The 144,179-nt window shown below is 43.2% G+C and overlaps 4 protein-coding genes and 1 long non-coding RNA gene across 11 annotated transcripts in view; 4 read left to right on the top strand and 1 right to left on the bottom strand.

Annotated features, from left to right (window-relative positions):
* LOC106561955 (procathepsin L) overlaps positions 1–11,192 on the bottom strand; it is a 15,347-nt gene extending 4,155 nt beyond the window's left edge. Inside the window, exons 1-4 of the mRNA XM_045688694.2 lie at positions 11,042–11,192; positions 9,177–9,315; positions 8,882–9,004; positions 6,685–6,834 (exon numbers count right to left, since the gene is read on the bottom strand). Of these exons, the coding sequence (XP_045544650.1) occupies positions 6,685–6,834; positions 8,882–9,004; positions 9,177–9,305 (402 nt within the window). The 5' untranslated portion in view covers positions 9,306–9,315; positions 11,042–11,192. The remainder of the gene's footprint in view (positions 1–6,684; positions 6,835–8,881; positions 9,005–9,176; positions 9,316–11,041) is intronic.
* A 35,607-nt stretch (positions 11,193–46,799) lies between these two features.
* LOC106561946 (growth arrest-specific protein 1) lies at positions 46,800–51,085 on the top strand. The gene has a single exon (XM_014126409.3). The coding sequence runs from the start codon at positions 47,370–47,372 to the stop codon at positions 48,165–48,167; it is 798 nt and encodes a 265-aa protein (XP_013981884.1). The 5' UTR covers positions 46,800–47,369; the 3' UTR covers positions 48,168–51,085.
* A 33,927-nt stretch (positions 51,086–85,012) lies between these two features.
* LOC100194848 (disabled homolog 2 (Drosophila)) lies at positions 85,013–100,028 on the top strand. Of its 4 annotated transcripts, XM_014124416.3 has the most exons (15): positions 85,036–85,265; positions 89,090–89,147; positions 92,255–92,517; positions 92,753–92,892; positions 93,051–93,149; positions 93,411–93,542; positions 93,625–93,705; positions 94,063–94,089; positions 94,178–94,228; positions 94,404–94,466; positions 95,307–95,930; positions 96,584–96,704; positions 96,935–97,597; positions 99,141–99,334; positions 99,424–100,028. In XM_014124416.3, exons 3-15 carry the CDS (start codon positions 92,382–92,384, stop codon positions 99,493–99,495), a joined length of 2,403 nt encoding a protein of 800 aa, XP_013979891.3. In that variant the 5' UTR covers positions 85,036–85,265; positions 89,090–89,147; positions 92,255–92,381; the 3' UTR covers positions 99,496–100,028.
* A 988-nt stretch (positions 100,029–101,016) lies between these two features.
* Positions 101,017–127,373, top strand: LOC106561920 (uncharacterized). 4 transcript variants are annotated; one of them, XM_082978831.1, is made up of 27 exons: positions 101,017–101,148; positions 101,649–101,883; positions 102,954–103,644; positions 104,180–104,283; positions 104,416–104,481; positions 104,634–104,771; positions 104,928–105,061; positions 105,211–105,305; positions 113,697–113,751; positions 113,949–114,083; positions 114,368–114,607; positions 114,735–114,780; positions 116,383–116,600; positions 116,859–116,970; positions 117,057–117,471; positions 117,941–118,075; positions 119,129–119,165; positions 119,306–120,828; positions 120,975–122,048; positions 122,195–123,049; positions 123,193–124,047; positions 124,148–124,207; positions 124,308–124,567; positions 124,746–125,002; positions 125,177–125,531; positions 125,783–126,119; positions 126,312–127,373. In XM_082978831.1, exons 2-27 carry the CDS (start codon positions 101,669–101,671, stop codon positions 126,444–126,446), a joined length of 8,547 nt encoding a protein of 2,848 aa, XP_082834957.1. In that variant the 5' UTR covers positions 101,017–101,148; positions 101,649–101,668; the 3' UTR covers positions 126,447–127,373. The 4 variants fall into 4 exon arrangements, with proteins under 4 accessions (XP_082834957.1, XP_082834956.1, XP_082834955.1 ...); XM_082978830.1 differs by having other exon boundaries at positions 124,743–125,002; positions 125,180–125,531; XM_082978829.1 differs by having other exon boundaries at positions 124,743–125,002.
* Positions 127,374–130,611: 3,238 nt separating this feature from the next.
* Positions 130,612–141,580, top strand: LOC106561919 (uncharacterized). Its single transcript, XR_001318934.3, has 4 exons — positions 130,612–130,952; positions 135,592–135,658; positions 136,663–136,717; positions 138,655–141,580. It is a non-coding gene; the product is annotated as an uncharacterized LOC106561919 (long non-coding RNA).
* Positions 141,581–144,179: the final 2,599 nt, after the last annotated feature.

The raw sequence follows: 144,179 nt of genomic DNA, 5'->3' as shown, positions 1-144,179 counted from the left end.
AAGAGAAGTGACAATTTCACCTGGTTAATATTGCCTGCTAACATAGATTTATTTTAGCTGAATATGCCAGTTTAAAAATATATACTTCTGTGTATTGATTTTAAGAAAGGCATTGATGTTTATGGTTAGGTACAGTCGTGCAACGATTGTGCTTTTGTTAACCTCTTACATCTAGATGTGCCGCTAGCGGAACGCCTTGCCAATATCCAATGATAGAGCGTGGCGCGAATTACAAACTCCTCAAATCCCAAAACTTCCATTTTCAAACATATGACTATTTTACACCATTTGAATGATAAGACTCTCCTTTATCTAACCACATTGTCCGATTTCAAAAAGGCTTTACAACGAAAGCAAAACATTAGATTATGTCAGGAGAGTACCCAGCCAGAAATAATCACACCCATTTTTCAAGCTAGCATATAATGTCACAAAAACCAAAACCACAGCTAAATGCAGCACTAACCTTTGATGATCTTCATCAGATGACACACCTAGGACATTATGTTATACAATACATGCATGTTTTGTTCAATCAAGTTCATATTTATATAAAAAAAACAGCTTTTTACATTATGCTAGTTCTGAACGTCACATGCTACCCACCGAAAACATCCGGTGAATTTACTAAATTACTCATGATAAACGTACACAAAAAACATAACAATTATTTTAAGAATTATAGATACAGAACTCCTTTATGCAATCGCGGTGTCCGATTTTAAAATAGCTTTTCGGTGAAAGCACATTTTGCAATATTCTGAGTAGATAGCCCGGCCATCATGGCTAGCTATTTTGACACCCACCAAGTTTGGCACTCACCAAACTCAGATTTACTATAAGAAAAATTGGATTACCTTTGCTGTTCTTCGTCAGAATGCACTACCAGGACTTCTACTTAAACATCCAATGTTGTTTTGGTTCCAAATAGCTGCGTTTTGTTCTTGCGTTCAAGACACTATCCGAAGGGTGACGCGCCAGCGCATATCGTGACACAAAATGTCAAAATACTCCATTACCGTACTTCGAAGCATGTCAAACGCTGTTTAACCTCTGGGCTAGGCGGGACGAATTCGTCCCACCTAAGCAACAGCCAGTGTAATCCAGTGGCGCGATTTTCAAATACCTTAAAAATCCTATTACTTCAATTTCTCAAACATATGACTATTTTACAGCTATTTAAAGACAAGACTCTAATCTAACCACACTGTCCGATTTCAAAAAGGCTTTACAGCGAAAGCAAAACATTAGATTATGTCAGCAGAGTACCCAGCCAGAAATAATCAGACACCCATTTTTCAAGCTAGCATATAATGTCACAAAAACCCAGAAGACAGCTAAATGCAGCACTAACCTTTGATGATCTTCATCAGATGACAACCCTAGGACATTATGTTATACAATACATGCATGTCTGTTCAATCAAGTTCATATTTATATCAAAAAACAGCTTTTTACATTAGCATGTGACGTTCAGAACTAGCATACACCCCGCAAACTTCCGGGGAATTTACTAACAATTTACTCACGATAAACGTTCACAAAAAGCATAACAATTATTTTAAGAATTATAGATACAGAACTCCTCTATGCACTCGATATGTCCGATTTTAAAATAGCTTTTTGGTGAAAGCACATTTTGCAATATTCTAAGTACATAGCCCAGTCATCACGGGCTAGCTATTTAGACACCCGGCAAGTTTAGCCTTCACCAAAATCAGATTTACTATAACAAAAATGTTATTACCTTTGTCGTCTTCGTCAGAATACACTCCCAGGACTTCTACTTCAATAACAAATGTTGGTTTGGTCCCAAATAATCCATCGTTATATCCAAATAGCGGCGTTTTGTTTGTGCGTTCCAGACACTATCCTAAAGGGTAAATCAGGGTTACGAGCATGGCGCAATTCGTGACAAAAAAATGTCTAAATATTCCATTACCGTACTTCGAAGCATGTCAACCGCTGTTTAAAATCAATTTTTATGCAATTTCTCGTAAAAATGCGATAATATTCCGACCGGGAATCTCCTTTTCGGTAAACAGAGGAAAAAACACAAAGACGGGGGCGGCCAGTGCACGCGCCTAAGCCCACTGTCCCTTGATCGGCCACTTGAGAAAGGCGATAATGCGTTTCAGCCTGGGGCTGGAATGACGACATTCAGGTTTTTCCCGGGCTCTGAGAGCCTATTGGAGCCGTGGGAAGTGTCACGTTACCGCAGAGATCCGGGAAGTTTTGGAAAGATATCAAAGAAAGACAATAAATGGTCAGACAGGCCACTTCCTGTAAAGGAATCTCTCAGGTTGACCTGCCATTTGAGTTCTGTTATACACAGACACCATTCAAACAGTTTTAGAAACTTTCGAGTGTTTTCTATCCAAAGCCAATAATTATATGCATATTCTAGTTACTGGGCAGGAGTAGTAACCAGATTAAATCGGGTACGTTTTTTATCCAGCCATGTCAATACTGCCCCCTACCCTCAACAGGTTAAAATACATTTTTATGCGCTTTTTCTCGTAAAATAGCGATAATATTCCAACCGGGAGACCTTGTTTTCGTTCAAACACTGAAAATAGAAAATGGAGTCTTCACATGCATGTGCGGCCCCATGTCATTGTTCTCAGAATGACCACTTTCCAAAAGCCCTACTGTTTTTCGCCCAGGGACTGCAGAGTCATCATTCCCGGTTCTGGCGCCTTCTGAGAGCCTATGGGAGCCTTAGAAAATGTCACGTTACAGCAGAGATCCTCCATTTTCGATAAAGAGGCTATAGAAGGCCAAGAAATGGTCAGAGAGGGCACTTCCTGTATGGAATCTTCTCAGGTTTTGGCCTGCCATATGAGTTCTGTTATACTCACAGACACCATTCAAACAGTTTTAAAAACTTTCGGGTGTTTTCTATCCAAAGCAAACAATTAAAAGCATATTCTAGTTTTTGGGCAGGAGTAATAACCAGATTAAATCGAGTACGTTTTTTATCCGGCCGTGAAAATACTGCCCCCTATCCTAAACAGGTTAAATCATCCCCCGTTTGGTGAAGTCCGCTGTCTTTGTTAGGAAGAAATAGTCTTCAGAGTTCGCAACGAGCCAGGCGGCCCAAACTGCTGCATTTACCCTGACTCTGTTGCAAGAGAAGTGACACATTTTCCCTAGTTAAAATAAATTCATGTTAGCAGGCAATATTAACTAAATATGCAGGTTTAACCTGTTATGGCTAGGGGGCAGTATTTTCACGGCTGGATAAAAAACGTACCCGATTTAATCTGGTTACCACTCCTACCCAGTAACTAGAATATGCATATACTTATTACATATGGATAGAAACCACCCTAAAGTTTCTAAAACTGTTTGAATGGTGTCTGAGTATAACAGAACTCATTTGGCAGACAAGGTGTCGTTCTTCTTGTCTCTGTTTATTGAAGAGTGAGGATCTTAGCTGTCCCGTGACACTTCCTACGGCTGCCATAGGGTCTCAGAAGGCGGTAAAAAGCTGAATCGTGGCTTTGCAGGCTCTGGCTGAAAAAAAGTAGCGCGTTTGGATAGTGGCTGGTTACAGTACTGTGAGACTCAGGCTCGTGCCCGTGTCGACCGAAAGCTTCGTTTACTTTCCTCTGTTTAGCTAAAAAGGAGATTCCCGGTCGGAATATTATTGCTTTTTTACAAGAAAAATTGCATAAAAATGGATTTTAAACAGCGGTTGACATGCTTCGAAGTACGGTAATGGAATATTTAGATTTTTTTTGTCACGAATTGCGCCATGCGCGCGACCCTGATTTACCATTTCAGATAGTGTCTGGGACGCACGAACAAAACGGCGCTATTCGGATATAACGATGGATTATTTTGGACCAAACCAACATTTGTTATTGAAGTAGCAGTCCTGGGAGTGCATTCTGACGAAGACAACAAAAGGTAATCAATCTTTTATAATAGTAAATCTGATTTTGGTGAGTGCTAAACTTGCCGGGTGTCTAAATAGCTAGCCCGTGATGCCTGGGCTATGTACTTAGAATATTGAAAAATGTGCTTTCACCAAAAAGCTATTTTAAAATCGGACATATCGAGTGCATAGAGGAGTTCTGTATCTATAATTCTTAAAATAATTGTTATGCTTTTTGTGAACGTTTATTGTGAGTAATTTAGTAAATTCCCCGGAAGTTTGCGGGGGGGTATGCTAGTTCTGAACGTCACATGCTAATGTAAAAAGCTGTTTTTTGATATAAATATGAACTTGATTGAACAAAACATGCATGTATTGTATAACATAATGTCCTAGGGTTGTCATCTGATGAAGATCAAAGGTTAGTGCTGCATTTAGCTGTCTTCTGGGTTTTTGTGAAATTATATGCTAGCTTGAAAAATGGGTGTCTGATTATTTCTGGCTTGGTACTCTGCTGACATAATCTAATGTTTTGCTTTCGTTGTAAAGCCTTTTTGAAATCGGACAGTGTGGTTAGATTAACGAGAGTCTTGTCTTTAAAATGCTGTGAAATAGTCATATGTTTGAAAAATTGAAGTTTTTGTATTTGAGGAATTTGTAATTCGCGCCACGCCCATCATTGGATATTGGAGCAGGTGTTCCGCTAGCGGAACGTCTAGATGTAAGAGGTTAAATTATATACTTGTGTATTGATTTTAAGAAAGGCTGATGTTTGATGTTCATGGTTAGGTACACGTTAGAGCAATGTGTACCTAAGCGATTATATGCAACACAGGACAGGCTAGATGAACTAGTAATATCAACCATGTGTAGTTAACTAGTGATTATGATTGATTTTCATAAGATAAGTTTAAAGCTAGCTAGCAACTTACCTTGGCTTCTTACTGCATTTACGTAACAGGCAGGCTCCTCGTGGAGTGCAATGTAAAGCAGGTGGTTAGAGCGTTGGACTAGTTAACCGTAAGGTTGCAAGGTTCTGCCCCTGAACAAGGCAGTTAACCCACCGTTCCTAGGCCTTCATTGAAAATGAGAATGTTCTTAACCGACTTGCCTAGTTAAATAAAGGTGTAAAGTAAAATTTTTTTTTTAAAAAGCCGTCCAAAAATATCGATTTCCGTTATGAAAATTTGAAATGGGCCGTAATTACGTCGGCAAACCTCTAGTATTATCTATGTAATAAACCACTTGCATACACAATTTGCCACACTAAATTAACCTCCATCAACAGCAGGTGCATTTCAAGAGCGGCAAATTTGAATCCAAATAAATGTCAAAATTCAAATTTTTCAAACACACAACTATTTTACACCCTTTGAAAGATAAACATCTCCTTAATCTAACCACGTTTTACGATTTCAAAAAGGTTTTACGGCGAAAGCATAAATTTAGAGTATGTTAGGACAGTACATTTACAAGAGTTGTGTGTAATGTTTTGTCAATTCAAAGACAGGGTCACCAAAACCATAAAACCAGCTAAAATGATGCACTAACCTTTTACAATCTCCATCAGATGACACTCCTAGGACATTATGTTAGACAATGCATGCATTTTTAGTTCTATCAAGTTCATATTTATATCCAAAAACAGCGTTTTACTATGGCATTGATGTTGAGGAAATCGTTTCCCTCCAATAACCGGCAGTCAAGTCAGCGCCACAAATTAAATAATTAAAATTAGAAAACATTGGTAAAATATTATATTGTCATTTAAAGAATTATAGATTTACATCTCTTGAACGCAATCAACTTGCCAGATTTAAAAATAACCTTACTGGGAAATCACACTTTGCAATAATCTGAGCACTGCGCCCAGAAAAATACGCGTTGCGATACAGACTAGACGTCATGTTGGGGAGATCTAAAATCGAAAATACTATGTAAATAATCCATTACCTTTGATTCTCTTCATCAGATGTCACTTCCAGGTATCACAGGTCCATAACGAATGTAGTTTTGTTCAAAAAAGCTCATCATTTATGTCCAAAAATCTCCGTCTTGTTAGCACATGATCTAAGCCCGCCGGACTTCACTTCATGAACGAGGGGAAAAAATATATTTACGTTCGTTCAAACATGTCAAACGTTGTATAGCATAAATAATTAGGGCCTTTTTTAACCAGAACATGAATAATATTCAAGGTGGACGAATGCATACTCTTTTATAACGTATTGGAACGAGGGTACCCAACATGAACTCGCGCGCCAGGTGTCTAATGGGCCATCATCGTTCCATGGCTCTTGTTCGGTCAGATCTCCCTCCAGAAGACTCAAAACACTTTGTAAAGGCTGGTGACATCTAGTGGAAGCAATAGGAAGTGCCAAAATATTCCTCAGCCCCTGTGTTTTTCAATGGGATAGGTTTAAAGTCAATACAACACATCAGGTATCCACTTCCTGTCAGAAAATGTCTCAGGGTTTTGCCTGCCAAATGAGTTCTGTTATACTCACAGACACCATTCAAACAGTTTTAGAAACTTTAGAGTGTTTTCTATCCATATATAATAAGTATATGCATATTCTAGTTACTGGGTAGGATTAGTAACCAGATTAAGTCGGGTACATTTTTTTATCCAGACGTGCAAATGCTGCCCCCTAGCCCCAACAGGTTAAAGGCATGTCATAGGTAAGCATGCAAACAAGCCAGACATTTCCCTGGATGCAAGAAATCAGGAAAGTCTGCATTATGTGACACAGCAGTGTGTGTGGATATGAGTCATGACTCATGAGTGAGTCAGGTCTCACCTGGTCCTTGATGGGAGTGACATAGCCCTTCTCTCTCCAGTCCACAGCTTTAGGGGCCTGCAGGTAACTGGGTTCCATGAACGGAGAGCCATTGTACTTCCTCTCAGTCGTCTGCTTGTAGCCGTTCAGCTGCCTGAACTCTTCATTGGTCTAGGGAGGAAGAAATCCAGAAAAACGTGTTGAAATGTAGTGTCTCCCTGGCCAGATGTGTTTAATAACTTACTATCTGACTAACATGTAGGTTTAATGTCTTAGAACGGTTTTTTAAAAAGTTATCATTGAATGAGAAACATGGTGCGTTGTTAACCTCTTACATCTAGATGTTCCGCTAGCGGAACACCTGCTCCAATATCCAATGATGGGCGTGGCGCGAAATACAAATTCCTCTAAAATCCTATTACTTCAATTTTTCAAACATATGACTATTTCACAGCATTTTAAAGACAAGACTCTCGTTAATCTAACCACACTGTCTGATTTCAAAAATGCTTTACAGCGAAAGCAAAACATTACATTATGTCAGCAGAGTACCCAGCCAGAAATAATCAGACACCCATTTTTCAAGCTAGCATATAATGTCACAAACACCCAGAAGACAGCTAAATGCAGCACTAACCTTTGATGATCTTCATCAGATGACACACCTAGGACATTATGTTGTTATACAATACATGCATGTTTTGTTCAATCAAGTTCATATTTATATCAAAAAACTGCTTTTTACATTAGCCTGTGACGTTCAGAACTAGCATACTTACATACTAGCAAACTTCCGGGGAATTTACTAAATTACTCACGATAAACGTTCACAAAAAGCATAACAATTATTTTAAGAATTATAGATACAGAACTCCTCTATGCACTCGATATGTCCGATTTTAAAATAGCTTTTTGGTGAAAGCACATTTTGCAATATTCTAAGTACATAGCCCAGCCATCACGGGCTAGCTATTTAGACACCCGGCAAGTTTAGCCTTCACCAAAATCAGATTTACTATTACAAAAGTTTGATTACCTTTTGTTGTCTTCGTCAGAATGCACTCCCAGGACTGCTACTTCAATAACAAATGTTGGTTTGGTCCAAAATAATCCATCGTTATATCCGAATAGCGGCGTTTTGTTCGTGCGTTCCAGAAACTATCCAAAATGGTAAATCAGGGTCGTGCGCATGGCGCATTTCGTGACATTTTATTTATTTTTTTTAAATATTCCATTACCGTACTTCGAAGCATGTCAAGGGGAAAAAACAAAGACGGGGGCAGCCAGTGCACGCGCCTAAGCCCACAGTCCCTTGATCGGCCACTTGAGAAAGGCGATAATGTGTTTCAGCCTGGGGCTGGAATGACGACATTCAGGTTTTTCCCGGGCTCTGAGAGCCTATGGAAGACGTAGGAAGTGTCACGTTAGAGCAGAGATCCTTTGTAATGATAGAGATGGCAAAGAAGTTCAAGAAATGGTCAGACAGGGTACTTCCTGTACAGTATCTTCTCACGTTTTGGCCTGCCAAATGAGTTCTGTTATACTCACAGACACCATTCAAACAGTTTTAGAAACTTTGGAGTGTTTTCTATCCAAAGTTAATAATTATATGCATATTCTAGTTTCTGGGCAGGACTAATAATCAGATTAAAATCGGGTACGTTTTTTATCCAGCCGTGAAAATACTGCCCCCTAGCCATAACAGGTTAAAAAGTGAACACTTCTGTTCCCTTCTCAGGATCACTGTTCCTTCAGAACCTGATAGTGGAAGAAACCTAACCTGTGAGTGAATACATTCCTGCTTTAGTTGTCAACGCTGACACCTGTGTCGGTTTTCAAAGTGCCTGTGAAGTACTTCATACTGTAGGTGCTGTAGCCAATGCAGGGGCGGCAGGTAGCCTAGCGGTTAGTGTTGGGCCAGTAACCGAAAGGTTGCTAGATCGAATCCCTGAGCTGACAAGGTAAAAAAGATTCAGCATGGGACAAGACTTCTGAAATGTACCTCCTGCACCACCATTAAAATGTCTCAGCAATGGAGCTTGACTTGTGCAGGAGCTCACCAGAATTGATATTGGCTTGAATTCCTGCACCTCAGAATATTAGCTCAAAGTACTGCGGATTTCCTGCACCTTAATATAAACAGTACTGGCACTCAGAATGAGTACCGGTGCCCATTTAGTCTAAGTCAAGCACTGCTCAACAAGGTAGATCTTCATACCATGTCACCGAAGTGGTTCATGCCCAGAAGGTAGGAGTGTTTTCCCATAGAGTGGTCCAGGTTGTGCATCTCAATCTTCTTCAGGTTCTTTTCCCAAACGATCCTCCTCCAGCCCTCCTCCCTCTGTCACAATGAGTGAAAGTCAGAAAATACACAATCCATGCAATAATGTTATACGGAGTTAATTGTAATTTACAGCTACATGTATACAAGTGCACAAATTAGAGCCACTCGTTGGGAGCTACTGAGGGGTTCCTATGAGGATGTTCTCCCCTACTTGTGCTTAAACACCCACCTCATGGTAGTTCTTGCTGTGCCAGTTCTTCCACAAGTGCCAGTGGCCCTCTAACTGAGAGTCAAACATATGGGCCGCATACACAGCACTCATACAGAGCACCAACACTGCCAAGTAGAGCGACGTCATGGTCAAACAACTGAAGGGAGAGAGCAGAGCCATCAGTCAGCTTTGTATTCAGTGTAAAGAATCTATACGTTATAAAATGTTGAAACAATAGAGCTTCAACGTTATAGCCACTACCAGAAAAAAAAAACAGGCTGGGCAGCACCTACTACTGAAGAGTTGAGCTACAGCTATACATTTGGTCTCCCACCCAGGGTTTTAACCAAGCCCTGCTTAGCTTTGTTATGTCACTGACTACTACCAATGTGGTACAGTGAGAAGTCTCTTAACTTCAGATTCACTGTTGCTAGCAGAGTCATTCCAAAGGATAGGTTTAACAGAAACAATGAAATGTCACCATACTCTACATGTCAATGACACTATTCAGGCATATATAGGATTTGTGAAGGCATCAGCAGCTATTGTTACAAGTCAACCCAGGGGTCAACTAAAAATAGACATACACCTAGTTTCAAGCTTCGGTTGATTTCAAAAGTAATCTTAAATTAAGTAATGTGTTGGATTGACATCTCCCTCAACAAATATCCAAGTTAAAGGATAGGACTAAATCCAACTTCAGACCTATTCTTTAACTTTTGGTTGAGCTGGAGCTGTGAATCAAACATCATTAATATGTAGACAAGCTAAAAGTAACGCCAGACTAAATCAGTGGCACAAAATAAACAAATCCTTAAAATGTTAATAATTGGTTGCATTGACAACTAAACATTTATATTTGTGCAATACAGTAAATAGCCTAAAATTATGGCTCTTAAACTATTGTAATATTATTTATTCCACTAAAATGAAACAATGTGTTCAACTAAACACATCCAGTGCCACATTCGAGATTAGTCACTATAAAATGCCTTATTTCCAAAGCATATCGAAGTTTGTCACGTGCGCCGAAAACAAAAGGTGTATACTTTCCAGTGAAACGCTTACTTACAGGCTCTAACCAACAGTGCAAAAAAGGTGACAGCACCGAAGAAATGAATCATGCATTCAAGATAGCGTGCCAAGGTCGTACATCTGGAGATATTCACAATTGCTATAATAACCTACACATTCTCAAAATGGCATTGATCACTGGCACTAAGTTACGTAGTTAATGAAATCTCAACAGCAATTAAGGTCATGTGGTTGTGCTATTAGATGAAGCACAGTAATTAAATTGTTTATTTTTATGTTTGTTTAATGGTTGAAAGCGCAGTGTAAACACATTTAGATGAAAATTAATCCAAAAATCTAATGTTTTTTTCCTCCATAGAATTTGGGTTGTACTTTGACGGTTAAGAGCAGTGATAACACATTGAGGAATCAAAACGGTCTCTTTTTAAGTTGCTGAAAATGTCATTAAGTAACACCTCATCCAAATATTAGCCACATTTGTACATTGACATTTTTTACTGTTTCCCTATATCGTAACAACGATAACACTGGAGACATTTCGTATGTGAGAACTCAATATTCTAAAATTCTAGCGCAACAGTAAATTCAACTGAAGGAAAAAAAACATATGGAACGTTACTATCGTTATTCAAAATTATATCAAGTAATACTTTTCCAAATTATAACGTAATGTTGATATTCAAGGGAATGTTTGGTAACAGCCGGCAGCAATAACATCAGAAACTGTATCCTAATGCTGTTAGGCATTGTTGTATCAATCGAAGAGCAAATACCCCTGGTAAACGGCCATAACCCAAGAGGACCGCCCTAACACTGTACAAACATTATAGACCTAGCGCAATACTTACTTTTTCCGTCAATTTGCAGTAACAGTGTGTTGATATATGTTGTTGTTGTTGTTGTGTAAACCATGCCTACTAAACACAACACTTTATACAGCCAGCTATACTATATGTCCTGATAGTAAGAGAGGCTTGTGATTGGCTAAAAGGACCTCGATATCACACAGTGTATCTTGGGATTGGATGAAATAGGAATTAAAAAATCTCAGGTCCCGCCCCGAGTAAATATCCCAGCATGTGATTCCTGCCCAACTGACCGTCTTATCCTTCAGCTGAACTTGATAAAACACCTTTAGAAGTTGATTAGATTACTGGGAAACAAAGGGTAAAATTATACATTGTAACGTCGAATCAGTTTCCCTTAACATTCTTTCATATTCGGTTACTTTGTAACAGTTCTCTCCAGGGGCGAAAATCTGATATCAACTTTGGAGGGGACAATTACATGAAATTTTCTCAAGAGCAATTCCTGAGGGAGACACCAAAAGTAGTGCTGTAACACATAGCCTACATTGTAATATGGTAAATGTATATTGAGGAACCAAAGAAATAAGGTGTTTGCTGTACTCCTAACTACCGGTACCCAAAACTACACAACTAATCACAACAGCAATACCATTGCCTTTAACAAATCTTAGTTCAGTCACCAGTTTAAGATGAGAGTGGGGGTATCCATGGCATTTTCCAATTATGTTCCTATTTTACAAGTCAAAAAAATTGAGAACCTTTCATAATGTTGCCAAACAAAGACTCAACAAACTTACCTGAGACTCCCTGTCTCTGCCAGTCTGTCCCTGCATATCTGTCCCCAACTCTGCTGTCTGTGTGCCATCTGTTGCCTGCTCTGCCTAATGACATCATTGTGAAACATTTCCATTAGAATTTCATTTCTTTCTTATGAACATTTTTATCAACTAGTCTTTCAGATATTAGGCTACTAGGGTTCTTACTATGCATTTTGGTGTATTGAAAAAAACTCTGATGTCCGTCTTTTATTTTTCTGCCATTTTTCTACCTGGCTGGCTGGCTGGCTACACACACACACACAGTGTGTAGGTTATTTACAGTAGGAGATGGGCTTCTATCATCTTCTATCATTCTATTTGGGCTTCGATCTAAAAGGTAGCTAGCAAATGTGAAACGGATTAAAATGACAAGAGTTGACAGCTGTATGAGTTCACCATTTACACAACATATGCTGCAACCTTTTGTAATTTTAATAGTTTGTTTCATATTGGCTGGCTTCCAACAATAGCTGAATTTGCAAAGCTAGCGAGCACCAATTCAGTTTCAGTGGTGTTTGCTTTATTCTTTGCTACCCGGGTTAAATAAAGGTGAAATAAAATAAATAAATAAAAGTTCCCTTGCGACAATTTAGCTTTTGCAACGAGACCATTAAATATATTTAAGACAATGGTATAAGAGAGTGTAGTTCTGTTCAGTTTGGACTTCAGTTTATCGCTAACCTTATCACAGGGACTTTGAAGCACTAACTTACATCATCTGCATGCTGATCTTGGAATAAATTGACGATAGCAAAGATTCCATCTTTGATGAGGCCACATAAATGGAATAGGTACTAGCTAGCTTAATAGTTAATATTTGCGCGCTAGCTCTGCATATTCAGCTAGTGTGTGTGCGCGATTGACTAGATTAACCTCACGTCAGTTACGTTCATTGAGTGCCTTTCAGACAGTAGATACGACCCCTCTGTTACCTTGCTAACTAAGGAACTGGCAGTGGATCAAACCATTGTGAGGCAAAGGGTGGGGGGGTCGCAATCTTTTGAAACTTAAAAACGCGCTATTAAGTGTCTATAATCAGCACAATTGCTTTCATTGCGTATTATTAATATTATTTAAATTACATAGTTATGTTTCAGTGATATATTGGGGGGGACAAATCATATTTTTCCCAGGATGGGGGGGTCGTGTCCCACCCGTCCCCCCCGGGATTTCCGCCCCTGGTTCTCTCATCATGTGCCGGCACCGAGGAGAGGAGAACATGACACGCTGATGCTCATACAGCAATGACAAAGAAATTGTCAGTAAAAAAAAGGCAAGACATGTTCACTGCACAAGGTTGACATGAATTTAGCTAGAAAGTGATAAATACCTTGACATCATTCTTTGACTCAGCAGTAGGTTACTTACCTGATACCAGGGGCATCAATGATCATGAGGAAGGTGAGGGATCAGCCCAGAACTACACAGCAGGACCTAGTCAATGACCTGAAGAGAACTGGGACCACAGTCTCAAAGAAAACCATTAGTAACACTACGCCGTCATGGATTAAAATCCTGCAGCGCATGCAAGGTCCCCCTGCTCAAGCCAGCGCATGTCCAGGCCCATCTGAAGTTTGCCAATGACCATCTGGATGATCCAGAGGAGGAATGGGAGAAGGTCATGTGGTCTGATGAGACAAAAATAGAGCTTTTTGGTTTAAACTCCACTCGCCGTGTTTAGAGGAAGAAGAAGGATGAGTACAACCCTAAGAACACCATCCCAAAAGTGAAGCATGGAGGTTGAAACATAATTCTTTGGGGATGCTTTTCTAAAGGGGACAGACGACTGCACCGTATTGAGGGGAGGATGGATGGGGCCATGTATCGCGAGATCTTGGCCAACAACCTCCTTCCCTCAGTAAGAGCATTGAAGATGGGTCGTGGCTGGGTCTTCCAGCATGACAACGACCCAAAACACACAGCCAGGGCAACTAAGGTGTGGCTCCGTAAGAAGCATCTCAAGGTCCTGGAGTGGCCTAGCCAGTCTCCAGACCTGAACCCAATAGAAAATCTTTTAGGGAGCTGAAAGTCCGTATTGCCCAGCGACAGCCCCGAAATCTGGAGGTCTGTATGGAGGAGTGGGCCAAAATCCTTGCTGCAGTGTGTGCAAACCTGGTCAAGAACTACAGGAAATGTATGATCTCTGTAATTGCAAACAAAGGTTTCTGTACCAAATATTAAGTTCTGCTTTTCTGATGTATCAATACTTGTGTCATGCAATAAAATGCAAATTAATTACTTAAAAATCATACAATGTGATTTTCTGGATTCCATCTCTCACAGTTGAAGTGTACCTATGATAACAATTACAGACCTCTACGCTTTGTAAGTAGGAAAACCTGCAAAATCGGCAGTGTATCAAATACTTGTTCTCCCCACTGTATGTGCCAAGGTCTACAGACATTAACGGATAGCAAAAAGAAAACCAGCCCCGTCGCGGACATCAACATCTTGCTCCCAGACAAATTAAACAACTTCTTTGCGTGCTTTGAGGACAATACAGTGCCACTGACACGGCCCTCTTCCAAAGACTGTGTGCTCTCCTTCTCTGTGGCCTACGTGAGTAAAACATTTAAACGTCTTAACCCTCGCAAGGCTGCAGGACCAGACGGCAACCCTAGCCGCGTCCTCATTGGGTCAAATGTTTCAGGTAGCCTTCCACAAGCTTCCCACAATAAGTTGGGTGAATTTTGAGCCCATTCCGCCTGACAGAACTGGTTTAACTGAGTCAGGTTTGTAGGCCTCCTTGCTCGCACACGCTTTTTCAGTTCTGCCCACAAATGTTCTATAGGATTGAGGTCAGGGCTTTGTGATGGCCACTCCAACACCTTGACTTTGTTGTCAAGCCATTTTGCCACAACTTTGGAAGTATGCTTGGGGTCATTGTCCATTTGGAAGACCCATTTGCGACCAAGCTTTAACTTCCTGACTGATGTCTTGAGATGTTGCTTCAATATATCCACATAATTTTCCTCCCCCATGATGCCATCTATTTTGTGAAGTGCACCAGTCCCTCCTGCAGCAAAGCACCCCCACAAGATGATGCTGCCACCCATGTGCTTCACGGTTGGGATGGTGTTCGTCGACTTGCAAGCCTCCCCCTTTTTCCTCCAAACATAAGGATGGTCATTATGGCCAAACAGTTCTATTTTTGTTTCATCAGACCAGAGGACATTTCTCCAAAAAGTACAATCTTTGTCCCCATGTGCAGTTGCAAACTGTAGTCTGGCTTTTTTATGGCGGTTTTAGAACAGTGGCTTCTTCCTTGCTGAGCGGCCTTTTAGGTTGTGTCGATATAGGACTCGTTTAACTGTGGATACAGATACTTTTGCACCTGTTTCCTCCAGCATCTTCACAAGGTCCTTTGCTGTTGTTCTGGGATTGATTTGCACTTTTCGCACCAAAGTGCGTTCATCTCTAGGAGACAGAACGTGTCTCCTTCCTGAGCGGTATGATGGCTGTGTGGTCCCATGGTGTTTATACTATACTATTGTGTGTACAGATGAACGTGGTACCTTCAGGCATTTGGAAATTTCTCCCAAGGATGAACCAGACTTGTGGAGGTCTACAATGTTTTTTCTGAGGACTTGGCTGATTTCTTTAGATATTCCCATGATGTCAAGCAAAGAGGCACTGAGTTTGAAGGTAGGCCTTGAAATACATCCACAGGTACACCTCCAATTGACTCAAATGATGTGGCTTCTTAAGCCATGACATAATTTTCTGGAATTATCCAAGCTGTTTAAAGGCACAGTCAACTTAGTGTATGTAAACTTCTAACCCACTGGAATTGTGATACAGTGAATTATAAGTGAAATAATCTGTCTGTAAACAATTGTTGTAAAAATTACTTGTCATGCACAATGTAGATGTCCTAAGCGACTTGCCAAAACTAATTAACAAGAAATTTGCGGAGAGGTTGAAAAACAAGTTTTAATGACTCCAACCTAAGTGTATGTAAACTTCCGACTTCAACTGTATGGAAGAATGCTGATCATTGACTACAGCTCAGCATTCAACACCATAGTACCCTCCAAACTCATCATTAAGCTTGAGACCCTCGGTCTCGACCCCGCCCTGTACACCTGGGTCCTAGACTTTTTTATGGTCCGCGCCCAGGTGGTGAAGGTAGGAAACAACATCTCCACCCCGCTGATCCTCAACACTGGGGCCCCACAAGAGTGCGTTCTCAGCCTTCTCCTGTACTCCCTGTTTACCCATGACTGCGTGGCCATGCACGCCTCCAACTCAATCATCAAGTTTGCAGACAACACTACAGCGGTAGGCTTGATTACCAACAACAACTAGACAGCCTACAGGGAGGAGGTGAGGGCACTCGGAGCGTGGTGTCAGGAAAACTACCTCTCACTCAACGTCAACAAAACAAAGGAGATGATCGTGGACTTCAGGAAATAGCAGAGGTAGCACCCCCCTATCCACATCGACGGGACAGTAGTGGAGAAGGTGGAAAGTTTTAAGTTCCTCGGCTTACACATCATGGACAAACTGAAATGGTCCACCCACACAGACAGCGTGGCGAAGATGGCGCAACAGCGCTTCTTCAACATCAGGAGGCTGAAGAAATGTGGCTTGTCACCTAAAACCCTCTCAAACTTTTACAGATGCACAATCGAGAGCATCCTGTCGGGCTGTATCACTGCCTGGTATGGCAACTGCACCTCCCTCAACCGCAAGGTGCTTCAGAGGGTTGTGCAGTCTGCACAATGCATCACTGGGGGCAAACTACCTGCCCTCCAGGACACCTACAGCACCCTGTGTCACAGGAAGGCCAAAAAGATCATTAAGGACAACAACCACCTGAGCCACTGCCTGTTCACCCCGCTATTATTCAAAAGGCGAGGTCAGTACAGGTGCATCAAAACTGGGACCGAGAGACAGAAGCTGTTTTTCAATCTCAAGGCCATCAGACTGTTAAACAGCCATCACTAACATAGAGAGGCTGCTGCCAACATATAGACTCAAATCACTGCCCACTTTAATAAATGGATTTAATAAAAGTATCCCTAGTTACTTCAAATACTGCCACTTTAATAATGTTTACATATCCTACATTACTCATCTTATATGTATATACTGTATTTTATACCATCTATTGCATCTTGCCTATGCCGCACAGCCATCGCACATCCATATACTTATGTACATATTCTTATTCCATCCCCTTACATTGTATGTATAAGGTAGTGGTTGTGAATTTGTTAGATTTACTTGTTAGATATTACTGCACTGTCGGAACTAGAAGCACAAGCATTTCGCTACTCTCGCATTAACATCTGCTAACCATGCGTATGTGACCAATAACATTTGAGTTGATTGAACTTGTAAAAGTCTGTGTTTCAGGTGGGGAGGCCTCCTCATCTACATCAAGCAGTCATCAAGATGCTGCTGACCTTGATCTACGTATTTAACATTGGAAAGAGGATACATCGCATATTTATTTATATACTTGGCTTGGCTAATTCTAATAGGCTATACTGTGTCTACTGCTGTACATATCATTCTTAGTATATCTTGTGTAAATTCATCTGGTGTATATACACCTGTAGATTGCGTTTGGATTACTTTTACAGTGCTATTTGGGATGTTAATTGGTTTCCTGCTGGCATTTCTTGAAAAAAAATGTTTCCTTGTTTTATTATTTGTAAAGTGTACTTTCACATTGAGCTGCACTGTTCGGAGCTACCCACTGGGCACACACTGGTTGACTCAATGTTGTTTCCATGTCATTTCAATGAAATTACTTTTCAACCAACGTGGAATAGACGTTGAATAGTGTCCAGTGGCTAGTAACATTAAGCATTTCGCTGCACCCGCTCTGATAAAGCATTTATGCATCTATTTTTAAAGATGAAACTAGCAGGAACACACTGATCAATACATTGTTTCTGATCAACACCTATTGTGTCATGTCACTTTTCCCTTGTCAGCTTTAGGAAATACTGCCTGTGAACCTAATGAACTTGCCTACAGTATTCTGAACGAGACAAAACAAAAACAAATACTTTGTAAAGGGGTGTTTGCAATTCCAGCAAAATATAGTCTGAATGAATAATAATAAGAATGCCGTAAATGACCGGTATTAGAAAGGTTACTTCATGAAAGAGAAACGGAGTGGAATAGATAGTTGTTTTCAAACCCTTTAACACTCACAGTCGGGGCAGAAGCACATTTTATCTGAATTGATTCATTCAAAAGGCTTGTCGACAGACATTGACACCACATAACAGTTGCCGATCTGACTGGGCCAACACAATCACACAGGAGAGAGATATATTATCTTCTTGGGTAGCTGCTGAATCTACCTGTAGATATGTTTATTTTATTTAACTGATATTTAACTAGGCAACTCAGTGAAGAACAAATTCTTATTTACAGTGACGGCCTACCCCAGGCAAACCAGGACGACGCTGGGCCAATTGGGCACCGCCCTTTGGGACTCCCAATCACGGCTGGATGTGATACAGCCTGGATTTGAACCAGGGACTGTAGTGACACGTCTTGCACTGAAATGCAGCGCCTTAGATTGCTGCGCCAAAATATGTGGTAATAGGACTACTTGATTGATATCTACAGAAACAGGGAAATCAATGAATGAATGGGTTTATTTATGATAAGCGTTAGTTACTAGTATTAAGAATGTTTTGATTATAATGCAGTACTGACCATTACCTCATCCATGCAACTGATGCTGATTACAGTCAAACAGAAAAAGATGCACTTCCTCTACCTGTCAGCCATGAAGTGTACTGCAGGCAATGTAACATGGCAATGACCATATTAAATCGAATCAAATTTTATTTGTCACATGTGCCGAATACAACAGGTGTGAAATGCTTACTTACAAGCCTTTAATCACAATGCAGTTCAAGAAATAGAGTTCAAATATTTACTAAATAAACTAAAGTTAAAAGTGACACTAGAATTACAGAACAAAAACAAGGCTATGTACAGGGGGTACTGGTACCGAGTCAATGTGTGGGGGTCCAGGTTAGTCGAGGTAATTTGTACATATAGGTTGGGGTAAATTGACTATAGAGTCAAATTACAAGTTTTAATGTCACATGCACAAGTACTGTGAAATGCCTTCCTTGCAAGCTCCAAACCCAACAATGCAGTAATCAATAACAATGTAATACTAGAAATAACAAGGTAGAACAAAAACACAAGAAAGTAAGTAAGCATACTACACTGAGTGGACAAAACATTAGAAACACCTGCTCTTTCCATCCCATAGACTCACCAGGTTAATCCGGGTGAACGCTATGATTGAAGTGTTAAATCCACTTCAATCAGTCTAGATGAAGGTGAGGAGATGGGTTACAGAAGGATTTTTAAGCCTTGAGACATTGATTGTGTGTGTGTGCCATTCAGAGGGTGAATTGCCAAGACAAAATATTTAAGTGCCTTTGAACGGAGTATGGTAGTAGGTCCTAGGCACACCAGTTTGAGTGTATGAAGAACTGCAACGCTGCTGGGTTTTTCACACTCAACAGTTTCCCATGTGTATCAAGAATGGTCCACCACCCGAAGGACATCCAACCAACTTGACACAACTGTGGGAAGTTTTGGAGTAAACACGGGCCAGCATCCCTGTGGAACGCTTTCGACACCTTGTAGAGTACATGCCCCGATGAAGTGAGGCTGTTCTGAGTGCAAAAGGGGGTGCAACTCAATTTTAGGAAGGTGTTCCTAATGTTTTGTACACTCAGTGTAGACGTCCTGGATCGCAGGGAGCTCGGCCACAATAATGTACTGGGCTGTTATTGCCATACCTAGCAGTGATGCAGCCAGTCAAGATGCTCTCATTGGTACAGCTGTAGAATTTTTTGAGGATTTGAGGGCCCATGCCAAACCTTTTCTTCCTCCTGAGGGGGAAGAGGTGCTCTTGCGCCGCCTTCACGACTGTGCGTGTGTGTGGACCATTTTAAGTCCTTATTGATTTGGACACAAAGGAACTTGAAGCCTTCAACCCACTCCACTGCAGCCCGTCGATGTGGATGGGAGCGTGCACGGACACCACACTTTCAGGCTGTCTCATCATCGTGGGTGATCAGGCATACCACCGTTGTGTTGTCAGCTACGTAGTTGTGGGTGAACAGCGAGTATAGGAGGGGACTAAACACACACCCCTGTGGGATCCCCGTGTTGAGGGTCAGCTTGGCGGAGGTGATGTTGCCTACCCCCACCACCTGGAGTCAGCCCGTCAGGAAGTCCAGGATCTAGTTACAGAGGGAGGTGTTCAGTCCCAGGGTCCTAAGCTTGGTGACAAGCTTGGAGGGGACAATAGTGTTGAACGCTGACCTGTAGTCAATAAAAATAATTCTCACATAGGCATTCCTCTTATCTAGGTGGATGACAGCTGTGTGGAATGCAGTTGCGATTGCGTTGTCTATGGATCTGTTGGGGCGGTATGCAAATTGGAGTGGGTCTAGAGTGTCTAGGATGATGGAGTTGATGTGTGCCATGACCAGCCTCTCAATGCACTTCATGATTACAGATATGGGTGCTACCGGGGCGGTAGTCATTGTTGCATGAGGCCTTCGAGTTCTTGGGACCAGGAATGATGGTGGTTATCTTTAAACCTGTGGGGATTACAGACTGGGACAAGGAGAGGTTGAAAATCACCATGAACATGCCTGCCAGCTGTTCTGCGCATGCTCTGAGAACACGCCCAGGAATGCCGTCTGGCCCTGCGGCCCAGCTGGTGTTGACCTGATTGAAGACCTTACTCATGTCGGCCTTGGAGAGTGAGATCACCCAGTCCTCTGGGTCCGTGACAGCACTTACACCCAGCACAATGTTGTTATTGTCAAAGCGTGCCTAAAATGCATTGATTTCAACTGGTAGCGAGGCATTGTTGGGCAGATCACGACTGAGTCTTCCTTTGTAATCCGTAATATACAGTATCTAGCCTATCATTGACTTGTGTTTGCTTCTCTAAACAGGACCTAAAAATTATAATGTCAGAAAGCAACATAAACATTTTAGGTGTTAGTTTTCCAATAATCTTAGCATTTCAGTATTTGATCCACTTATTTTTTGGCTCTCATCTTTCTTTTTCAGCTTCTCCTCTTCTTTCCCACTAGAGGGCGACCTCTAACTGTTAGTCAGCTCAGAAGTAGATCCCAGGCCGACCACAAACAGAAACACTCACACACTAGATGCAAGTTTAGCCTACAAATGATAACTTGGCTTGCAACCTGGTCTCAGAGGATTTAGTATTATTCTGTATGTTAATCCAGACACTCTATTTAGTATGATATGTTACGTTTTGTATGGTATGCATTTATTCGTGGATGTCCATCCTCCATTTTGTATGATGTGTTACGAATTACAATTCGTACAATATGATACAAAGTTTGCTAAACGTACAATATGTTACAAATTTGAAACATGTATGATGTGTTACGAATTCCAATTTGTTGTTGCTAACATTAGCTAAGTGGCTAGGTGGCTAATGCGTTAGCTAGCGTTAGCTAGGCAAGATGTTAGGGTTAAGGTTAGGAGTTAGGTTAAAGGGTTAAGGTTAGGGTTAGGGGAAGGCTTAGCTCAAATGTTTAAGGTTAGGGAAAGGGTTAGCTAACATTCTAAGTTGTTACAAAGTAGCTAATTATCTAAAATGCTAAAGTTGTCGTTCACGTTATACACCTACCCGTCCATCCCGACCAACCATCCTCCTTTCTTTTTTGCCTTAAGTAACCTTATGTCTTACGTAACCATACCAAACTTAACTTATCATACTAATTTCAGTGTCCCGGATTTACTTTTACTATGTTACGTCTAGTCTATGAGACCAGGCTGTGACTTAATTAAAGAAAACTAAAGAAGGGTAAACTTGTGTATGGTATGAAACCCTATGTTAACTTTATACCTCTCTCTGTCAGTTTCAACGAAATAGACTCTACATAAAAATATAAACACAGGGATAATATTCCTCTAATGAACTTTCACTCAGTTCTCATACTGGGTTTGACCACAATGTTCCTGGGTGAGAGACATTATGAGGTTGTTTTGAAGAAGGTTTTACAGCATCTCTCTGCCCGCCCAGTCTTCTCAAATTAACATGAGCTGAAACACACTGCCCCATGAACACACACACACACACACACACACACACACACACACACACACACACACACACACACACACACACACACACACAAATGCAGCCCTATTAGCCCTGTACATCCATTACATAGCACTGCTCTGAGTGCCTGCAGTCTATTGACACAGTACTGAAACTAGAGACAGACAACACAAGCACAACTTGAGATAAGAGCTCAATTAATGAGAAACGTTAGTCAAGTGAAAGAGGAGTCTGTCTGTCTGTTCATCTATTCTCTCCTGAATCAAAGGTTTTCACCCTTTCTCTCTCTCTCCGCTGACACTCAGGTCCTTTGCCAGGTGCCGCGCTCTCTGCACTCCCCTGATTGCCTCTGGCACCGGGAGCACACCCTTACACACCCTTACACACCCTTACACACACATAGCCCAGACACACACTTTTCATACAGGCTCTGTGTAGCGGAGCCAGAAGTGTTTTAGCATCGCCACGGCGCTAATGGGCCATAAAGACTCACCCAGAAAGAAAAAATCCAATGCTAGCTCAACAGTCTCATTCAATGGCAGTGTATTTGGGCAAGCCGTCATTATAGTCCACAGAACAACAGGGCTTGGAAAGACAATGCTCCTATGTCTAAACTGTAGGGAGGGAAACAACTTAGGACGAACAGAGCAGAGAGGTCCATTTCAGTCCCAAAATCATCTAGATTCACAGCCTGATATGAGACTGCAGGGCTTGGGAGCATTAGTGCAAATTTCCGGTGTGTGAGTGTGTGTTTTTCACAGGCCAGTTTCACAGACGTACTTAGACACACACACACAGAGCCACACATGCATGCACATGTAATTGCGATGATTAATGGCTGTTATTATGATGTCATGTACGAGTTCAGTTCAGTGGAAACTTGGCATTTCAGGATAAATGCTCCTCTGAGAACCTATTGGATTTTTTTATTGCTCCCTTTATTTTATTCCTGGCCATTGATAAAAGTCCCTTGATGTCAGATGTTGGTATGTGATTCATATGAAATGAAAAGGATGACAATTAACAGCAGATGCCTGTGTGTGTAGCAGGCCTTGAGCTCACAATACCCATCTGTAGAAACCCTTTGTGTCGAAAGACTAAAGGAAAGAAGAAATATTTCAACTTGACTTCAAATAGTCACAGATAAAGAAGCCATAGTGCTTTAATAATACTACCAATTAAATAAATCTTAATTGTATGGCACGCACGTACACACACACACACACACACACACACACACACACACACACACACACACACACACACACACACACACACACACACACACACACACACACACACACACAGGCACACACACACACACAGAGGCACACAGGCACACACAGGCACACACACACACACACACACACACACACACACACACACACACACACACACACACACACACACACACACACACACACACACACACACACACACTGTTTATTGCTATTCTGTCCAGACTGTGTATGATTACAGGTTGCAGAGTCAATATTTAGATTTTGTGGAGAGCAGTACAGTCCAGCCTGTTTATTTTCCTCTCGCTACTGTATGTGTGTGTTGACTCACAGAGCTGCGGACAAAGTGGGATGTCAATGGTCTCACAAATCACACCCCGTAGTATAAACTGTTGTAGTTTCTTTTAGATAACCGTTATCGTCCATATAGAGGTTACTGTAAGCATAATTTTGCCATATGCTCTCTTGATTTACAGTGCCTTCAGAAAGTATTCAGACCTCTTGATTTTTCCCCCCACATTTTGTTACATTACAACCTTATTCTAAAATTGATTTAATTATTTTTTTCCCCTCATCAATCTAGACACAATACCCCATAATGACAAAGCAAAAACAGGTTTTTATACACTTTTGCAAATGTATTAAAGATTACAAAAAATGAAATATTACATTCAAATAATTATTCAGACCCTTTACTCAGTACTTTGTTGAAGCAATTTTGGCAGAGATTACAGCGTAGAGTCTTCCTGGGTATGACGCTACAAGCTTGGCACACCTGTATTTGGGGAGTTTCTCCCATTTTTCTCTGCAGATCCTTTCAAGCTATGTCAGGTTGAATGGGGAACGTTGCTGTACTGCTATTTTCAGGTCTCTTCAGAGATGTTAGATCTGGTTCAAGTCCGGGCTCTGGCTAGGCCACTCAAAGAAATTCAGAGACTTGTCCCGAAGCCACTAGTGCTTGGTTGTGTGCTTAGGGCCATTGTCCTGTTGGAGAGGTGAACCTTCACCCCAGTCTGAGGTCCTGATCTCTCTGGAGCAGGTTTTCATCATGGATCTCTCTGTAGTTTGCTCTGTTAATCTTTCCCTCGATCCTGACTAGTCACCAAGTCCCTGCTGCTGAAGAACATCCCACAGCATGATGCTGCCACCACCATGCTTCACCGTAGGGATGGTGCCAGGTTTCCTCCAGACGTGACTCTTGGCATTCAGGCCAAAGAGTTCAATGTTGGTTTCATCAGACCAGAGAATCTTGTTTCTCATGGTCTGAGAGTCATAATTTAGGTGCCTTTTGGCAAACTCCAAGTGGGCTGACATGTGCCTTTTACTGAGGAGTGGCTTCCGTCTGGCCACTCCACCCTAAAGGCTTGATTTGTCACACCCTTATCTGTTTCACCTGTCTTTGTAATTGTCTCCACCCCCTCCAGGTGTCACCCATCTTTCCCATTATCCCCTGTGTATTTATCCCTGTGTTATCTTTGTCTGTTGCCAGTTCGTTCGTTTTGTCAATCCTATCAGTGTTTTACCCTCTGTTCCTGTCTCTCGTTTTGTTCATGTTTTCTAGTTTTCCCGGTGTTGACCTTTCTGCCTGCCCTGAGCCTGCCTGCCATCCTGTACCTTTTCCCCACCTATCTGGATTACTACCCTCTGCCTACCTGGCCCTGAGCCTGCCTGCCGTCCTGTACCTTTGCCTCACCTATCTGGATTACTGAGCCCTGGCTGCCCTTGACCTGTCTTTGCCTGCCCCTGTTGGATAATAAACTGTTGTTACTTCGACGTTGCCTGCATCTGGGTCTTACCTGAAACGTGATATGATTGGTGGATTTCTGCAGAGATGGTTTTCCTTCTGGAAGGTTCTCCCATCTCCACAGAGGAACTCTGGAGCTCTGTCAGAGTGACCATTGCATTCTTGGTCCCCTCCCTTAACAAGGCCCTTCTCAGCCGATTGCTCAGTTTGGCCAGGCAGCCAGCTCTAGGAGGAGTCTTGGTGGTTCTAAACTTCTTCTATTTAAAAATTATGGAGGTGTGTGCCTTTCCAAATCATGTCCATTCAATAGAATTTTTTCAAACAGAAATTTGCATCCTGTAGCACAAACTCAAAAAAGTTCTGGGACACTGTAAAGTCCATGGAGAATAAGAGCACCTCCTCACAGCTGCCCACTGCACTGAGGCTAGGAAACAGTGTCACCACCGATAAATCCACTATAATTGATAATTTCAATAAGCATTTTTCTACGGCTGGCCAGGATTTCCACCTGGCTACCCCTACCCCGGTCAACTGCCCTTCACCCCCCCACAGCAACTCGCCCAAGCCTCCCCCATTTCTCCTTCACCCAAATCCAGATAGCTGGTGTTCTGAAAGAGCGGCAAAATCTGGACTCCTACAAATCAGCCAGGCTAGACAATCTGGACCCTCTCTTTCTAAAATGATCTGCCTAAATTGTTGCAACCCCTATTACTAGCATGTTCAACCACTCTTTTGTATCGTCTGAGATTCCCACAGATTGGAAAGCTGCCGCGGTCATCCCCCTCTTCAAAGGGGGAGACACTCTAGCCCCAAACTGCTACAGACCTACATCTATCCTACCCTGCCTTTCTAAGGTCTTGGAAAGCCAAGTTAACAAACAGATTACCGACCATTTCGAATCCCACTGTACCTTCTCCTCTATGCAACCTGGTTTCAGAGCTGGTCATGGGTGCACCTCAGCCACGCTCAAGGTCCTAAACGATATCATAACCGCCATCGATAAGAGACATTACTGTGCAGCCATAGTCATCGACCTGACCAAGGCTTTCGACTCTGTCAATCACCACATTCTTATCAGCAGACTCAACAGCCTTGGTTTCTCAAATGACTGCCTCGCCTGGTTCACCAACTACTTCTCTGATAGAGTTCAGTGTGTCAAATCGGAGGGCCTGTTGTCTGGACCTCTGGCAGTCTCTATGGGGGTGCCACAGGGTTCAATTCTCGGGCCGACTCTCTTCTCTGTATATATCAATGATGTCGCTCTTGCTGCTGGTGATTCTCTGATCCACCTCTACGCAAACGACACCATTCTGTATACATCTGGCCCTTCTTTGGACACTGTGTTAACTAACCTCCAGATGAGTTTCAATGCCATACAACTCTCCTTCTGTGGCCTCCAACTGCTCTTAAATGCAAGTAAAACTAAATGCATGCACCTCAACCGATCGCTACCCTAATCTGCCCTCCCGTCCAGCATCACTACTCTGGACCGTTCTGACTTAGAACATGTGGACAACTACAAATACCTAGGTTTCTGGCTAGACTGTAAACTCTCCTTCCAGACTCACATTAAGCATCTCCAATCCAAAATCAAATCTAGAATCGGCTTCCTATTTCGCAACAAAGCATCCTTCACTCATGCTGCCAAACATACCCTCTTAAAACTGACCATCCTACCGATCCTCAACTTCGGCGATGTCATTTACAAAATAGCCTCCAATACTCTACTCAACAAATTGGATGCAGTCTATCACAGTGCCATCCGTTTTGTCACCAATGCCCCATATTCTAACCACCACTGCAACCTATACGCACTCGTTGGCTGGCCCTCGCTTCATACTCGTCGCCAAACCCACTGGCTCCAGGTCATCTACAAGCCCGCCTTATCTCAGCTCACTGGTCACCATAGCAGCACCCACCTGTAGCACGAGCTCCAGCAAGTATATCTCACTGGTCACCCCCAAAGCCAATTCTTCCTTTGGCCGCCTTTCCTTCCAGTTCTCTGCTGCCAATGACTGGAACGAACTGCAAAAATCACTGAAGCTGGAGAGTCATATCTCATATAAGCTGTATGGAAGTGAAAAGGGGACACAGCCTCAGATTTACATCTGTAGATAGTTTGAGTCGTCAGCTAAAGACTGATTAGGATTTTTTAGCGCAATTGTTTTAAGCATTTGTGAGAGGATTATTTTGATTAAGATTCACCGAAAATCAGACGTTTAGTATTTGCTCCTGACAAGCTACAGCTACAGAAGTGGCAGAATGTGTCCTATATCTATGACCGTACCTTATCTCCTTGTGTCCTTGTATCCTTATACATCTGTGACCTGGTAGCTGAACCTCTGAGTCATGCCGCCAGGCTTAGTGCTGCTGCTGTGTGTGTAACCTACCATATGGTAACTACAGAATTCTAGACTGTTGGATAAATCTCTCTATTTGGTGAAGAAGTGAACCTGGCTTGGACTTGTTAAAGTCTGGCCCCATTTCACCCATGTTTACTTAGTCACAGGAGTTGTTGCCCCGCATGGCCTCTGTATGAAGAGCTAGAGCTTTAAGGGTTACAGTTATGTTTTTCCAGTTGGCTGCAATGCATGTCTTTGTCGTTCATTTCAGAGTATCTAGATGGGCTCTGCCTCCATTTTCCCATAGCAGTGGGGATATATGTTACATCTCACTTGGCTCACGTTGACTGGTGATTAAATTGAATTGAATGTTGTTTTGTATTCCAGTAAAAACAGCATAATGGCAGATTTAGGTTTAACCCCCAGGGGGATGAAACAATGGAAGTGGAGGAAGAGCATGGAAGGACTCTGGAAATGTTTGACTTTTCTCTCCATAATTTTCCACTGCAGCTCCAAGGAGCTGGTGAAGTGTTGTCTACATCTCTGTAGGAATTCCCTGCCTATTATCAAGGTGTATTAACTGCTGCGGGGAATGTACACAAATGTGTACAATACATCTGCAAACTGTGCCACATAACATTAAAAAAAGCCAAAGGCACAGCATGATAACTTTGTGAACGTATCTAAAGTGAAGGAACTCAATTATTCTTCGTTTTCAGCTCAACAGAGTAGACCTATTACCAGTTAGTATCACATTTGTTTTTTTATCTACACACGAAGCCCTTCTAATTTTAATATCATGTAGCTGACCTACAATAGCTACCCGTGTCTACAGTACATGTGTTAGAGACATAGCCTTATACACTGGGGAAGGCATTTCCCCTTGATGACATCATTACAACCAGTTTGCAACCAGAACTGAGAACCTTAAGAACCTCCCTCAAGTCCATGGCCTCGATTATGTTCTTTCTGGCACTGTTTACCTCTAGCTCCCTCCCCTTCAGAACTCCTGTTGTGGTGGTGTTGGTAGTGCTGGTTATGGGGCTCACTGAGCGAAACCGATCGCTACCCCCTTCCTATCCCCTCCCTGCACCCCTCCCTCGGTGGGGGGACAATAGGTCATTCAGACACGGCTCAGCTTTGTCACTGGTGATTGGCAGGGAGGTGGCTAGGGCCCTGGCTGCGTGGGAACATTCCGGCACAAATGATTACCGGGTCCACAGAAGACAACGAGCCCCTCATTTATGCCTGTCCAGAAAAAAAGAGGGAGAGAGCGCAACAACAAAAAAAAAACACAAACAAAACAGGGCAGTGATGGCCGTCGGCGCTGCTATCTGCTGGTAGAGAGATGAACATGCTGGTTCTCATGGAGCGACCAAAAACCCATCTTCCTGTTACACAGTGTTACAGCATTAAGGTTGGCTCACCATGCTTTGTGTTCAGAGCCTGTGTTTTGTGCAATCACAGTGGAGATGCTGTGCTTTCTGGTCTGCTGGTCAATTGAGAATAGCTACAGTAGGGTAGGCAGTCAGTTTAGCTTAACAATTCTACCAGAAGATACATTTGTGTAACTCTTGTAAAACTGTTACAAATGCTATGATGCTCTTGGAAAAGCCTATTCCCCCCCAAAAACATTACGATCAGGTAATATGAATTTCTCATTTGCTAGTAATTTAGAGCCCACTGTCATTTCTAGCGCTTTCAAAACTGTACGTTCTCCATGACCAATGGAACTCAAGCACACTTCATCATTCCCCTCACCTTTCGTTCAGGCAAGACTCTACAAAACATTATAAACACCTTTCTAATATTGAGTTGCAATCCCTATTTTTGCCCTCAGAACAGCCTCAATTCGTCAGGGCATGAACTGTACTAGGTGTCGAAAGCGTACCACAGGGATGCTGACCCATGCTGACTCTAATGCGTCCCACAGTTGTGACAAGTTGGCTGGATGTCTAAACTGTTGAGCATGGAAAACCCAGTAGTGTTGCAGTTGTTGACGCACAAACCAGTGCGCCTGACACCTACTACCATACCCCGTCGAAAGGCACTTGTCTTGCCCATTCACCCTCTGAATGGCACAAATACACAATCCATGTCTCAATTGTCTCAAGGCTTAAAAACCCTTCTTTAACATGTCTCCTCCCCTTCATCTACACTGATTGAAGTGGATTTAACAAGTGGCATAAATAAGGGATCATAGCTTTTATCTGGATTCACCTGGTCTGTCTATGTCATGGAAAGAGCCGGTGTTCCTAATGTTTTGTACACTCAGTATCTACTTAAAGCTCTTTCACCCACTATGTGAGGGCACTGATCTGGCCAGTGATCTCATCTTTCCTGTAAATGGGTAAGGTGGCCTTTCTCCTCTCCTCTCCTCTCCTCTCCTCTCCTCTCCTCTCCTCTCCTCTCCTCTCCTCTCCTCTCCTCTCCTCTCCTCTCCTCTCCTCTCCTCTCCTCTCCTCTCCTCTCCTCTCCTCTCCTACCAGTGACAGTAAACAGAGAAGGATGATCTGCAGAGGGGTAGGTAGTCATGTTTAAAAAAACACACAACATAAACCAAATGTCGTCACAGACCAGACCACCCTGACCGCCCAGAGCTAAACACAAATTCAGATTCTCTCTCTTTAACCCTCCAGCCTGCCTGCGTCCAACTCTGTAGCATGGAATGATGTTGTGTGCAACCCAAATTGCACCCTATTCCCTATAAAGTGCACTACTTTTGACCAGGGCCCATAGGGGTCTGGTCAAATGTAGTAAACTAGGTTGAGAATAGGGTGCAGTTTGGGACGCAGACATAATATATGTATCTGGATATAGAGACCTACACGGGGCCCAACGGACGCAGAAATACAGTAAACGCATACAAAGCCACACTGTGCAGTTGGTTCAACGTTCAACACAAAATGTACTTTATTCTCCCCTGCGGACAACTACTTCCCCCTTTAGGAAGTGACACAACACTATATTTAAGTGTAGTCACCTCTCCCTTAATGGTCAGCTTTGAGATTTTCACTGCCTGCATCCCAAGTCCCACCCTATCCCCTATATAGTGCACTACTTTTGAAAATGGCCCATAGGGATCTGGTCAAAAGTAGTGCACTATATAGGGGATAGGGTTCCATTTGGGACACCACGCTTCTTAAATTCATACGGACGTCTCAATGGGCGACGCAAATTAGTCCCAGCATGCCATGCGCTTTAATAAAGTTCCCTCAATGCTCCAGTTACCTCAATCAGGAAACTTTTTGGTTGCTCAGGGGAAACCGCTACCCTATAAATCAGTAGAGCTAGCTAAGGTCTGGAATCTGGAATGAAACAAATGTACCCCGACCCGGCTTTGCGAGCCAATTTAAGTTGGATGGAGAAAGTTTTGCTACAGTCCACTCGGCTGTTATAAGGGCATAGGGTATTTATTCATCCAGCTCCAGTAGAAAAACATTTGAAAGTACATTTTCTAGTGAAATGTTTTGTCCAAAGTTGTGACGGTAGCTAGGCAACGCTAGCGGCAATTGCTCCCGGAACAACTCAGGTCTCCCTTCTCTCCTCCTGTCTACCTCTGATAGGAAGGATCCTTCATCATGAGATATCCATCTGAATCTATAATAAATCTGCGTCCCAAATGGCACCATATTCCCTACATGGTGCACTACCCTTTAGGCCCTAGTCAAAAGTAGTGCACTTTATAGGGAATAAGGTGCCATTTGGGAGGCATGCAAATGTGTCATCTGTTCTGCTGAGGAAAATCTATGAACCACTGTGGGCAGTGCCTAGTTAATAGGCACTGTTGTTAAGCACACAGGAACAAAATCATACCGTATTCTTTATTCTACATGGAAGTATCAGATTTGAATCATACATTGAAGGAGACAACAATACCCTTAGATTTCCAACATACTGAATCAGTCTGCTGCTAGCTATATCTACGTTACGTTTAAAAATTGCACTGACAGGACAAAAATACCATCTCATTTTCAAGCAAGTTCTTTGTAATCACATCACATGCAATACAAGGTGCGAGAGCATGTGTCTGTGCATTCTGCAGGTCATATACAGGTCATAAAATACCAATCGGTGCCTCCCCTGACTGTTGCTTGCCTTCTGCTTCCAAAGTGCAGAGGGAGAGACAGAGAGGGAGAAGGCGAGAAAGAGAGAGAGAAAGACAGAGATAAAGAGGGGGAGAGAGAGGAAGGGAGAAACAGCGAGGGAGGTAGAGAGAGAAAGAGACCCCTCCCTGAGTCGGACCACCCCTGACGATGTTCCCTCAGATCATCAAACACAGTCAGCTCCAGAGAGAGATTGGAACAGCCCAGGGGAGAACAGGCTGGGCCAGGGAGAAGTAGTTTGAACTTGAGAGTTTTTAACCCCCCTGGTTGCAAAAAGGTTGATTTTCCTTGTGTTTATCTTGCTGTGAATCGAAAGTGAGAGAAAATGTGTGTGTGTGTGTGTGTGTGTGTGTGTGTGTGTGTGTGTGTGTGTGTGTGTGTGTGTGTGTGTGTGTGTGTGTGTGTGTGTGTGTGTGTGTGTGTGTGAAAGACAGTGTGTGTGAGTGTGTGTCTGTGTGTCTGTGCGGATGCCTACATGTCTGTGTGTGTGCGCTCGTGCACAAATAAGACATTTGGGTCTGTGTGGGCATTATTTAGACTGAGATGGTGTCAGGAATGAGGACAGTTCCCTGGGACCACCACGGCTGCAGGGCCTGGAGTAGGGGAGTGTGTTTAGAGTGAAAGTGTGTGGTTACTGTCTTGGGAGACAGACTCATCTGTATGACATCCACTAAAGTCACTGTAAGCCTCCAATCCCTCCATGTTGTTCTGCTAGCAGCATCGTGCATGGCTCATCACCAGGGTTTTTCAGTCACGAAAGGCTTGGTTATTATTAGATATGTATCATCATACTGTATGGATGGACCCATATAAGTACAAACAGAACAAAGCTAGGTGGTATAGTGTGTTTCAAAATAGTACATACTACTATGCAGTATTATGTAAGATACATGCACCATAATCAAATCAAACCAAATCAAATCAAATGGTATTAGTCACATGTACCGAATACAACAGTGAAATGCTTACTTACGAGCCCCTAACTAACAATCCAGTTTAAATTAAAAAAATAAAAACAAAATTAATAAGAATAAGAAACAAAAGTAACAAGTAATTAAAGAGCAGCAGTAAAATAACAATAGCGAGACTATACACAGGGGGGTATCGGTACAAAGTCAATGTGCGGGGGCACCGGTTAGTCGAGGTAATTGAGGTAATATGTACATGTAGGTAGAGTTATTAAAGTGACTATGCACTACCCTCTGTAGTGCCTTGCGGTCGGTGGCTGAGTAGTTGCCATACCAGTCAGTGATGCAACCAGTCAGGATGGTCTCGATGGTGCAGCTGTAGAACCTTTTGAGGATCTGAGGACCCATGCCAAATCTTTTCAGTCTCCTGAGGGGGAATAGGTTTTGTTGTGCCCTCTTCATGACTGTCTTGGTGTGCTTGGACCATGTTAGTTTGTTCTTGATGTGGACACCAAGGAACTTGAAGCTCTCAACCTGCTCCACTGCAGCCCCGTCGATGAGAATGGGGGCATACTCGGTCCTCTTTTTCCTGTGGTCCACAATCATCTCCTTTGTCTTGATCACAATGAGGGAGAGGTTGTTGTCCTGGTACCACATGGCCAGGTCTCTGACCTCCCTATAGGCTATCTCATCGCTGTCGGTGATCAGGCCTACCACTGTTGTGTCATCGGAAAACTTAATGAGGGTGCCATGCCTGGCCATGCAGTCATGAGTGAACAGGGAGTACAGGAGGGGACTGAGCACGCACCCATGAGGGGCCCCTGTGTTGAGGATCATCGTGGCAGATGTGTTGTTACCTACCCTTACCACTTGGGGGCGGCCTGTCAGGATGTCCAGGATCCAGTTGCAGAGGGAGGTGTTTAGTCCCAGGGTCCTTAGCTTATTGATGAGCTTTGAGGGCACTATGGTGTTGAACGCTAAGCTTTAGTCAATGAATAGCATTCTCACATAGGTGTTCCTTTTGTCCAGGTGGGAAAGGGCAGTGTGGAGTGCAATAGAGATTGCATCATCTGTGGATCTGTTGGGGCGGTATGCAAATTGGAGTGGGTCTAGGGTTTCTGGGATAATGGTGTTGATGTGAGCCATGACCAGCCTTTCAAAGCACTTCATGGCTACAGACGTGAGTGCTATGGATCGGTAGTTATTTAGGCAGGTTACCTTGGTGTTCTTGGGCACAGGGACTATGGTGGTCTGCTTGAAACATGTTGGTATTACAGACTCGGACAGGGAGAGGTTGAAAATGTCTGTGAAGACACTTGCCAGTTGGTCAGCGCATGCTCGGAGTACACATCCTGGTAATTCGTCTGGCCCTGCGGCCTTGTGAATGTTGACCTGTTTAAAGGTCTTACTCACATCGGCTGCGAAGAGCGTGATCACACAGTCCTCCGGAACAGCTGGTGCTCTCATGCATGTGTTATTTGCCTCGAAGTAAGCATAGGACTAGTTTAGCTCGTCTGGTAGGCTCGTGTCCCTGGGCAGCTCTCAGCTGTGCTTCCCTTTGTAGTCTGTAATGGTTTGCAAGCCCTGCAACATCTGACGAGCGTCAGAGCTGGTGTAGTACGATTCGATCTTAGTCCTGTATTGATGCTTGCCTGTTTGATGGTTCATCAGAGGGCATAGCTGGATTTCTTATAGTCCCGCTCCTTGAAAGCGGCAGCTCTAGCCTTTAGCTTAGTGCGGATGTTGCCTGTAATCCATGACTTCTGGTTGGGGTATGTACGTACGGTCACCGTGGGGACAATGATATCAATGCACGTATTGATGAAACCAATGACTGATGTGGTATACTCCTCAATGTCATCGGAGGAATCCCGGAACACATTCCAGTCTGTGCTAGCAAAACAGTCCTGTAGCTTAGCATGTGCTTCATCTGACCACTTTTTTATTGATCGAGTCACTGGTGCTTCCTGCTTACATTTTTGCTTGTATGCAGGAATCTGGAGGATAGAATTATGGTCAGATTTGCCAAATGGAGGGCGAGGGAGAGCTTTGTATGTGTCTCTGTGTGTGGAGTAAAGGTGGTCCAGAGTTAACATGCTGACAGAAATTTGGTAAAACGGATTTAAGTTTCCCTGGATTAAAGTCCCCAGCCACTAGGAGTGCCACCTTTGGGTAAGCGTTTTCCTGTTTGCTTATGGCGGAATACAGCTCATTGAGTGTGGTCTTAGTGCCAGCCTCAGTCTGTGGTGGTATGTAGACAGCTACAAAAAATACAGATGACAACTCTCTAGGGAGATAGTGTGGTCTACTGTACAGCTTATCATGAGATACTCTACCTCAGGCGAGCAAAACCTCGAGACTTCCTTAGATATCGTGCACCAGCTGTTATTTACAAAAATACATAGTCCGCCGCCCCTTGTCTTACCAGACGTCGCTGTTCTATCCTGCCGATACAGCGTTTCACCAGCCAGCTGTATGTTGATACTGTCGTCGTTCAGCCACGACGCCTTGAAGCATAAGATATTACAGTTTTGAATGTCCCGTTGGTAGGTCATCGACCGCGTAGGTCATCGATTTTATTTTCCAAAGATTGCACGTTTGCAAGCAGAATGGAAGGCAGTGGGGGTTTATTCAATCACCTACAAATTCTCAGAAGGCAGGCCGCCCTCCGGGCCCTTTTTCTCTGCCTTCTCTTCACACAAATGATGGGGATCTAGGCCTGTTCCCGGGAAAGCAGTATGTAATTCACGTCGGGCTTCTCAGACTCGTTAAAGGGAAAAAAGGATTCTGCCAGTCCGTGGTGAGTAATCGCAGTTCTGATGTCCAGAAGTATTTTTCGGTCATAAGAGACGGTAGCAGCAACATTATGTACAAAATAAGTTACAAAATAAGATACAAATAATGCAAAGAAACAAACAAAAAACACAATTGGATAGGAACAAGTAAAACGTCAGCCTTCTTCACCGGCGCCATCTTAACAATGGCCATAACAATGATATTACATTGTTAAACAGGCTGCAACACATCACAACCCGGCCAGCAACGTTCCTTTTCCTCAGGCAGTGTTCGTAAAATTCACAGCATCCAATAATTTACTGTTTTAGTGCTTTGCTTTGCTTTGCTTTGACAATGCCCTGCTTGCTAACCTATATGATAGACCGTTGTAGGGATAAAGTCGAGGCTTAGGGGCACACTGCTTACACCACTGTATGTTGTCAGGACAGTACAGAAAGACAGTAGCTACCCATGACACTTGACTGACCTTCACACTTTTACCAACTGTCTGGTTGAACAAGCCAAGCATTATCCTACTGACAGTAGGGTATTTCCAGATAAGGGAAAGACGTACTTGAGCGTCCACAACATAACAGGACTTATGCTGAACATAAAGAGACTTGATGCCAAACATACTGAGACAGGGAGGACACCAAAACGGCATACTGTTGGGGCTGTGTCTGTCTGTCTGTCTGTCTATGCATGCATGCATGCCCGCGGTTATTGTGTGCCTGTATGTGTGTTCTGGGTTATAGCGGGGGCTGGCTGGCTTCATGATGATGATATGGGCGGGAACAACGGCATGTCCTGTGTCTGTTATTCCAACAGCAGCAGTGCTTTCTCCCGGCACTCCGGTTACTAAGGCGGATGTCAGGAAAGCCCTGGGTCACATCTAATTTTTCGCTGTGTGTTCTCTCTCTCGATCTATTTCTTTCTTTCTTTCTCTTTCTTTCTTTCTTTCTTCTTCTTTCTTTCTTTCTTTCTTTCTTTCTTTCTTTCTTTCTTTCTTTCTTTCTTCTCTCTCTCTCTCTCTCTCTCTCTTATCTCTCTCTTTATCTCTCTCTTTATCTCACTCTCACTCTCTCCCTTTCTCTCTCCCCTCTCTCTCTCTCTCTCTGAAACAATGGCTACGCCTTAAAGACATGGCTTAGCATGAGGCCCATACAAGGCTGGCGGATGGCCAAGCCCTCAGGACCTGCTCACTCCAGTGTGTGTAAGTGGGTGTGTGTACGTGTGTGTGTGTTTGTGTGTGTGTGTTTGTGTGAGCAGGGGGGGATAGGGTTACACTACGCTATGCACCCTGGAATTGAGGTCCCAGATGCTAACGTTCTGCTCTCTACCCAACCCTGGGTACACTGAGCAATCAGGTGTGTGTGTGTGTGTGTGTGTGTGTGTCTGTCTGTCTGTGTGTGTGTGTTAGGGATGTGCGCATTGACTCATAACCCGCAGTCCCCACAGTTATATCTGCGGGGTGGGCAGATTTAGGGTCATGAAATATTGTGAAATATTGTGTGGATGAAGGGCGGTTGAGCGCAGGATGGTTGAATAAAGAGAAAAACACTACCTTAAAAAAAATCCATAAATGTACACTACCTGTCAAAAGTTTTAGAACCTACTCATTCAAGGATTTTTCTTTATTTTTACTATTTTCTATACTATGAAATAACACATGGAATCATGTAGTAACCAAAAAAATGTAAAAAACTCAAAATATATTTTATATTTGAGATTCTTCAACTAGCCACCCTTCGCCTTGATGACAGCTTTGCGCACTCTTGGCATTCTCTCAACCAGCTTCATGAGGTAGTCACCTGGAATGCATTGTAATTAACAGGTATGCCTTGTTAAAAGTTAATATGTGGAATTTCTTTCCTTAATGCGTTTCAGCCAATCATTTGTTTTGTGACAAGGTAGGGATGTATACAAATAATAGCCCTACTTGGTAAAATACCTAGTCCATATTACGGCAAGAACAGCTCAAATAAGCAAAGTGAAATGACAGTCCATCATTACTTTAAGACATGGTCAGTCAATTTGGAAAATTTCAAGAATTTTGAAAGTTTCTTTAAGTGCAGACGCAAAAACCATCAAGCGCTATGATGAAACTGGCTCTCATGATGACCGCCACAGGAATGGAGGATCCAGAGTCACCTCTGCTGCAGAAGATAAGTTCATTAGTGTTACCAGCCTCAGAAATTGCAGCCCAAATAAATGCTTCACAGAGTTCAAGTAAGAGACATCTCAACATCAACTGTTCAGAGGAGACTGTGTGAATCAGGCCTTCGTGGTCGAATTGCTGCAAAGAAACCACTATTAAAGGACACCAATAAGAATAAGAGACTTGCTTGGGCCAAGAAACACGAGCAATGGACATTAGACCGGTGGAAATTTGTCCTTTGGTCTGGAGTTCAAATTGGAGATTTTTGGTTCCAACAACCGTGTCTTTGTGAGACAGGGTGTGGGTGAATGGATGGTCTCCGTATGTGTATTTTCCACTGTAAAGCATGGAGGAGGAGGTGTTATGGTGTGGGGGTGCTTTGCTGGTGGCACTGTCTGTGATTTATTTAGAATTCAAGGTACAATTAACCAGCATGGCTACCACAGCATCCTGCAGCAATACACCTTCCCATCTGGTTTGGGCTCAGTGGGACTACCATTTGTTTTTCAACAGGACAATGACCCAACACACCTCCAAGCTGGGTAAGGGCTATTTTACCAAGAAGGAGAGGGATGGAGGGCTGCATCAGATGACCTGGCCTCCCCTATCCCCCGACCTCAACCAAATTGAGATGGTTTGGGTGAGTCGGACCTCAGAGTGAAGGAAAAGCAGCCAACAAGTGCTCAGCATATGTGGGAACACCTTCAAGACTGTTGAAAGCATTCCAGGTAAAGCTGGTTGAGAGAATACCAAGCGTGTGCAAAGCTGTCATCAAGGTGGCTATTTGAAGAATCTCAAATATAAGTTCTTGAAATTTTCCATATTGACTGACCATGTCTTAAAGTAATAATGAACTGTCGTTTCTCTTTGCTTATTTGAGCTGTTCTTGCCATAATATGGACTAGGTCTTTTACCAAATAGAGCTATCTTCTGTATACCCCCCCCCCCCCACCTTGTCACAACACAACTGACTGGCTGAAATGCATTAAGAAGGAAATAAATTCCACATATTAACTTTTAACAAGGGAAAGGGGGATACCTAGTCAGTTGTCCAACTGACTGTATTCAACTGAAATGTGTCTTCCGCATTTAACCCAACTCCTCTGAATCAGCACACCTGTTAATTGCAATGCATTCCAGGTGACTACCTCATGTTGCTTGTTGAGAGAATGCCAAGAGTGTGCAAAGCTGTCATCAAGGCAAAGGGTGGCTATTTGAAAAATCTCAATTATAAAATGTATATCTATAGTTTAATTCAATAATAGAAAAGATGCAACATGGATAGTTGAAAATAAAGAGAAGGGAGAGCCAGAAAAGTCATGTTTGGGAAAGATTGTGGTAAAAGAGGATGATAGCAGTGGCGGCTATATTATGTGTTATGATTGTGAGGTGCTATACAAATTTGACAGTCACAAGATGGGGACTACAATTAGGCCTGTGGCACGTCAAGGGAACTGTGGCCTACTATGCATCCAAGCCTAACTCTTTATTTTCAACTCTTATTGAATGAAACTCCAACATGGTCCTTTTTGCTTCCGTGGACATTAACTTAGCGATTGACATGTAGACTATTTGGCACGTGTAGGAGTTAGGCCCTAAAGCTTAGGTTTGTGCACTAATGCCAGATAGCCTAAAATAATTAAAGAAAAACGACAATGCAGCTTATAGGTATAAATTGCACAAGAATGATACATATATGTATTTTTTTAAGGTATTGTTTTCTCTTTATCCAACCTGCCTGCCACCCATCCGCCCTTCATCCACACAATATTTCATGACCCTAAACCCACTGACCCACAGATATAATCGCGGGGATGGCGGGTTATGAGCCAACCCATGCATCATTAGTGTGTGTGTGTGTGTGTGTGTGTGTGTGTGTGTGTGTGTGTGTGTGTGTGTGTGTGTGTGTGTGTGTGTGTGTGTGTGTGTGTGTGTGTGTGTGGTGTTGTGTGTGCATGCATGTGTGTGTAGTGGATGTGAAACTCGCCCATATCATGTTGCCATGTGTGTGTGCAATGACCTCTCACAAACATAGCCAGATAGACTAATGGTCCCACCCTCAATACAGTCACACCCTGGCCTCCACTGCCAAGCCCTGACAGAATCTATCTTAACAAATGAGCAGGTTAAGAAAGTCTGTGTGGTCTTTCAGAATGATCAGAATTAAAAGAACTTAACCAATGTCAAATAACAGATTTAAACATTATTTTACGCCCAAGTACAGTTTCCAAGGACCTCTGTAGAGAAACAGATTCTCATTAATGGCTGCTAAAACAAATCCACCACCTTGACAGTGATTTACCTCCCATTTCAGTGTATGTGCTTCTCATGTGTCTGTCGTTTGTATGAACCAAAGTATCCATAGGATAACTAGCTAGCTACTCAAACACACAGCGGGGTATGCGGCGCAGTGGTCTTTGACATCCAAACCCATATCCTCTGGCAGCATCCTCAGCGCTCCCTAAGTCTAAACCATGTGGTTAGCATAAACAGTCATTACACCCTCATCTGAAGAGCCAGTGTGCCACAGTGAAAAGGAGAGTGTGTGATCAGGAGGACTGACTGTATTTATGCTCGTTGAGAATACAGTAGCACTGATCAAAGTTCTGTGCTATTACAAATGACTCCTGTGATGTTTGAGGATCTCAGATCTTTCTTTATAGATCCCTTTTGGCTGCTGACTTTTCCTCAGTCCACACAATAACCCTTACCAACCACTTGGGATTTTAGACTTTTTCTTTATTGTCCTCAATGACTGAATGAGTCACAGTCATTTAATGTACAGTGTGGGTGTTGAGTGAGACTCCTTCTTCTTCTCTGGCTCAGATTTGGTCAGTAGGGTACTGTTTGGTCCTGTGTCGTGGGCTGTGACTTTCCCCCTTTCACGTTGCCCTCGATGGCCCTCACAGGAGGAACAATGGTCCCTCTGTGTCAGAATCCTGTCAGCCTATCTTGTCCTGGACAGGTATTTCCTGACAGTGAGATACGAGATCTCAGACAAGGAGAGGGAGGGAAGGTCACATTTCCAAAAAACCTTGAGACTCCCTTCTCGCTTCCTCACTCTTTCTCTCTCTCATGTCTTTCTCTAAAGCCCCTCTCCCTTCCTCCCTCTCTCTCCCTCATGTCTTTCTCTTAAACCCCTCTCCCTCCCTCCCTCCCTCCCTCCCTCCCTCCCTCCCTCCCTCCCTCCCTCCCTCCCTCCCTCTTTCTCCCCAAGTCTTTCACTTACGCCTTTCTCCCTTCCTCCTTTCCTCCCCCCCATGTATTTTTCTCTTGAAATGGAGACCTTCCTGTGAATTAATACTCTAAGAACTAGGTCTAGCCTCCGGGGTATTCTGTCTGGTTGTTGTCCTTGTGTGTTGAAAAGGAAAGGCCTCTAGCCTCTAACAGGGCCTCACAGAGACAGAGAGTAGACATATGCAGTTACAGGGTAGGTCTTAGTGGTTTACTTGCTTTTGATGCATTGTCAGCCTGATATACAGTGGTACTATAGCTGACCTGGTGTACTTCATCAGCATGGCAGGTTATAGCCTGTCATAAGCATGTCATGTCCTCCCTGTCTCAGCTGAAACGCATTAAAATTGAAATGTAAATTCAGCTGACAGACAGAGGCTTACTTTCTTTCCACAAGCAGATGATTGTCATGTCATCCGAGTCTACCTCTGTGTTTTCATTCTTGCTATAGCCCTTTCCTACAGTCAATGACCAAAAGTGCACCCTCTTTGGCCACATGGGGGAATGCTATTCATATTTTTCATAATTTCATAATCAATAACTCTTTTTTTTGGCGACGAAAATCCGGTGTTTCTATGTCAAACGGTTTTGTATATTTCAGTCTTCTGTGATGTGTATATAAAGTGTAATACTGAGATGAGAACTCAAAATGTAATACATTTCAACACTATATCTGACATGGTACAGGTGTCTTCTTTTTGTAAGCCCAAATCCATGTGCGTGAGGTGTATACTTTTGTTTCAAAGTAGATTTGTTTAAGACTACCAAGAATCACTCTGTGTGACCCTGGTTTAGCCCACTGCAGCAAAAGGTTAAAACCACAATTCAACTGCACATACCATAAGTCTCCAACCTTCAACCTCCCCCATCTCTCCCCGTCTCCCATCCCCTCCCCCGTCTCCTCCTGTCGAGGCGCTAGGTAATGGCTAAAGCAGGGCCTGGCTGCCTGGCTCTCTCTATACTGTATGCCTGGCTCTGGAGCTCAACTTTCCTCTCTCTCCAACCTGTTCCACAGCCCCCCTGGTTTCCTGCTGGGCAGGGTCCTTCCAGAATGATAATGTGATGATTTTCCTAGTCATTGTTTTTCCAAAAGCCCTTCCATCTCCCTCTCAGTGTCTCCATCTCCAGGGGTGCATGCTGATCTCTTCTGGTTAATTCCTTTAGAGACAGTGAGGCCTTGGCCCGTGTACGCTTTGTTTACAGGAAACCAAGATGAGTGGGGTTGAAAATAAATGACTTGTTGGGCTGAGGTAGTTTGTAATCTGTTAATCTTCAGAACGCTCCGTGAGAATAGAATAGAATAAAATGAGCTACTTTGGTGTTTCCGAACCAGGGGGGATCCATACATGGTGTACTCAGAGGCAAAGCAGTTCACAAACACACTCAAGGTTGCTACCATAGTGAAAGTTCTCTGTAGAAGTTGTGGTGGTTCCACATGTTGATGCTCCTGGCTATAGAGCTGTTGTTGGCTCTGACCGGTGTGTGAACTTACATAGCAGCTAACTCTGTTCTGTTGTGAGGTTCAAAGCCTGACTCACTCTCTCTCTGTCCCAGACCGGTGCTTCCTCTCCTCACTCGCCTGAGGGATCCACTCAGTGTGCGAACATGTGGTGCCGGCCTGGCCCGGAACAATCTCCTGAGCCCAACGATAAGACCACGGAGTCCGGGAGGGAACGGGAGTGTGTGTTGTGTGTTGTGTGTGTGTGTGTGTGTGCACGTGTGTGTGTGTGTTGTGTTTTGTGTGTGTGTGTGTGTGTGTGTGTGTGTGTGTGTGTGTGTGTGTGTGTGTGTGTGTGTGTGTGTGTGGTGTGCGGTGTGTGTGTGTGTGTGTGTGTGTGTGTGTGTGTGTGTGTGTGTGTGTGTGTGTGTGTGTGTGTGTGTGCACATGTGTGTGTGTGCGTGTGTATGTGTGTGTGTGTACGTGTGTGGAGAGAAGCCAAGGATACTGTCCAGGACCCTGGTCCCTCCTGGGCCTGTGGAGAGAGAGGAGATATGACATCATACCTGGCCTGCACCTTGAGACAGGAGAAGAGCTGTTACTCTCTCTGACTTAAAATGTCGGCTTACCGTCTCACACACAGTCCCTCTCTACCCTTTACCTGTTTACCCCTCTCTGTCTCTGTTTACCCCTCTCTGTCTCTGTTTCCCCCTCTCGGTCTCTGTTTCCCCCTCTCTGTCTCTCCCGCCCTATTTCTTGCTCTATCTGTCTCCCTGTTTACCTCCCTATACCTCTCTCCTTCATTCTTTCTCCTTTTCCCTCTCTCCCTCCCCATCTATCTCTCTCTCTCTTTCTGTCTCCCTCTCTTCTTCTCTCTCCCCCTAAAGTACAATCAAAGCCACATGTCTGAACAAGAAATCATAAGTCATTGATTCATTTAAATGTTCTGATTTTACAAAGACACCCTTATACGAATGTCATCATTATTAATGTTAATGATTACGCTTTTTTTAAAGGAGGAAATTGAAATCAGCCAGATCGAGATCTTTTTTTATTGCAGTTTCTATTAGCAACGAAGGAGAGAGCTTAAATAAAAGCAGGGAAGAAAAACATTTGGCAACTTTTTAATATTGGCCTTCTTCCCCCTCTCCCTACCTTCCACTCGCTCTCTCCCTCTCTCTCCCCCCTTTCTCTCTCTCTCTCTCTCTCTCTCTCTCTCACCCTCCTCTCGCTCTCTCCCTCTCTCTCCAGGGTTGGAAGAACTTGAATGCAGAGCTCAGTGAGGGATTCTGGCACGGCCGCTTGTATGTAATGACTTCTGACAGCAGTGGAGACACAGTGAAGAGCATGTCTGTCTTTGCATGAGTATTTCTGCATCTATTCTTGAGAACCACATTCCAATTCTGGAATCGTTATTATACACGAGTCGCCACGAGCAACCGCATGTACAGGACGCTGAACTTACCGGAGAAAAACTCCTTCCAAACAAATGTGGAAGGATAGGATAGTCAGTCAGTGAACTTCTAACAGTTGAAGGAGATAATGTTCAGAAGGGATACATATATTATCACACATTATCCTCAACCTCAAAGGTTTTTCCAAAGAAACGAGCAGAAAACATTGCAAGGTATAAATATGGAGGGTAGCGAACTTTCAACAGTTGAAGGAAGAAACCTGGGGTACATTATCTTGAAAGGATTACCCTCATTACCCTCAATATCCTAGGTTTTCTCCCAATGAAACAGTCTGAAAAAAAGAGTAAGGTATAAAGAGTAAAGAATGTCAGACAGTAACGTACTGGAGATAGTAATTGAGGGGTCCATAGAGGGGGGAAAGCAGCTGCCTGCTCTATCACACACACACAGGCACACTGGCTTCAGTGAATCCGGGCCTTGTTCGTGCCTGGCCTCAGTCCAACGCTGATGGGATTTCTGCTATGTGTTATGCTCTCTTCCCGTAAAAGTGAAACACGGGCAGGAACACCGCGTGTGAAGACTTCTTACTTTAGTGTTTTTCGAAAATTCACATAATTCAAGGAAGATAGTGTATGAGTGCAATGTAATATTTCAGTAATGTGGAAAATGTAGCCATTTGTTGAAGTGAATCATTATAAATCGCAAAAGGCTGCGGCTGAAGTTGCACGCGTTGAAATGGCACCTATTCCCTTACATAGTGCATTACATTTAACCAGAGGCCACGTAGAAGAAACTCATTGATTCAGAGGTGGTGTGAAACATGTACAACACTCATATTGAAGTGTGTATAAACATGTGTATTCTTTTGGATCCATCCATCTGTTTTGCTTGAACAGACCAGCTCATATTAAACTGCAGCGTACAGTAGGGTCCCCCCAGCATGCTATAGCCTTGTGTCTTTGATCAGCAGGATGGGGGTAAGCCACACAAGAGCTCAAACAGCCAAAACAACACTTTCACACCAACTGGGTATATGTAGTGTATGACATGACTGCTGTGTTTTAAGGCACGCAGCTTTCGATTAGAGGAGAGAATGATTGGTTTGAGAAAAAGGTCATACGGTATGTCGTTGGAACTATTTTCTAAAATAGAAAACAAATGTCATCATCCCATTGGAGTGTACAAAACCTTACCTCTCAACCTCACTCCTACAAACAACAACAATACGCTAACACGCAGTAAAATCGTTTTCTGCCCCCCCTCCCCCGGCTAAACTGTATGCCCATTGGCCAAATGAATAAGCTTTAATTTATCTACAAGTAGACACTCAAGGCTAATATGGCATGACGTCACCCTCTTGGAGGGTGTAGTGGACACCCTTGAGTGATTCACCAGTTGGAGGATGTCACGTTTTTCAGATGACCTCGTCTTTGATGTGACTGTAAGATGACTCTCCTGCAGGCCTGTTGCCCTGGTATGCCAGCTGGTGTGGCTGGGGCTGCTAGGGTGATATGGGGGTAGTTTGTAGAAGATAAAGGGAAAGCGAGACAGGGAGAGAAGGAGAGAGGGAGAAAGAGACAGAGAGGGAGAGAGGGGAGAGGGACACATAGAGGGGAGAGGGAGAGAGAGACAGAGAGGGGAGAGGGAGAGAGAGGAGGAAGGAGAGAGTTGAGGGGTATGAGAGAGGGGGAGAGTCTCGAGGAGTTAAGGGTGGGATTTCTTATTCTGCTCTGCCTGTGCCCGGCTTGAATACTCTCTAATCTCAGTAATTGGGGTAGAGGGTCCTGGGGTCTCCAGACAGCTGCCAGATCTTTGTGGTCAGAGCAGATTGATTTGACAGGGGGTCAGGGGGGCAGGGGTATCACAGTGACTGAGTGGTTCCCTCTGGTTTCTGTCTGGTTCTGTCTGACTGCTGGCCTTCTGGCCTGGCCTCTGGTCTGGACGGAGGGACGGGGTCTTACAGGTCACAGGGGCACTGAGGCGGCTGGCGACGGCTGAAGGGGACAGAGGAAACACAGACGGCCATACACACACTTTCTTTTTCTTCTGGGCCTTGTTCAAATGGTGCCATTTCAGACACAGCCTCTGTGATTTATGATGATTCGCTAACACCTATGGATGCATTTAGCCTATCACTCAATTATCACATTTCACTCGTTCTCAGACACAGTGGCTCTGGGTTTGTCCACTCACTCAGTCACTCACTGGCAGCATGTTTGTTTATGTGCTTTGATACTGTGCCCCCGTTGATCATTTTCACTCTCCCTGGCCTGTACGGTCTTCTGATGCACCATCAACAACTAGGAAATAATGTTATCAAAAAGAAGAGCTGTCTTTAAGAGGTGAACAGCTGACTATGTATGAGCAAGATAATTGAGGGGTTTGCTTTATGAAGTGAAAGGTTATACTTCTCTTTTTCACTGCTCTGTTTACAGCTCTGGCTCTTGTCTTTTCGTCACCCTCCTGTCCTCCCTGGCTGTCATGTCTTTATTGGCATGTCCATGTGGTGCCTTGTGGAATTCACGCGTGTGCTGTAACATGGGAAGGCCCTTAAGGCTTGTGTAAATACTCACTTATGTTGCGTGGAGGGTGTAAGGGAAGGGGTGAAGAGGAGCAGCATCTGTTATAGCAGCTGTCCTCAGAGGCTGTGTCCCAATTGGCACCCTATTCTGTATGTAGTGCACTATTTCTGACCAGGGCCCGTAGTGCCCTGGTCCGAAATAGTGTACTTCATGGAAAATAGGGTGCCATTTGGGATACACTCAGCCTCTCTCTACGGAGAGTTAGTCAACACAACCACAGCGCTTCTAAAGACACCGTGCTTCTAAAGACACCGTGCTTCTAAAGACACTGTGCTTCTAAAGACACCATGCTTCTAAAGACACCGGTCATCGCTCATCCATATATTCATATGTATATATTCTTATTTCATCCCTTTACTTAGATTTGTGTGTATTAGGTAGTTGTTGTGGAATTGTTAGATTACTTGTTCGATGTTACTGCACTGTCGGAACTAGAAGCACGTCGCCACTCTCGCAATAACATCTGCTAACCATGTGTATGTGACCAATCAAATTGGATTTGATTTGATTCACCACCTTTAGAAGGACTGGTCATTATTCTGTGTGATTAAAGGTCAGTATTCACCGTTTTGTTTCGCCGGTAGTTGAACCATAGGTTAGGCTACTTGCCTAATGTGATGGATGGCATACTAGCTCTAATGTCTTCTTTCAATATCTATCGGCCTGTACAGTATCTTCATGTTTCCTATGTTTTTAATGTAAAATATAAAGTTTGAATAATGTTTGGTAAATAATTGACAATAGCTAGAATTGGGAGAGGAAATAAAGAAAACACTCATAGGAAGTTACAGCAGTTCAGTTCAGAAGTTATATATATAGTATTAAAATGTATTATCCATTTCCCCCTGCTCATTCATTGGTCACTTTTCAACTCTCACGTCACTGCCCCTGAACCAAGTAGAAAAATCACAAAAACGAATTTGACCAATAGGGCACTTGTCAAGGGATGCGGAGGAACCAGTGGGGGGAACGCGAAAGACACTCAACAGTCGTAACTATTCTATGGGGCGTTACGTTTACATCGCATTCCTCATTCCTTTGCATCATTTTAAAGCTGAAGAAGGCACCGAATGCATGCTACATGAGTGGATACACCATAACACTTTACCTGGAACGGAGTTTGTATTTCTGAAAGGTAAAACGACGAAAACGTCTCTTCTTGCTGCTTCATTTGTGAGTGCGGCAAAGCAATGGGACGCAGGAGTTGAAGAGTTCTCGTGAAGCCGCTACTGTTGTGAAGATAAGTGGAGAGTTAATTTGTGCCTTTTAACTTTTATTGTGAGTGTATCAAGTGACAATCTAACAAATTGCAAGCTATGTGCGGTTTTCACACCTTGGGCGTATCACGGCAAATCATTTGCTGAACCTCGTTCATTCTCCAGTGGAGCGGCCTGAATGCGAGGGAATGGATTTGCTTGACTACTTTTTGACATATATTTAATGTAGATACCGCTACACAAATCCATATGTTGAAGTCTTATTTGGATCAGTCTACATCGAAATGGCAAGTTTTGCCGGGTTTATAAAGTGGACTGGGAGATCAACTTTGTATTTATGCTGCGCGTTTGTCCTGTTCGGCTGTCTCTGCATCGCGTCCCCTACTCATGGTCGTCGGCTCATCTGTTGGCAAGCCATCATGAAGTGTCATGGAGAGTCTGAGTGCCACTACGCATATGACCAATACCTTTACGCCTGTGCGCCTGTTATCAACGGGGATAGGAAGAAGTGTCCCAGCCACTGCATCTCGTCCCTTATCCAGCTGAATCTAACCGAGACCGGCCCGTCTCTGGAGGACTGTGACTGCGCCTCGGACCCCGTCTGCCGGAGCACCAAACGCGCCATAGAGCCGTGCCTGCCTCGGACAAGCAATATGGGCTGCACCGAAGCCCGGCGGCAATGCGAGAGAGACTCCCAATGCAGTTCGGCAATGCGCGACTATTTGTTTCACTGCCGTAAACTTTTCGGAGGGGAGAGATGTTCGGACGACTGCAGGAGGGTGATTGCCAACATGCGAAATATACCCAAAGCACAACAACTTGATACTTGTGTTTGTGATGGCACAGAGAGGACCATATGCGAGTACGTCAAAGTTAGTATGAAAAACTTTTGCTTTGACTCTATGGACAGATACGCGGGCAGCGGGTTTTCTGATTCAGAGGACGACTCTGAAGATGATTATGACGAGATGGAGGATTATATATATGTGGAAAACAAAAGTTTTTCATCCAGATCCGCCTGTCAGGGTGTTGTATGGACTGCCTCTGTGGCCACCATTTTGGTTCTAATGAATCTGATCTGATAGGGCAGCCTACCCCAGTTGATTCAGCTGTTGGGAAAGTTGTTTGAGAAAGAGGGGCCTGTGAAATGTTGACACGGACATAATAGCTCATGAAAGTTGTAACACCAGCACACCTGCTTTAGCTTATACGTTTTGTGTATGAAGGATTTTATGGCCTTTGCTCAGCTATCTATCTTCATGGGGCTTCTTCTCAACATTCCGTCTGGTCTCTGTCTCACTCTGTCTCTGTGCTGATCAATGCTATGGGTCAGTCATTTAGGTAAAGACTTTTATATTTCAAATGTATCATTTTTTGGGGTGACTCTAAAAGGTTTATAGATTAATTTCCAGACAGCTGTGCACCTCTAGGCTATGTAATATTTGAACCAACCCTTGAAGAATGTTATACACCTATTTCATCAGCTATTGCCTATCATCACAAAATAGTCAAAAATGTATAGAAGTTTGACACCACTTCTTTTTTTTTATGTGGAGAGACAAGTGACTTTAGAGTACGCTGCTATTTTCGAGACAATGAAAACGGCAGTATTTAAAGCGTTCTCTTCGTAGTCACTTCGTTGTAATGTGGAGAGACTAATCAAGTGTTCTTCTTTTCTTATGAGCTAGACAATAGACATAGGCATACGTGTAATTAAGATGTAATTTCATTTCTAGTCAGTGGATAATGCATTTGATGCAAGCACCTGACAATAGTTTGATTGGTTGGTTAGCCTACATTACTAGCCTTAATCATGTCACACACATTTCCTTAAACTCAGTTTCAATGTCAAGTTTTGCAAAAGTTTTAAGGGAGATTATTTTTATATGTCAAAATCTGTAAAGTTAAATTGTACAGTTTATTGTATGATATTGATTTTGTTTCCGGAGATATTTGTTTATTACTGCTAAGAAGAGATTTGCACTGTATAGAAATGACGTGAAATGCTTCACGGTGACTAATGTATATTCTTTTGTGTCCAGAGGTGAAAATATAAGTCTTCTTGTTTAAAGTGACTCTTGATTGTTTCACTCTTCCTTATGTGGCCGTATGGGCACTGGGCAGCAGGTTATTTCACCGCTATAGGGAAATATAACAATCTAAGTCTTGCTTTAAAGCAGCAATCAGCAGTTGAGACAATAACAATGCATACTCCTCACCTGTTTCGGTAAAAAGCTGAGGGATGGGGCTGGAGAAATGTAAAGACTCTCAAATTCATAGACGGAGCTATGGACGCAAGGACTGGCCATCCAAGATATCAAAATAATAGTTTTAACCATCCATTTTTGGACATGTAAATTATGTACCCATTTTGATTCTTGAAGAATAAAACTTATAAATGCCTCATGAGCTTAGTTCCACTGTCAAGACCCAAAATACAAGCTTGTTTTACTCCAATGTTTGTGAACAAAGTAAATGTAAAGAAACACTGTACAGCCTCAAAACATGGTTAAAACTATACATTTGATATCATGGACGATCACTCCTTGCATTCATAGCTCTGTCTGTGAATATGAGAGTGGGCACATTTCTCCACCCCCCATTCCTTCAGCTTTTTACAGAAGCAGTGGCAGGGAGTACGCATTGTTATCGTTTCAACTGGGGATTGACCCTTTAAAGTGCTATATGAATCTTGATTGTTTCACTCTTCACTCTGCCTTAAGTGACCATATGGGCACTGGGCAGCAGGCTATTTCACTACCGTGTCTCTCAAGTCTTTTGACAGCTGTACCAATCCTTTCCACCATCACAAAATTCCCTCATTACGAACGATCAGTTGATCTGAGCTACTGAATGTCGCCTAAATCCCAGAGCAAATAAAGCGTCAAGTAAAAGAAAAGCTCTTAGTCGGATCGATATACACTTGACCTTGTAAACATCAATGTTTGCTGAAGGCATAAATTGTTAATGCTGGAAGACTGTTTAAACATAAGGAATAAAGACCCCTATCTCCTGGGGATTGCTGCTCAAATGGAGCCAAGAAGGGCCTTGCCAGTTTATTTATCCTCACCCCATGTGTTTGTTAGAAGTCTTCACACAGAGAGGAGAGGGGGAAAGGAAAGCTGTGTCCGGATGAATGGAGACTTAAGTAGCCATTACAAATGCACTCTGATTGGACTGCTGTGTGTGGTGTGTGTGTTAGATACCGGCCGTTGCTATGTATGTGTAACAAAGTAGAAGTGTTTTTCTTTTTTAAAACACTTTCGCTTCAACTTTACTATTATTACTTATCATCCTGAACAGAAGTTAAATGGCTGGTTATAGACCCAGGTCTACTTGTAGAAGTGTGTAGCCTAACCCACCACCTCTAAGGAAACCATTTAATTTGTGTGTCACATTTGTTTTCTCTTTTGGCACCACTGAGAGACAGAAAAAGAGAGGGGGGACATCATCCTCTCCTTCAACTCTTGTCACAAGAGGGACTTGAGAGCAATGATGGCAGCCATGTTGTTTCCCTCTGGAGGAGGACAAGGGCCCTCCGGCCCAGTGAATGGAGGAGAAGTCGAGTGGCACTACTGTCATGGAAATGTAAAACACACAATGGTGGGAGCGGTACAATGTGCAGGCACTTCATTCACTCGCTTTCTCTCTGACAGCATCTCCTCTGAGAGAGGGGAGGATGGGGGGGAGCTTGGGGAGAGACAGAGACCACTACTGCAGATAGGGGCTTCTCGGAAGGACTTGAGAAACTTCTGTCAACGTTGTATCTCTCTTTCTCTATGTGATGCCTCCATGCTTAACGTTAGGTGATGCTCACTTGGCTTTATTTTAAGGTGTGCTTATAAACTGTTTATACTGGTTAATAGCTATTATTTGTCAGCTATTAAACATAATACATTTATAAGGCCTGATGTTTATGATGTATATGAGTAAATGTCTTTATGATCAGACATGTATTAGGTACAGCATACATGAATAAATGATTAAATATGCTATATAATCAGGTTAACAAACTATTTGATAGTGATTTAAAGGAGTCACGATACATGTTTTATTATTAGTGCTTTATAAATGCAGTCTTAGGAATCGTACACTTGAGATAGTAGTTTACGATCAGAATTACAATTACGTGATAATTATTACGGCTAACACATTTTTAATCTGCATAGCAGATACCTAGGTTCAAAAACATTTGCCACTGATGCTAACGTAAAACAATTAGCTGATCTATATAACCACTCAACATTTTGATTCACTGAAGATTTTGATTGTTACTGGAGTGCACATTCAAATAGACTGCAGTCCTAAATAGAACCAATGATGTATTGTGCTTCAATTGCTATTGGTTTCCTTCCCACTGAATATAGAAAAGAAAAATATGCAAACTGTGGAAACCCTGCAGCTCTGTCACGGTGATGTGGCGAATGCATTTATGGGCCTTTGTTAGCCGTCACAAAAGAGGGTACTGCCGCTTTAAGAGAGCAGGCCTGGGTTCCAACCATTAATAATTGTAATGCCTCTTTATTATTGCTGGGGATAATGAAGGAATGAGAGTCATATGGGGCCCCCAAAACCATACTTTCCCCTGAAATGTTTTCAATTAACTTTTGGCACCGGAGGAAAATAAGCGAGTTGTTTTTTTCCCATCATGCTGAAACAGAGGAGAGGCAAGAGCCGGACGGGGGACGCCGCTGCGGGACACAGTACCTCATTAAAGTAGCCTCATCATAACTCAAAGTGCTGTTTTTGCAACCCCCTACTCCTAGTAACCCCGCTACACACACAGACAAACACACACAAGCGCTTGATACTCCTGCATACACACACACACACCCATGGGCATGTATGCATATACACACACACACACACACACACATACATACACTCAGATGTTCACACACACACAGAAGCAGACTAATAGTCTTACATTAGTGGACATTCCAATCTAGACGCAATTAAGGCGATGAGATGACTTATGGTTGAGATGCTTCATGGAACAATCATGACTAACATACCCCTGAGCATACTGGCCACATTTCCCCCTGTGAAGTCTTCTAGAACTTTCTCTCAGTTGACATAGCATTTGTAGGTGAGGCAAACAGACTGTACATATACAAACGGTACATTTAATCTATGTAAACTGGAGTCAGGAAATAAGTATTATATAAATAAGGTGCATTGTGTGTGTAGCAAAAAGGAGCATATTATATGAGATATGTGTTATAAAGTTGTGATATGAGAATAACATTTGCGTCCCCTGAACTATTTTCCATGTTGTTTTCGTAGCATGTGTAGGCTACTCAATGAACTGCCCACAATGGTCAGTAATTAAATTACTCTCTTTCTCTTTTAAGCCTCTGTGAAACTCTTCCAAAAAGTTTTCAAAATTCCAAGCTGCCACATTGATTCTGTCACGTCAAGTCCTTTCTGAGTTCACCGGCCTTTGAAAAAAGGGAAACTGTCTCTAATCCAGTTAGACTTCCTTGTGCCTCATGTGAAGCGAGATGGAGAGAGAAAAAAGAAAAAAGAGTGGGAAAGGTAAGATTTAAGTTGCTCTCAAAGAGAAGGTTGATTTCCTAGTCATGTGTAAACAGTCAGCCTATCTTAGAAACCATGCTGATTTGAAATTGAACTTTAAAGTAAGTGTGTAAGCAAGTGTGTAAGGTCTTCTAAATATACTGTACAAACATGCTACAGTATATTTGTTTAAATGCAAGATCTTAAGGTTAACTTTTCCTCAGTGGTGTAAAAATACTTTAAAGTACTACTTTTAAGTCATTTTTTTTGTATCTGTATTTCACTATTTATATTTTTGATTACTTTTATTTCACTACAGTCCTTAATAAAAAAAAATATATTTTTACTCCATACATTTTCCCAAACACCCAAAAGGACAGGAAAATGGTCCAATTCACACACTTACCAAGAGAACATCCCTGGTCATCCCTATTGCCTCTGATCTGATGGATTCACTAAACATAAATTCTTCATTTGTAAATTATGTCTCGGTGTTGGAGCGTGCCCTTGGCTAACCGTGAAAAAAAAGAAAATGGTGCTGTCTGGTTTGCTTAATATAAGGAATTTTAAATGATTTATACTTTTACTTTTGATACTTAAGTATATTTTAGCAATTACATTTACTTTTGATACTTAAGTATATGTAAACCAAATACTTTTAGACTTTTAATGAAATCGTATTTTACTGGGTCTTTCACTTTTACTTGAGTCATTTTCTTTTAAGGTATCTTTACTTTCACTCAAGTATAACAATTGAGTACTTTTTCTACCACTGCTTTTCCTCTTTCATTGACACATATTTGCTTGTCATGACTGTATTAAACCACACCACGTCTTGTGGACGGGGTGTCTGCCAGTAGTCTTGACTACTTAAACCTCTCAGGACTGACCAGAGAATAAACAAACTCACCCACAGACAAACTGAGTACGTAAACCCCACCACAGCGGCCAACTGAGGTCTGTGGAGGCTATAGGGGGGTTAGGGAGGGCGCTGCCTGGTTCACGCTGAGCTTTAGGAGAGGTGAGAGGGGGGTTACAGTGGGGGATGGGCTGATTTATGGTTGTTAAGTGTATGGGGGAAGGGTTGGGAGTTTGAGGAGTGACGGACTGGGGTCTGTAGAGGGAGGGGGGGGGGGGGGTGTTGAATGTTGTTGAGTTCAGACCTCTCTGAATGATGATGCTGACACACAGGCTATGTCCCAAATGGCACCCTATTGCCTATGTACTGCACTACTTTCACTACATAGGGAATAGGAGAGGGCTCTGGTCAAAAGTAGTGCACTAGATAGGGAATAGGGTGCCATTTTGGACACGGCTAAAGAAGGGGGATATTCACCCCGGCCAATCAGGTAACTTCTCCTAACCCAGGGATCTCTGGAACTCTGGAAGTTGGCGCTCAGCGGGGCGCCCTGATTGATTCCTCATTCCTGCCTCTCCCTCCTGCGTATTGGGCCAGAGAAGACGAATAGAGGTACGCAATAGTTTTGAAAGGACCAAGGGGGTGGGGAGTGAAGCGTAGGTTTTGAGTTTGGGCTGGGGGTAGAGTAAGAGGAGGAGGAGGAAGGAACACAAAACGTTGCTGACACAGGGCATAACTTCATTTCCACGGTGCTGGGACAGCTGTGCGCAGTAATCTGCCATGGCGGCGCTCTAAAACATCAATGGCTTCACTGACCCCAGGGGGGGAGACTCCAACTGTGTCCAGCCGTTTAGAGGAGAGGACCAGGGAGTGGAGCCCCTTTCACACCATTCAGGGGTTTGTCTTGAGGAAATATACCCCCCTTTACCTCTCTAAGAGGAGAAAGTTTGATAGTATGGGGGTCTGTATGTTTAGGTCCAAGGAGACAACAATGGGTCATTTTTAAAGCAAACTTAGAATTCATGCCTTAGTGCTATAGCTGTTTGATCAATGAGCTGGGAAACAATCATACACATCCCTATATAGGCGGCAGGTAGCCTAGTGGTTAGAGCGTTGGACTAGTAACCGAAAGGTTACAAGATTGAATCCTCGAGCTGACGAGGTAAAAATCTGTCGCTCTGCCCCTGAACAAGGCAGTTAACCCAATGTTCCTAGGCCGTCATTGAAAATAAGAATTTGTTCTTAGCTGACTTACCTAGTTAAATAAAGATAAAATATGCAAGAGTTTTGATCTTGGGAAAATATTTTTGGGAAAGTTAGATGACCTTTATTTATTTTACTTTTAGATATTGTCACCATTCTGTAAATTGCAAATTGGTGTTTGAAAAATGTACAAACATTAAAATAATCTATTCTGACGTGGAATATGACTTTATACAGCCTATAAGGAACCACATCATTTCCCTCAAGCAGATACATAGGCACCTAAATAGGATTTGAGTGCATGATCATTTTTGTGAAATAATTATTATTGTCTATTTCATTTTGAAGTAAATACCATGTCCCTACCAATCGTTGAGATACAGTTGTCTTGTCATTTGACCTGTTTTCACATTGTGCACTTGCTGTTTCTATACATGTTTTTTTTTGTATCGTTATTGAATCAAGAAAAGTTTTGCAGTGAAGGTTTTTAACTTCTTCTTTCCTTCAAACTCATGTCATCACTAAACCAACCTCAAACTTTCAGATTGCCAATTATAACATGACCAACATGTTTTAGCATAAAAACAGAATAGAAAAACAACTCCCAAAACTATACTCTTCCTTCAAATAATGTTTCAAAGTCGTTTTCCCCTTTTGCGTGCTCAACGATTAACCAATATATAAAAACATGCGTAAACAGAGAACTGGGAGAGTCTATCGATGGCGAGAGGTTCATTATTTTGTGCTAACCATTTTGTTGTAGAGAGCAGCGAGAACAAAACATTTTAACCTAAGATAATGGCTCGAGGCTGGGGTGCTGTCGGCAGTGAATAGGGTCTCTCTAAGCTGAATGGGGGCTCAAAGCTTTACTCTATTATCCTGACATCCTGAGGGCCAGGGGCCACCACCCCTAGCTGCTGTCGACTAGGTATTCATCCATCACACATTCCTCCTTCTCTCTCCCTCCTCTATGCTCTGTGTCTTTCTTTTTGCCATAAAGGGAGGGAGGATCGATGGTGTTATTTTTGAAAAACAAACTGTAGGTCAAACCCTTGAGCGGGGAAGCGATGGAGAGATAGAGAGAGGAAGGGAGAGCCACTGGATATGAGAGATAGATGGCATGGAATTATAAGAGGAAAGAACAATAGAGTTTGGGTGAAGAGAGAGAGAGAACAAGGTTGATGACTGAGGCCAAAAGTGTATGTGGCTTTTAAGGAGAGAGAGAGTCTATTGAAACAAGATAAGCAACTCAGAATATGAGGGTGATAAGACTGTCTCATGCATACCTAACCATTACAGCAATGGAGAAGTGATCACATTGCAAAGCTCGCCTACAAAATCTCATGGCAGTGTTTTAAATGTGTTATAAACACACACTTTTAAGGTATGCTGCTGGACTGCAGTTCATTTGAGGTATTACTGTGCAACTGTGGCAGCCAGCACTCTCATTGCTTTGGAAGCAGAATGACACTTCGGCACCCCCACATTTTCTCTCACTTGCTCTCTCTCTCTCCTCTCTCTCTCGCTCTCTCTCTCTCTCTCTCTCTCTCGCTCTCTCTTTCCCTCCCTCCCCATTCTTTCTCTATCCCCCCCTTCTCTCCGCTCTCCACCACTCCACCACTGTTTGTTTAACAAGCTTGGCTCAGGCGCAAGGATCTCCAGTCATGCCTGCAGTGTTGACGGTAAATGACTCAATTTAAATCCGAGAGCAAACAGGCAAATCAAAGCCAGCTGAGCTAGGCAAATATCACAGTTCATCTCAAGCCCCTTCTACCCATTGTGAGAGCAGGATCTAGGAACATTAGCCCAGTGCTAATAGCTTTGTTCACAGCTCTCCGATGGAAGCAGATACACAAAGTCACAAAATGGGGCAGGACATTTGTGGTTGTTAGCAGAGGCTTTAACAAAGGCAAAATGGCCTTGACAGTGAAGTGCTATGTATTAACAGGGTTATTACCCTGTGGTTGTTAAAGGAACGTGTCTGTGCGTGTGTGTGTGTGTGTACCATATGTGTGTGTGTAGGCCATACGCAGCATAAGTCTTTTGTATCAGTACTGTCATGACCAGAGGGTAAAAACAATGGTGAGATGCTATCGTTCTGCCTCCTCAACATCCACTGTCACTTTCAATCCTTTTGGTTGTGAAACACCAGATAAATCGCTATTCAGGTTATATCCAGCAGGACACAGAGACCAGCGGGAGAGGACCAGAGAGGATCAGGATCAGGAAAATATTTTTGACCTGGCCTGTCTGGTTCTAGTTTTCTCAATCTAGGAGCACTGCTGTTACCAGTTCAGACTTGTGCCAAATGATAAACATGCCTATGTGAGAGGTAATGCCCAAATATGTTCGTATCGAAAGAAAGCTCTCTTTGTATGCATACTTAATGTTAGCCAAAGATTACTACATACTGCAAACATCATTTATGAGGTCTTGATATCTCTCCATTAGATATCGTCTTTACCCCCTGTCCATGTTAAGATAAACCATCTTCGAATCTCAAGCACCTTCATTCATCAGTCTCCATGTCCTGTCCAGATCTCAATTCTCGTTCCCCCCCCCCCCCCCCCCCCCCTTGCTTTCTGTCTCGCGCTCTCTCTCGCTATCTCTCTCTGAAGCTTCAGCTCCATCTGTTTCTCATTTCCACTGGCGTAGCTGCTTGGAATGTGGCCATGTTTTTAAAGATGAGTTATTACACCATTAATACATACTTTACCCAACACTATTTGAAGTTGGCCAAAGTGGAAAGACATACAGCAGTACAACACTGTGTTTTAGATAAGGAACGAGGCAGTTTTGGATGACTTCGTTTAGTATGGTTTAATGGGTTCATGCATATTTGGAAAGGAGGATACATGAAAGATTTTTGGGTTTTGGAAAATTAGTTTGAAATGTTATCTTTTTCTGTTTGTGATATCAAGGGGCTGATAAGATTTAATGGCATATTTTTTCTCTAAATGTACTGTGTACGGCCCTCCAGTGCCGTTAGTTAAATTTCCGTAGTAGAAAAAAGAGCATAACTTCTTTATGGAAACTCCAACAATATATTCAACTGCTTATATATATTTTAATATGAGACTATTATGGTTCTAGAAACTGTTTTGTTTCCTGAAGTTAGGATCATAATATTATGAGTGCCAAACCATAATGATAGGTTTTGGTTTATTAATTTGAATGGGATAAAACACATTAGCATTTCAAGATGTTATATGGCTGTCCCCGTCTCCGTTTTCCTAAATTCCCAAGATTATGAGGTTTTGAAAGATATTCATTATGAACAGTAACATACTGTACCTAAGGTCTCTAAGGACCGTATGAATTGTATTAACCACTGTTAGCCACAAGACGGCCTCATTTTTCTTGTTAGATGATCAGTCAAACTAGGCTACTCCAGTTCACAGTCCACCAGTGAACACATTGTTGAGATTAGGAAGAATGTATCATATGTAATGTCATTGGATCATGTTTTGATGCACTTAAGAGGTCCAACATTATTGGAAAATGTTTATTTGTAGAACACAACTAGGCCTACTTCATGGGAGTTGATACAATTTTTCCTATCACAAAATTAAATAGGCATTTGTGTGTGTGTGCGTGAGTGCTTGTGCATGCGTGCCAACAAGTGTGTAAAATATGTATTTGAACTCCTTTCTGACTTTGTCGACATAAATACGGGTGTCAGTTTGTTGTGCTGTGTCATCAAAACGTGTGTTCAGCAGTAGTCTTCACTGACTGTTTTTCCCCTGCAGGTGGCGCCAGTGAAGCCCTGTGTGTTGCATCTGCAGATCCTATTATGTTTTCCTTCACTGCTGCCCAACATGACCAGATCCCCTCCTGAGGAACACTCCACGGGGGGTTTTAGTATTCTTATCTGAAGAAGAAAACAATATTTAAAGTGTGTGTGTGTGTGCGTAGGTGTGTTAATGGGGCGGCAGGTAGCCTAGTGGTTAGAGTGGTGGGCCAGTAACCGAAAGGTTGCTGGATTGAATCCCCAAGCTGACAAGGTAAAAAAACTGTTGTTCTGCCCCTGAGCAAGGCAGTTAACCCACTGTTCCCTGGGTGCCGTGGATGTTGGTTATGGCAGCCCCCCACACCTCTTTATTTCAGAGGGGTTGGGTTAATTGCAGAAGACACATTTCAGTTGAATGCATTCAGTTGTACAACTGTGGTTGTGCCTGGCTTGCATTTGTGCACTTCCCATCCAGCAGGGCCAGAGTGCCCCTGTTGTGGCAGGGTTTAAGGGGTCTACGCAAACAGAGCCGAAGGAGGTCTGTACATTTGTGCGGCTGAATTTTTGGAACGCGACACAGCCTCGTACTCCTGAGTGGCTCTCTGCACGTTAAGCCTCCTGGTGTTGGCATTGGGAATGATCAGGGTCTAGATGGGCTCTGGCTGACAGTGGAGACAGACAGGAGGAGAGCAAACTGACTTACTGTAACATTCAGTTTGGTTCGGTTCAGTTCTATTCAATTCGACTTTCCGCCCCTGACTGCAGTCATCACCGTATCCACCAGCGCCTTGCCCTCCTCATCTGGGGAGACAGAGCCATTGGAGTTAGGAAGGAGGGTGGGTGTTAAGTGTGTGCATGTTTTACTATACTTGTGAGTAACAGAAGACCTTACAAGAAGAGTAAACCAACAAAAATTCAGACAAGTGAGGACATTTTGTCAGCCTTAAAAAGGCTATTTTAGACTTAGGGGTAGGGTTAGCGTTAGAATTATCGTTGAAATTAGCGTTAGGGGTTAGGTTTAGGGTCAGGAGTTATCATTAGGATTAGGGTTAAGATTAGGGAAAATAGGATTTTTAACGGGAATCAATTGTTGGTCCCCAAAAAGTCCTCACAAGTATAGTAACACGTAGTGTGTGTGTGTGCGGGTGTGGTCAGGATCAACATTGTAGTTGCCCATTAAATCTATTAGTGGCCTCTGGATGACCCCCTCTGAGGTTAAACGTCACCATAACTCAAGACTTAGCACCCTGAGAGACCTTCTCCTGAGGCTTAGACCGGTGGCTGTAACTCAGCTAAAGGCCCGTCCAAATGGTTCACTCTGACCCAGCTCTGACTGTTGTTATGGTATGGGCCTGGAACTGAGGGAACGAACAGATAAGGAATGAGCATATAACGAGACGTTTGTCCTTCACTCTGGAGTAGATTGCTGCAAGACTCTGAGGATCTTGTCTGTCTTCAGTTGCACCTGTCTGTCTGTCTGCCTGTCTGTTTGTCTGTTAAACCTTTTAAAGTATAGAATTTGTTTGCTTTATCCTTGTATCCAGCATTTCCACACCTTGGGCAAATTCACAATTCCTGACTGTGTGAGTGTATTTAAATGTTTTTGCAAGTGGGCACACCACAGTGTGTGGTGCAATGTGGTGCCAGGACAACAACCACCTCCTCAAAATTAGCAAGACAAAGGCGGTGATCGTGGACTACAGGAAACAAGACGGCCAAGCACGCCCCCAGGTCAAGAGCTTCAAGATCCTCGGTGTTCACATCACTAAGGAATTATCATGGTCCACACACACCAACACAGTCGTGAAGAAGGCACGACAATGCCTCTTCCCCCTCAGGAGGCTGAAAAGATTTGACATGGGCCCTCAGATCCTCCAAAATGTCTATAGTTGCACCATTGAGAGCATCTGGACTTGCTGCATCACCGCTTGGTATGGCAACTGCCCAGCATCTAACCATAAGGTGCTACAAACGGTAATGAGTACAGCCCAGTAAATTACTGGGGCCAAGCACCCTGTCATCCAGGACCTTTATACCAGGTGGTGTCAGAGGAAGTGTCATGCCCTGAGCATAAAGAGCCTTTTATTCTCTATGTTGGTTAGGTCAGGGTGTGACTAAGGTGGGTTATCTAGGTTGTTTTATGTCTATGTTGGCCTGGTATGGTTCCCAATCAGAGGCAGCTGTTTATCATTGTCTCTGATTGGGGATCATATTTAGGCAGCCATTTCCCCACTGTGTTTTGTGGGATCTTGTTTTGAGTTAGTGCATGTAGCACCGCTGATGTTACGGTTCGTTGTTTGTTTCCTTTTGTTTTTGGAAGTTTCACCTAAATAAAGGTGTGGAACTTAGAGCACTGCGCCTTGATCCGTCTCTCCACACAATCGTAACAGGAAGGCCCTAAAAATGATCAACGACTCCAGCCACCCAAGTCATAGACTGTTCTCTCTGCTACCGCACGGCAAGCGGTATCGATGCACCAAGTCTGGAACCAACAGGACCCTGAACAGCTTGTACCCCCAAGCCATAAGACTGCTAATAGTTAAATAGCTATCCAGACTATCTTCATTGACTCGTTTGACACATACGCTGCTGCTACTGTTTAATCTATCCTGTTGCCTAGTCACTTATCCCTGCCTATATGTGCATATATACCTCAATTACCTCTTACCCCTGCACATCGACTCGGTAGTGGTACCCCGTCTATATAGCCAAGTTATCATTACTCATTGTGTATTCATCTCTCATTATTCATTTTCTATTATCTCTCTGCATTGTTGGGAAGGGCCCGTAAGTAAGCATTTCACTGTTAGTCTACACCTGTTGTTTATGAAGCATGTGACAAATAACATTTGATGTGAAGTATTAACGTGAGACATGGAAGTGGGCGTGTAACGTGGGGGAAAATACACATAAAATGCTATTCCTTTAGCCATACTACACCTTTTTTATATACGTGAGGTGAGGTCCTCTGGACTAAGCTGCACATAACAGGTTCTTTACATCAAGGAGTGGAGCATGGGAATCAGACAACAATATCAGGATGCAAAAACTATTTATTTTCATTTTCTGTGTCACAAGACAGGCACAATCGCCATAGGCCTACATTATTTCCATACATTATCTTCAGCTCCAGGAACGCTTCAACAGATGGCAATGGCAAGACTGGCAAGACTTCAACAGATGGCAATATCAGATCTCACGAACAAATATCACTAGGTTTATACGTTTCATTCACATACTCAAACAGACAATAAGAATGTGTAGTAACACTCACAGAGAGCATGCCAAGGGAGGCATGCCCTTGGCATATATAATTGTATATATAGACAGTATGGACAGTGTATGAATAGAAAAGGTGTGTACAGCAGTAGTTATATAGGATGAGCCATGACTAGAATACAGTATATAGATGTAAAGTGGGTAAAACAGTATGTAAACATTATTAAAGTGACCGATGTTCAGTGACTACCCGGTGGTAGCCGGCAAGTAACAGTGACTAACGTTCAGGGCAGGGTACTGGGGAGAGGTTGGCTAGTAGTGACTGTTTAAAAGTCTCATGGCCTGGAGATAGAAGCTGTTTATCAGTTTCTTGGTCCCAACTTTGATGCATCTGTACTGTCTCCGCCTTCTAGATGGTAGCAGGGTGAAGTGGCTGTGGCTCGGGTGGCTGAGGTCTTTGATGATGTTCTTGGCCTTTCTGTGACACCGGGTGCTGTAGATGTCCTGGAGGGCAGATAGTGTGATCCCGGTGATGCATTGGGCTGACCGCACCACCTTCTGGAGAGCCCTGTGGTTGTGGGCAGTCCAGTTGCCGTACCAGGTGGAGATTTTGGCTCCCGAGTGACACAGTGGCATCTCAGTGCTAGAGGCGTCACTACAGACCCTGGATCGATCCCTGGTTTGATCCCAGGCTGTATCACAACCGGGCGTGATCGGGAGTCCCATAGGGTGGCGCACAATTGGCCCAACGTCATCAGGGTTAGGGGAGGGTTTGGCCGGGATAGGCCGTCATTGTAAATAAGAATTTGTTCTTAAATAACTTGCCTATTTAGATAAAGGTTAAATAAAACAATTATAATAATAAAACAGCCCTACAGAATACTCTCAATGGTGCGTCTGTAGAAGTTTGTGAGGGTCTTAAGTGCCACGCCGAATTTCTTCAGCCTGCTGAGGTTGAAGAGGCGCTCTTGCTATCGGTGTGGAGGGACCATTCCAGGTCCTCAGTCATTTTCACGCTGAGGAACTTTAAGATTTTGACCCTATCCACTGCAGCCCTGTCGATGTGGATGGGGGCGGGCTCTCTCTGCTGTCTCCTGTAGTCTACAATCAAGTCCTTCATTTTGTTCATGTTGAGGGAGAGGTTATTTTCCTGGTACCACTCCGCCAGGGTTCTCACCTCCTCCCAGTAGGCTGTCTCGTCGTTGTTGGTAATCAGGCCAACCCCTGTTGTGCATCAGCAAACTTGATGATTGAGTTTGACATGAGTGTGGCCAAGCAGTCATGGTTGAACAGGGAGTACAAGAGGAGGCTGAGCACGCACCCCTGTGGGGCTTTTTGTTGAGGATTAGCGTGGCGGAGCTGTTGTTACCTATCTTTGCCACCTTGGGTCGGCCAGTCAGGAAATCGAGGACCCAGTTATACAGGGTTGGGTTCAGACCCAGGGCCCTGAGCTTAATGATGAGTTTGGGTAAGGTGGAGGTGATATGATCCTTAACTAGCACCTCAAAGCATTTAGTTCAGTTACCTTAGCTTTCTTGGGTATAGAAACAATGGTGGACATCTTGAAGCAAGTAGGGACAACAGTGGGATATAGAGAGATTGTCCATGAACACTCCAGCCAGCTGGACTGCACATGTTCTGAGGATGCGCCTTGGGAGCTTACATTATTTACTCACGACAGCCATGGAGAACGAGACCACACGTAATGTTGTTTTCCTTGAAGCAGGTGAAGAAGGTGTTCAGCTTGTCCGGGAGCCAGGCGAGGGAGTCCGCTACATGGCTGGCTTTCACTTTATAATCTGTGATTGTATGGAGTCCCTGCCACATACGTCTCCTGTCTGGGCAGTTGAAATGCGCCTCCACTTTGTCCCCTGTACTGTTGTTTTGCCTATTTGATTGCCTTACGAAGGTCATAGCTGGTCTGTTTGTACACGTCCATGTTCCCAGTCACCTTGGCATGGTTAAATGCGGTGGTTCGCCCTTTCAGTGTTGCGTTTGTATTTTGATTGATTGAAAAACCCAACCCAGAGTGTAATCAGTGGACTCATGGTAAAGAGAGTTACTGGACTATCCCCTATTTCACATTTTATTGCCATTTATTGCGGATTAAGAATATATTCTTGAAATACAATGTATGTACTGTATCTTCCATTAACACATTATTACAATTAGCTACATCTAACATATGCAAAGTAAAGTTATTGTTGCAAGAGTGTTAGGGGAAATGGTATGCTGAAGATATTCGCATGAAGATCTGATCCAATTGGATGGAAACATAACTATTGACATTATAACAGTCCACCAAACGTTTTGGGCCAGTTTCCCAGACAGCATTCTGGGAAAGCATTCTAAAGGAAGATTCTCAATTAAACTCTTTTTATTTCAGTACTAGGCTTAATCTGTGCCTGGGAAACCAGCCCCAAATCTGTCTCCCACAAACAGGGCCATGTGTGGGTCTGTAGTGCTTGTTGTTTCAATCAACGTCCACAAGATAGCAACACTAGACACATCTGAAAACTGTGGAGAGCATTTTGCCTCAATCCGTCTGGAACTGTGAATGTGAATCCATGATGCATTAAAGTGGCCTTTGAAACGTTAAAACAACCTGCAACAACATTACTCATTTCCCACTCCGGTTCTTTTCCTTCATCTTTTCGTGTCTTAGTTAAAAACATTGAAATCACTCTGAAAATAAAAACTGCACTCTTGTAATCCTAGAACATTTATGGGGAAACCACAGTAGGGCCTATTGTGCAACATGACAAAAGTACTATATGTACAGTATGTTAAAACATAGCCTTGAACAAAAAAAGTTAGCTTCTAAGAACATTTCAGAATATTCACAATGTTCCACGGAATGATCTAGCAGTCATGTGATTCCAACAGGAAGCAGGAGTTTGCTGTGTTTAGATAAATGAGGAGAGATCAAGAGATGTGGGGCAAGAGAGGGAAATGCTCAGACAGTCAGCATGCTAGGCTATTTGGATGAAGCTCTTTTAAACTGAAGGGGTTTGTTTAAGCCTAGTTTGATCACTCATCATTTGCTGCTGCTAATCTGTTCTTTATTTTACTCTTACTCTCAAATACCTCGTACCTCTGCACATTGATCTGGTACTCCCTGTATATAGCTTCATTCTTGTGTATTTTATTCCTTGTGTTACTATTTTTCTTTTTATTCTTCTTTTTTAAACTCTGCACCGTTGGGAAGGGCTCATAAGCAAGCATTTCACGGTAAAGCCTACACCAGTTGTATTCATGCCAGGTGACAAAAGTTGTGATTTGATTTGATCAATATTGATTTGAAGGTGGATTATTTAAAGAGTAACATGTTGAAGAAATGTTGGTCACATATTTATTGTTAGTATTGCTATGTGTATAATCAATGTGTTGTATGTGCTGTACTCATGTTCTATGTCTGTGGTACTGTGTGAGTGTGTACCTAGTGTTTCCAACCTAATTTCTCCAGATCTGAGAAAGAGACAAAAAAACTGAAATAAAAATAGAAAACTCCCAGCCCAAGCTGCCAGCAATTTATGCTGAGTTAGCAGCGAGTTGCTCGCAACTCTTTAAACAAAACATAAGTCAACCTTCTCCCCCCAATCCAGTCAATCTGGGGCCTGCCCTCTCCCCTCTTCCTCTCTATCCTGGGCCGTGATAAACGACTGGCAGAGAGAGGTAGTCCAGAGGGCATCTGGCCAGGTCGCGCGCTCATGTGTGTGTGTACGCCGTACGGTACGTGCATGGGCACTGTGTGTGTGCGTGCGTGCTGTGAATGCATATGTGTGTGTGTGGTGTCTCAGGTCCTGCCTGAGAGGCATAAATATGTGCTGAAGTCACAGTTTTTCTCCCACTCTGCCCCTGCGGCCAGTTTCCTCCCAGCATTCTCAGGAAGCCAGAGGGGAGGCAAGGTGCTGCTTGGTCAATGTTTCTCTTCACTAGAAAGACATCCTGTTTTCGAGGGGGAGAACAGAGTTTGGGGAACAGAGTTTGAGCACTGACGTATGTATGCAGAAAAATCACTACTCAAAAGAAGTAAGAAACTGAGAAAATAATAACCAGTTCAGAAAGAATAACAATAGATATAGTAAAATGTTTTACTATGCTGTTTTACATTCTGTTTGTCTTCCATTAGGATCAAGGGACCCATTCAGATAATAGACCAGTCCAGGAATCAAAGTAAACATTCAGGAGAAACTCCCCTGGCACAGAACACTGAACGAAAAAAGGCCAAAGGAAGAAGACTCCCTTAATTATGGACTCGGAGAGGAGCTAATTGTCTCCTTTGGGTCCAGGCTGCGGTCGGATTGGTCTGATTGGTTCCCTTGGGTCCAGGCTGTGGTCTGATTGGTTCCTTTGGGTCCAGGCTGTTGTCTGATTGGTTCTTTTGAGTCCAAAATGTGGTCTGATTGGTTACTTTGGGTCCAGGCTGACGCTGTGGTCAGGTGGCCAGACGTGATGCCAGGATTCACTCCTCACATTGTTCCTCTCAGGGACTCAAGCCTTCCTGTGGTATATGAGTCAGCTGCTCTGCTGTGGACAGGGCAATTGGCTATTTCCCAGGTACACTACATGACCAAAAGTATGTGGACACCTGCTAGTCGAACATCTCATTCCAAAATGGGCATTAACATGGAGTTGGTCCCCCCTTTGCTGCTATAACAGCCTCTACTTTGCTGGGAAGGCTTTCCAGTAGATGTTGGAACATTGCTGCGGGGACTTGCTTCCATTCAGCCACAAGAGCATTAGTGAGGTCAAGCACTGATGTTGGGCAATTAGGCCCGACTCGCAGTTGGCATTCCAATTCATCCCAAAGATGCTCTATATTTTTTTTGTAATTTCATTGAACCTTTATTTAACTAGGCAAGTCAGTTCTTATTTACAATGACGGCCTAGGAACAGTGGGTTAACTGCCTTGTTCAGGGGCAGAATGACAGATTTTTACCTTGTCAGCTCAGGGATTCGATCAAGTAACCTTTCAGTTACTGGCCCAACACTCTAACCACTAGGCTACCTACCGAGGTGACTTTGAGCACCGGGGCATTGTCATGCTGAAACAGGCAGGGCCTTCCCCAAACTGTTGCCACAAAGTTGGAAACACAGAAGCTTCTAGAATGTCATTGTATGACGTAGCGTTAAGATTTCCCTTCACTGGAACTAAGGGGCCTAGCCCAACTGCCAGATAGTGAAGCGTGATTCATCACTCCAGAGAATGCGTTTCCACATCTCCAGAGACCAATGAAGGCAGGCTTTACACCACTCCAGTTGATGCTTGGCATTGCGTATGGTGATCTTAGGCTTGCGTGCGGCTGCTTGGCCATGGAAACCCATTTCATAAAGCTCCCAACAAAGCTGACGTTGCTTCCAGAGGCAGTTTGGATCTCGGTAGTGAATGTTGCAACCGAGGACAGACGATTTTTAGGTGCTACGCGCTTCAGCACTCGGCAGTCCCGTTCTGTGAGCTTGTGCGGCCTATCACTTCGCGGCTGAGCCGTTATTGCTTCTAGACGTTTCCATTTCACAATATCAGCACTTACGGGGCAGCTCTAGCTGGGCAGAAATTTGACGAACTGACTTATTGGAAAGGTGGCATCCTATGACAGTGCCATGTTGAAAGTTACTTCAGTAAGGACTTTCTACTGCCAATGTTTGTCTATGGACATTGCATGGCTGTGTGCTCGATTTTATACACTTGTCAGCAACGAGTGTTGCTGAAATAGCCGAATCCACTAATTTGAAGTGGTGTCCACATACTTTTGTATATATAGTGACCTTTGGTATGAAAAGATGAAATGGAAGGGTTACTCATCACATGATGTGGATTCCACTCTGTATCTCAGCAACTCTGTATATAGCTGTAAATCTCTGTCACGACCATGATGACCCTGGGGACTAGACAGAGAAGTTGGAGCACTTCTTTGCGGTCAGAAGTGTCCCAATAGGCAAGTGTTCTTGTTATTGGGAGTTGCACTCAACTAAATGGAAAGGAAGTGATTCATATTCAACTGTGTCATTGTGTCATTGAAACAGGGCCATAGTGGAAGCAGAAGGATGACTTTGAAAAAAAAAGCTGTAATGAAGACCTTGAGGCCGATACATGTAACTTAATAAAGAGCATTGATGCTACTGTAGCAATAGCAGTGTGTGGGTTTCTTCTTTTTCCTCATCTTATTCAACTGTTACCATGCATCTGCACAAAGTTAGCTCAGAGGTGTGAGTGCCTTTTTGAATTTTGAGTCACCAATGATTGACAAATGTCATGGGGCATTGTTTTGTGTCTACAATGAGAATGTGTCCGTGTACACAAGCGTACACATGCATCCACGTCTGTTTTATGAAGATTCTTTATCTATTGCTGAGGAGAAAATACTCCTACACGCCCAGTCAGCCCTACCAAACCTGTATCGGTCCCGCTTTACATTATTTATAAAGCCTTCATAATGCCTTCATAAGTACTAGTATAAATGTGTTACAAAGCATCTATGACCATATGTCATGCTTTATAAAGGGTTCATAAATGTGACATAACTGTGTGACATAATCACCAATGTCAAATGTAACATAAGCCACTTATGTCGAATATGATATAAACATGTACTTTATAAAAGGTGGCACACGATCTAAAGTAAAGTCATGTTAGTCACATTACACCTAATCGCGTTTCCAGACACTTCCGCCCAAATGCGCTGTTGGACCAACGCATCAAACTTGTCCTTCATTAGTTAGGTTTAGGTTTAAAAATCACATGTTAAGAAGAGACATTGTGGAAATGAGCAGAATTTTGCCATGATTACGTCTTCGTGGCTGTCTTTCATAAATCATCAGAACATGAATAACCTATTTATTGACACCTTATGTAGTGTCCTGTAATACTTCATTTGAAGTGAGACACCTTCGGTCATTCATGACACATCGATAAAGACTGTATATCGCATGACACTGTACTTACTTTAAAGTCAGACCCCTTTGGTCATTTATAACACATACAGTTCCAGTCAAAAGTTTGGACACACCTACTCATTGCCAGGGTTTTTCTTTATTTTTGCTGTTTTCTACATTGTAGAATAATAGTGAAGACATCAGAACTATGAAGTAACACATATGGATTCATGTAGTAACCAAAAAAGTCAATTTTTTTTTTTTTAAATATATTTCAGATTCTTCAAATACCCACCCTTTGCCTTAATGACAGCTTTGCACACCCTTGGCATTCTCTCAACCAGCTTCGACAACAGCCACTCTCGAAGCAGCGTTACCCATGCAGAGGAAGGGAAACAACTACTCCAAGTCTCAGAGCGAGTGACGTTTGAAACGCTATTAGCGTGCACCCGGCTAACTAGCTAGCCATTTCACATCGATTACACCAGCCTAATCTTGGGAGTTGATAGGCTTGAAAGGGTGGGTATAATTTGTGGAACGTTCCAACAGGAATCTGTTCCAAAAAACGTAAAGTAAAAGGTTGCCAACCAACAACGCATACAAAGTAGCAACGCATACAAACCTAGCTAACTAGCTGCCGAATAGGCATCAACTCACCACGTAGCTTATTCTTAATGTTTGTCCATAGGCAACCAGAGTGAGGACAGATATTTTTCTGAATAAACGTGATGAGTGAAAAACGCAATGAAATAGACCACTCCCTACCCGGTATCTTATTCTGCCGCTATACAACTTTGTATGCGTTGTTTTTTGGAAACCTTGTTATTTACGAAGTTTTTGGAATAGATTCCTGTTGTAACGTTCCACAAATTATACCCACCCAGGTTGAAGTCATAAACAGCGCAATGCTTGAAGCACAGCGAAGTGCTGTTTGAATGAATGCTTACGAGCCTGCTGCTGCCTACCACCGCTCAGTCAAACTGCTCTATCAAATCATAGACTTAATTATAATATAATAAACACAGAAATACGAGCCTTAGGTCATTAATATGGTCGAATCCGGAATCTATCATCTCGAAAACAAAAGTTTTTTTCTTTCAGTGACATACGGAACCGTTCCGTATTTTATCTAACGGGTGGCTAAGTCTAAATATTCCTGTTAGGCATTGATGTTTATGGTTAGGTACATTGGTGCAACGACAGTACTTTTTTCGCAAATGCGCTTGTTAAATCAACACCCGTTTGTCGAAATAGGCTGTGATTCAATGAAAATTAACAGGCACCGCATCGATTATATGCAACACAGGACACGTTAGATAAACTAGTAATATCATCAACCATGTGTAGTTAACTAGTGATTATGTTAAGATTGATAGTTTTTTATAAGTCTAATGCTAGCTAGCAACTTACCTTTGCTTCTTGCTGCCCTCGCGTAACAGGTAGTCAGCCTGATAATCCTTGTGGAGTGCAATGTAAGGCAGGTGGTTAGAGCGTTGGACTGGTAACCGAAGGTTGCAAAAACGAATCCCCCCTGAACAAGGCAGTTAACCCCCGTTTCTAGGCCGTCATTGTAAGTAAGAATGTGTTCTTAATCTGACTTGCCTAATAAAGGTGTACATTTAAAAAAAAATAAAAAAAAAATAAAAGAATCGGTGGCCAAAAATACAGATTGCCAATTGTTATGAAAACTTGAAATCGGCCCTAATTAATCGGCCATTCCGATTAATCGGTCGACCTCTAGTTAACATAGCAGAAACGGGCTGATCCACTTCACTGAGCCTGATTGCCTGCGTCCAAAATGGCACCCTATTCCCTTTATAGTGCACAAATCTTGACCAGAACACTTTTGACCCGTGCCATTAGGATTCTGGTCAAAGTAGTGCACTATAGGGAATAGGGTGCCATTTGGGATGCAACGCCTGGCTATGCATTCCAGAGGTGACAGGAAAAAAGGAAAAGAGTTTCTTCCTTGGCTTGTCAATGATCTGGTTCAGAGAGGCTCTTCTCCCTTTCTCCTCCTAAATAACACCCTCTGTCAGCAGAACTACACAGGAAACCTAGCTAGGAAGGAAGGCTTTACTCTGTCTTATTGTCTCCCCTGCTCTGCACAGCTCTGTCCCCTGAGGCTAATCTGGACATGCGCATCACAAGTTGACTCATAACCCGCAGTCACGGAGGTTATATATCCGCAGAGACCGCGGGTTATTAGTCAACCCGCGGATCACTAGTGGCGGGTTGAATAAAGAAATAATACCTTAAAAATCCATAAATGTAGCCTATCATAATTATATAATTATTATGCAATTTATACCTATAGGCTACATTGAGTTTTTTCTTATATTATTTGAGGCTATCTGGAATTAGCGGGTAAGCCTAAAATGTAGGGCCTAACTGTATGAGTGCCAAAAAGCCTACACGCCAATCGCCAAATGCTTTTGGGAACGTGTAAAAAAAGTTAACATAGATCCAAGGAGGCAAAAAGGACGATGACAGAGTTTAACTCAATGAGATAAAAACTGCAAAATGGAGAGTTGAAAATAAAGAGAAGGGAGGTCCAGAAAAGTAATGTTTGGAAAATATTTGGTTGCGAGTTCAAATCTCATCATGGACAACTTTAGCAATTTAGCTAATTAGCAACTTTCAACTACTTAGGAACAGGAGTGGAGAAACATGGTTTATTTTCTTCAGCGTCTTGAAATAATGCTTGTAACGAGTGAGCTGAGAGTCAGGAAGCAAGTTCAGGGAGTGAGTGTTATAATAAGTAAACACAACTAAATACAAAACAAGAAACACAAACAACGCACAGACAATACACTGGAACAGAAACAATAATGTCTGGGGAAGGAACCAGAGGTGCTATCTTTATTAGTATCATAAATGCTGAAAGTAGGCTATTTCAAACACATAAAATATGCATCCAAGCCCAACGGAAATCTTATCAGAATCATGTTGGGTGGTTTTCACAGCTTTCTATTTACTTACAAATGATCAAACTGATGACATTTTTCACAGAAAATCATTCCCGTTTCTTCTGAGTTATTGCATTTTATCCCTGGTACCCATCTGTCTCTGCTCCAAGAAAGAAGCAGAGATGAAAGAGAACCACACAGAACAAAATTATAAAAGCACCATGTAAAGTGTTGGTTTCATGAGTTGAAAAATAAAATCCCAGAAATGTTCCATAAGCACAAAAAGCGTATTACTCTCCCTGTTAGTGAGCAATTCTCCTTTGCCAAGATAATCCATCCACCAGACCGGTGTGGCATATCAAGAAGCTGATTAAACAGCACGATCATTACACAGATGCACCTTGCGCTGGGGACAATAAAAGGCCACTCTAAAATGTGCAATTTTAGAGTCAATGCCACAGATGTCTCAAGTTTTTAGGGAGCGTGCAATTGGCATGCTGACTGCAGGGATGTCCACCAAAGCTGGTGCCAGAAAATGTAATGTCAATTGCCGCCTCCAACGTTGTTTTAGAGAATTTGGCAGTATGGCCTCACTGGCCTCACAAACGCAGATCCAGGACCTCCACATCCGGCTTCTTCACCTGCGGGATCATTTGAGACCAACCATCCGGACAGCTGGTGAAACTGTGGGTTTGCACAACCAAAGAATTTCTGCACAAACTATCAAAACCAGTCTCAGGGAAGCTCAGCTTTCTTGACCTGACTGCAGTTCAGCATTGTAACCGACTTCAGTGGGGAAATGCTCACCTTCAATGGCCACTGGGACACTGGAGAAGTATGCTCTTCATGGATGAATCCCGGTTTCAAAGATACCAGGCAGATGGCAGACAGCATGTATCGCGTCGTGTGGGCGAGCAGTTTGCTGATGTCAACATTGTGAACAGAGTGCCCCATGGTGGCAGTGGGGTTATGGTATAGGCAGCATAAGCTACGGACTACGAACACAAATGCATTTTATCGATGGAAATTTCAATGCACAGAGATATTGTGACAAAATCCAGAGGCCCAAAGTCGTGCCATTCAGCCGCCACCATCAACTCATGTTTCTGCAAGATAATGCAAGGCCCCATGTCGCAAGGATCTGTACACAATTCCTGGAAGCTGAAAATGTCTCAGTTCTTCAATGGCCTGCATACTCACCAGACGTATCACCCATTGAGCATGTTTGGGAGGCTTTGGATCGACGTGTAGTACAGCCTGTTCCAGTTCCCGCCAATATCCAGCAACTTCGCACAGCCATTGAATAGGACTGGGACAACATTCCACAGGCCACAATCAAGAGCCTGATCACCTCTATGTGAAGGAGATGTGTCACGCGCTGCAAGAGGTAAATGGTGGTCACACCAGATACTGACTGTCACGTCCTGGCCAGTATAAGGGTTAATTGTTATTGTAGTTTGGTCAGGACGTGGCAGAGGGTATTTGTTTTATGTGGTCCGGGGTGGTGTTTTGGTAAAAGGGTGTTTGATTTAGTATTTCCGGGTTTTTGGTTTATGGTCTATGTTTATGTATGTCTATGTGTAGTCTAGTAAGTGTGTTTCTATGTGGAGTTAATTGGGGTGGACTTCCAATTGAAGGCAGCTGTGTGGTGTTGCCTTTGATTGGAAGTCCTATATTAGTTGGGTGTGTTTGTCTGTGTGTTTGTGAGAAATTGTTCTGTGTTAGCCTTGTGCCTTGCCAGACTGTCAGTGGATCGTTCGTTCTCTTGTTTGTTGTTTTTGTGTTCGTTTTGATTTAAATAAATGTTCAAAATGAACAAACACAGTCCTGCTGCATTTTGGTCCTCCTTCACCGACGATACCCGTGACACTGACTGGTTTCCTGATCCATGCCATTACTTTTTTTTTTATGTACAGTTGAAGTCGGAAGTTTACATACACTTAGGTTGGAGTCATTAAAACTCATTTAAACTCTGTGCATTGAAATATTAAAACTCGTTTTTCAACCAATACACAAATTTCTTCTTAACAAACTATAGTTTTGGGAAGCTGGTTAGGACATCTACTTTGTTCAATGACACAAGTAATTTTTCCAACAATTGTTTACAGACAGATTATTTCACTTATAATTCACTGTATCACAATTCCAGTGGGTCAGAAGTTTACATACACTAAGTTGACTGTACCTTTAATCAGCTTTAGAAGCTTCTGATAGGCTAATTGACATCATTTGAGTCAATTGGAGGTGTACCTGTGGATGTATTTCAAGGCCTACCTTCAAACTCAGTGCCTCTTTGCTTGACATCATGGGAAAATCAAAAGAAATCAGCCAAGACCTCAGAAAAAGAATTGTAAACCTCCACAAGTCTGGTTCATCCTTGGGATCAATTTCCAAACGCCTGAAGGTACCACGTTCATCTGTACAAACAATAGTACACAAGTATAAACACCATGGGACCACACAGCCGTCATACCGCTCAGGAAGGAGACGCGTTCTGTCTCCTAGAGATGAACGCACTTTGGTGCGAAAAGTGCAAATCAATCCCAGAACAACAGCAAAGGACCTTGTGAAGATGCTGGAGGAAACAGGTACAAAAGTATCTATATCCACAGTAAAATGAGTCCTATGTCGACATAACCTGAAAGGCCGCTCAGCAAGGAAGAAGCCACTGCTCCAAAACCGCCATAAAAAAGCCACACTATGGTTTGCAACTGCACATGGGGATGAAGATCATACTTTTTGGAGAAATGTCCTCTGGTCTGATGAAACAAAAATAGAACTGTTTGACCATAATGACCATCATTATGTTTTGAGGAAAAAGGGGGAGGCTTGCAAGCTGAAGAACACCATCCCAACCGTGAAGCACGGGGGTTGCAGCATCTTGTGGGGGTGATTTGCTGCAGGAGGGACTGGTTCACTTTACAAAATAGATGGCTGCATGAGAAAAGAAAATAACGTGGATATATTGAAGCAACATCTCAAGACATCAGTCAGGAAGTTAAAACTTGGTCGCAAATGGGTCTTCCAAATGGACAATGACCCCAAGCATACTTCCAAAGTTGTGGCAAATTGGCTTAAGGACAACAAAGTCAAAGTATTGGAGTGGCCATCAAAAAGCCCTGACCTCAATCCCATAGAAAATTTGTGGGTAGAACTGAAAAGGTGTGTACGAGCAAGGAGACCTACAAAGCTGACTCAGTTACATCAGCTCTGTCAGGAGGAATGGGCCAAAATTCACCCATCTTATTGTGGGAACTTGTGGAAGGATACCCGAAACTTTTGACCCAAGTTCAACATTTTAAAGGCAATGCTACCGAATACTAATTGAGTGTATGTAAACTTCTGGCCCACTGGGAATGTGATGAAAGAAATAAAAGCTGAAATAAATCATTCTCTCTACTATTATTCTGACATTTCACAATCTTAAAATAAAGTGGTGATCCTAACTGACCTAAGACAGGGAATTTTTACTAGGATTAAATGTCAGGAATTGTGAAAAACTGAGTTTAAATGTACTTGGCTAAGGTGTATGTAAGCTTCCAACTTCAACTGTATCTATGACCAGCAGATGCATATCTGTATTCCCAGTCATGTGAAATCCATAGTTTAGGGCCTAATTAATTAATTTAAATGGACTGATTTCCTTATATGATCTGTAAATCAGTAAACTCCAGGCTGTATCACAACCGGCCGTGATTGGGAGTCCCATAGTGTCACATCCTGACCAGTAAAAGGAGTCATTTGTCATTGTAGTATGGTCAGGGCGTGGCAGGGGGTGTTGTTTTTGTGTGTTTTGGGGTTAGTTTGTTTCATGGGGATTTGTTCTAGTTTTCATTTTCTATGTTCATTTTCTATGTGTGGCCGAGGATGGTTTCCAATCAGAGGCAGGTGTCTTTCGTTCTCTGATTGGAAGCCATACTTAGGCAGCCTGTTTTTTCCTGTGGGTTGTGGGTGGTTGTTTTTCGTATAGTCCGTGTACCTTACGGAACTGTCGATTGTTGTTTCGTTATTTTTGTTTAAGTGTTCACTTTATACGTTACTCTAATAATGTCGTCTGGGTTTGGCCGGGCTAGGCCATCATTGTAAATATGAATTTGATCTTAACTGACATGCCTAGTTAAATAAAGGTTAAATAAAAATTTATTAAAAAATCTTTGAAATTGTTGCATGTTGTGTTAATCTTTTTGTTTAGTGTAGATTGAAGCATTCATTCTATGGATTTATGACATTCTGGTGAGCAAGGGTTTATTTAGTCTTCAAGGGCAACATATAATGACAGAAGAGAATCTGCATGTATCTAAATATAGACAAGTTAACTAACAAATAGCCTACAAAGCGTCGTAAATTATAAGTAGGAACATATCTAAATCAGGCAACAACAAAACATCCTGCACAGGCACCCCCTGTCAAAAAATTGTCTCGCCTTCACTGACTAGCCAAAATGGAGCCGGAGGAGATGGCTGCCATTTTACGGGCTCCTAACTTATTTTGTGTGTTTTTTCACGTTGTTTGTAACTTATTTTGTACATAATGTTTCTGCCACCGTCTCTTATGACCGAAAAGAGCTTCTGGATATCAGAACACCGATTACTGACCTCAAACTGGATGAACATTTTTTCTTTAACGGGTCGGACGCAAAGGATTTACTGCAGATACCTGACCAGGCCCAAATCCCCATCATTCGCAGGAAGAAAAGACGCTGATGCAGGAGACGCAGGTCCGGGTGCCTTGTGAGAATTTGTCGTCGAGTGGGTAACTCGCCTCTATCATCTGTCTTATTGGCCAACGTACAATCATTGGAGAATAGACTGGATGACCTCTGTTCAAGACTATCCTACCAACGGGACATTAAAAACTGTAATATCTTATGTTTCACTGAGTCGTGGCTGAACGACGACATGGATAATATACAGTTGGCTCGGTTTTCTGTGCATTGTCAAGACAGAACAGCTGCCTCCGGTAAGACAAGAGGTGTGGTTGTCACTGGTGCGCGAAATCTAATATAAAGGAAGTCTCAAGGTTTTTCTCGCATGAGGTAGAGTATCTCATGATAAGCTGTAGACCACACTATTTACCAAGAGTTTTCATTTATATGATTAATAGCTTTCTATTAAGCACCACAAACCGATGCTGGCACTAAGACTGCACTCAACGAGCTGTATAAGGCCATAAGCAAACAAGAAAAGTATCATCCAGAGGCGGCACTCCTAGCGGCCGGGGACTTTAATGCAGGGAAACTTAAATCCATTTTACCTAATTACTACCAGCATATTACATGTGCAACCAGAGGGAAAAAAACTCAAGACCACCTTTACTCCACACACAGACGCATACAAAGCTCTCCCTCGCCTTCCATTTGGCAAATCTGACCATATTCTATCCTCCTGATTCCTGCTTACACGCAAAAACTAAAGCAGGAAATACCAGTGACTCGCTCAATATGGAAGTGGTCAGATGACGCAGATGGTAAGCTACAAGACTGTTATGCTAGTACAGACTGGAATATGTTCCGGGATTCATCCGATGGCAATGAGGAGTACACCACATCAGTTACCGGCTTCTTCAATAAGTGAATTGATGATAGTGACCGTACGTACGCACATACCCACACCAGAAGCCGTAAATTACAGGCAACATGCGCACTGACCTAAAGAATACAACTTCCGCTTTCAAGGACCGGAACTCAAATCTGGACGCTTATAAGAAATCCAGCTATGCCCTCCGACGAACCATCAAACTTGCAAAGCATCAATATAGGACTAAGATTGAATCCTGCTACACTGGCTCTGACGCTCGTCGGATGTGGCAGGGCTTGCAAACTATTACGGACTACAAAGGAAAGCCAGCCGCGAGCTGCCAAGTGACACAAGCCTACCAGACAAGCTAAATGACTTCTATGCGTACTTCGAGGCAAGCAACACTGAAGCATGCATGAGAGCACCAGCTGTTCCTGATGACTGTGGGAACCCACTCGCCGTAGCCAATGTGAGCAAGACCTTTAAACTGGTCAACATTCACAAAGCCGCAGGGCCAGAATGATTACCAGGACGTGTACTCCAAGAAAGCTCCTCAACATGGGGGCCCCTAGGGGAGCGTGCTTAGTCCCCTCCTGTACTCTCTGTTAACCCATGACTGTGTGGCCAATCACAACTCCAACACCATCATTAAGCTTGCAGACGACACAACAGTGGTAGGCCTGATCACCGACAACAATGAAACAGCCTATAGGGAGGACCTCTCCCTCAATGTGATCAAGACAAAGAAGATGATTGTGGACTACAGGAAAAGGAGAGCACGCCCCCATTCTCATAGACGGGGCTGCAGTGGAGCAGGTTGAGAGCTTCAAGTTCCTTAGTGTCCACATCACCAACAAACTAACATGGTCCAAGCACACCAACACGGTAGTGAAGAGGGCACGACAATGCCTATTCCCCCTCAGGAGACTAAAAAGATTTGGCATGGGCCCTTAGATCCTCAAAAGGTTCTACAGCTGCACCATCGAAAGCATCGTGACTGGTTGCATCACCACCTGGTACGGTAACTGGTACGGCAACACCCCGGCAGTCCTACAATTTAAGCTAGATGCCCTCAATCTCACACAAATCATCAAGGAACCCACCAGGTACAACCCTAAATCCGTAAACATGGGCACCTTCATAGACATTATCCTGACCAACTTTCCCTCCTAATACACCTCAGCGATCACTGCCTCATTGCCTGTATCCGCTATGGGTCCGCGGTCAAACGACCACCCCTCATCACTGTCAAACTCTCCCTAAAACAATTCTGCGAGCAGGCCTTTCTAATCGACCTGGTCCGGGTATCCTGGAAGGATATTGACCTCATCCCGTCAGTTGAGGATGCCTGGTCATTCTTTAAAAGTAATTTCCTCACCATCTTAGTTAAGCATGCCCCGTTCAACAAATGCAGAACTAAGAACAGATATAGCCCTTGGTTCACTCCAGACCTGACAGCCCTTGACCAGCATAGGAACATCCTGTGGTGGACTGCAATAGCATCGAACAGTCCCCGCAATATGCAACTGTTCAGGGAAGTAAGGAACCAATACACGCAGTCAGTCAGGAAAGCAAATGCTAGCTTTTTCAAGCAGAAATTTGCATCCTGTAGCTCTAACTCCAAAAAGTTTTGGGACACTGTAAAGTCCATGGACAACAAGAGCACCTCCTCCCAGCTGCCCACTGCAATGAGGCTAGGTAACACGGTCACCACCGATAAATCCATGATAATTGAACATTTCAATAAGCATTTCTCAACGGCTCGCCATGCCTTCCTCCTGGCTACTCCAACCCCGGCCAACAGCTCCGCCTCCCCGCAGCTACTCGCCCAAGGCTCCCCAGCTTCTCCTTCATCCAAATCCAGATAGCAGATGTTCTGAAAGAGCTGCAAAACCTGGACCCGTACAAATCAGCTGGGCTAGACAATCTGGACCCTCTCTTTCTAAAACTATCCGCTGCCATTGTTGCAACCCCTATTACCACTCTGTTCAACCTCTCTTTTATATTGTCCGAGATCCCTAAAGATTGGAAAGCTGCCGCGATCATCCCCCTCTTCAAAGGGGGTGACACCCTAGACCCAAACTGTTACAGACCTATTTCCATCCTGCCCTGCCTATACAAAGTCTTCGAAAGCCAAGTTAATAAACAGATCACTGACCATTTTGAATCCCACCATACCTTCTCCGCTGTGCAATCCGGTTTCCGAGCCGGTCACGGGTGCACCTCAGCCACGCTCAAGGTACTAAATGATATCATAACCGCCATCCATAAAAGACAGTACTGTGCAGCCGTCTTCATCAACCTGGCCAAGGCTTTCGACTCTGTTAATCACCGTATTCTTATCGGCAGACTCAATAGCCTTGGTTTTTCTAACGACTGCCTCGCCTGGTTCACCAACTACTTTGCAGACAGAGTTCAGTGTGTCAAATCGGAGGGCATGTTGTCCGGACCTCTGGCAGTCTCTATGGGGGTACCACAGGGTTCAATTCTCGGGCCGACTCTTTTCTCTGTATATATCAATGATGTCGCTCTTGCTGTGGGCGATTCCCTGATCCACCTCTACGCAGACGACACCATTCTGTATACTTCTGGCCCTTCCTTGGACACTGTGCTAACTAACCTCCAAACGAGCTTCAATGCCATACAACACTCCTTCCATGGCCTCCAACTGCTCTTAAACGCTAGTAAAACCAAATGCATGCTTTTCAACCGTTCGCTGCCCGCACCCGCCCGCCCGACTAGCATCACCACCCTGGACGGTTCCGACCTAGAATATGTGGACAACTACAAATACCTAGGTGTCTGGTTAGACTGTAAACTCTCCTTCCAAACTCATATTAAACATCTCCAATCCAAAATCAAATCTAGAATCGGCTTTCTATTTCGCAACAAAGCCTTCTTCACTCACGCCGCCAAACTTACTCTAGTAAAACTGACTATCCTACCGATCCTCGACTTCGGCGATGTCATCTACAAAATAGCTTCCAATACTCTACTCAGAAAACTGGATGCAGTCTATCACAGTGCCATCTGTTTTGTTACCAAATCACCTTATACCACCCACCACTGCGACCTGTATGCTCTAGTCGGCTGGCCCTCACTACATATTTGTCGCCAGACCCACTGGCTCCAGGTCATCTATAAGTCTATGCTTGGTAAAGCTCCACCTTATCTCAGTTCACTGGTCACGATAACAACACTCACCCGTAGCACACGTTCCAGCAGGTATATCTCACTGATCATCCCCAAAGCCAACACCTCATTTGGCCGCCTTTCCTTCCAGTTCTCTGCTGCCAGTGAATGGAACGAATTGCAAAAATTGCTGAAGTTGGAGACTTTTATTTCCCTCACCAACTTTAAACATCAGCTATCTGAGCAGCTAACCGATCGCTGCAGCTGTACATAGTCCATCTGTAAATTGCCCACCTGTCACGTCCTGACCCTTGTAAGATGTCATTTTCCATAGAAGAGTGGCCAGGGCGTGACAGGGGGGTGTTTTGGGTGTGTTTTTGGGTTTCTGTTTCATTGTGGGGTTTCTAGATTTCTATTTCTATGTTTCCTTTTCTATGCGTTGGCCAGGTATGGTTTCCAATCAGAGGCAGCTGTCTATCGTTGTCTCTGATTGGAAGCCATACTTAGGTAGCCTGTTTTCCATGTGTGGGTGTGGGTTGTTTATTTTGACTAGTGTTTGCCTCTGCTCTGCGTTATGGCTTTTGTTGTTCTGGTTATTTAAAGTGGTTGGTGTATTGCATTTAGTTTCACGATGAATAAAATGATGTGGAACTACGAACACGCTGCGTTTTGGTCCGATCCTTCAGAAAGCCGTGACAGAACAACCCACCAAAAAAGGACCAAGCAGTGTGGGAGGAAGTATCTGGAAATCCTGGATGGGAAAGGACCCTGGAGTCAGGCTGGGGAGTATCGTCGCCCGAGGGAGGAAATAGAAGAAGCAAAGAGGGAGCGACGATACTATGAGGCGCTATATCCTCCAAGAGGCAAGGTGGAGAGGCAGCCCCAAAAACATTTTTTGGGGGGCATACGGGGAGTTTGTCGATGTCAGGGGGGAGCCCTGATCTTACTTCCCGGGCTTATCGGAGAGAGCCGTGGAGTAAACCGGAGCCAGTCAGGGAGTCAAGCGCGGAGCTCGACGCAAGATTCCGGAGAGAGGTACTGGCGGAAAGGGCACTGCGAAGCGGGAGTGCTGAGGGGAGAGCAATGGGTTATGGTGTGATGCGCACTATATCGCCCATACGCACTCACAGCCCGGTGCGGTCGGTGCAAGCTCCTCACCGGTGTAGGGCGAAGATGGTCATTGAGCCAGGAAGGAGTAGGCCTGCTCAGCATGCCCGGTCTCCAGTTCGCCTCCATTGTCCGGTACATCCTGTGCCTCCTTCCCGCACTCGCCCTGAGGTGCGTGCTACCAGTCTGGCGCCACCTAGGCCAGTTCCACGCATCAGACCTCCAGTGCGCATGCCCAGTCCGAAGTGTCCTGTTCCTGCTCCCTGCACTGGTCCTGAGGTGCGCGTCACCAGTCTGGCGCCACCTAGGCCAGTTCCACGCACCAGACCTCCAGCGACGCTCCCCAGTCCGGAGCTTCCAGCGACGCTCCCCAGTCTGGAGCCTCCAGCGGCGGCCCGCAGCCCGGAGCCTTCAGCGGCGGCCCGCAGCCCGGATCCTCCAGCGGCTGCCTGCATCCCAGATCCTCCAGCAGCGGCCTGCAGCCCAGATCCTCCAGCGGCGGTTTACAGCACAGAGCTTCCGGTAATGATCTACAGTCTGATTTCTCCGATAATGATCCACAGGTTGGTGTTACGGAAGTGGAGGGATCTGCGGGCGGAACGGAGGTTAGACTTTTGTCACCCTCCCTACCCTTGGTTGTTTTGTTGGGTTTTGTTTGGGTGCAGTCGGGGTCTGCACCTTTGGGGGGGGGGGGGGGGGGGGTACTGTCACGTCCTGACCCTTGTAAGAGGTCATTTTCCATAGTAGAGTGGTCAGGGCGTGACAGGGGGGTGTTTTGGGTGTGTTTTTGAGTTTCTGTTTCATTGTGGGTTTCTGTTTCATTGTACGGCTTTTGTTGTTTGGGTTATTTAAAGTGGTTGGTGTATTGCATTTAGTTTCACGATTAATAAAAAGATGTGGAACTACGAACATGCTGCGTTTTGGTCCAATCCTTCAGAAAGCCGTGAAACCACCCAATCTACCTACCTCATCCCCATACTGTTTTTATCTTATTTACTTTTCTGCTCTTTTGCACACCAGTATCCCTACATGCACATCATCATATGTTCATTTATCACTCCAGTGTTAATCTGCTAAATTGTAACTATTCGCTCCTACGGCCTATTTATTGCCTACCTCCTCATGCCTTTTGCACACACTGTATATAGACCTTCTTTTTTCTACTGTATCATTGACTTATTTATTGTGTTATTGGCTTGTTTATTGTTTACTCCATGTGTAACTCTGTGTTGTTGTCTGTGTCACACTGCTTTGCTTTATCTTGGCCAGGTCGCAGTTGTAAATGAGAACTTGTTCTCAACCTGCATACCTGGTTAAATAAAGGTGAAATATATATATTTATATATATATATTTAAACTGCTCAGCCTCCAACCGCAAGAGCTACAGAGGTTAATGTGTACTGCCCAGTACATCACGGGGGCCAAGCTTCCTGCCACTATACCAGGCCTCTATACCAGTCGGTGTCAGAGTAAGGCCCTAATAATTGCCAAAGATTTCAGCCACCCTAGTCATAGACTGTTCTCTCTGCTACCACACGGCAAGTGGCACCTGAGCGCCAAGTCTAGGTCCAAAAGGCTTCTTACCAGCTTTTACACCCAAGCCATGACTGCTGAACAGCTAATGAAATGGCTACCCAGACTATTTGCATTAAACCCCCCCCCCCCCCCCCCCTTTTTTTACACTGCTGCTACTCGCTGTTTATTGTCTATGATTAGTCACTTTACCTCTACCTACATGTACATATTACCTCAATTATCTGATTAACCTGTACCGCATTGTTATTTTATTGTTGCTCTTTTCTTTCTTTTTTTGTAAATGTTTCCTTAACTCTTTTCTTAACTGCATTGTTAGGCTTGTAAGTAAGCATTTCAAGATACGGTTGTATTCGGGGTATGTAACAAATAACTTTTGATTTAGCCTATAGCACATTTTCTATATTATTGAGTTAGGATTGGGTGGCCTCAGATTTTAACTTAATCAATCATCACATATAGTCGGACGTTTCAGATGGGTTATTAGCAGTTGCTGCCGGTTGCGGGTTAACAAACAGCTGACCACTAGCGCACACACCAACCACACACACACACATGCATGCAAACACACATGTGGAAGCACAAATGCATGAAAGTATGCAAGCATGGACACATCCACTAACACATCCTACTGTCATCATACCCATTGTGAACAATAGGTGTAAGGTTTAAAAGGAAATACTTTTCTTGTCCTCTTCTTTTTCCTCTGATGGAGGTTTTGACAAATGTTACTCTAAGCAGCATGTCTTACTGAAATATGTTCACTTACTGTAAATTGCATTTAAAATGTTTGTCTTTAGCCTACTATAAGCCTACTAAATCTGGGTCAAACAAACCTGGGGTAGTGCAGTGGGCAAAATATTTATTTTTTAATCTGCAAAGAACATCAGGAAATATCGGATCATGTTCTTATAGGATTAGGCTACATAGATCCCATAGCTAAGTAATATGGCCCACAGATTGTTATAAAGCAGAAGGCAATACCAGGTTGAAAGTATTTTTTATGTGAGTTGTAAGAGCATAGTGATGCATGCAACTGCCCGACAAATATTGAAAATGCGCTGTAGGCTTCAGTCAGACAGCAGAACGATTTTTTGACAGGGGGTGAAGGATAATTTTTTACCTGATTTTGATATGTTTCTGCTTAAAATTTCCAACATTTTGGTAGGCTATTTGTTAATCAACTCGCCTATAATTAGATACATGCAGCTTCTCTTCTGTCATTATATATTTCCCTAGAATACTAAACAAACCCTTGCTTCAGTGGAGTTCAAATAGGTAAAGTTTGTTCTGTCATCTCTGCTTCTTTCGCCGAGCAAAGACATTTGGGGACCGGGGAGAAAATCTGATGTTTAACAACAAAAAAAAAACGGGAAAGATTTTCTGTGCAAAATGTCCAAATGACATCAGTTTGACCGGTTGTAAGGACATAGAAAGCTGTGAGAACGACCCAACATGTTTCTGATAAGATTTCAGTTGGGCTTGGATACATATTTTATGTGGTTGTATTAATTTACTATCAACTAATGATGCTGATAAAGATAACACCTCTACAGATGGCATCTTAACTTTGCATTAGCATTCTCTCAAGATGCTGAAATAAATAAGTCCAATTTCTCTCCTGTTCCCGAGTCAACATTTTGCCTACATTTGGTGTATCAATTTACTGCAAGAAATCCTTAATTGTGATGGACTTAATATTAAGACTATGTTCGAGGTTATAGACTTACAGTCAGTGTCCAGATTTCAGTTTCCATTTAACTAATCTGCATAGTAGACTACGGTTGAAGTGCCATAGGTGCATTTGAACCAAATCTTTCTCAAACATTATTTTTCTGGCCCTCCCTTCTCTTTATTTGTAACTCTCTATTTTGCAGCTTTTCTCTTATCGAATTAAACTCCGACATTGTCGTTATTGCTTCCAACATTAACTTTTTCTCCCCATTCCCAAAAGCATTTGGTGATCGGCATATTTGGCGCGCATACAGTAAGGCCCTAAAGTTTAGGCTTATGCACTAATGCCAGAAAGGCTAAATTTAGTTTTATTTCATTATTTTAGACTATCAATATAAATTACACAAGAATGATACATGTATGATACATTTATGGTTTTCTAAAGTGTTGTTTTATCTTTATTCAACCCGCCCGCCACCCAACTGCCCTTCATCCACACAATATTTCATGACCCTAAACCCGTCGGACTGTAGCTTATGATGGATGAAATAATGGTTACATTTCAACGGTCCTATTGGTCTCATCATTGATTGGTGTAGTTGTGCGGCCTATACAGGCGCAACGTGCCTCCTGACGTTCTGGCGTGCTAGGGGTTAAATTGGGAGGTAGAAGGAGCCCTGTGCACTGTAGGGGAGTCGCCAATTCACCACATAGCGGCGCGTTCTGGGGCACATCTTAGCGGAAAACATCTGATTCCAACACGTCTCTGAAAAAGCGGTGTTTGATTCAACCTTCATAGAGGATAGGAGACGTGTCTACCGGTTTAGATAGCGTTCGAATAACATTCAGAACACCGGAAGACAAACCTCGAATATGAAGAATTCTGTCTGGAGCGCTTGTTAACGGTACGTGACATCCAGATTCTTTCGCATCCACACATTCACAGGCAGGGAAGGCTATTTGTGTTTCGCTGTCACGGAATGCTTCACTTTAAAATAGAAAGTCATACATTTGGAATTATATTTTACATGCTGGATCAAACAAATCCAAGGAGCCCCCATGATTTTTCCATTAGATCCAGCTGTGCGCGCTATGCACACGTCGCTAAGGTAATGGTTTAGTGCTAGGTAATTGTGGGAGGTCGCTATTTTAGCTTTCTGAAAATATACTTCGACTGAGTAACAGATCGCTTTTTTTTCAGGACTACTTGTTGAATATTATATTTAAACTACGTTAAAATCATGTTTTTGGGGACCTAAGATGTTTATCTGTTAAACAAGGCCGTCTTCATGGGCCTACCAAACGGGTTATCATAGTCTATTTTGCATTGCGCAACCATATTTATCCTTATACTTCTTTTCAAAGCTGGATATTTGCGTGTATATGAAATGCCATAGATAATTAGTCATATACTTCCAGCATTTGTTAGTATCGCTAGTAGACAGTTGTCTGGCGATGTCGGAATGTAGTCTTTGTAGCCTTGGCCACTGTCTGTATCCACAGTGGGTCTAGGCTGCAGTTGTGGTATTTCACCATCCTATTGAGTGTCTGATTCATGCCCTGATCTCCTCCAGATGTGCCGAATAGAACTTCACTTTTCTTTCTAATGAAGCAACGCAACGCCCAGGATTGGGACATCACTCTCCGTTTTTGCAGCCATTCTGTTGACTTAGTGTAAATATTTTCTTTAAAAAAAAGTATTAGTGTGTATGGCTTCAGCCTAGCTAGTTGAAGATGCCCGAAGAATGCAAAAGATGGTAGATGTTCTTGATGTAGCTTAACCATCCAATGTTTGGAAAGTTGGACCCCTGGCAGGTTTAAAATGCCTAATTACAAATAACCATGCTGCTGGCTAGTCCTTCTCTCACCTTTCTAAAGCTGTGGCATTGAGTATTTGCTCAGGAGGTGCCAATGGTTTTTGTCTGTTCTTAGATGGGGGGCAGTCTCTTCCTGCAGTTACTGTCAGGTTAGTTAGTCATGCTGACATTGAAGTTGTTTTAATTAGCTTTTTTCTGAAGTTGCTGACACAGCCTCTTTATTAGGGCAAAGTCACTGGGGCTGTCAGTCCATGGTAGTTACTGAACAGCTAGCATCATGTGCCTAACGTAACCACCACCCGAAAGGTAGTTCAGCCTTTCAACCCTGGCTGACAGTATCCCAATAACCCTCTTCTTGCCCATTACTTGGCCTTTTGACTTGACACACACACACACACAAACACTGTGGTGTGTTGTGATCCACAGATGACCCAATCAGTCATGTGGTGCTAACTGGGATCTGATTGGTTATCTAGTCAGTAATTTGGTTTGGGAAAGGAAACCCTTTCTGCTTGTTATCTGATAACTTATCGGCTATTAGGAACATAATTGTTTCCTCTGTGATAGCGGCCCGGTAAACACACATGTAAAGTGTGAGAAGATTTACACTCGGTGACCGATAGGCCCAAAGGTTACGTTTGTCTTAAAGTGGGGGATGTAATCAAACCCTGTCTCCAGCTATCATATGATGACTGGAAAACTATTCTGGTAATTTTCGTAGACCTTGAATGCACTTTGGTGTGTTCAAGGTCTACGGAAAAAAATCTGCTCTCATAGCAGAAATGAAGACATGACCGTTTTATTGTCTTAGTGCTGTCGCTCTTGTGATGCAAGCCATATAATACAAATGATTGCTGGCAATGTGAGATTTGGCTGTGGTTTCAAGTGTGCGTGCGATTTATAAACTTGATTTGCAAGAAGATATTAGATGCTTCAACATTTGCCACCGTAGCTCTGCAAAGCATGTCATCTGACTTTCACATGCTGAAATTAGTTTGGTTTAGAAGAGCTGCATACTTCTCTAATGGAAGTTTGTAAGTGTTTATTATATCACTGATTTAGATGGTTAAAGGTGATATTGACGCACAGGCCTAATGCACTAAATGTTCCCAAGAGCTTATTTCCTATCTTAATACAATATGGACTCATCCAATCGCTTGAGGACAACTGTGACTGAGGACAGTCATTATACAATAATTTCATCTGAGGCTTTTCACCCTACTGAGTCTAGACAAAGAAATGTGGACTGGGCTGGTTATGCATCCCCTGTAGTGGCTGGAACAGTGCTGAACAGGACAAAGTGACAAATATTCAAGCCAGTGCGGTTCAGGTTGGCACAGTAGTGTGAAAAAGGGTACTAAAGGAGCTGCCTTGACTATCGTTTAAACATCTTCCAGTCTCCCACTGTAGTTTTAATGTTGACGTGTTTACCAGTCATCAGAGGGGAATTAGGCAGAGCTGGACTCTACCTGACAAGTCAAGTTAATGTTAACTACTCTGTGCACTGGTTTTACAAGAGCTTGTGGACTGTCAGCTTTGTACTTGTTTTCAGGAAATGGACTGTTTGTTTTTATGAGTAACCCCCCCCCCCCCCCCCCCCCAGACTGACCCTGAGAGAGGACTACAAGAGGCCTCTATGTGGAGTGGCGGGAATTTAACTGGAGCTGTGTCATACATGAGGTTCTTGGAAATGTTTTCTCGAAGCTCCGCGAGTAAGCGGGCGAGCAGTAGCCCAAGACTGCCGCGCAGAGGAAACATCAGCCCACGGAGAGAAGCACAAGACTGAACTTCACTTAACTTTCTAGAGTTTTCACTGTTAACGCTATCAACGTTTCCCTTCACTGTGGCAATTGTGATCAAATCAACAGCCACTTTCAATGTAACTATGCAAGAGAATTTGTTGTAGGCAGAACACATCGGCGTAGGATACTATTGCACTGACATGCACAACTCAGCCCGTACTCTACACAGACCTGCGCGGCATAACATTTACATTTTAGTCATTTAGCAAACGCTCTTATCCAGAGCAACTTACAGGAGCAATTAGGTTTAAGTGCCTTGCTCAACCAATAAGAGCTGTAAAAAGCCTAAATGCAAATAGATCATTGCCATGATGCTTGTTTTGAGATCCAAGCGAGGCTGGCATGTAGCCATGTGTGCTCATTTTGTTCATATCCTTTGTTAGTTGGTGAGTTATTCGCCCAGTTATAGCTCATTTGTAGTCAGCAATAGGGGAGCGATTGCTTCCTACAAGAGCACAAAACGTGTACATTTCTTGACATCTTTGAAAAGCAAGTCTGGTCAAGGGCTTTTTATTTATTTTTGTATTTTGAGACGGGCTTGAACACCACACGTTGGCTTCTACTGTAGGCTGAATGATAGAACAGCTATTTCCATGTTAAAATGTTATGGGATGCATTTTCTCCATTGTTTTGATGGTAGGCCACTCTGGTAGGCCTACATTGTGACGAAATAGCCACAGTAGCCTAATTGGCAAAAGTTATATCTGGAAGTTACCTCAGCAGACCTGAAATTTGCTCAGTGCTGAAAAATTGAGGCAACATTGGTTCTTGACCTTGTATGTCTCATTATTCCTGAGTTACTCTATTTTGCAGAAATGGAGTTTAGCAGGCCTATATCCTCGATCCTGCCTCAATCACATTCTTGGACATTACTATACATTGTCAATCCTTTGCACTGTAGTCTGTTTCTCACCTTTTTTACAGTTTTAGACTACAGTTGCTGAGGGTGGGTTACACGCTCGACTGTCATGTTGTCCTTAGCTGTGTGTTATGAGAGTACTGGAGCGTATGGCCTGGTTTTAAACACCAACCAGGTAGCGTAAGATTAACTTAATTTAATAGCTCAACCTTTGTTCACTCCCAACCTTTGCTCTCCTCTGCCATCGTCAGTCAAGGCTAATTTCCAGTAGCGAGGTGATCTACGCAGCATCTGCAAGTGCCCCTGAAGGTATGTGTTATATGAAAATAAATGCTTAGCGTTTAGCTGCTGAAATCAACCAGTGGTAGTTTAATGTGCTGTTGTAGTGTTTCTCTTGCTCTCTCTCAGAAAGAAGCCATTTTGTTCCCTAATCCAGCTGAGTGTTGATGGTTCCAGAGCTCTGTCTGTTGGCAGTCAAGTCTCCTCTTGCAGTTTACTGGTCGGCCACTGACTTTCTTTTTTGCTGTAGGCTACTCTGTCTGTGCTCGGTTTCTGTCTTTGTTTGTCATGAAGGGCCTAGTTACAGCTGTGATAGTCATAATGAACTGTGGCTATAGCTGTTAATAGCAAATGTTGTCTCCTACCATAACCAGAGGAGCAAGTTGCACACGGATGGACAGTGTGGTGGTACCCAGCTGTCCTTTAGCCTCAGGTAGGGTGACCCAAGCTGAGTGTGACTTTCTAAGAAGCTGTCACTACGTTCTCTAAAACCAGAATGGCTGAGTGTTCCTTTAATATGTCTTGATGTTCCATGGCTCGCTCTGCCTCTTACTGTCTTCACTTTACTGAAAGAGGAGCAATGTCAATCACAATGGATTATACTCAAGCATATTTTCCTGAAGCACAGTGCATTGCAAAAGTATTCATCCCCCTTGGTGTTTTTCCTATTTGTTGCATTACAACCTGTAATTTAAATGGCTTTTTATTAGGATTGTATGTAATGGATATACACAAAATAGTCCAAGTTGTTTGAAGTGAAATAAAAAAAAATATATGTAAAAGTGGTGCGTGCATATGTATTCACCCCCTTTGAAGAGCAAGGAGCTCGCCAAACAGGTCAGGGACAAAGTTGTGAAGTACAGCGCAGGGTTGGGTTATTAAAAAATATCCGAAACTTTGAACATCCCACGGAGCACTATTTAAAAAAAAAAAAAAAAAAAAAAAAAAAATATGGCACCACAACAAACCTGCCAAGACAGGGCCACCCACCAAAACTCATGGACCAGAAAAGGAGGGTATTAATCAGAGGCAGAGGCCAATGAGAACCCTGAAGGAGCTGCAAAGCTCCACAGTGGAGATTGGCGTATCTGTCCATAGGACCAGTTTAAGCCGTACACTCCACAGAGCTGGGCTTTACAGAAGAGGCCAGAAAAAAAGCCATTGCTAAAATAAAAAAAATAAGCAAACATGTTTGGTGTTTGCCAAAAGGCATGTGGGAGACTCCACAAACATATGGAAGAAGGTACTCTGGTCAGATGAGACTACAATTTAGCTTTTTGGCCATCAAGGAAAATGCTATGTCTGGTGCAAACCCAACACCTCTCATCACCCCGAGAATACCATCCCCACAGTGAAGTGTGGTGGCAGCATCATGCTGTGGGGATGTTTTTCATCGGCAGGGACTAGGAAACTGGTTAGAATTGAAGGAATGATGGATGTCGCTTAATACAGGGAAATTCTTGAGGGAAGCCTGTTTCAGTCTTCCAGAGATTTGAGACTGGGATGGAGGTTCACCTTCCAGCAGGACAGACTCTCAGTATACTGCTAAAGCAACATTCGAGTGGTTTAAGGGGAAACGTTTAAATGTCTTGGAATGGCCTTGTCAAATCCCAGACCTCAATCCAATTGAGAATCTGGTATGACTTAAAGATAGCTGTACACCAGCGGAACCCATCCAACTTGAAGGAGCTGGAGCAGTTATGCCTTGAAGAATGGGCAAAAACCCCAGTGGCTAGATGTGCCAAGCTTATAGACATACCCCAAGAGACTTGCAGCTGTAATTGCTGAATAGTTTTCTGTATTGTCTTGTTTTTCATAAAATACATTTTGCTTCTTCAAAGTGGTAGGCATGTTGTGTAAATCAAATGATACAAACCCCCCCCCCCAAATATCTGTTTTAATTCCACGTTGTAAGGCAACAAAATAGGAAAAATGCCAAGGTGGTTGAATACTTTCTCAAGCCACTGTAGGTTACATGGAACAGCTTTAATTTGAACACCCAGCCTCTCATCCTAAGATCTTTGACAGCCTAGAGTTGGACTGGACAGGGCCTCTGCCCTATGTGAATCACATGACCGACAGGATACTGTTCAAAAGAGGAAGTGTGTGTGTGTCCCTGACTAGTTGTGCAGCTGTTTCTGATGTTCTCCAGGTGTTCCTTTCTCGCACTTTGTCTTAATTAAAGACCCCACAGAGTTTAATCACCTCCCATCCCTACATGCATGGCTATCAATGGGTTACAGCAAGGCTACAATATGGGTCAAAATGATGTGTGGTTAGTAAGAACGAGGTACTGGGTCATGGCTCCTCATTGTGGATCATTATAGGGATATTACTTTTTACGATGCTCACACAACCTTTAAGGGGACAATTTCAGGTAGCAGAAGCTGTTAATCTTTAAAATGTTTGGAGCTGTAATGTCTTTGTTCTGTTATCATTCTTTTATCACAATGTTTTTGTAAACAAGTTAATGTTGTGATGTGAAATTTAATTTTCCAAAAGCTTAAATTGTCCAGTGTTTCCTGATTTCTATGAAATATGATCTATAATTAGTAATGAGTGAAATACTTTTCTTTCTGAAAAAATTGTAATTAAAGATGTACTATGCAGAAATCGCCCTGCCATTTCCCGGTTGTTTAAATTCTAGTTAGCTTTTTTAGGTTTGGGACAAAACAAGCAAGTATTGTGTAGAGGATCATTGTACCATCTAAACCACTGAAATATTTTCCGTAACTGAAAATGTAGTATTTAAAGCTGGTTTAAGACTCAAATTAAACTTTAGAACGGGAAGCATAGAAATAGCGCACATGGAACAGATCTACCACTTCTTAGACACACTTTCAATGAGTGGCAGATCTGACACTTCAATGTGAATATTGCCGCTTTAATATGTTAAAGCAGTTTTTCTGTGTCGGAATGGTGTGGCCATATGCCGGTCATTAAAAATATGAATGCGATTAGACTGCTGATATTACATTTGTCATTTTATGCTTTGACCCATATGAGTCAACAACATTGTTTGGGTACGAGTTAACAGAATATTAACTTTAAAAAAGTGACTTTCACTGGACAGTTGCTTTAACATCGGCGTGTAGTTGCATTATATTTCTCACTCCATCTCCCCCTCCCTCCTACAGGCACATAACGGAGCATGTGCTACTGCTGAGCCTCTTTGCTGAGTTGACCCCCTGGCCTGAACAAGGAGCTGCCGTCTGATTTGGTTTACCTGTCCTGACTCCAGTAAGGCTAGCCCCTATCCCCACCATGTCTACTGAAGTGGAGAGCGTTGCACCCGTGGTCCCGGCTGCCCCCTCCAGCACCCCCGCCTCCACAACCAGCCCTCCCACCACACCCTCCACAGCACCAGCCAAGACCCCCTTTAAGAAAGAGAAGAAGAAAGGTACTATATGCAAGGGGCCTCTCCCTCTTTCCCCACATGGGATTTGGTGTTATGGGACGGGACATACTCTGTCTGAGTTGTCAGACTTGACCTTTGGTCTAGTTTTACATCTTGCTTTCCATGCGTCTTGTGGTGTGATGGTTGAGGCTACGTCATGAATTATAGATGGAATTCTCAACCAGACAAAGTGACAATCGATTCAATGAATCACTTTTCTCTCCTTCCCTTCGCCCAGCTTCAGAGAAGACTGATGAGTACCTGCTGTCAAGGTTCCAGGGTGATGGTGTGCGGTACAAGGCCAAGCTGATCGGCATCGACTATGTCCCAGAGGCCCGAGGGGACAAGATGAGCCAGGACTCCATGATGAAACTCAAGGTACCAGATATTAGGATGCAGACGCTACAGTACACGTTAGTAAAGAGCAAACTGAATGTGAATTTTGTTAGTCTGTTTTCTATGGTAATTTCTCTCTGGGTGTGCATATGGGGGTGGGCTGTGTGTTAGTATGTCATTGTGTTGTGTGGTTTTTGCAGGGCATGGCAATAGCTTCTCGGTCCCAGGGCAAACACAAGCAAAGGATCTGGGTCAACATATCCATGTCGGGCATCAAGATCATTGATGAGAAAACAGGGGTGAGGACAACTGTTTGACTTTCTAATCCACAGTTCATCCCTCTGTTCCTCTTTCTAAATCATGTCTCAGTGGCTGGGGAGTATCAACTTTTCCTACCAACCTTTACAACTACAATTCCTATAATAGAGAAATTTTCACAAGGTAAACACAGGACATGATCTCAGTCGAGTAGATTCCATGTTGGCCTAAATGCAAGTGTTTATATTATTAGGTTATTGAAAACTGATTTTAAAAACAGTTTTCTCTCCTCTCCCTCTCAGGTGATAGAACACGAGCACATGGTGAATAAGATCTCATTCATTGCCAGAGACGTAACGGATAACAGGGCCTTCGGCTACGTGTGTGGGGCCGAGGGACAGCACCAGTTCTTCGCCATAAAGACTGGCCAGCAGGTAAGATGCACGGGGACACGCGCAGATTGTTGCAAGTAGTTGATTGTCTGACTGTTTTTCCATTCAACTCCTCTCCATATAGGCAGAGCCCCTGGTCATTGACCTAAAGGATTTATTCCAGGTAATCTTCAACATGAAGAAGAAGTCCGAGGCCTCACAGAAGGTAAATAACTAGGGTGGGGTTTGTGTTCAGAGTTTTTCAGTAGGGCATACCATAGAAAAACATATTTTCAACAGAAAAGTACAATTTGTATTGTATGTACTGGTAGTACAGCCCTGTTTCCATTTTTTTTTGTCTCCCTACTGAACATGACCCAGGTATTTATAAAAATTTAAAAAAAGAAATTGGTGGGGGGGTGCTGCTGATGACTGGACAGAGGTCATGTGACTGAAGTTTGTAGTCAACACTGCTTTCATTGCAATACCAATGAGATGACTCATCGCATTCAATAAGTAAATGGAGAACATATTACATTCCTCCAATGGGAATATTCACCATGTTTCTCCTCTATCTTTTCAGGGTGGGAGTAATAATGCAGTAGCTGAGGTAAGAGCCAACATACACAGGCAAACTATAAGCTTCATCTGCAACGTACTGCATACTTGACCTCCTACTGCTGTGTTTTCATTTACAGAATGGCGGCGATGCCTTGCTCAGTATCGATGGCCAGGCTGGCACTGCCAAAGTAAGTGTTTTAAAGACATTGGAATCGTACATGTAATCGAGTGCAAAGTGGATGCAGAAGAGGATTCTCCAGGCACAAGTGTCTACTAGTAGATGTTCTGTGGTGTTGAGTCTCACTTCATGATACATCCAGTATATATTTTAAGATGCTTAAAAATGGATATGTTTTTGTTTAGGAGGTGCAACAGCTGGATTTGTTTGGCGACATGTCCACCCCTCCAGACATCCATTCTCCTACAGTAAGTCAGCCTGCTGTTGGGTTCACTGGATGTGCACCCATTATGGGAATATTTATTTCTGGGAATGTACTCATAATGTGAAAAGGCCTAAGTGTTAGAGCTGGGGGAAATTCTCATAAGACTTTACACATGGATGGGGCCAATGGTTGGCAATTATGTTATATGCCATGCTTATCTTTGAAGTGAACTTTTTGGACAGAACGGACAACAACAAATGACCTTGCTGGTATTTTAAATATTAGAGGCGTTTTGCACCCTTTCCTATTCCTAACAAGGATCTTTTCCCCCAATTGTATAATCAGGTGGCTTTGACTACTCAAGTTCTGGTAAAGTTCCTCAGGTGCTAGCTAGCTCAGTCTTGCCCTTGGCCATAGATGTTTTGTTCTGCGTTGTGGATGTATCCCAGTCTTTTGCCCCAAACCATAGCTTAACTGTAACTTCACCCCTTAAACCAATCACACCATCTCATGTCGCACAGGGCTCTCAAACTCAACTCTGTAAAGGTCTGTCTGTAATAAGTGTGTTTATTAACTTGAGGTAGTTTTGATGGATTACGACGGTCAAATCCTGGCTCCATCTTAAATGACGACGCAGTCCAAATAATGCTTGTAATCCCTTAGACACAAAGGCGGGTGCCTTGACAAAGCACATTCCTACAGTTGAGTTTCTGAATCCTGTTTAATTGTTTGTTTAGCTGTCACCACTGTTGCTTTATCAATCAAACCGTCTTCTCATGTCATTTGTTATTCATTAAGCTGTGTTAACAGTTACTTCTCTCTTTCAGCGCAACAGATTTTTATTTTTTTCTCTCTCCCTCTCGTTCCCTCCCTTGATAACCAGGAGACTAATGATATCCTATTGCTGGATCTGTCTGCTGAGGTTGACAGCAATCAGAACTGTATAAAGGGAAATCCCTTCACTTCCTGTACACCAAACCCTTGGGGCACCCCCCAGACAGAGAACCCCTTCTCATCCACGTTTGGCTTCTTTCCAACCCCAGACACTGACCCTTTCGGCAATGACCCCCTTGCCCAATCAGCACCCCCCCGTTCTCTGATCTCAGCCCCCTCCACCAATCACAACCAAGAAAGCTCTGTTCACTTCTTGGGTAGGCCAATCAGGAACGGTGTTGGTCTTAACGAAGACTCTGACAACTTCGGTCAGCAGTTGAGCGGGTTGTCCAATAAGAACATGATCCTGGCTCTCAATAATGGCCAGTGGCCACTAGGGGGAGTGATGACAGAAGAGAGCAGGGTCCCTGTTCCTGTCCAGAATGGTTTGGGACTTGTGCACTCACCACAGAACCCCTTTCTTGACATTTCTGGGAAAAGCCCACTCCTTTGTAATGGCGTGATGTTTGATCCACAACCCCCTGCCCCTGTGGGTCCTAGCAAGGATGGTTCGGTTGTGATAAGCCCCCCTCCACAGAGCACTAAGGCTGGACGAGGTCGGAGGAGTGCCAAGGTGAAGCTCCATCGAGGTCCTATGATGTTGCTGCATGTCTGAGAATGAGTCTGTCTGCACACCACCTCCCCAAACCACAATTGGTTTTCTAACAACAACCCCCTTTCACAGCACTGAGATACCATGCTGGCATATTCTATTCCTACAGGCCAACGGGTAGCATTGCACTGTGTTTTGTCTTTCCCAACATGGTTTTGGTACAAGGATATTAGGGTTGGTGTTTTTGTCTCTGGGGATACAACTGGAACTGGTATGGGTTTCTAACGTAACTGCATGTGGTGTTGCTCACATGGCTTCTCTAACCTGCTTGTCCCTGGAGATTAACAACCTCTCTGCTTGACTGTAACCGCTATGTTTATCTCCTGTTGCTATCTATTTATATGTTCCTTGTCTTAACATTCATGCTTCAGTGAGGTGTGGAGGTAAGTGTTGGTGTTTGTCTTAAGTATTATTAGAAATGTTTTTTTAAAAGATTATCATAATGTGAGTACAGTAGAAGTATAGTTTTTCAAATGCATTATCATCCATATAAACCTTGTCATTAATTCAGTGCTCACTACAGTTTTCCCTTGTTAACTGGCCCTCAATGCATAATCAATTGTTCAATATCCCTGTAGTAAATTTGGTTTCCTTATTTGCGGTTTGACCACCAGTCTCCTCCTGCCGATGACCTGTTTGGGACCGACCCATATGCTGCTCTCAGTCAGCCTGACTGCTCATCTGCCTCTGACCTCTTCAACAGTCCGACCACCACCTCTCCCATAGCAGCTCTGGGTAAGACTAGTGGCGTCATTGGCTCCAAATCGTGAGAACCCATGTTGTGTTAAAGCAAAACAATTTGCTAGTTTAAATCGGCATTGGCGCAAATCATGCTTTAGCTATGCTGCTTTTGAGGCAATCTAGATGGCGTTTGAAGTTCTGCTCAGTCTACCTACTGTACCCAAACCTAAATGAAAGTCAACTCATCACCCTCTTCTCTCCCCTGTTCTTCCTCTGTTCTCCAGGAGCATTGCAGTTGGGTCCCCCTTCAGTCACCATTCATGGGACAGCCACATCACAGTGGGGAGTCCCAGGACCTTCCATGTTCACCATGCCAGGAGGGGTAACACTCCACAACCCCCAGACCCCCTTCCCCCAGCCATCTGCCTTCGGTGCCCTTCCCATACCACCGGCCCCCTGGGGCCAGCAGGCTCCATCCCCATATGGGGCCCAGCCGGTCACCCAGGCTTGGGGACAGCCTGCTCCTGCAGGGCCCATGGTTGCACCTGGCTGGGGCCAGCCTCCCATGGCTAACCCCTTCCAACCCGGCCCTTATGCCATGATGGGAGGCCCTCCACAGGGTATGCCACAAGGTCCACCCCGGCCCCCACCCCGGCCCCCAGTCAAGGAGGCCCCAGCTATGGTAGAACCCAGTGCCTTCACGGCTCTGGACCCCCTGGGAGGGGAGAAGGAGAAGAAGACTGGGAAGGACATGTTCAAGGACTTCCAGATTGCTAAACCTCCAGCCATCCCGGCCAGGAAGGGGGAGCAGGCTCCTGGATCCGCCCCCAGCACTAATGGGGATGGTGCATTTGCCCAGTACTTCTCCAGCAAAGTGGGCATGCTCCAGGAGTTTGCGGATCACGACGACTTTGAAATTCAGAGTCAGATTTCAGCGGTTGCCAATGGTAATGGCGGTTATTTGGAATTTCAAAATCCTATCAAATCTATAGATTTATCATCTAGCCCCAGCAAATATCAAGTCTAAGTTAAATGAAAATGTACTTGTCAAATGCGCCAAATACAACGGGTGTAGACCTTAGTGTGTAATGCTTGCTTAGAGCCATTTCCAACGATGCATTTTGTTTTAAATGGTCTGGTACCGTTTGCCGGACGGTAGCAGTGAAGTCTATGGCTTGGGTTACAGGACGTTTTGATGTACAGTACCAGTCAGAAGTTTGGACACCTACTCATTCAAGGTTTTTTCTTTATTTTTACTATTTTCTACATTGTAGAATAATAGTGAAGACAAACTAGGAAACAACACATGGAATCATGTAGTAAGCAAAAAGTATTAAAGAAATATATTTAAGATTCTTCAAAGTAGCCACCCTTTGCCTTGACAGCTTTGCATTCTCTCGACCAGATTCACCTGGAATGCTTTTCCAACAGTCTTGAAGGAGTTCCCACATGCTGAGCACTTGCTGGCTGCTTTTCCTTCACCCTGTGGTCCAACTCATCACAATCACCCAACCTCAACCCAATTTGGGAGGCTAGGTCATCTGATGCAGCACCAATCACTCTTCTTATTCAAATAGCCCTTACACAGCCTGGAGGTGTTTTGGGTCATTGTCCTGTTTAAAACAAATGATAGTCCCACTAAGCGCAAACCAGATGGGATGGTGTATTGCTGCTGACAGATTTCCACGTCTAATGTCCATTGCTCGTGTTGCTTGGCCCAAGCAAGTCTTCTTATTGGTGTCCTTTAGTAGTTTCTTTGCAGCAATTTGACCATGAAGGCCTGAATAACGCAGTCTCCTCTGAACAGTTGATATTGAAATGTGGCTGTTACTTGAATTCTGAAGCAATTATTTGGGCTGAAATTTCTGAGGCTGGTAACTATAATGAACTTATCCTCTGCAGCAGAGGTGACTGAGTCTTCCTTTCCTGCGTTTGATGGTTTTTGCGACTGCACTTGAAGAAACTTTAAAAGTTCTTGACATTTTCCGGATTGACTGACCTTCATGTCTTCAAGTAATGATTGACTGTCGTTTCTCTTTTCTTATTTGATCTGTTCTTGCCATAATATGGACTTGGTCTTTTACCAAATAGGGCTATCTTCTGTTTACCACCCCTACCAATTGATTGGCTCAAAAGCGTTAAGAAGGAAGGATAGAAATTCCACAGATTACCTCTTAACAAGGCACACCTGTCAATTGAAATGCATTCCAGATGACTACCTCATGAAGCTGGTTGAGAGAGTGCAAAGCTGTCATCAAGGAAAAGGGTGGCTACTTAGAAGAATCTCAAATATAAAATATATTTTGAAAAAACACTTCACTTTTATTTACTACATGATTCCAAATGTGTTATTTCATAGTTTTGATATCTTCACAATTATTCTATAATTTGTAAAAATAGAAACCCATGAATTGTCTAAACTTTTGACTGGTATTGTATCTGTGAAATGTATTTATTTTTAATCCACCTGATTTCTTTTCCTGTCTTTAGACTCACCCAAACCGGCCCCACGGCAAGCTGCTCCCATGTCTTCTGCAGCGGCCCCCGTTCCAGGGCTCCTGGATGCCTTTGCCCCAAATCCATCCCCAGGCCTGGCTCCAGCAACAGGTCTCAACCAGAGCCTATTTGATGATGCATTTGGCACGGCAACTCCTAATGCCTTTGGAGCACCACTCCTAGCAATGGTATGGAAACGGACTCGTATCACAATGAATCCTATCAAACTCCACTCAATTGATGATAACGTACTGCTTTGTATCAATTTTTACGACAGAACACTCCTGTTGCCCAGACCACTGGCAGCTCGGATCCCTTCGGAGACCCCTTTGGAAACCCCTTTGCCTAAGTGACATCCTGCCCATCAGTTCCAGATAATAAGCAGCAAAGCTCTACGACCAAATAAGATCTTCAGAACCAGCTACTACAACAAGCGCTAGACAATCTACATGATTGTGTCTTTTAGCCCCTTCCCTGATGCACACAAAGTAACTCCTCACCTGCCTTTTTTGATGTCAGTTACTTAGCTTCACCCAAACCACCTTCACTTTAAAGATGCACTCTAGAAATGTGTAACTTTTCCTGATGAAAAACAATATCCTATATATAAATACAGAAATGTGTACACTTAAAGGGGGGAAAAAAAGGTTTTCAGCAACAACAAAAAAGTGACTAAGTAAATTAGGTGATGAATGAGCTGGAGGACTTTAATGTATGCCTTGCCCAATCAGTAGTAGTAGTTTTTGTTTCTGTTCCCAAATCACTTAGCTTTTCAGTGCCACTGAATGAAATGTATTGTAATGAAATTATTCTCGTAAGGGAGGAACATGGATGGAAGGCCCTGCAAATACTCTAATGTTTATTAAACGCAAATTTCTTTCATTGTGGTCTTTGTCTGTCGTGTCTTGGATATTATTCTTCTCAGGGAAATATTGTTAAGGGGGTTATTACTGTATCCCTACACCTTAGCATGCTAAAACAGGGTAACATTCATGTGTGTTTTATTATAGGCCACTCAAACAAGTTTTCATAGACATGTACTTGTGTGGGGTGCAATGTTTCATTCCACCTATGAAATAACATTTACCAACAGTTACTGAGTTGTATAAGTGGACCTGGATCTTCAGAATCTAAAACTGAGAAAAGGCTGAATTTATTGATGTGCAATTTTGGTTGCTAATACATACTTGCCTTATCCAAATAAGCCTATAGATACTTTAATGATTCACCCAATGAGTGTAGACTGTAAAGCACCTGGTTAAATGTAAGACAATCCTAGGTTACTATTACCCAAGCTAATTGCACTTTAGTCATACAATACATTTTAAGTAATTTAGCAGATGCTCTAATCCAGAGCGATTTACAGTAGTGAATGCATTCATTTCGTGCATTTTTATTTTTATTCATTTGTACTGCCCCCCCGTGGGAATCGAACCCACAACCCTGGCGTTGCGCACACCATGCTGGGCCACAGGGAAGCCTATTACAATGGGTTGTGTGACTCTTGTATTTTTTTTGTTTGCCAGAATCACTGAAATTGAAATGATTTGACTTTTTAATACATATTCATGTGTTAAGTCACATTGTACTTTCTGTGTTTTAGTTTAGTGCCCCTGATTAAGAAAAATGAAAGGGGGTAAATTTGACTCAAGGTTCCTGCCCTATGATGTGATGACTTATGTTTTTGATATACCTACCTTACAATCATGTTCTAAATAAAGTACTGCTAGTATGTATGTATTCAAATAATATTGTGTACCTGTCCCTTTCAATTTTGCAATGTTGAAATAACATGAACACATGAGCTGCTGTTCTAACGAAACTTTTGGCCTTTCTATCACTCAAACTACTATTCCCACAATCCCTTTCACGAATGAAATTTTGACGTAATCAAAATGACAACGTCATGGTGGACTAGTGTGTGTGTGTGTGCATGGTGCTAGACGGATTAAAACGTCGACCATATGGAATATATGTCGAAAAACTGATCATTAAATACGAGGTTGGTATTTTTATGGATTACGATACGTATTTGGGGAAGTGGAAGTTAGTATTACATTGCTACATTACTTTCCTAGGCGTCTAAAGAAAGCGTGACTGCTAGCTGTTAGCAAGTTTACAACTTTTAGCACGCTACTATGTAAGACACTCGTTACTATGTAAGACATGCTAGCTAACAAAATACAGTGAGCTGAAATTTTAATTTATCTCACTTTACGTTTTCTGGTGAATTTCCCTAGCTAACTTACCCGTGGTAGTCAGCTATGGTATGTGACTGACACGTAGCTGACGTTAGCTAGCTGAGTCAGAAGATAAGTGAGCCAGTGAGTGACATTTGGCAGCTGATCAGACTTCTTGCAGCTAACAGATGCATTTAGTAGCTAACTAGTTTAGACACAAGCCATTGATGGTTATTTGGCATATATGTAATAAAAGTTCGCTTGCTAGCAACCCTGATTTCTGATGTGTTTCTTATAGTTAATGTCATCATCTGTGTCACAGCCTCTCTGCAATAGGACAGAATGCTTCGCAGATCCAGGATCAGTGTTCGTCCGAACGTCAGGCCAGCAGGCAGAGGGCCAGCCCCAGCCTCCTCCCAGGACACTCCACCTTCCCAGGAGGCTCCAGCTGCAGGCTCCCAGGCCTCCGAGGACCTTCCCCAGGCAGGGGGCCAGTGCATGAAGGACACCACAACTGCAGTGCTAGAAGCCTCCACAGAGTCCACCACACCCAGAGAGTGAGTGCCAATCGATCAATGGGGAAAGGGGGATACCTAATCAGTTGTACAACTGAATGCCTTCAACTGAAATGTGTCTTCTGCATTTAATTCAACCCCTCTGAATCAGAGAGGTGCAGGGGGCTGCCTTAATCAACATCCATAATTGAGTCAAATGTATTGTAGTCACTTTTACAGTTGAATGTGTAAATGCAGAGGTGTGGCTGTCAGTGACTGTTCTGGAGGTTTATAATCTCTCATAGGATTTCAAATTTTGTTGTAGAATTGAGAACTACTCAAGGTAACATGGGTCGTACACATGGTTTAAACTAGTCTGATGAATTAGGCTGTAATACACAATTCATTTGTATATGCAGCCTGAAACTAATGCCTGCAAAATCGTGTAAATGTTCAATAGAAATACATTTTAACTTAGTATACTGGCTGTCTGTGCGGTTTGTCCTTCATTTGCTAAAAATTTGAGACAAAATATCCACATGAAAGTATTGTTTACCAGATTTTTTTTTTAGAGAGGCAGTAGGTATATGATTTTTCACCAAGGTAAAGTTTGTTTTGTATTGGATCTTTTTTCATTTCGTCAATAGCTTTGAACTAAGCATGCCATGACAATGAAAATGTTGTATTCTGAATCAGGGGATGATGGAGAACAATCCACACTTTAAATGATTTAAAAAATTGGGAAATCTGAAGAAAAAAATTGAAATATATGAAAAAGTCACACAAAAAGGTCTGGATTGTTTTCCATCCTCCCCTGATTCAGAATACATAATTTATTGTCACAGTAAACAATACTTTCCTCTGGAGATTTGCCTCAAATTTCAAGCAGCTTAAAGACAAACCGCACAGACCACCTGGAGAGTAAGTTTAAATGTAAATGTATTATACATTCTGGCTCATAAGAAACATTTACACAATTTTGCAGCCATTGGCTTCAGGCTGTATATACATATTAATCAGACTAGGTTTAAACTTGGTTTTGCCCCAACAACCATCCTCTGACTGTGGTTCAGTGTTGCCCACGTATTAGCTGACTGTCTGCATTGTCTCTGACCCTTTTGTCTTTGGTATAGGGATGGAAAAGACCCAAATGGCGAGGCTTCCAGCAGCACCCCCTCTGCTGGTCTTCAAAGGAGGAAGCGGTTCGCTGTCATGCCAAACCTTGCCAAACCCCGGGTGGCCACCACCCCAGCCCTCACCCGCTCCTCCCCCAGGACCCCCAAGTCCCCTGTGAGAGCGGGCACTGAGACTCCAGCTCCAACCCCTGAGGCTCCAGAGGCCCCCAGACAGACAGATTCTGGACCCCCACAGGGCATGAGATCCCCAAGGCGGAGGCCCTCTGGTGGTAGTAAGCAGTCCAAAGGACAACCCAAACCCAGGCCACTGTCCCCAGCTTCCCCAGGCCCTACAACAACCTCTCTGGGGAATGTGGCAATGGAGGACTCATCCTCGTCACAACAGACCCCGCAGGCAGCAGGCAAAGGCAGTATCCAATTAGATCTCCTGAAAAAAACACCAACCATTAAAGGTCCATCCACTCCGTTAGAGATAGTCCCATCATCCTCCCTTCCAGACAAAGAGGGTATCTCAGTATCAGAGAGAGCTAAGACTCTGGTCGCCAGGTCTGTGTCTGGTGGGCTCACCGGGCTGGCACCAGGGAAGTCCAGGCTTAGCAGGTTCCTGAATGACCCAACAGACCTACAGAGGCTGGCTAAGGCCCGGAAACTCAGAGAGCTGCTGAGACAGGAGATGAACAAGGAGAAGGTGAGATTGGTTTTAGTCTCACTGGTGATCTTTAGTTCAAATAATAAAGTGATGCTAGAAAGGTTTTGTACAATTTCAGCCAGTAATTTTGAAAGTAGCGCTCACGAGCCAAAACGTGTCCCCAGTAATTGTGCACAACTGTATTCAACATAATCCATTTAGTTTGATATGTTACGTCCTGATTTTATTTATAAAAAATTTAAAAAAGAATTTGTATGTTACAAATTCCAATTCGTACAATGTTATTAATTTGTATGTGCTTAAGATCCCGTTCAATCTATTTAAGGATGGATAATGTCATCTTGTTAGCTAACAACATTACGCATGTTTGATAACACACAATCTGCACAGAATGTAAGATTATTATTGCAAATTAATATGTTAAACGCTTCTCTAGGCACAGTCAATGTTTTGAAGATACCAAGAAATGCAAATTCATTGCAGATCTCAAACACTCAGTGACAGTGTTTACTGTCATTGTTTAGATGCTTGTCATACCGCTGAATTTTAACATCGTGATGTTTTGAATGTGCAGAAACGGAGCAAAGCCAAGGTGTGTGTGAGCGAATACACACTAGATCCCTCTAAAATGACCATGAGAGATCTCATCTACTACCTGCCTGATACCAACCCCATGACGTAAGCTTACACCTTTAGTGGGTGTGAGTCTGGGTGGGGGGTGTATTTGTTGGGGACAGTCAGTGTAAATCTATGTTCTATTTCAAAGGTTTTTCTGAAGCGTAAGTTCCCTGTGTTGTGTTTTCCTTTCAGGTCTTATCTGGTAGAGGAACAGAGGGAGAACGAGACTGTCCTCCCACTCACCCCACCAAGAGAAGAGTAAGACTGTATCATGTTCAAGTTTATTTTCCATTTCTAGAAAATATATTTTAGGCAGGCAATAAAGTGTGTGAAATATCATCTCACAATGTAACAACCAAGTGACCTGTGCTATTTAACCCAATTGAAATTATCATCTTTGTCTTATACAGGTCACCTGAAAGACCCCCAACGCCGGAGGCCCCAGCTGAGACAGCCAGCCAGGGAGATGAAGATGAGGATGACGATGGGGTGATGGTCCCGCGGGTGAAGGTGGCAGAAGACGGCTCTCTGATCATCGATGAGGAGAGGTCAGCGACGTCTCTCAGTTTCCTAATTGAAAAGCAATTTTTTATTTACTTCCTGAATTGACTTCCTGATTTGACTGAATTGAACTTCACCCCAATCCTGTTATGTTTGGATGTTACCTAACTTTCTCCCCCTGTGTGTTTGTGTGTGTGTCCCAGTTTGACAGTGGAGGTCTTGAGGCAGAAAGGGCCCAACCCAGCTGATGATAGAGACCCCATCTTTGAGCGTGGCTCCACAACCACCTACTCGAGCTTCAGGAAGGGGACACACGTCAAGCCCTGGTCCAACAAAGGTCTGTCTGACAACCACTACTTGGGTACAATAGAACTCTACTCTATCCCAATATTTACTTAATCATCAGTTACACCTTAGTTTACCTGCGTTTGTGCATGTTGAAACCAAAAGTCCTACTAAAACAAAGTCTTTGTGCTGTTTCGTCAGAGACGGACATGTTCTTCCTGGCCATCAGTATGGTGGGAACAGACTTCTCCATGATTGGACAGCTGTTCCCTCACCGCGGTCGCACCGAGATCAAGGTATCACTGACAGTCTAGAAATTACCTGTGTAATTTATTATAGTGTTATTCCTGATTTAGCCCCATAAGTAGGGCCCTGTGTTTTGGTTGTTCATGTCACATAACCTGGATTTAAAGGCACAGGGCAGTAAAAATATATATATACACTACTGGACTATATTCAAACTGGAAACTGTATATCCTGAGGCTTCATTTATTGTGTCTGGGGATTTTAACAAAGCAAATTTGAGAGCAAGCATATTGATTGCGCTACACGCATGGGCAATACCCTCGACCACTGCTACTCTGACTTCCGCGATGCATACAAAGCCCTCCCCCGCCCTCTTTTCATCAAATCCTACCCCGACCCCATCTTGCTCCTACCGTCTTATAGGCAGAAACTCAAACAGAATGTACCAGTGACGAAAACCATTCAATGCTGGTCCGACCAATCGGAAACCACGCTTTAAGATTGTTTTTATCACGTGGACTGGAATATGTTCCGGTCAGCCACAGAGAACAACATCGACCTATACGCTGACTCGACCTATACCCTAACCAGAAATGTGGATGGATGGCGGCATTCGCGCAAAACTGAAAGCACACACCACCGCATTTAACCATGGAAAGAGGTCTGGGAATATGACTGAATATAGACAGTGTAGCTATTCCCTCCGCAAGGCAATAAAACCAGAGAAATGCCAGTACAGGGACAAGGTGGAGTCGCAATTCAACGGCTCAGACACGAGACGTATGTGGCAGGGTCTACAGGAAATAACGGACTACAAAAAGAAAACCAGCCACGTCACAGACACCGACATCACGCTTCCAGACAAACTAAACACCTTCTTTGCCCGCTTTTAGGATAATACAGTGCCACCGTCACGGCCGCTAAAAAGGACTGCGCCCCCCTCTCCTTCTCTGTGGCTAACGTGAGTAAAACATTTAAAAGTGTTAACCCTCGCAAGGCTGCTGGCCCAGATGGCATCCTTAGCCGTGTCCTAAGAGCATGCGCAGACCAGCTGGCAGGTGTGTTTACGGACATATTCATTGCTACCTATCCCAGTCTGTTGTCCCCACATGTTTCAAGATGGCTACCATTGTTCCTGTACCCAAGAAGGCAAAGATGACTGAATGAAATGACTACCGCCCCGTAACACTGACTTCTGTCATCATGAAGTGAATAGAGAGACTAGTCAAGGATCATATCACCTCCACCTTACCGGCCACCCTAGACCCACTTCAGTTTTCATACCGCCCTAACAGGTCCACAGACGACGCAATCGCCATCACACTGCACACTGCCCTATCCCATCTGGACAAAAGGAATACCTATGTAAGAATGCTGTTCATTGACTACAGCTCAGCATTCAACACCATAGTACCCTACAAGCTCATCATCAAGCTGGAGGCCCTGTGTCTCAACCCAGCCCTGTGAAATTGGGTCCTGGACTTTCTGATGGGCCGCCCCCAGGTGGTGAAGGTAGGAAACAACATCTCCACTTCGCTGATCCTCAACACTGGGGCCCCACAACGGTGCGTGCTTAGCCCCCTCCTGTACTCCCTGTTCACCCATGACTGCGTGGTCATGCACGCCTCCAACTCAATCATCAAGTTTGCAGACGACACAACAGTAGTGGGCTTGATTACCAACAACGACGAGACAGCCTACAGGGAGGAGGTGAGGGCACTCGGAGCGTGGTGTCAGGTAAACAACCTCTCACTCAACGTCAACAAAACGAAGGAGATGATCGTGGACTTCAGGGGGACAGCAGTGGAGAAGGTGGAAAGTTTTAAGTTTCTCAGCATACACATCACAGACAAACTGAAATGGTCCACCCACACAGACAGTGTGGTGAAGAAGGCACAACAGCGCCTCTTCAACCTCAGGAGGCTGAAGAAGTTTGGCTTGTCACCCAAAACCCTGACAGACTTTTACAGATGCACAATCGAGAGCATCCTGTCGGGCTGTATCACAGCCTGGTACGGCAACCTTTACCGCCCTCAACCGCAAGGCTCTCCAGAGGGTGGTGCGGTCTGCACAACACATCACCGGGTGCATACTACCTGTCCTTCATGACCCCTACAGCACCCGATGTCACAGGAAGGCCCAAAAAATCATCAAGGACATCAACCTCCCGAGCCACTGCCTGTTCACATCGCTACCATCCAGAAGGCGAGGTCAGTACAGGTGCATCAAAGCTGGGACCGAGAGACTGAAAAACAGCTTCTGTCTCAAGGCCATCAGACTGTTAAACCGCCATCACTAACAGAGAGAGGCTGCTGTCTACATTAAGACCCAATCACTGGCCACTTTATACAATAACATGCTAAATAATGGCACTTTAATGTTTACATATCTTGCATTGCTCATATCACATGTATATACTGTATTTTATACCATCTATTGCACCTTGCCAATGCTGCTCGGCCATCGCTCATCCATATACTTACATGTACATATCCTCATTCACTCCTTTAGATTTGTGTGTATTAGGTAGTTGTTGGGGAATTGTTAGATTACTTGTTAGATATTACTGCACTGTCGGATCTAGAAGCACACTCGCATTAACATCTGCTAACCATGTGTATGTTACACTTAAGATTTGATACCGTTCAAAAGTTTGGGGTCACTTAGAAATGTCCTTGTTTTCCATGAAAACATACATGAAATGAGATGCAAAATGAATAGGAAATATAGTAAAGATGTTGACAATGTTATAAATAATGATTTTTAATTGAAATAATAATTGTGTCCTTCAAACTTTGCTTTTGTCAAAGAATCCTCCATTTGCAGCAATTACAGCCTTGCAGACCTTTGACGTTATAGTTGTCAATTTGTTGAGGTAATCTGAAGAGATTACACCCCATGCTTCCTGAAGCACCTCCCACAAGTTGGATTGGCTTGATGAGTGCTTCTTACGTACCATACAGTCAAGCTGCTCCCACAACAGCTCAATAGGGTTGAGATCCGGTGCTGGCCACTCCATTATAGACAGAATACCAGCTCACTGCTTCTTCCTTAAATAGTTATTGCATAGTTTGGAGCTGTGCTTTGGGTCATTGTCCTGTTGTAGGAGGAAATTGGCTCCAATTAAGCGCCGTCCACTGGGTATGGCATGGCGTTGCAAAATGGAGTGATAGCCTTACTTCTTCAAGATCCCTTTTACCCTGTACAAATCTCCCACTTTACCACCACCAAAGCACCCCCAGACCATCACATTGCCTCCACCATCCTTGACAGATGGTGTCAAGCAGTCCTTCAGCATCTTTGCATATTTTCTGCGTCTCACGAATGTTCTTCTTTGTGATCTGAACACCTCAAACTTAGATTTGTCTGTCCATAAAACTTTTTTCCAATCTTCCTCAGTCCAGTGCCTGTTCTTTTGCTCATCTTAATCTTTTATTTTTATTGGCCAGTCTGAGATATGGCTTTTTCTTTGTATCTCTGCATAGAATGCCAGCATCCCGGAGTCGCCTCTTCACTGTTGACGTTGAGACTGGTGTTTTGCGGGTACTATTTAATGAAGCTGCCAGTTGAGGACTTGTTAGGCGTCTGTTTCTCAAACTAGACACTCTAATGTACTTGTCCTCTTGCTCAGTTGTGCAAAGGGGCCTCCCACTCTTTCTATTCTGGTTAGAGCCAGTTTGCGCTGTTCTTTGAAGGGAGTAGTACACAGCGTTGTACGAGATCTTCAGTTTCTTGGCAATTTCTCGCATGGAATAGCCTTCATTTCTCAGAACAAGAATAGACTGACGAGTTTCAGAAGAAAGTTATTTGTTTCTGTCCATTTGAACCTGTAATCGAACCCACAAATGCTGATCCTCCAGATACTCAACTAGTCTGAAGAAGGCCAGTTTTATTGCTTCTTTAATCAGGACAACCGTTTTCAGCTGTGGTAACATAATTACAAAAGGGATTTCTAATGATCAATTAGCCTTTTAAAATTATACACTTGGATTAGCTAACACAACGTGCCTTTGGAACACAGGAGTGATGGTTGCTGATAATGGGCCTCTGTACGCCTATGTAGATATTCCATAAAAAATCTGCCGTTTCCAGGATCAGAAGTCATTTACAACATTAACAATGTCTACACTGTATTTCTGATCAATTTGATGTTATTTTAATGGACAAAAAAGTTGCTTTTTTTGCATTGTTTTTGCATTTTTAAGTGACCCATAACTTTTAAACAGTAGTGTATATATTTATGTATATTTCCACACTGAGGATGGAATAATACTGTGAAATTATGAAAATGCCCTTTTAGTGTAAGAGCTATTTGAAAAGACTGCCATAAATGTCATCTTGTTTTGGCGGGAGGATGTTTTGGCCTTCCATGATACCATGTGGTAAATTAGTTAATAGACCACCAATGAGAAAGAGAGTTCCCAACCTCTGCCAATAACAGCAAATGTTCAGTTTCCCCTCCCCACTCCCAGACAGTCCTAGCAGAATTATTCCTTGAGAAATTGCCCGTTGACCATTTTAATTGAAAATAATCACAGTAAGATACCGTAATTTCCAGACTATAAATCGCAACTTTTTTCCCACGCTTTGAACCTCACGGCTTAAACAATGACGCGGCTAATATATGTATTTTTCCCGCTTACACATTTTTTTTCCCCAAAAAACACATTCTGTGACGTGCTCAGTTCTTTGGCGGCATGAAGCTTTCATTAGACCAATGAAATTGCCGAACGGGTTAAGGTCAAACAACTTTTTTGTTTACTGTTTAGATTAAATCGAGCGCTCTCAAACTTCCCATCATTCTGATTACGGTAGTCATTTTGTCACCCTCATCATGGCAAAGATACAGAGAAATGCATATGATGCAGCTTTCAAGTTGAAGGCGATTGATCTGGCTGTTGGAAAAGGAAATACAGCTGCTGCACGGGAGCTTGGTCTTAATGAGTCGATGATAAGACGTTGGAAACAGCAGCGTGAGGAATTGACTCAGTGCAAAAAGACAACTAAAGCTTACTGCAAATGTTTTATTTTTTGTTACAAGCCGTGTTTCGTTGAAGCCTATTTATTTTTGTTACAAGCCGTGTTTCGTTAAAGCCTGTGTAAAGTTTATTTGTTTCAATGTACCGGTAGGCACCTGCGGCTTAGAGACATGTGCGGCTTATTTATGTTCAAAATATACACTGCTCAAAAAAATAAAGGGAACACTTAAACAACACAATGTAACTCCAAGTCAATCACACTTCTGTGAAATCAAACTGTCCACTTAGGAAGCAACACTGATTGACAATAAATTTCACATGCTGTTGTGCAAATGGAATAGACAACAGGTGGAAATTATAGGCAATTAGCAAGACACCCCCAATAAAGGAGTGGTTCTGCAGGTGGGGACCACAGACCACTTCTCAGTTCCTATGCTTCCTGGCTGATGTTTTGGTCACTTTTGAATGCTGGCGGTGCTTTCACTCTAGTGGTAGCATGAGACGGAGTCTACAACCCACACAAGTGGCTCAGGTAGTGCAGCTCATCCAGGATGGCACATCAATGCGAGCTGTGGCAAGAAGGTTTGCTGTGTCTGTCAGCATAGTGTCCAGAGCATGGAGGCGCTACCAGGAGACAGGCCAGTACATCAGGAGACGTGGAGGAGGCCGTAGGAGGGCAACAACCCAGCAGCAGGACCGCTACCTCCGCCTTTGTGCAAGGAGGAGCAGGAGAAGCACTGCCAGAGCCCTGCTAAATGACCTCCAGCAGGCCACAAATGTGCATGTGTCTGCTCAAACGGTCAGAAACAGACTCCATGAGGGTGGTATGAGGGCCCGACGTCCACAGGTGGGGGTTGTGCTTACAGCCCAACACCGTGCAGGACGTTTGGCATTTGCCAGAGAACACCAAGATTGGCAAATTCGCCACTGGCGCCCTGTGCTCTTCACAGATGAAAGCAGGTTCACACTGAGCACGTGACAGAGTCTGGAGACGCCGTGGAGAACGTTCTGCTGCCTGCAACATCCTCCAGCATGAAAGGTTTGGCGGTGGGTCAGTCATGTTGTGGGGTGGCATTTCTTTGGGGGGCCGCACAGCCCTCCATGTGCTCGCCAGAGGTAGCCTGACTGCCATTAGGTACCGAGATGAGATTCTCAGACCCCTTGTGAGACCATATGCTGGTGCGGTTGGCCCTGGGTTCCTCCTAATGCAAGACAATGCTAGACCTCATGTGGCTGGAGTGTGTCAGCAGTTCCTGCAAGAGGAAGGCATTGATGCTATGGACTGGCCCGCCCGTTCCCCAGACCTGATTGAGCACATCTGGGACATCATGTCTCGCTCCATCCACCAACGCCACGTTGCACCACAGACTGTCCAGGAGTTGGCGGATGCTTTAGTCCAGGTCTGGGAGGAGATCCCTCAGGAGACCATCCGCCACCTCATCAGGAGCATTCCCAGGCATTGTAGGGAGGTCATAGAGGCACGTGGAGGCCACACACACTACTGAGCCTCATTTTGACTTGTTTTAAGGACATTACATCAAAGTTGGATCAGCCTGTAGTGTGGTTTTCCACTTTAATTTTGAGTGTGACTCCAAATCCAGACCTCCATGGGTTGATAAATTGGATTTCCATTGATTATTTTTGCGTGATTTTGTTGTCAGCACATTCAACTATGTAAAGAAAAAAGTATTTAATAAGATTATTTCTTTCATTCAGATCTAGGATGTGTTGTTTAAGTGTTCCCTTTATTTTTTTGAGCAGTATATATTTCTTTTAATTCAGTGGGTGCGGCTTATATTCAGGTGCGCTCAATAGTCTGGAAATTGCGGTACTTCGTTTTTTACCTCAGAAATTATTTTATGAGAGAAATAAAACAGGTGCATTGGACCTTTAACCATTAAATAAATGTTTTCCATAAGACTTTCCCCTTCTCTTTTTTTTAAATGTCAGATGGTCCAGCACCATCCTTATACACTTGCTTTAATTTTTGGTGTAATTCTCATTTCTGGAAAAGGCTTAAAATAAAGATTTCAATACAGGTCATGATCAACCAAAACAACAGGCCCTACCCATAAGGTATACGGGGTATTTGGAAATAGCCACGGGATGGTTTTTCAATACCGTCAAAACTGTTAACTATTTCTTTGAAGTTTTTCCAATTCATTTTAGCTACTTTTTAAGTAAATACCTTCAGTCAACTTGTGTAATTCATTAGGAGATTAAGCAGATCGCATTTTTCATTTCACCTGTCTCATTGTTACATTATGAAGGTTACCATAGTTCCCCAGAACAGTTGAGCCAGTCAAATGTTTGTTTGTAAATAGTTTAACGGGAGAAAGCGGGAGCAGGTCCAGCTGTGTATTGACAGGGGTCGCATTTCTTTGAAAGTAAGGTTTAACATTTTTGCTTCAATAGAGTGATCAGGGATGTGCAACTATAGTTTTCCTTCACAGAAAATACATTAATGCAACACATTCAGCAGAAAATTGTTTCATTTTTAACAGCTGGCAGCCACACAAGTAAATGAGATTACTGTGAAAAAGCAAGGTATTTTTTTTGCCAAAATGATGCATGGCATCATATTTTTATGTTTATCATAGAAAGAATGTTGCCAGGTACATTTCCTTATGTTTTGCTTAAAGTTAATATTCCATTTTACCTTAGAAAAGTAGGCTGGTTACACTGAGAAAAGTACCAGAGAAAAGTAGCTACACATCAGTCAGAGCGCTGTCTGATGATAGAATGCCCATTTGTGAATTCTCATCTGAGTGGAGAAGTGCAACTGAAGCACAAGATTTGTCTGATGCTGAGCAGAAATTACAATAACGAGCATTTTAGGTCTGCGTTTACAAAATGCAGAAAGATATTTCTTTTTTCCTGCGTGAAATTCTGTGTTAGCGTTCAAGTTTAACTTGGTAGTTCTAAGTAAGTGGCTGAATAATTAAGGTAACAGGGCATCATATTGTGTTAGCTTTCTACCTTGTTTAAGAAGTCAAAGCCCTTTGGATGAGTTATTTGTACAGCTCTCTCTGCTATCTTGATTTCTTCGTTTTTTTCTCCTCTCCGTTCTTGGCCCGTTTTCTCTCTCCCCCCCCCCCCCCCCCCCCCCCCCCCTTTTCTGAGCAGAGCAGGCAGGCTTGTTGCCCGAGCGACTTCATTTGCGCCCGTTAGCATATTTAGCTAGCAGCCTCCATGGAAATTCGCTATTACTTGCACTCATTTTGTTAGCATTCTGGTAATGGATGCCCAATGGGTTTTTCTTTTGTGTGTTTTTGGCACCCTCTTGTGTACTAAGTTGCTAATACCATAAATCCCAGGATGAGAAGGACGGTAATGAAGATATGAAGGTCTGGGTACCGCCCAACCCTAAATACTGTAGATCGGGGCTGTAGCACTATACAACTGTACTAGGTTGTGTTACTGCCGGTTTGTAATTCTGTCTCCTGTTTTTGTGTCTTTCAGAACAAGTTCAAGAAAGAGGAGAGAGCAAACAGCTGGAGGATAGACAAGGCCTTCAGTAAGTTTGAAAAACTTTTATCAGAAGGAACTTAGTATACTCGGCCGTTATAGACGTGATTCGGGAATCCAATTCATCTTGGTCTTTTCTCTGTTCTGACTGCACTGTTGGAGCTAGGAACCCAAGCATTTCGCTACAGCCGCAATAACATCTGCTATATATGTGTATCTAACCAACAAAAATGTGATTTGATTTAGAGGAGAAACGCAGGCTGGATCTTGAGTTCTTCACTAGTCTCCTGGAGAAGATCTTGGCTGCAGAGGCAAAGAGGAACAAAAATAACAAGTCCCCCACAGAAAAGATACGAATCAAGAAAAAAATCAAACCGAAAGGTAACTAAGATACATTTCCTTGTTTACTACCTAGTTGGTCATGTAGGGAGTTCCACCACAAAGTCAATGCCTGAATTTCTCAGAGTGGATTTTAACAGACGTTAAAATGTGTTGTTGATGATGTGTTGCATCTCATATGGCATCTCTCACCTATGTAATCTGGTGAAATTGTTGTGATTTCTTGAACATTATTCATAGTTAAAAGGTAGTAATGTCTTCAGCCCACGCATTAGCCGTCCTTGCTCCCTGTATGAGTCTCTATCTCTGCTCTCACTGTCCATCAGAAAAGAAAGCAGCGAAGCAGCTGAGCGACGTGGAGGAGGAGGGGTTAGACGCGGAGATGGACACAGAGGAGATGGAGGGAGAGAAGGAGAACGAGAACGTCTCTAATGAAGGGACCACACTTTCCTCCGCTCCCACCACTAAGAGAAAACGCAAAAGTAGGGATGGAGGAGGAGAGTCCTCTCCTGAAGAAGCAAAGGATGGAAAGAAAAAGAAGATCGACCTAATAACAAGTGATCAAGGTGCAGTAGAACTTCCACGACTTCAGTGGTGCTTTTCACAGTAGCCATACAACAAAGTGAAAATATACAAAATCTAGTAACTCATTATTTATCTTACTTACTGCCGTTGTTTCCTCTGCTTCCTCAGAAGAGGCTGGTGTACCTGAAGATTCTGAGGCAGGGCCTCCAGAGAGGTAATGCTTGCCGTTTGTAAATGTCAACTATTTTGTTCTTTACATTAGGAGAAAAAGTGTCAAGTGCAAAAATAATTTTTTGACTTCATATTCATCATCTCCAGCACCACCCCAACATCAACATACACTATACATACAAAGTATGTGGACACCCTTTCAAATGAGTGGTTTCGGCTATTTCAGCCACACCCGTTGCTGACAGGTGTAAAATGGAGCACACAGCCATGCAATCTCCATAGACAAACATTAACAGTTGAATGGACTTACTGAAGGGCTCAGTGACTTTCAACGTGGCACCGTCATAGGATGCCACCTTTCCAACAAGTCAGTTTGTCAAATGTATGCCCTGCTAGAGCTGCCCCGGTCAACTGTAAGTGCTGTTATTGTGAAGTGGAAACGTTTAGGAGCAACAGTGGCTCAGCCGCGAAGTGGTAGGCGACAAGCTCACAGAACGGGACCCCTGAAGCGAGTAAAAATCGTCTGTCCTTGGTTGCAACACTCTACCGAGTTCCAAACTGCCTCTGGAAGTCAGCACAAGAATTGCTCGTCGGGAGCTTCAAGAAATGGGTTTCCATGGCCGAGCAACCGCAAACTAGCCTAAGATCACCATGCGCAATGCCAAGTGTCGGTTGGAGTAGTGTAAAACTCGCCGCCGTTGGTCTCTGAAGCAGTGGAACAGCCTGCACAAGGCCCTGACCTCAACCCCATCGAACACCTTTGGGATGAATTGGAACGCTGACTGCGAGTCAGGCCTAATCGCCCAACATCAGAGCCCGACCTCACTAATGCTCTTGTGTATGAATGGAAGCAAGTCCCCGCAGCAATGTTCCAACATCTAGTGGAAAGCCTTCCCAGAAGAGTGGAGGCAGTTATAGCAGCAAAGGGGGACTAACTTCATATTAATGCCCATGATTTTGGAATGAGATGTTTGACAAACAGGTGTCCATATACTTTTGGTCATGGAGAGTCCTCTATGAAAATAGTGTTTCTATGTTTTGTGTGGAAAAAGATAGAGAAAGATAAGTGTTTCTAATGACATCCTCAACCAATTAGTAGGCAATGCCTACTCACAATGGGTTAAAATATCATGATGCACACCGATGATGTCACTGGAAAGACTTATCTTCCTCTATCTAACAAAACATAGAAATGTGCCATTTTCACATATGTTGATGTTGGGGTGGTGCTGGAGATGTTGATTATGAAGTTGAACATTTTAGAAATGTCCCTTTAAAGGTGCAGTATGCAGATATCGCTCTGCCATTTTACATTTTGCTAAAAGTCTATTAGTTTGCCTAATTTCAGTTTTTGTAGAGAGTCATTGTGCCATCTAAACCCCTGTGAAATATTTTTTAAATAACCAAATATTGTATTTTCAGCTGTTTGAAACTGGTGTACAAAACCGAAAGTAAAAGACGCAAAAAACAGAATTTAAGAATGGGAAGCATAGAAATAGTGTACATGGAACAGATCTACCACTTCTTGGACTTGCGTTCAATGAGAATGACAGATCTATAACTCACATTTCTATGTGAATTTGGTCAGGTCGCCCAAAAGATTACATATTGTAGGTTTAATAATTATGATGTATTTTTTTATTAGTTCAAAGCAGGCAGAAGGGCCTGTGGAAGCAGCCAAGGGACCTGTGGTGATCAAACCAGCCCAGTTGTCCCGTGGCCGATCCCAGAGACCTCTTCCTAACCTGGGTAGGAAGTGGGGCCAGAGGGGCCCTGAGCCCAATACCAAGCCTAACGTTAAAGATGGGGCAACACCTACAGAGGAGGAGAACACTGAAGAAGGGCTGTCTGAAGAACAGGTAGGTCTTTGTCCTGTGAGGAAAACCCCATTTTTAAGAGGGTAAATAGAGCTTATATTCACTCCAACATCATTGTGGACAAAAAAACTTCCCCTGGTCATATGACGCACACCAATCACAGAGAATTGTGACTTTTTTTCTTATTAATCGTAAATGTTTGTAACATTCTATAAACCCTAAGACTGTTGTCTGAACCTCAATAGCTGAAAAGTAGTTGAGTGTCTGTGTGGTCCAACCTCTACTTTAACTTACTTTCAGGTAGATAAAGATGCTTCTCCTTCAGTCAGTCAAAAGGAGAAGAAGAAAGCTGGTAAACTCTCTTCATCTGAGGGAGAGGAGGAAGAAGCCAACGATAAACCCATCAAACCCACCAGGTACACACACGCACACTGATCCTACATAACTGAAGAGGGTCACAGCCATAGATGGCAGTAAAACTAACTATGTTAATGTATTTCAGGTATGGCAGAATACCCAAAAAGACACAGCTCTTGAATTACCCTGCAAAGGAGGATGGGGACTCGCCCTCAGACTCTGCCCCCACTCCTGCCTCAGACGGATCCCCATCCACTTCTTCCTCCACCAAGCCCAAATCCAAACCAGCATCCAGGAGGTCCAAAATCAAACCTGGCCCAGCACTGCCAGGTAGGAAGGGCCAATCAGCGGCTAGGAAATCCAAGCTGGTCACCCTCAGGGCGTCCCAGTCTGAAGATGAAGATGAGGAAGAAGGAGCATGGAGAGAGGAGGCGCAGGCTGAGGAGGACACCCACAATCCCACAAGCCCAGAGGATGAGAACCAGGCACCTGCGTTCATTCCCATGAGCCTTCGCTCGCCACAACCTGTCGCCACAGAGGTTGAGGAGACCATGGAGGAGGTGAGAGGGGTGACACACTTACCATTTCACACAACTGAGCTTAGCTGTAATGCACTGGCCTGGTTACACATCCCCTATAATTGCTCCACCATAATTGCACCATAGTTGCTGGAAGGGTCAATGTGTAAAGAACAAATCTGAACCACTATGGAATGGGTTGGCTCAATGCTTTGAAAAAGGTTAGTCTACTGTCCCGGGGATCTAGATCCTACATAATGGATCTATTTGTATTTATTTTTAGGTTATTTTATTATTTTATCCAGTCACAGTTGCATCCCATTGGTTTACCCATTTAATTCACTCTCCGACTTGCTATTCACAAAGCTTCTTTAGTTATCCTACACTTTAGAAACCCAGCACAACCTACCCTGTGTATGTCTTTTTATTCATTTATTTATCATGCATGGTTTTTCTATCCTGTAACCTCCCTTCCTTCCTTCCATCCTGTCATCCTCTCCCCCGCTCACAGCTCGATATCTCCGTCAACGTGCCTGATGTCCTGGGTATTTCCCATGATGCATTCTGCCCTGACTCGTCATGCGAGCGGGCACAGGGTGGTGAAATGGGCACAGTGCCCTGTGAACATCAGTTGGACCTGTTAGTAGTAAGTCATCATGTGACCTCATGTGCCCTGTCCTGTTTGTCCTGTCTGTGTCATGTGGCCAAAATGTATTTCCCTATACATCACAACCATCCCTCCTTCATCCATGTTTTTGACCAACATTTTGTCATCAATAGCTAGGTTTCCATCCAATTAGTGACAGATTTTCATGTGAAAATTCTAAAATCTGCATAAAAAAAATATAGGCATTTTCCTACCAGAGATGTTTCAATCGAACATACTTATTGCGGATAAAAGGCTGTGTGTGATGACGTAGTGCACATCAAAATAACTTTTACGGTTAAATTCCCAAGTACCGGGGGGGAAAAAACGAGTTAAATGGGTTTACATCGCCTTTTCAACAACAAAAAAGAGTTATATACCAACTGTGTCCACTCTAGTCTTGTCACAAGCGCTCTAGCCAACAGCTCGCAGATACAGTGTGGGTCGCCTACCAACAGTATGGGATTTTTGGGGATTTTTATTTGTCAAAACGGCAGCCAAGCATCGGTCATCATGTCACCAGAATAAGGCCCTCGAATTTATTGGAAAGGAGCATCAAACTCATCACTGTGCACTTTCACCACCCTGTGAAGTTTATCCTAAGTTATTTCATCTGTAGCCTAATAAACTGCATGTTTGGTAGTGGGAGGACCACACATCATCGCGTGACTCAAGTTTACTATGTTCTGATGGTTATTATATTATTATTTGTGCATTAAGGTGTTTCTCACTGCCATTTCTCACATAATACATTTTCTAGACACTAACGAACGAATTCTCAACATTTCTGAAATTGTACCAGTATTTACTGTTTCCATCAGTCTGTTCGTGACTTTTTTTCATGTGTCAGGCAATTCATCCGTTTTAAATGGTTGGATAGAAATCTGGTTATAGTATCACATTTGAGATTCAGTATATAGCACTTTTCAGAAGTTCTCGGTGTTAAATTGAGATCACTGGGTCAAGCATCCAATTGCGTCAAGCACGGCTGCTATATTGCTCCAGATTGTGTCTATGTTATGAGGACTAATGTTTTAGTTTTCTTCGTTCTAGGACGTGATAGACTTCCTGTCTCCAGATAACATGGAAGGTAGGTTGGTCCTTTCAAGAGCTGATATCTATTGTATCCTCTTAAGTAAAAAATATATACAAAATATAAACGCTCTCCCTCACACCACTAACTATAGAATGTTAAACTGTTTCTCTTCCCCTCTCGCCTCTGTGTTCCAGTATCTGAGGAGAGCTACAACGAGGCAGCTAGAACCCTTCTGGCCATCGGCAACCTCACCCACCTGTCTCAGGCAGCTGAGGCCTTCACTGCAGGAGCAGATGATATCATCACGGAAGAATGTTCCAATGAGGACCAACTGTACCAGATGACACCTCAGCCCACTGACCAATCACAAACTAGCACCATTCCTTCTGAGTCTCTGACACCTTACCTTAGGGTCACTGAGGCATCACGAATCGCTGAGGATTCTGTACCTGTTGCCACGTCAACAACAGCCTATGTCCCTGTCACCACGACAACAGCCTCTATCCCAGTCTGCAAAATAACAACCTCTGTCATAATTACCACGGCAACAGCCTCAGTCCCAGTCACCACGACAACAGCCTCTGCTCCAGTCACCTTGACAACAACAGCCTCTATCCTAGTCACCACATCAACGGCCTCTGTCCCAGTGCCTCAGAGCAGTGATACGCCCACTCTAGAAACTCCACCCATAGAGGAGGGGCCTCTCAGACAGAGGGAGGGGACTGATATTGGACACGCCTCTCAGGTGGAATCAGGTTCTGAAGTGTCAGAAGGCTCAGAGCAGCAGACAACCTCACAGACCAGGAGGAGCCACTTCCCTAAGGTCAAACCCAACCTGGGACGGGCTGCTAGGACCACACAACTCAAACCCCAACAGACTACCACCACACTGTCAGAATCACCACTAGAGCCTATGCTGAATATCACCACAACCTCAGAACCACAGCCTACCATGATTATCATAGAACCACCACTGCCTACTGAGAGTATTAATACAGAGTCAGAAACACAGCCCAACCAGAGAACTACCGCACACTCAAAATCACAACCCACCACCACACACTCCAAGCACCAGCCCACCACAAATATCATCACACACTCAGAACCACCGCCCATTCAGAGAACCAGAGTAGCGTATTCAAAACCACAGCCTGCATTGAATACCACTACACAGTCAGAACCACCCCAGCCCACACTAAATTCCACCACAAACACACTCTCAAAACAACAATCCACACAGAGTACCACCATACTCTCACAACCACAGCCCACCCCAAGCCTTGAGCAGCCAGGTCCAGTTACACTCAGACCCATAGTCCCAGAGTCACCTCTGAGGTCATCAGAAGAGGTGAAAGGTCACGATGGCCGTAAGGGAAATACTTCCTCTTCCCTCAGTGCTGGAGTGTCCCAGTCAGGGACATCTGACTCGGAACAGCCCAAACAGACAGGCCCTCTAACCCGCAGGGCCCGTTTACCTAAACCCAAACCCAACTTGGGTCGCGCCACTACACACTCTGCAGTCCAGGTACCAGAAAGCAGGCCAAACCCTGAAGTCCAGACACCAGATGTGGCTTTCAGACCCACATCTGAGGTCCAGAGTGTAGATACTGGACCCTGCCCTGAAGTCCAAACACCAGAGGAAGCTGATGAAGTTCCCATGGAAATACAACAGATCCACCAAGTCGTCCCCCTTTCTGACATCATCGATACTACTCAGGTAAGGCTTTTATAAATGTCAGCTATTGGTTTACCCGTAAATGCTATTTATAATTGAATGTGTTCCAACAAAGATGTCTGATTGTGTTACAGTTGCATTACCACAGTGTGTTTTTAAATGGTGTGTGTGTGTGATTTTATTCATAGGAGGAAATACAACAGATTCACCAAGTCATCCCTCATCCACCCATAGAGGAGGGGCCTCTCAGACAGAGGGAGGGGACTGATATTGGACACGCCTCTCAGGTGGAATCAGGTTCTGAAGTGTCAGAAGGCTCAGAGCAGCAGACAACCTCACAGACCAGGAGGAGCCACTTCCCTAAGGTCAAACCCAACCTGGGACGGGCTGCTAGGACCACACAACTCAAACCCCAACAGACTACCACCACACTGTCAGAACCACCACTAGAGCCTATCCTGAATATCACCACAACCTCAGAACCACAGCCTACCATGATTATCATAGAACCACCACTGCCTACTGAGAGTATTAATACAGAGTCAGAAACACAGCCCAACCAGAGAACTACCGCACACTCAAAATCACAACCCACCACCACACACTCCAAGCACCAGCCCACCACAAATATCATCCCACACTCAGAACCACCGCCCATTCAGAGAACCAGAGTAGCGTATTCAAAACCACAGCCTGCATTGAATACCACTACACAGTCAGAACCACCCCAGCCCACACTAAATTTCACCACAAACACACTCTCAAAACAACAATCCACACAGAGTACCACCATACTCTCACAACCACAGCCCACCCCAAGCCTTGAGCAGCCAGGTCCAGTTACACTCAGACCCATAGTCCCAGAGTCACCTCTGAGGTCATCAGAAGAGGTGAAAGGTCATGATGGCCATAAGGAAAATACTTCCTCTTCCCTCAGTGCTGGAGTGTCCCAGTCAGGGACATCTGACTCAGACCAGCCCAAACAGACAGGCCCTCTAACCCGCAGGGCCTGTTTAACTAAACCCAACTTGGGTCGCACCGCCAAAGCCGCTACACGCTCTGCAGTCCAGGTACCAGAAAGCAGGCCAAACCCTGAAGTCCAGACACCAGATGTGGCTTTCAGACCCACATCTGAGGTCCAGAGTGTAGATACTGGACCCTGCCCTGAAGTCCAAACACCAGAGGAAGCTGATGAAGTTCCCATGGAAATACAACAGATCCACCAAGTCGTCCCCCTTTCTGACATCATCGATACTACTCAGGTAAGGCTATTATAAATGTCAGCTATTGGTTTAGCCTAAATGCTATTTATAATTGAATGTGTTCCAACAAAGATGTCTGGTTGTGTTACAGTTGCATTACCACAGTGTGTTTTTTAAAGGGTGTGTGTGTGTGATTTTATTCATAGGAGGAAATACAACAGATTCACCAAGTCATCCCTCATCCACCCATAGAGGAGGGGCCTCTCAGACAGAGGGAGGGGACTGATATTGGACACGCCTCTCAGGTGGAATCAGGTTCTGAAGTGTCAGAAGGCTCAGAGCAGCAGACAACCTCACAGACCAGGAGGAGCCACTTCCCTAAGGTCAAACCCAACCTGGGACGGGCTGCTAGGACCACACAACCCCAACAAACTACCACCACACTGTCAGAACCACCACAGACTACCACCACACTGTCAGAACCACCACAGACTACCACCACACTGTCAGAACCACCACCCATTCAGAAAACCAGAGTAGCGTATTCAAAACCACAGCCTACATTGAATACCACTACACAGTCAGAACCACCCCAGCCCACACTAAATTCCACCACAAACACACTCTCAAAACAACAATCCACACAAAGTACCACCATACTCTCACAACCACAGCCCACCCCAAGCCTTGAGCAGCCAGGTCCAGTTACACTCAGACCCATAGTCCCAGAGTCACCTCTGAGGTCATCAGAAGAGTTGAAAGGTCACGATGGTCGTAAGGGAAATACTTCCTCTTCCCTCAGTGCTGGAGTGTCCCAGTCAGGGACATCAGACTCAGACCAGCCCAAACAGACAGGCCCTCTAACCCGCAGGGCCCATTTACCTAAACCCAAACCCAACTTGGGTCGCACCGCCAAAGCCGCTACACGCTCTGCAGTCCAGGTACCAGAAAGCAGGCCAAGCCCTGAAGTCCAGACACCAGAGGAAGCTGATGAGGTTCCGATGGAAATACAACAGATCCACCAAGTCTTCCCCCTTTCTGACATCATCGATACTACTCAGGTAAGGCTATTATAAATATCAGCTATTGGTTTAGCCTAAATGCTATTTATAATTGAATGTGTTCTAACAAAGATGTCTGGTTGTGTTACAGTTGCATTACCACAGTGTGTTTTTAAAGGGTGTGTGTGTGATTTTATTCATAGGAGGAAATACAACAGATTCACCAAGTCATCCCTCATCCACCCATAGAGGAGGGGCCTCTCAGACAGAGGGAGGGGACTGATATTGGACACGCCTCTCAGGTGGAATCAGGTTCTGAAGTGTCAGAAGGCTCAGAGCAGCAGACAACCTCACAGACCAGGAGGAGCCACTTCCCTAAGGTCAAACCCAACCTGGGACGGGCTGCTAGGACCACACAACCCCAACAGACTACCACCACACTGTCAGAACTACCACAGACTACCACCACACTGTCAGAACCACCACAGACTACCACCACACTCTCAGAACCACCGCCCATTCAGAGAACCAGAGTAGCTCATTCAAAACCACAGCATACATTGAATACCACCACACAGTCAGAACCACCCCAGCCCACACTAAATTCCACCACAAACACACTCTCAAAACAACAATCCACACAAAGTACCACCATACTCTCACAACCACAGCCCACCCCAAGCCTTGAGCAGCCACGTCCAGTTACACTCAGACCCATAGTCCCAGAGTCACCTCTGAGGTCATCAGAAGAGGTGAAAGGTCATGATGGCCCAAAGGAAAATACTTCCTCTTCCTTCAGTGCTGGAGGATCCCAGTCAGGGACATCAGACTCAGACCAGCCCAAACAGACAGGTCCCCCAACCCGCAGGGCCCGTTTACCTAAACCCAAACCCAACTTGGGTCGCACTGCCAGAGCCGCTACACGCTCTGCAGTCCAGGTACCAGAAAGCAGGCCAAGCCCTGAAGTCCAGACACCAGATGTGGCTGATGAGGTTCCCATGGAAATACAACAGGTCCGCCAAGTCTCCCCCTTTTGTGACATCATCGATACTACCAAGGTAAGGCTATTATAAATGTCAGCTATTGGTTTAGCCGGTTGCATTACCACAGTGTGCTTTTAAAGTGTCTGATCTGTGTGTGTGGTGTTTGTATTCATAGGAGGAAATGCAACAGATTCACCAAGTCATCCCTCTTACTGACGTCATTGATACCACCCAGGTAATTCAATGTATTCCTACCGAAGATGTCTGGTTGCGTGTAGAAATGTGCTCCTAAGATATGCGTCTCATCTGTGTGCGTCCGATGTTTCTATTCACAGGGCGATATGTCTGTCTTTACGGAGGGAAGCTTTTTCTCACAACAAAGTGATGCTGTCTTCATACAGCACTCAGAAACTTCTGTATCGACTGCTCTGTTGGACCAGGCCCCGTCAGACCCGGATGAGCCTATATTCATCCTCTCCCTGACTGAAATCCCAGTACTCCCCACAGGGGAGGAGAATGGCTGCACATCCCAGACCCTCTCCGAGCCTTTCTTTTTTCTACCAGTCGCAGACGCAGGCGCTCAACTGCAGCATAGGTTTGTGCCTGTCAGTCATCACTAACCCCTTTTCCACTCAGTTTTCCCCCCAAATGCAATTTATCTCCCACATGAATGTACATTTTCTCCTCTCTCCCCCTCTTTCTTTCTCTCTTTCGTCCCTCTTTTGTGCACTCTGTCCCTTCACCTTGCATATCCTTCTCTCCTCCTTCAGCAGTGGTATTGTTGCCCCTGGAGGTGGTTTGGAGAAAGGGAATGCTGGTATCCTCTGTGAAGTCTCTGAGCCTATGTCAGTGGATGAGGCCCTTCCTCAACCCTCATACACCAGTATCAAGGAGTCTGGCTCCACAGCGGGCCCAGTAGGAGTGTGTGCCTCGGCCAAACCCTCAGAAGACTCCATGGCTGATGCAGAGACTAGTGAGGACACATATCCTCCTTCTAAGAAGAGGAAAGTGCCAGAGAGAGCCAGGAGAGGTGGGCACAGAGTACACAGTAGTGCATCTAATACAATGTGTAAAACACTTGCTCTCCATCATCTGTTTGTTTGTTTGTTTGTTCGTTCATTCATTTGATTCCGTTCATCCATTCATCCATCCATTTTATTGTGTAATATTCTCCTAATATAATTCTGTCTCTGCTTGTGTGAAGTAGACAAACTGCAGGTGAGACCTAACACTGCAGTAAGGAAACAGACCAGTTGTTCAGCCCCTGCCAAGGAGGCTGTGTCACCTGTTACCCCAGACCAGACCACCTCTTTGACCACTACCACCCTAGACACTGACCACCCCACTGCCTCCAGTCCCCCGGCCCAGCCAGGCCCCTCTGTCACGGGAACCGCATCACGAGAGGTGGTGGCTGATGAGCCACAGCAGGGGACTGTGGGCTGTTTAGATCGTACAGAGACAGTGCACACGCCGACTGGAGGGGAGGACAATAGTTCAGGGGCGGAGTCTCAGGCTGCCTGTCAAATTGCACCGCTGGCTATGGGTGGCCCCTTGAGCAGGTGATTTGTCTGAAATTCATTCGTTCTTATACCTGTCACTCTCTATCTCCCCCTGTTTGTACTATCTATTAGTTACTATCTATTAGTTATGAACTCCTCAATTAAAGATGGAGTCGTAAGTAGGTAAAAGGACCTGCTGTTGTATTATAGTTAATTGACAGGACACATTCGATTGTCTTCCATTGATTAGATTGATTAGGAGTGTTAATAATTATTGATTTAAATATTTTGGATATTCCTTCCCCCTACAGGCCTGGTAGGAGACCCAGAGGATTCCTGTCTTTCATGTCCAATAAGAACACCTCCCCTGTAGCTGTCCCTCCCCGAGGTACCAGAGCAGCCGCTCAGAGGCCCCAGGTCAACACCACCCGCCCAGGGGGGAAACGGGCTGCTCCTGCACCTTCCACCACCACCAGAACCATGCCTTCACCTTCCACAACCAATAACACCACCACCCCCACTAGAGCCACCAGAACCACCACTAAGCCAGATTTTTCCGCCAGGGTGACTCGGGAAAAACCCTCTGATGTCCTGGCCTTACACTCAGACCCAGAGCCCAGTACCTCCCTGTGTACTACAGCTACTAAGGTAAAGAGATGGACAACATCTGGTGATACAGTATTTTACCTATGAACTTTGCAAAAAAAAACATCAACCTACTGTTGTGGGTATGATCTTGTATTTATTTTTTTCCAAAACGATGAGAAACAGAACCCTCATTGTACTCCTGCCCTACTCTCACGCTCGCTCTCTCTCCCTCCCCATCTCTCTTTCCACCAGTCTTCTCAGGTGCCAGCCACCCAGCCCAGTGCGTCTCCCTGTGTGGACAGCAGTTCAGCAGACGAGGAACCCATCAACGTGTCCCAGTACTTCTTCAGTGACATCTTCACCGAGGTCGAGGAGAATGAGGGATGAGAGACGGAGAGAAAGGAGGACGGGAAAGGAGAACAAGAAGGCACTCTTTGACTCTTTGTTTGAATCAAACTGGAGAACAAAATGTCAAGTACTTAAGAAAACATGTTTTTGTATCTACCACTGAAATTACGTTTCTGCTTGCTTGTGTTTATGCGAACAAGGTTTCATGCTTGCAGTGAACAGATTTGGTCACAAGATGGCAACAGTGAAACCAAACTAGGGAAAATTCCTCTTCAAATTTTTTGGGGGACCAAACTGACGCGCCTTTAAGCTAATTTCCTAAATTTAACGATTACGTTTTTGGCTCTTTTACCCCAATCATATCATCTAGTCTATTGAGTAAGCTATTCATTCTAATAACATATTTATATTTATTTGGTTTACATTTTTTCAAACCACACCAAGCTAGACATTCATGATAATTTCCCTCTATCTGCATGAAGGAGAATACTTGAAATCAGTATCAACTCACTCTACTACAGGGACTTTCACATTCAAATTTGTGTTCTTATTTGAAATATTGTTTACATAGGTGGCCATTGTCTTATTATGAGCATTGTGTGTGTATATATGTTTATTATAATTTAGATCAGACATATTGGAGGGGTATGTACCCTTAACATTTACTTTGGTTTTTCACTCTTTGTGCATGAACAAGACCCAGCTTTGCAGCTTGAGGGACAGCACAGCGATATCTCTTTATTTCATGCTCCCTGAAGATACAGGAAATATCGTTTCAAATGGAACAGAATCCTCTAGTTTAATCCATGTACAGTGACAAACTCACAGAAACAGTGCACAGATCATGAGTCCAATTTCAGTTCTCAATTATTGATAATGTTCTGCAGCCACTGTTGGTTCAAACTAACATAGATGTTCTGTAGCTCATGTAAAATATGTGAATAAAGTTTTATACGTTAAAGTCTACTTCGTTTCATGTGTTTCAATAACAGATGAGAAAATAACATTTGATAAGTAGGCCTTGGCCCAGTGCCGCCTTTTTAAGGGCCCTAAGCAAGATTTAGCCGCCCCCCCATCTCGCAGGAAAAAAGCTTTAGTGCCTCCACTTGGCAGTGGGTAATGTTTCAGTTAAGAACAAATTGTTATTTTACAATGATGGCCTACCCCGGTCAAACCCTCCCCTAACCCAGACGACGCTGGGCCAATTGTGGGACGCCCGATCACAGCCGGTTGTGATACAGCCTGGGATCAAACCAGGGTCTGTAGTGACGCCTCTAGACCGCTGCGCCACTCGGGGGCCCTTGATTTATACCAAATTCATATGATATCAGTGTGAGAGTGAATAACAAAATCAATGGGGAGTTCAGTCCCCCTGCGCACATGCCCTGCGGTCCAGATGGTAATTTGGTTATGATTACCTACCAATTTAAGAAATGTTAGCTGATATGGGCTAATTGAGTGACTGACAAAACAAGTGGAAAACTGCTTATGTACTAGCACATTTTTTAATTGCACCTTGTGTTTTCTACTTTTCTAACTCTCAGCAGTACTTTAAGACCCAGACTGAGTTCCTGAGGTTTTTTGGTCTGGGTCCCCTAGTTGCCAAGGGGCCCTACGCTCAGCTCATAGGGAGGAGGTGGCTTTGCCTAGGCCTACTTGAAAGTGAAAATGTAGAGCTCTGTTTTGACATTGGTCTTCTGTCAGTTGACCAGCAGGAGGCAGTCTAGCTGCACAATTATGACTGCTTTTTGCAGACCAGCTATGCAGCAGAACCTTATGGCAACATAAGAAATCAATAACAAAGTTATTCAAAAACACATTGTGCAGATATCTTAGTTAGGCTCAACAGAAATCGAGAGCACATCTCAAAAGCCTTTAAAGTGCAATGGAAACAGTTTTTTGCTGTGTGTGCATGTGTGCATAGGGGGGATGGGGGAGGAATGTGCAGATGTTTCATTCCCAATCAGCATAGAGAGGCATGGAGATCGTAGGGGTTGCTAGGTGACCTCACTACATAAATATTCCACCCTCTCACAGGCAGTGCCCCTCTTCTGTTGGTCCATATTGAATACGGATAGGGTTATTCACTTTTATAGACTCTGCTATTGAATTAATCAGGGGGTTTCCAACCGTTTCTATCCTGCCTAGATAAAAAAAAAAAAAGAAAACACTGCATCAGAAAATGCTGGTGGGAGGAGATATAGGAGGACGGGCTCATTGTTATGGCTGGAATGGAATCAATGGAACAGAGTGAAATGTGTTGTTTCCATGTGTTTGGTACCATTCCATTGATTCCAATCCAGCCATTACAATGAGTTTGTCCTCTTATAGCTCCTCCCACCAGCCTCTTGTACTGTGCATCACTTGCCAATCAATGATTTAAGCCAGTATAAACTCATCACTGTCTGTCTCTGATTATGAACAAGCAATTGTAAAATGGCAAATTGTGTGCATTACACGCACCCAGGAGCCAATTAAGTCCAAAAATAGGGAATAATGTATCCCATAGCAGTGGAAAGCTGAGGGTGCTGCAATACCCCCTGAAAAATCAGAAGAGAAAAAAAATACCCAAATTTAAATTTTAAAAAGTTGTACTGTAAGCCTTTACTAGTATTAACGGAACAATATAGACATCTGTAGCACGGGCAAAAAAAAACAATAATAATAATAATCTCTGCTTTGGCAAGAATGGTAGTTGTATAATTTAAGAACAGTATCTTGCAGGATTCAGTAGTTGGAATTGTAAGAGTTGTTACCCTGTTTGTTTATCTGTGAAACATTTACATCAAAAGGTGCACAGTTATGGGCAAAGGCACAAAACATCCACTTAAAATGTTGTATTTTTCTTGATCAAATAACATGAGAGAAAAGTAAGTTTGATTCCCACAGGGGACCAGTACTATGAAAATGTATGCACTCCCTAATGTAAGATACTCTGGATAACAGTGTCAACTAAAAAGGAATGAATAGACAATTTAAGTTCACGTAGAAATAAGTTGCATTTGCAAAGTATTTCAAGAAATTGGAAAACATATCAAGCAAGTATTTTTAAATTCCACAAGTATTACCAGATTAACTTTTGTACAGATAATTATGAGACTGAAGTTACAAATGCTGGTAAACACTCAAATACATTTAGTTTAAATGTATTAACAAAAGTAGAAATGAGCCTTTACTAGCCCTGTATTAGAAGACAAATATAGACCTCTTCAGTGCAGGCAAAAAAAATTCCCTGCACCCCCAAACTACTGCATTATCCTGCATGTAAGAAGTAGTAGAGCTTCCCTTGTTAGTGGATGTTAAATAAGGGAAACCAGATCGGTGGTATCTGCAGCCACCACCCATTGCATGCATGTGTCATATGTGCTGCAAACTAGATCGAGTTGCACCCACTGAGTGAGTTCGATTAAACTGAACCACGGTGCACCGGTCTATGGCCTGTGACATGACGGCCAAAACCAGTGAGGGAGGGGCAACTCCTGGAGTGCCCTTCTCAAATCGAAGAGTATTCTGCGCCACTCGGTCATGTTGTCGACAAGGCAGCATGGTGCATTGTATTGTTCAGAAACATGCATCACTTTTCCATAAAATACACTGAACAAAAATATAAACCCAACATGTAAAGTGTTAGTCCCATGTTTCATGAGCTAAAATGAAATGATCCCAGAAAATGTCCATACACATAAAAAGCATATTGTTCTTGTGCACAAATTTGCATACATCCCTGTTAGTGAGCATTTCTCCAAGATAATCCATCCACCTAACAGGTGTGACATATCAAGAAGCTGATTAAACAGCATGATCATTACACAGGTACACCTTGTGCTGAGGACAATACAAGGCCACTTTAAAATGTGCAGTTTTGTCACACAAGACAATGCCACAGATGTCTCAAGTTTTGAGGGAGCATGCAATTGGCATGCTGACCTCAGGAATGTCCACCAGAGCTGTTGCCAGAGAATTGAATGTTCCTTTCTCTACCATAAGCCACCTGCAATGTTGTTTTAGAGAGTTTGGCAGTACATCCAAATGTCCTTACAACCACAGACCACGTGTAACCATGGCTCAAGCCCGGGAGGAAACCCAGTTCCATAACGAATGCAATCCCTTTTCACCCAACCCAACTCCTCCCACCGGAGTAACACGGGCCAAATAATTGAATCCCCTCAATGTTTAGAGGTTGGCTCCGCTGGCCTTCGATCTGATTGGAGAAACTGGCTCCCAGACAGAGTAGGACCTTGAGTTACCGCGGACTGCCGAGGCACAGAGCAGTCTTGATGTAATGGGGGGCCTGGCCCCGGGCCAACAACCGTCAGAATTAGCTAATTGTTATACAATATAGCTAGGTAGCTAGTAAAAGACGGTGGCAGTCTGGTTAAGGCAGTCTTGTATGGGGTTCTCTCCCGGCAAGTTTGCATGTCATTTTATACCTACGCGAATGCAACACTGTTGCAGTAAAATTGGAACTTCAGCTGCGCGAGCTAGCCCAGCCCCCGCTAGCTGCCTAGCGAACGAGAATTTGCTAGTGGAACGGGGCTTCAGTCCGTAAGTAGCTACATCGAATTATAATGGTCTGTTCTATGTTAGTTAGCGAATCTAACTATGTGGGTTAACTAGCGAGTTGCCAAACTGGCATGGAATTTGTGCTGTACTGTCATACAGCGCGAGCCACCGCTATCAATTTCAGCCGTAAACGGTGTGCTAAACTAGCAAGCTAACATTAGCTACACTATAGTAACCCCTGTGTTTGAGAGGCTAGTAAGACCACTGCAATTTGCTTGACGCAAACTATCCTTTAGACCAGGGCTGTTCCACTCTTATCCTACGAGGTTCGGAGCCTGATGGTTTTCTGTTCTATCTGATCATGAATTGCGCCCACCTGGTGGGGGAAAAATGGAGAGAAATAAGCCATGAAACTGGCTTCGATGTCCAGAGTTTAATATGAGGGCTTTAGATTATGCTTTCGACCCATAGAATCCAGCATGTGGTACGTTTACGCAGCGGCATTGCTATTTTCATTTGGTATCTAGGCAGCTACTAATTCGGGGATTGCATGGATCTATATTTAGACACAAAGACCGATGGAGTCATGCTTTGTCTGCTTGCTGCACAAATGCATTTGATAAGCTCTGACTGCATGGCATACTACTGTGCATTGAGATGCGATTTATTTGATGTACACTGACTGTCATTGACTGCATACATGCATTACACTTTTTGAATGTCTGCAGTGCCTTGAGTAGCAGACTGGGACAAGAATTCGGCCCTGACATTTTATCCACATCACTGTGCGCGCTGCCAACTCAAGCCCCATACACACCCTACTTAGACACCGACATTAGTGCTGACACAACATTGGCACTACAGTGCCGCGTTTCTCAACCATTTCAGTACCAGTGACTGGCGAGACATGGTCCTCGTTTTCAACCAGCTCATGTTTAAAAGAAATGTGAACACACCACTAGAGATACAGCTTAGCGCTATAACTGTAACTCTGTTCTAGCCATTTTGTTTGCAACCCTGGTGTTGTCTGTCTCATCACACAATGCTTTTTCTTGTTCTTTGTCTCAGGGTTTCGTTAGCTGGCAATAGGCGGCTTTTGGCAGATGAAATAAATAGAAAAGCCGCTAAATAAAATTGGCACCGGCCAAATATATTCCATAGCAAAATAATGCTTTTTAGCCTATTCATTGATGGAAATACCAGTCGATGGAAATACATTTGACTGGTAATGCTTATCGGTCTATGGGTTAATTTGCATAATTTAGTGGAATTAAATTGGTGTGTGTGTGTATATACAGTATATTCATTATGTATCTTATTTATCACATGCGTACAGAGCCTTTAAGCGAAAAATCTGCAACAGCATCCCAAACAGCAAATGCATAGGCAACAAAAGGCAGGCTTCATCAGCACGTCACACACCACTTTGCAATGAGCTGGAGGCAGTATGCATTTTGAAAACGTCTACTTAATTGTTTGAAACCTGAACGTTTTACTACTTATTATGAGGCATGTCTTACCTTGCTTCAAGGTAGCCTAGCCAAAATCAGACCACATCGATGGAGGCAATTATTTTATATAAACTTTCTTAAATTGTCCAGTAGCCAAAGGCACAATCCTAGTCATATAGCAACCCATGCTAGTTTTTGTATATTAGATCTCCCCACTTTCTAAATGTCTTAACAGATATTTTCATCTCTTTCAACATAAAATCGCACGCAAGTGCGTTGCGCTTTTAACAAAGGTGTTTTCCTGCTAACATTTGCGCGTAGCCTACTGCCCTGTGTGCATTGCTGCGCTTATAATATGAAGAAATGAGTTCAACATTTTAAGCTTAAAGTTTTGATCTGTTGCATCACACTCATTGCGTTTTTTTTTTTGTATATTGCCAAGGCCTGCTGGTTGTATGAAATTGGGATCTATCGTCCCACAGCTGTCCCAACGTCTGTTTGGAATAGTCTAGTTCTTTCGCGTTACGCTGACCATTATAATAGTCAACTTTTCTAATATGGTGGAAAGTAGATTGATATAGGCTAGTGATTTTGCTGTTCGTTACGCTTCTTGTTGGCTGGGGAAAAAGTAAATGTGGACAGTTATTCGAAAATCTTAAGTTCGCATCAGAATTTGGTAAGAAGTACCACACGTCGTTGTATCCTCGACTTGCATGTTCTGTTCATATAAATAACCCTCATCTAAATGTGGTTTCTATCATTCTGAGCACAGTGGGTGGATACCTTAATCAGTTTACGCACCCAATGCATTTCTCAAATGCCCAGTGAATTAAAATGCTGCAGGTCAAATGTCTGGCTCCATATTTAACAAACGGAAACCCTGCCTGTCTGCTTAAGCCTTATAATGTTATAAAAGCCAAGCTAATGACAGGCTATATTTAAGCAATAAAGCCCAAGGGGGTGTGTTATATGGTCAATATACCGCGACTAAGGGCTGTTCTTAAGCACAACGCAGTGTGGAGAGCCTGGATACAGCCCTTAGCAGTGGTATATTGGCCATATGCCACAAACCCCCGAGGTGCCTTATTGCTATTAAAAACTGGTTACCATTGTAATTAAAGCAGTAAATATATACGGTATGATATACCACAGCTGTCAGCCAAACAGCATTCAGGGCTCCAACCATCCAGCTATTGAGACTAATGAGGTATTCAAGAGATAAGTTGTTTCATCTAACGTGTCCAAGAATGCATGATTCAAATTACTTTCAGGTGCAACCTGATCCAGTGATGGTCATGGATTTTATGCTATTGCACTGTCAAAATAGGACTGCAGAATTTCAGTTTTTTTAATATATATATATATTTATTTATTTGTTTATTTATTTATTTATTATTAGAGATGACCTATATACATGTTATGTGTACTAGCTAATATCATAGGCTAATTCATTTGAGGAAGTGGTAACTCAACATTAAAGGGAATTAGCAAACATTTTCACCTATATATTCATCATCTCCAGCACCTCCCCAACATCAAAAAGGATAGAGGAAGATAAGTGTTTCGGATGACATCAACCAAATACCAGACAGTTAGTAGGCAATGCCTACTCATCATGATACACACTGATGATGTCATTGGGAAACGTATCTTCCTCTCTCCTTTTTACTACAAAACATAGAGATGTTGGGGAGGTGCTGGAGATGATCAATATGAAGTAGAAAAATGTTGACATTTCTCTACCTAGATTTCTAACTCGAAATATAATACCCACTGCTAGTAGCCATGTATTCATCCAGCAGTACATTTAATGTTCTAAAAAAACGTTGCAGTTGTAGGCTACTACCAATGAGACCTATAGCCCTATGTAGGGCTGGGCGATATGGCCTTAAAGTCTTAGCTACATGTTTTTGGGGGCGATTAACTTTCTGTCTAAGCTTTGTTGCACAATTAAAGGTCAATGCACTGCATTTCAAACAGTCGGGAATAATCCAATTATAATTCAGGGCTTGTAAAATTACAGCTAGGTTAAATATAAGCCTTCAAACATAAAACCCTCTAATTATTTATTTTATAAAAACATTGTTTAACTTGCTTTTTTGCAATAATTATTGACCTAGCTTTCAAGTCTATGAAAATGCGCTTTTTGTTACAAATGTAACCAGAACCATGCACATCCACTAATAATAACCAACTTCTTGTAGCAGGCATTATAGAACATTTAGCACAAGTCTCAAACAACCTTTCAAGCACAAGCCCACTGCTAGTGAGTAGCCAGCTAGTCTTTATATTTTAAGCCAACTTGGATCTATTTGCTTGCTAAGAAGGTAGAACAGTTGAACTGTTAAGAATACACCATTCTGTCTGTCTCCAACTGTTTGAACAACGTAGCCTGTTCACTTTGTTTGCTGAGAGTCAGATCAGTACTCTTATAGGCTGACCACACCACTCGCGTCGCGTGCGCGAGCGTTGCAAAATAAATTTAGAAATACATGTTATTCAATTATTGCACCCACACTGCTCGCGCGCGCCAACGAGCATCTGCGTTGCCAAGGGCTAAAATAGAAATCAGTTCTATTTCTGTTTATATCCCAAGACAAATTAGCTAGCAACAGCAAGCTAGCTAAATAGGAGAAATTAGCTAGCAAGTGCAAGCTAACTTGCTAAATTGCCATACATGTTTAATGCTTTTAGACCTGTCCCCAAATTAATGTAATTGGTTCAGAGTTTGTTTTGATATTTTTACCTGTGTGTCGTGATCGCGTTTGGTGTAGGGGGACAAAATAAATGTATGCATGATAGCGAACGCGCCCAACTGGTTTGGGTTCCGTGTTAGCTGATGCCGCGTTTGACTTTGAATGTGAGTTTGCGTGACCTCAACCTAACAGAACCGGGTCGGCCCATCTTGGTAGGGGGGTTGGCCGTTGCCCACTGATCAGCTAAAAGCTCATTATAGATTAGTATAACAGAGAAATTGCGCAAAAATCTTAAATAAAATCTTCACACGCCCAAGGATCACTGGCGATGCCATCTTTTTCAATATTTATAAAATTCTTAATACATTTTCACCAGCCTGCCCAACTATAGATAGCCGATCCGCCCAAGCTCATTTAAAAGGAACATTTTCACCAGCCCCCCCAACTATAGATAGCCGATCCGCCCGAGCTCATTTAAAAGGAAAAATGCATTTACCTTTTTTTTTTGTCCTTTTTATTTTTTTTATCTCTTAGAGTCCCACACTTGCCCAGCTGCAGGACTATGCATGCAGTAGCAAATCTGATTTGGCAGATAATCAAGGTAAGATTTGATGCAGCCCTGCTAAATTACACATTCCAACTTCACTGATTTTCATAATTAAAATCTGCATTTTGTCACATAGCTAATAGGATATTGCTTTGATGTATGTTGCAGGTTATGTAGCTATGTTTAATCATAATTTTCTCAATGTTATAATGTATCTGTGTCAAGTCTAAAGGGGAGGAGTATTGGCCATATGCATCTTAAACAATCCATGCCAAGTTTTATAACGGTCACATCATTTCCTAATCTGACCAATTGTGGAAGGAACCTATAACCGCATCACACTAAACCAGCACCAATTTAGATGCTGTAATGATACAAGTGTGCCTTCCCTTATCCAATCAGAGTGCGCAGCAGCAGTATACCGGTAGTTGTATTCCAATCACAGCTTTAGCCAGTACAGTATTGTCACTGCTGCTCAGCATTGAACAGTGCTCTGGCTAATGTAAGTCCATGGCTCCGATGCAGCACTGACCCTGCAAGGCTGCTCGCTAGGCTACCTCCCTCCCTCCTGACTGTGATGTAGAGCAGGACTCGAGCTAGAGAGCTGTTCCTGTCTGTACTTCGTCGAGGTGTGTCTCTAAGATCCTTCTAGGCTGCTCAGCTTGCTAAAATATCTAGCAAGGCTACCTCCCATCTTCCCGACTGTTGTGCTAGTGGAGCAGGGCTGGGGTTATAGGTCATTGGGCTGGAGCTGTTTCTACAGACTCTGTAGGGCCGTGTCTCAAGCAGGATCCTGTAAGTCTATGCTAGCTCAAGGCTGCCTGTAGGGGTCAGTGGGTTCGAGGCAGGCTCAGTACGGTGGACCGACGCTGGGGGTAAATTTGACCTTGTTTGACTGGTGCGGCCTGGATGTGCTTCAAGCTGCAGTCAGGGAAGTGGACAGGACAGTATTTATGCTTTAAACAGGTAGCCTGGCTTAATTTCTGTACTGTAATACAGACTAACACCTGTTCATTCATCAAACAGTTGTATTTCATGTTTGTCTCTCTTGGTCTTAGGTATCAGCTTAACCCTCAAACTGAAGTAAACACAGGCTATGATGAATCCCCTGAGGTAAGAACTTTTGAGTCATAATTATGCCAGACAGCCAAGTCCCTTAATGAAGGACAGTGCAGGGCTACTGTAGTATTTATTGGGCTGTAAAGATGTCATTAGCTAATAATAGCTGCTGATATACAGTTGAAGTCAGAAGTTTACATACACTTAGGTTGTTTTTTCAACCACTCCACAAATTTCTTGTTAACAAACTATAGTTTTGCCTATCTACATTGTGCATGACACAAGCAATTTTTCCAACAATTGTTTACAGACAGATTATTTCACTTATAATTCACTGTATCACAATTCCAGTGGGTTAGAAGTTTACATACACTAAGTTGACTGTGCCTTTAAACAGCTTGGAAAATTCCAGAAAATGATGTCATGGCTTTAGAAGCTTCTGATGCGCTAATTGACATCATTTGAGTCAATTGGAGGTGTACCTCTGGATGTATTAAGACCTACCTTCAAACTCAATGCCTCTTTGCTTGACATCATGGGAAAATCAAAGGAAATCAGCCAAGACCTCAGGAAAAAATGTAGACCTCCACAAGTCTGGTTCATCCTTGGGATCAATTTCCAAACGCCTGAAGGTACCACGTTCATTTGTACAAACAATAGTACGCAAGTATAAACACCACGGGACCACGCAGCCGTCATACCGCTCAGAAAGGAGACACGTTCTGTCTCCTAGAGATGAAGGTCCTTTGGTGCGGAAAGTGCAAATCAATCCCAGAACAACAGCAACGGACCTTGTGAAGATGCTGGAGTAAACCAGTACAAAAGTATCTATTTCCACAGTAAAATGAGTCCTATATCAGTATAACCTGAAAGGCCGCTCAGCAAGGAAGAAGCCACTGCTCCAAAACCGCCATAAAAAAGCTAGACTATGGTTTGCAACTGCACATGGGGACGAAGATTGTACTTTTTGGAGAAATGTCCTCTGGTCTGATGTAACAAAAATAGAACTGTTTGGCCATAATGACCATCATTATGTTTGGAGGAAAAAGGGGGAGGCTTGCAAGCCGAAGAACACCATCCCAACCGTGAAGCACGGGGGTGGGAGCATCATGTTGTGTGGGTGCTTTGCTGCAGGAGGGACTGGTGCACTTCACAAAATAGATGGCATTATGAGGTAGGAAAATTATATAGATATATTGAAGCAACATCTCAAGACATCAGTGAGGAAGTTAAAGCTTGGTCCAAATGGGTCTTCCAAATGGACAATGACCCCAAGCATACTTCCAAAGTTGTGGCAAAATGGCTTAAGGACAACAAAGTCAAGGTATTGGAGTGGCCATCACAAAGCCCTGACCGCAATCCTATAGAACATTTGTGGGTAGAACTGAAAAAGCGTGTGCGAGCAAGGAGGCCTACAAACCTGACTAAGTTACACCAGCTCTGTCAGGAGAAATGGGCCAAAATGCACTGAACTTATTGTGTGAAGCTTGTGGAAGGCTACCAGACACATTTGACCCAAGTTAAACAATTTAAAGGCAATGCTACCAAATACTAATTGAGTGTATGTAAATTTCTGACCCCCTGGGAATGTGATGAAAGAAATTAAAGCTGAAATAAACAATTCTCTACAATTATTCTGACATTTCACATTCTTAAAATAGTGGTGATCCTAACTGACCTAAGACGGGGAATTTTTACTAGGATTAAATGTCAGAAATTGTGAAACTGAGTTTAAATGTATTTGGCTATGGTGTATGTAAACTTCCGAGTTTAACTGTACATGCTGAGAAACCGGCTCTAGGCTAAATTATGGTTAAGGTTTTTTAGTATTATGTTGTCCGACCCCAAATCTCTACTTACGGTATATCTGCATTTACAGATGCTTCTTGAATATGTAATTGAAAAGCCTTTTGGCAAGTCTCAACACAGTATCCACACGTACAGTCAATATATCATGTCTGAAACGTTGAATTAACATTTGCCTTTCTTAGAAAATACTGCAAGTCACTGCCAGTCAGACAAAAGGGGAGCAGCAATGAAACAACTCACCATTCCTTCCCTTCCTTCCTGGGAGAAACACCACACTCTCACCGTAAAGAACAAATGGAAAAATGAATTATGTATATTTTAGTTTCATATTGTTTTGTAAACATGTCTAACCTTTTTTTGGGGGGGGCATGTGGGGTTATAGATGAGATCATGATGACCCTGAAGTTTCATACCTTCTCTGTCTTATCTGTGATTTATTAACATGTTCGATATACAGTAGCCTGTAAGGGACTCTAAGCCTTGACGATATGTTTGTATTTCGGGAAGGAGAGGAAAAGACACAGAAATGTAATAACACCGATACCTGGCCGAATTGAGCAGAGTCTCCTACATCTGAGACCTAGCCTGGTTCCTAGATCTGTTTGCGCTGTCTTCCATGACATCGGCAAAACGGCACAAACAGATCTGGAACCAGGCTAGCAGGGACCCAACGTCTGCGTTTTCAAACTCTACAGGTGGCCCCTTTTTTTGGGCTGAGTACAGTAACTGACAGGCAGCAGCATGTCATCCACTCTTCCACAGAACACAGTTCAAACAGCAGCTGGATCCTCTATGTATGTTTTAACACTCATTCAGTACTATCTGCTCTGTTCACCTCACACACTCATCAGCATTGATCTCTGCTTAACACGGTATGTAGTTAGGCCTAGACTTATATCATTGCCTGTACAAACACACTTTAAAAAAAAAAAATCGAATCAAATGTTTATTTGTGACATGCTTCATGAACTACAGGTGTAGACTAACAGTGAAATTCTTTACGAGTCTTTTTCGAACAATTCAGAGTTTAACTCTTGAAAGGGAGTGGTTCCACCTCGAAGCATAACCATTCAAACATTGGGTTTGGTATTTTACCTCTAATACTCCTAATCCTTCAGCTCTTTAGGTGATTCACACCCTTCAGCTCTCAAATTCCTCTCTATGGTCATTCTCAAAACTCAAATATTTACACACTCTAAAGTATTTACTGAGGCTAAGAGTCCCCCCCCCCTTTTCCATTTTAGATTACTAAATGCTTGGTAGTTAATTCTTTTTTTGTTTTGAAATGTTTATTATATTTTTTTTATGTCAAATTTTAAGTTTAAAATGTTTACGTTGCTAGCTAGTATAAAACCACGTGTAGACACAGTCATGTACGCTGTGATGTATAGAAGTAGCTATAGTAGAAATGCATTGTTTCCTTGTGGTAAGTGAGTGAGATGCTGCCACGGAACTGAGACACTGATGATTGGTGCTATTTTGGACTTTAATCTGCTCCTTGGAAAGGTAGCTGAGATGGGTTCTATTTTTTACTTTCATGTTCTGATTAAGGAAGGGGTTGGTTCTTTGACGTCTGGTTGTTGTAACTTGGTCTGGATTGGCTTTGTTTTTTTCCCTGTCGTTTTCTGTGCGGCTTTCTCATTGGACTTAAGGAAAATATCAACTTTTTTCATGGTAATGTTTTACTAAAGTGGGGGGGGGAAGGATTTAGGTGAGAAGATTTGAGGATACACCATGTTGATCGGAGCAATCACAAAACTGCAATCGTTAACACTAGTTACCCTTTAAAACTGAGATGTGCAATCAAAGGGATACATTGTATCTAGTAGTACCCAGCACAAGTCACTTTTAAAAAAAATGTTTACATTTTTTTGTTCATGTTCTGATTGACAGACAATCTTGAAACCAAGAGTGCATTTTTCCCCTAACATGTTTGTGTTTAACAGATCTCCTAAGAGATTTTGCACACTTGTGAGTAATGAAATTGTCACATATAGAAGACGCCACAGAATGTTAATGTCAGATATTCGCTTCAAGGTGTTTAGCATAAGTAAACACTGAAACGTAAAGGTTATTTTTAGAAAATGGCACTTGAGAGAACTTGATAGTTAAACTATAAAATGAATGAACACACTTTAATGTGTGTTAAGGCCCAGCCTGTTAGGGTTTGGGTTCAGGGTTTCAACTTTTCTTCACCAGCTGGATATGACTTTAATGCTATAGTGAGTCATGTGTGATTATATAATGTTAGTTAGCGTGAGACTTGAATCACATGATGCATATAATCTTGTTTTAGAAAAACGTTTTCCAAACAGGGCGCACATGTATCATAAAGTGATCTCCGTTTTAATTATATATATTTTTTTCATTGTCTTTGAATTATTTAGTAAATAAATTGTTGACTGAACCTTTTTATTAAACAAACTAAAACCCAAAAGATTTTTAATTTTAGCAATTTTTTTTTTTTAGACAACTAGGGTTAAGGGCCTTGCTCAAGGGCACATTGACAGATTTTCCCCCTAGTTGGCTTGGGGATTCAAACCAGCAACCTTTCAGTTACTGGCCCAATGCTCTTAACCACTAGGCTACCTGCCACCCTAGCTAGAGATTTAAAACATCAAAGTTATGTCAGTATTTGCAGTTTTGTCTTTGCTTCCCTTTTTTTATATTGTTAAATATTCTAATTAATATGATGATAACCAACTTGAAAGCCCACGTTAGTTTTCTTTTGTCTTCCATTCTCCCTCGATTTTGGGACCTATTGAACCAGCATGTTCTGGTCTTACTAATTGCGTGCTCTCTTTTCGTCATTGTTTTTGTTTGTTTTTTCTGTAAAAAAAAAATATATATATATATCATCTTGCATTTCATTCATCATAGACTACTTAATATGAATGCTGTTTTGTACATAGCAAAGTGAATAGCGTAGGCAGGATGTGTTGAGTGAGGTATTCAGTATTTACCACTAAGGTTGAAAAATATACACTATGCCAGCTTTGCAAAATTATTATAACGATGCACTTAACTTACAGTATCCCATGTACTTTGGCAATTTTAGAAGTAGTGCAATAAATAAGCAAGCTTGTAATTTGGTGTTATTTAAATCTGTTTATGTGTGTGGAGTCTTCTTTCCAGTGCTGTAGGAAAATTGTGCTTTGTTAGAGAAGCCTGACTGGTCTTGGAATACAGTTTCAAAAAGTCATGTGATTTTCAAGCTGTGGTTTTTAACCATTAGTGGCAAACAGTAGAGAGCCAAGTATCCGGAGAGCAGATCCAAAGTGTGGTTGTACACTTCCTATGGCTTCCAAGCGGATATTCCTTACAACGTAGTTGCGACACGGCAAAATCATCAGTCACGGCAAATAAATATAACTTGGGGAAATATTTCTGCCGAAACACACTTTGAAGATGCTGAAGCAGTCCACATTTTTTCCCCCTCTGAAAACAAAACGAGTAACAAAGTACCACAGAGTTGTCTTTTTTTCAGCAGGAACCCCATTTTTCCCACCAGAACTTCTAGGGACCATATTTTTTTTCGCAATTTCTCACGACCTCGTCACAAATCTAATGATACAACCTTAAACTCTGTAAATGTAGATTTTTGTATAAATAAACCAATGAATTGAAGGTTAAGAAATGTATTGGTTTATTGAAAAAAATAAAGCAATACATTTACTCAATAGAATAGTGTTTTTTTTAGATTATCTTTCTCAAATGTTTTATTGTCCCATACAATAATCTGTGCTCTTATTTTTTGGTTACCCCGCTGCAGACCCCAGTAGGGGTTGCGACCCCAACTTTGATTACCACTGGAATAGTTCACCTATTTACATAGCTTGTTGTGTGTTCTGTGGGAGTGAACTATTCCTCTTGTGGAGCATTCAAGTGTGCCATGGGGAGGGAAACATGCATTATGACAAGCAGTTGTATTGGCCTTTGTTAGAGGGGGAATCCCAACTTTCCACAACCTACTTTATTTATTTCTCAACTTCTAAAATATGTGCAAACAGCACCATTTTAAACCCAGAGTTTTTAGCAGCACAAGATGACTTCAGAAGTAACCGATCTGTTAGGCTACTTGCTTCTGGCTGTCCATCAATGTCACATTACTGCTCCACAATTCGCCATGAGTGAATAGGGGAGAGTGGGGCTAAATGTAACATGGGTCAATTGTAGGTAACTTGGGGTAAAACGGCAATATTTCGGGAGAGACTTACACATAATTTTTTAAAGATTTGTATTTATTTGAGTAAGAGTAGTGACACCAGGGACTGTGTTGGGGAAGAATGTTGACATTAAGTGGTTTCTGTGAGAAGTACAGGCAGGGAGTCTTAACCTGTTTGGTGAGTTACCCTAACGGATAGGCCTACATTATATTCACTGTTTATATGCCATTTTTTGGGGATGTAAAATTCATCAATAGGATAATAAATAATTTAAAGATCACATTTGGGATCTGACTAATGATTAGCCCAATAGGCAACCCCAAGCTTCAGCCTATTTATTTGCACTTTGCTGCATTAGTTGGGCTACAAGTGATCATGTTTATTGCTAGTAGCATACCTGATAATCATTTAGGAGTATAATGTCTTTAAGTCGCCAGAACTGAGCTTCTCAGTCCTACATAAAAATGATCTGACCCCCAAAACAAGGGGGGTGGGACCACCCTTTCAACCCCACACACACACACACACACACTGCTACAGTACACATTTTTCCAGAGGAGAAACTGCATTGTTGGATGAACCTCTACCCCCAGAAACCAGACTTTTCCACCAACACAGGCAAACACTAAGCTCTATGACATTTAAAGTACAGTAGCTGTCCTTAAACAGCAAACACGGCCGGAGATGATTATCATGGATAAATCAAAGAATATGGCAGATTTGTGCATGATGGAATAACAGTGTTTAATTTACCCACAGAAGAACACCACATCCCTCTTTAATTCAATACTGAGGTCAGTTTTACCCACTGAGATGCCGTAGAAATGTGTTATTAGCCGTTCTCTGAGATTCAGGTTAATCTCTATGGAGTTTGATTCTGGGAAAGTTTTGAAGCATCATGTGGAAAATGCAGTCAAGGGGAATCTGAATCAAACTAACATTTGGTAAACGATGGCATTTTAACTAAAGAGGCATAAGATTTTGAGAAACTTCCCTCAATATGTTCTTGTGTGTATTCTTGTGTAACTGGTGTGTGAATTTTGTGGGCGTAGAAACTCTTCCCACTGCAGGATTTGGGCTGTTGGGTTCATGCATGCAAAGCCCATTATTCCCTGACATCTGTGTGGCAGGAGGCACTGGTCAGACAGAGCTGAGCCACTACGGAGTCCTCCCTCCCTGGCTCCCTGGTGCTGTTTGTCTTTGTTTCGATGACCAGCTCATTCTAATCTCATCAGCAGCTCCACCTTCCCAACACCACTTTTCATTCATTTAATTTTCATTCCCTCTTCCTCACTTTCCCTCATCCTTATTCTCTCTCTCTCCATCTCTATCTTCGCTTCCTCTCTCTCTATGCCTCCCCCTCTATCTACCCCGCTCTCTTTTCCTCTCTCTGCCTACCCCCTCTACCCCGTCTCTTTTTTTCTTTCTTTCTCAAAACAATACCAAGGATTCCAAGTTTGCATGACATTTTTTTCTTTCTTTCTCAAAACAATACCAAGGATTCCAAGTTTGCATGACATTTTTTTTCTATCAGACGATTG

Source organism: Salmo salar, chromosome 01 (genome assembly GCF_965601325.2).
Source record: "Salmo salar chromosome 01, fSalSal1, whole genome shotgun sequence".
In the NCBI taxonomy this organism is placed as follows: domain Eukaryota; kingdom Metazoa; phylum Chordata; class Actinopteri; order Salmoniformes; family Salmonidae; genus Salmo; species Salmo salar.
The sequence above is the reverse complement of the archived record's forward strand: the minus strand, read 5'-3'. Positions and strand labels throughout refer to the sequence as shown.

Coding starts and splice junctions, on each gene's coding strand:
- LOC106561946 (XM_014126409.3), top strand. CDS start 47,370: ATGGCAAGTTTTGCCGGGTTTATAAAGTGGACTGGGAGATCAACTTTG.
- LOC100194848 (XM_014124407.3), top strand. CDS start 92,382: ATGTCTACTGAAGTGGAGAGCGTTGCACCCGTGGTCCCGGCTGCCCCC. Junction 94,090..94,177: donor GTAATAATGCAGTAGCTGAG/GTAAGAGCCAAC, acceptor TTTCATTTACAG/AATGGCGGCGATGCCTTGCT. Junction 94,229..94,403: donor GCCAGGCTGGCACTGCCAAA/GTAAGTGTTTTA, acceptor GTTTTTGTTTAG/GAGGTGCAACAGCTGGATTT.
- LOC106561920 (XM_082978829.1), top strand. CDS start 101,669: ATGCTTCGCAGATCCAGGATCAGTGTTCGTCCGAACGTCAGGCCAGCA. Junction 124,568..124,742: donor GGCGCTCAACTGCAGCATAG/GTTTGTGCCTGT, acceptor CTCCTCCTTCAG/CAGTGGTATTGTTGCCCCTG. Junction 125,003..125,176: donor GCCAGAGAGAGCCAGGAGAG/GTGGGCACAGAG, acceptor GCTTGTGTGAAG/TAGACAAACTGCAGGTGAGA.